At 46.3% G+C, this 113440-nt stretch overlaps 3 protein-coding genes and 1 long non-coding RNA gene across 5 annotated transcripts; all 4 read left to right on the top strand.

Annotated features, from left to right (window-relative positions):
• The first annotated feature begins 3072 nt into the window (after positions 1-3072).
• On the top strand, positions 3073-15087 carry LOC101944972 (cytochrome P450 2H1-like). Its single transcript, XM_005311359.4, has 9 exons — positions 3073-3343; positions 4727-4889; positions 5342-5491; positions 8377-8537; positions 9391-9567; positions 10824-10965; positions 11941-12128; positions 13280-13421; positions 14336-15087. Exons 1-9 carry the CDS (start codon positions 3164-3166, stop codon positions 14515-14517), a joined length of 1485 nt encoding a protein of 494 aa, XP_005311416.1. The 5' UTR covers positions 3073-3163; the 3' UTR covers positions 14518-15087.
• An 11029-nt stretch (positions 15088-26116) lies between these two features.
• Positions 26117-44988, top strand: LOC101944351 (cytochrome P450 2H2-like). Its single transcript, XM_005311357.4, has 9 exons — positions 26117-26503; positions 30469-30631; positions 32185-32334; positions 35421-35581; positions 37708-37884; positions 38261-38402; positions 39073-39260; positions 41905-42046; positions 44280-44988. Exons 1-9 carry the CDS (start codon positions 26324-26326, stop codon positions 44459-44461), a joined length of 1485 nt encoding a protein of 494 aa, XP_005311414.1. The 5' UTR covers positions 26117-26323; the 3' UTR covers positions 44462-44988.
• Positions 44989-48858: 3870 nt separating this feature from the next.
• Positions 48859-62433, top strand: LOC135972878 (uncharacterized). Of its 2 annotated transcripts, XR_010589468.1 has the most exons (3): positions 48873-53838; positions 53962-55000; positions 60292-62433. It is a non-coding gene; the product is annotated as an uncharacterized LOC135972878 (long non-coding RNA). The 2 variants fall into 2 exon arrangements; XR_010589467.1 differs by having other exon boundaries at positions 48859-55000.
• A 2421-nt stretch (positions 62434-64854) lies between these two features.
• Positions 64855-88374, top strand: LOC101943903 (cytochrome P450 2H2-like). Its single transcript, XM_005311355.4, has 9 exons — positions 64855-65148; positions 67795-67957; positions 70966-71115; positions 74582-74742; positions 82424-82600; positions 82956-83097; positions 83599-83786; positions 85924-86065; positions 87657-88374. Exons 1-9 carry the CDS (start codon positions 64969-64971, stop codon positions 87836-87838), a joined length of 1485 nt encoding a protein of 494 aa, XP_005311412.2. The 5' UTR covers positions 64855-64968; the 3' UTR covers positions 87839-88374.
• Positions 88375-113440: the final 25066 nt, after the last annotated feature.

The following is a 113440-nucleotide window of genomic DNA, read 5'->3' as shown; positions in this document are numbered from 1 at the left end:
TAATTGCCGCCCTGGCCCTGCCCCAACTCCGCCCTTTTCCCGCCCCCATTCCAACCCCCTCCCCAAAGTCCCCGCCCCAACTGCGCCCCCTCCCTTCCCCTGTTGGATCCCTTCCTCCAATCCCCACCCCCGTCCCTGCCTCTTCCCCCAGCGCGTGGCGTTCCCCCTCCTCCCCCCTCCCTCCCTGCCCCACGAAACAGCTGGCGGGGGAGAGAAACAGGACGCCGCAGCAAGCTTGCAGAGGAGGCAGAGGTGAGCTGGAGCAGGGGGGCGGGGCGCGGAGGGGAGCTTCTGCCCCTGAAAATTTGCCGCCCTAGGCCTAGCCCTTGTCGGCCTAGGCAATAATACGGCGCTGCATGCACTGCTACAGGCTGGGGACCAACTGGCTAAGCGGCAGTTCTGTAGAAAAGGACCAGGGGATTACAGTGGACAAGAAGCTGGATATGAGTCAACAGTGTGCCCCTGTTGCCAAGAAGGCTAATGGCATATTGGGCCGCATTAATAGGAGCATTGCCAGCAGATCAAGGGAGGCGATTATTCCCCTCTATTTGGCACTGATGAGACCGCATCTGGAGTACTGCGTCCAGTTTTGGGCCCCCCACTACAGAAAGGATGTGAACAAATAGGAGAGAGTCCAGCAGAGGGCAACGAAAATGATTAGGAGGCTGGGGCACATGACTTACGAGGAGATGCTGAGGGAACTGGGCTTGTTTAGTCTGCAGAAAAGAAGAGTGAGGGGGGATTTGATAGAAGCCTTCAACTACCTGAAGGGGGGGGGGGTTCCAAAAAGGATGGAGTTCTGCTGTTCTTAGTGGTGGCAGATGAGAGAACAAGGAGCAATGGTCTCAAGTTGCATTGGGGGAGGTCCAGGTTGGATATTAGGAAAAACGATTTCACTAGGAGGGTGGTGAAGCACTGGACTGTGTTACCTTGGGAGGTGGTGAAATCTCCATCCTTAGAGGTTTTTAAGGCCCGGCTTGACAAAGCTCTTGTTGGGATGATTTAATTGGGGTTGGTCCTGCTTTGAGCAGGGGGTTGGACTAGATGACCTCCTGAGGTCCCTTCCAACCCTGATATTCTATGATTCTATGATAGTGTCATTCAGTTCCCTTCAAACAGAAAAATACCTCAAAAATCTGCACGCTCCTCCCTTGCAAGAGGAGATCCCTATGGAATGATCCAGCCAAATGGAATTTATGTACTGCTCTCAGATCTGATATGGCTGCTCTAAAGATGTTGGTGGGTGCTAGTTGATATGATAGTTCCTTTTCTTTTTTTCTTTCTCTCATTGGGGTTGAAGGCTTAAAGGGCTATTATCAATTTGTTTCCTATTGCCTTAATTCATGGGAAAGGAGCATCAATATAAAATCTGTCATTTGATTAGTGATTATATGTATATAATTTTTTCTTAGATGGTGCTTCTGTATGGACTAATGTATCAAGGTTCTATTCATCATAGGTGATTACTATGCTGTAGTTGTAACATTTGGCTGTGAGGATCTCCAAGTTTCGTCTGATCTGGTTGCACCTCCTCTGGGTGTGAAGTGTGTGTTTTTGGCCTGACTAAACAGATTCTTCTTTTTGATTGCATGGTACTAATGTGTAGTTCTCTCTCCACTATCTTTTCTGTTTTGTTTTCCAATTTATTTAATTCCTTTTTTTGTCCCCCTCCCAGTACATTCTGATTGCTTGGAATTTCCTTCTCACCGTTGTAGAATATGTACTAGGAAGTGACACCCTGTCTCTGGATGATTTAACTTTGCTGCTCAGATACACAAGAACTGTATGCTGCCCTAGAAAACTTGCAATTTTTTATTTTTTCACAAAGCGACTTTATATTTTCTCTGGTATATTTGAACAACATTGGCTCTGATAATTAAATATGTCTCCTAGAATATAAAAGGTTTTAATAACTCTGTTACAAGAAAAAATTCATTCAATGGTAAAAAGGAATACTCGTTAGGTACTTCATGCATGCATGGCTGATTTAACTTCACAAGATATGTGGAGATAGGGTAATCCTACGGCCAGAGGCTATAGTATTTTTTTTCTCTGCAGCTCATTTAAAATATTCAGGATTGGACTATTTCTTTGTGTCACAAGACTTGATCGATTCAGTGACTAATTGTGACATTGATACTATTGTATCTGACCATGCTCCTAAACATATGTCTTTTAGGCCCCCAGGATATGCATCCGCAACTAAAATATGGAGTTGAAATACCTCTCTGCTGTTTGGTACATCATTTGTTAACTCCATCCAGCAGGAGTTAGACCTTTTTCTAAAAACAAATGCTGCCACCGCTTCATCAGCTGCCACACTTTGGGAAACCTTCATCAGAGGCTGCCTCATCTCTTATGCAACCTTTAAAAAGAAATGGAGAGAATATAGAATCGATAGCCTTGCTATGAAATCAACAAACTTCTGTGCCAAAAGGCTGAGTTTGCTTTATTCTGTTTGAAGCAAAACTACTGGGAATCTGTCAAAAAAGCTGGCAAGCTGTTGGCATACAGACTTAAGCAAAAGGCTTTCAGAAATAAGATTGCTGCTGTTCACGATAGTAGCAATAAATTATATTCAACACAGTCAAATATTAATAAACAATTTCTACAGTTTTATCTAAACTATATTTAAGTTTAGATAAAACTTAAGAAGAAATTAGTAAAGAGGCCCTAGATAAATATTTTGGTAGATTGTCTCTGCCACAGATCTCTGACTCTCAGAAGGAACTTTTAGATGCCCCTGCAAGGGGCTCTGTGGGGCTGCTCCTGGCCCACCCCCAGGAAAAAGACCCTGGTGATGGCGGCTCCTGCCCTTCCCTCTGCCAGTTGCAGGCACACTTAGTGCCTGACTCAGGCAGTTTGGAGAGCCTTAGAAGTTTTCACGTGATGATTAATTTTTGTGCTCTGTCACTGAGTACACAAGAGGCAAACACAGATGACCTGCAAACAAAGGTTCAAAGGAGTTCATTCCTAGTTTGTCAATATCCAGTAACCTTTGTTAGCCCTAGATAATCTTGTTGACCCAGAAGAATTGAAAGCTGCAGTTGGCTAATTGCTTGCGCTTGCCATCGTACGTTTGCACCATACAATATATAAAAGGTGGGTTCTGAAATACAAAGTAACCCCCTACCAGAACCCAGAATAATTGCTGCACTCTGCAATGGAACCTCTGGGAGCAACAACTGTTTTCCTGGTGATTTGTGTCTCTTGCCTTCTTTTCTTTTCTGCATGGAGAAAGATGTCTGGAAGCGGGAAGCTGCCGCCTGGCCCTGTTGCTTTTCCCATCATAGGGAACACGCTACAGCTGAATACGAGGAACTTGCCCCAATCTATACATGAGGTAAGGGGGCTTTCTCCTTATCCAGGGCTTTGGCTCAGGTGGGCGTTAAGCAGAGCCTGGGGAAAGAGAACTCTGAAATTTCTGGGGTTTGCACAGTGGCTCAACTCCTCACTTTTAAGGCTGAATATTTTTTCCACAGAAATATTTAATCTTGAATGCTAGATACAACCTGTTCCTGGCAATGTGTTATTTTTTTCATAATGTGTCTTATTCACAGGTAAACCAGAATACGCCCTCTCAGTTGTACTGTAGCCTGTACAGGTTATCCTGCAGTGGGGAGTGTGGTCTGGTGGGTTAAGCAGGGAAAAATGACAGACAGCAGCCTTGGGTTCTGGTCCCAGCTCTACAATTGATTCCACGTATGTGTCTGGGGAAACTGCTGAAGTTCTTTGTGTGTTTCCCACTTGTAAAATTGATCTAATGATACTTGCCTTCTTCACAGGTCAAGGGTAAGGCCTAGACTGTTGCTCTACTCTGTAAAGTTGACATATCCGTCCCAGGTGGAGATCCAGAAAGGACAGTGATAGTAGAAGGGCCCCCCCTCCCCACACACATCCATGATCCAGGGATGAATTGCCTGATGGGAGGACTCAGGTCCAGTGTTCTGATGGATTTACCTTTCCTTGGCAGCTGCTCCAGAGAGAGAGTGAGGCTGACTCTGTATCTTAGTGGTTAGGCCTAGGCTGCTCGCCCAGGATGTGGGAGACCCACATTCCTTTTCCAATGACTATTCACTTATTGATATGCAATGGAATGGATTCAACAGGAAAGTCCTGCTCCAGAATGACCCATAGTGTGGTGGTTTAGGCCTGAGCACTCTCCAAAGAGAGGGGAGACCTGGATTCAGATCCCTTCTTCACATCAGGTACGGGGGGGGGGGGGGGGGGAGGGGGAATTAAACCCGGCTCTCCCACATCCCAGGTGAGTACCATTCCCACTAAACTAAAAGTGATGGAGGGGGGCAACCTCCTCCTCCTCTTCTGGTGCCTGGTATATGGGGTCTAATCTGTTAGGTGTGATTTAAGACCAGATGAGCTAGGGAGGGCAACATTGCATTGGACGATCCAGCCAGGGCTCGGGCATGTGTTAGGCACTGGCCATAAGGACTGAGGTAGCCACGTGCATGCCCAGCAACAGAAGTTATAAGTGCCTCATGGAATTCAGGGGTGGAAACTTAGGCACTGAGGGAGTTTAGGTGCCTAGAGAGTTAGCTGGGGGTTTTCAGGATCTACATTTTGCATTTAGGTGCCTATATCCTTTTTTGGGTGTAATCCTTAGTGGCAGGAGAGCTCGTTCATCAGTTTGTAATTTGATCCACTCTCATTCTTATTCTTAAATGGATTTAGTAAAAACGTATTGGTCCTTTGTGTTAATCTTTTACAGCTCAGTGCGAAGTACGGCCCGGTTTTCACAATATACTTGGGCTCACTGCGGGTTGTGGTGTTGTATGGACAGGAGGCTGTGAAGGAAGCTCTGATTGATCAAGGGGACGAGTTCAGTGGAAGAGGAAAACTGGCACTGGCTGACAAGCTTGCCAAAGGAACAGGTACATTTCTAACAACTTCAGCATGTAGCGCTGATGTTCTATGTATGTGGAGAACACGACAGAGAAGACAGCTGGTGTTTCACTTAGTCCTGTTCTTTGAAGGATACTAACTTTAGCCGCCTATTTATGTCCCAGTGTATTTCTTATCTTTACATGGTACCAGTATATGTACTTTGCTCTAATTACTGTGACAGTTTGCACTGCGTTAGAGAACAAAATACAGCCATTGGGCATGGCAACCAATGGAATTATTTTAAACAGCAATGAGATTAATGTGTGGGATTTTGAGTTACATACACATATCAGTGTAATGTAGTGTCTCCAGTAGAACACACATACAATAATGTTTGTGTTCACATTAAAACTTTCAATGACCGATATTTCCTTAGGTTAGAAATTTAGCAAATTTAATCTGCCCCCCCCCCCTTTCATTCCTGTCCTCCCTTTTCCAGGCATTATATTCAGCAATGGGGAGCGCTGGAAGCAGCTTCGCCGATTTGCCCTCACCACCTTGAGAAACTTTGGGATGGGGAAGAAAAGTGTTGAGGAACGGATCCAGGAGGAAGCCCATTTTCTGGTGGAAAGGCTCAGAAACACACACGGTGGGGATTTGCTGCACGTATGTCAGGAATTGAGGAGTCGGCTAAAGACTCTTGTCTTCCTTTATTTTGTGATACTAACTTTGGTTCAAATACCTTATAGCTCAAGCCATTAGCTGCACGTATAACAGCTTCTGTTAATTTGAAGGAAAAATATGTGAGAAAAGTTCCAGAGATGACCTTTTCTGGCTGTTATTTCCCATGTTTTCTACCCTCTGATCTGTGGCCAATGGGCAAATGGAAAATGTTTGTCCAGAGTAGGCAGAAGCTAACACAGTGAACCATGTTAGAGTGGATTAGTTTATCTTCAGTGTGTTGGGCTAATAAGACACCCAGGCCCACAGGGCCGGCTCTGGCTTTTTTGCCGCCACAGGCAAAAAAGCCTCCACCCCCCCACCCCCCGCACAGCAGGGGAGGGCGCGGGGGGGAGGGCGGCCGGAGCCCTGGGAGGAGGGCGGAGTGCCCGGCCGGGGCTCCGGTCTCCCCGGTGGCCAGAGCGCCGGGGGGAGGGCGGAGTGCCCGGCCGGGGCTCCGGTCTCCCCGGCAGCCAGAGCGCTGCACCGCGCCGCCCCCCTCCAGGTGCCGCCCCAAGCACAAGCTTGGTGGGCTGGTGCCTGGAGCCGGCCCTGCAGGCCCACAGCTTCCTTATTTTGATTTTCTTCTCTGCTAGATGTCTGATACAAGTCTGGCACCTACATTGTATGGGGATGGCCTCCCGAGGAACGTTTGAAATCACGGTGTAAATTTACAGTGCTTTCTAAGTGATGATTATTATTTATTTATTTATTTATGTTCTATTAGTTTCTAGAGGTCCCAGCCAACACTGGGGCTCCTTTGCCTATAGGTTGTGTTAACAAACAGTTTGAGACAGTCCCTGCCCCAAGCAATGTACATATTAAATACACATGAAAAAGAAAAAGTGGAGAAAGGAAGAATTATTTTATCTCTTTTAGAGACGGGGAACTGAGACAGAGAGAGATTAAGTGACTTGCCTGAGGTCAGACCTGGAAGTTTGTGGCAGAGCTGGGAATTGTCTCCAGATTTCCTGAGACCCAGGCCACGGCTTTAACCACAAGACCATCCTGCCTCTTGCAATATACAGTGCAACATTAAGGGCTAAAATGAAGTTGACTGTCCATCTGGGTGAATTGTGTGTATGAGAGGAGAATGCACGGAGAACCTTCCCCACCCATGATACAGACACAAGAGAGAGCCACTTTACTGCTATTGCCACTTGTGTATCCTGAGCCAAGGGAAGCTGCTCCTGTAGATAATGACTCAAAAGGAATCTGCCTGGGTGAGGGACAGAGGTGAAAGTAAGTCGCTGCAGTAGTGGCGGCCGGAGCCCCTGGCCCTTTAAATTGCCCCCAAGTCCCGGGGCTCCCAGCCACGTCTGCAGCTGGTAGCTCTGGTGGTGATTTAAAGGGCCTGGGGCTCCCAGCCGCTGCTACCGCAGCTGGAGCTCTAGGCCCTTTAAATCTTAATTTAAAGGCCCCACCTCTTCCGGTTGAGGCCATGCCTCTTCCGGTTGAGGCCCCCCCCCCCCCAGCGCAGGACTTCAGGTACCGGTTACTTTCACCCCTGGTGAGAGACATGAGCAGGAGTCTGCTGTGAGGCGAGAACACACTGCATGGAGAAAATGCTGCTTCTGGATGTACTCTCTGTGCAATGTGGTCTCAAGTCAGAGGGGTGAAGTCTTGTAGACAATTCCTTTGAACATTGTATAGGTCCCGCTGCATTTTAGGAGTTTGTGATGATGCTACAAGCAATGGCTCAGGTAGAATCATCTGAATGCAGGATCTTGTTCTGAAAGGGATACTGTCTGTCAGGCCTGTGTACAGAGTCTATGGCACACAGGCAGGTGTCACTCAGAGAGGGACTCATGGTCTCTGGTTAGATCAGAGTGTGTCAGGCAGGGAGCAGCAAAGGAGACAGAGTGAAAACTGATTCCCAGGAAAATGGGGATAATTATTTAATATAAATGTACAGAGATAGCATTGGGGAAGCCCTATGTGAAGAATGAGGGAAATATCTGTGTTATTTTTCATGTGCACCTCAGTTTATCTGTGTGATATTATCCTGTACTGAATTAAATAAAAGGAGGCTGAAAGGGGGACACCAAGAGGAAATGAACTAATAGCAAAGATAAGTACGGTCAGAGAGAATGCCAAGGGTAATAATGGAGAAGCAGTTAATTTGAGAACACGCCCAGCGTCGCTTCAGTTATTTGGCAAGTATTCTCTTTTGAGACAGAAACTAGCATCCAACAGAGATACTAAAACCTTAAGGATTTTCACCCAAGAAGGAAGGGGGCTGAGTGAGATGGAGGTAACTGGGCTGAATGGAACTTACCAAAGCTTGCAAGGAAAGATTGTTTAGGTAAAAGGAATGTGTGTAGAAGCCTTTATTGTTTCTAGTTTTTGCTCTGTGTTCTGCATACCTTTGGAAGGATAAATAATGCTTTGTTTTGGAGAAGCTGTTTTTGAGTCACTTTGATCCCCCGCTGGTCACAGGTCCCTGGAGGAAAAGGGCTCACGGGTGCCCAGCACAGAGCAGCCTGTCACGCTACCATAGTTGGGAAGTAGTGAGTCTGCCGCCCAGATATCCAGTCCAAGGGTGGTTGGACTGAGGGGTTCCTCCCATTCAGAGAGGGGCAGGAACTCAGGCCTGTCACCTGAGGGGGGCTCTCGAGAGGGACTGAAAGGGGTCTAAAGGCCAGCTTACTCTGGAACTGTGACACCATAACTCACCCTCCCCAATGAATATTAGGGACTGCACTCTTGGCCTGGGGCCAGGACATCCAGAACTTCCCAATAACATCAAAGGATGTGATGCTGTAGGTGAAAGTACTGAATTCAAAACTGGACCCTGGTTTGGTTTTATTGCAGAGCGACCCTTTGACCCCACCATCCCTCTCACCCATGCTGTGTCCAACATCATCTGCTCCATTGTCTTTGGGGACCGGTTTGACTATGACGATCAGAAGTTTCTGACATTAATTAAACTCACAGAGGATAACAATGAACTCCTTCGTTCTCTCCTGGGACAGGTGTGTTCAGTGTTTTTTCCCACTCTTCTCCTTTATAATGGAGGAAGGGACAAAGATTTCTTTCTTTTACCATTCATTCTCCTTAAACTATTGTTATTTCAGATTCCCTTAATGTTCCTATTCTCCTCATTAGGCTGCAGCTATTACCAATCCCAGCCTCAAACTTGTTTCTGAGGATTATTTAAATTCCCACACAAAACACTTCATTTGCTCAGAATTAAAACGTTAGCAATTAAAACATTAGCATCCAAACCATTGCAATTCATATGCCTTAGTATATTCACAATGGGATACCTGTATGTGGTCACATTCCTCACCCGCAAAGCAAACTCCTTTTCATTTCCATTACACAGCCACTCACACATCCTATTGCTGAAAATCTCACCGAATGCACAACAGTCGAACTCAGTCGAAATCAATGGAGTTACTGCAGCAGAGAATTTGGCCCCTTCACTCCAACCTGAGGAAGACTAAGATATCTTTTACTTGTAAAGTCTATAATGTTTTATTACTGCCTATGAAAATCTGTAGTCCAAGTTAGGTTTGGGAACTTGAGTGTGATTTTTTTCAAGAAAAGCATGTGAATACTGGGGATGGTTTTATGTTTGAAATAATGGAGATTATTGTAGTGAATAGAACTGAGTGTCACTGCAGTTTACGTGAGGAATATGTGTGTATCGAGTAGAATGAATTAGTGAAGCTGGAGAAGTTCTTTAGAATCCATTTGCACAGGAACGTGCCGCAGAAGTATTGTATCGTGCTGCTGTAACTGAGTCAACTGGGCCAATTGAGTCAATTGATTATTTGTTATGTCCAGATAAACAAAGCTGTGATTTTCCTTCCATCATTCTAGCTGTACAATTTTTTCCCAACTCTCATGGATCATATACCTGGGCCTCACCAGGAGTTACTTAAAAATTCAGAGGAGTTGAGAATATTTGTTCTGGAGAGAGTGAAGATGCACAAAGAGTCTCTGGATCTTAGCTGCCCTCGAGACTTCATCGATGCTTTCCTCATCAAAATGGAACAGGTAAGTGAGGGCAGCAGCCCTTCCCCTTTGCTGTGGAGTGGGTTATTATATATACCTATAATGGGTATTTATCACTCTGTACAAGACCGAAAGGCAGACCTGGTTTCTGCTCCTGGAACTTACATTCTAAAAGCCAAGCCCTGTTCACCTCATTTGTGTGAGTAGTGCCGATGATGCCAGTGAGACTACACCAGTGAGTAAGACAAACAGGATTTGTCTCTAAGGGTATCCGCACACTGCAATGAAAGACCCACAGCACAGCCATGGCTGGCCCGGGTCAGCTGACTTGGGCTTGACGGGCTTGGTCTGCATGGTTATAAAATTGCTGTGTAAACATTGGTGCTTGGGCTGCAGCCCAGGTTCTGGGCCTCTTCCCTCTTTCTGGGCCTCAGAGCCTGGGCTCCAGCCTGAGCCTGTATGTCTACACTGCAATATTATAGCCCCTCAACCTGATCCCCACGAGCTGGAGTCAGCTGACCCAGGCCAGACGTGTTTTTTTTTATTGCAGTGTAGATGTCTTAAAAGGACAGAGCACCCAAACCAGGTATCAAAAGCGCTTGGAAACAAGTAGATTGGCTCTGTTTGTAATCTAGCCATTGAAAGAGTTTTTATTAAGTGGGTGGACAGAGGCACTTTTACTGCTCTATGTTAGCATCCAGTGGAATTAGCAGGAGAAAGCAGTTTCAAATGGCTGCCTATGTCCACACCTACAGACCTAACCTATTACCTGCTTCTTTGGAAACCCCTCCTGCTAATCTCATGTAATATTTTGCAACGACAGCCTATTACGAGTTCTATCAGTGCACTCCTCATTCAACAGGTAGCCAGGCATTTGTGTTTTCAGTGGGTTTTCGCTTCCGTTGGAACATAAAAATTGGTTAGGAACATTTGGTTCCATTTCTAATTCAAGGTTATCAAGGCAATTAGTGCTGCCCAGGCAAACAAAATAGGAAAGCAAAGGAATCAACAACAACAAGTTCAATGTTAACAGTTAGAAATATAGATGAAAACTAACTTGGTTACTGTAATGTTCCAGTTCTCTTTACAAAAGACCACAGGCTTCCACAGCAATGGCGTAAAGCACCTTGCAGTGCTACTGCAATCTGCAGGGCTGTGGCCCATTTTTTGTAAGGATTTTTATAAAGATACCAAGTGGGTCACAGAGCAGGTAGAAGATGAGAGGGTTTGGGCCTGTATGAATAGATCCCATACTCTTACAGTCAATGATCAAACAACTATAAGAAGTCTCTCTACAGGAGCAACAGAATGGCCAGTCGGAATTTAACACTGAAAACTTGTTGAGAAGCACACTAGACTTATTCCTTGCTGGAACAGGGACATCAAGCACCACCCTGAGACATGGACTCCTGATTCTTCTGAAATACCCAGATATAGAAGGTACCACAAAGACACACACAACTTTAAGTCTTAGAGAGATGAGGGGATTACATGGCTCAAGGGACCTCTAATGGGTACAGACCCCTGCCCCTTAAGTCACCAGATCAAATCTGTCTTGGGCTGGAAGTGAGCCATGTCACCACTGTGTGCAGGCTGATTTATGTGAGAGGTGTTTGGGGCTGGGTGTTTTAGTTCAGTTTGTGTAGACAGGTGTCTGCATTCGAAAAGCACCATCACAACTGCCATTACTCAGCCTCCTTATGGGCGGTTTCAGCACAGGGCCTTCAGACTGAGTAGGCCATTATGACTGGATTCCTTTCTCACCTCACGGTTCATGTTAAGGCTCACGGGCCAGGGGAAAGTGTATGTGTTTGTGTGGGGGAAGCCTGCGGTGCCATTGGCCAGATGGTGCCTGGTCTGTGGGTAACAGGTACCTTTGGATTCCAGGGCTGTCAGACGGGCACCCTCCACTCAGATAAAGACAAAGCCATTTCATTTTAGGATTTAATCATCTTGTAGGTGTCAGGATTGAGTAAGGGCTTAAATCAAAACTCTGTCAGTGCTAGAGATTTATCAAAACCCAGCTAATATACAGCACTAATTTCCACCTCATCGGCTTCCTCCATGCTCATGTGGATGATTGACTTTGGTGGGGGGAAATTTTAGGCCTCAGTCTCTTGTGTAGCAGTTAGTTATATGCTCTGGCGATAACATCACACTGTTCTCTCTTTTATAACATAACCAGGCATGAGCCATATCACTGCCCTAATAATTACATTATAGGCATTTTGTCCTAGATACCATGTACAGTAGTTTCTGTAACCCAAAACTAACCGTTATATTGTTATAACTTGCTTATATTCCCAACGTGCATCTGCTGAGACGTGTGTATTTCTTACTATGTGACAGAATGGGGGCAAAATTATGGGAATTGTGTTCTTTAGCTTTATTGTTAACCTGTTCATTTGATGACAGAGAAAGTTCATGAAGAGATTGACCGTGTGATTGGCCGAAGCCGAAGCCCCTGCATGGCAGACCGAAGCCAGATGCCCTACACAGATGCTGTGATACACGAGATCCAAAGATTCGTTAACCTTGTCCCAATGGGTGTCCCACATGCAGTGACCAGAGACACTCATTTCAGACAATATGTTATCCCAAAGGTTAGTTCTAAAGGTTTCTCTGAAAAATCCAATTCTTCTACCTTTTCCTTTTTTCAGTTTTGAATTATTCACAATAGAAATGTTTGCCCTGGTTTGAGCATGACAGGTATTTTCACAATTACCAATAATGCTCCAGTTATTATTGGCATGAAGAAGAATAGAACCCAGCCTTCTGCAGGCTCAACTCTCCTTTTAGAAGAAAAGCTTAGAGCTTAGTTCAAGCTTTTATATGTGGAAAAGATATGAAGCAAGTGTGCAATAGTTTCCCTCTTTTTGGGAGCCTCTTTTGGGAGGTCAATTTCTAAGGGTAGGTCTACACTTACCCGGTAGTTCGGCAGCAAGCAAATCGAACTTCTGGGTTCGACTTATCGCGTCTTGTCTGGACGAGATAAGTCGAACCCGGAAGTGCTCGCCGTCGACTGCGGTACTCCAGCTCGGCGAGAGGAGTACGCGGCATCGACGGGGGAGCCTGCCTGCCGCGTCTGGACCGAGGTAAGTTCGAACTAAGGTACTTCGAACTTCAGCTACGTTATTCACGTAGCTGAAGTTGCGTACCTTAGTTCGAATTGGGAGGTTAGTGTAGACCTGCCCTAAGATGATTCCATCTCCAACAATCTTTAGACATGCTGAGGTGTTAATATACACCACAACTCGCAGTGACCACGTCCTAGGTTGCTAACTGAATTTCACTTTGAGTTGTATAGGGCTTTTTAGCATTATCACGCTGTTAGTTTAGTTAGTTAGTTAGTTAGTTATGAGGAAACTATTGGTGTGATGACTAAACTATAAAGATGAGGGAAACTCAACTGCTTCCAAATAGCAGCTAAGAGATGCACCTAACACTTCTGGATCTTAGCCAGACTTTTCCAAACCTCTTTGATGTAGAAACCAGGGTCGTAATCTAATGGGAGCAGCCTTTCTTATGAAATTCCAGGATCTAGTTGTTCCAGGTAGGCTGCAGTTTGGTGGGGTTACCTTTTCTCATGGAATCTGAGTATGTCTAGACCTGGTTGAAGGCATGAATTTCCAGGGAATGCAAGGAAATGAAGGAAAGAAAAATGTGTCCAACTAATCAGCTCAGTGAATTCTGGAGGCTTTTCGGTTTGAACAGTATCCACTTAAACGTTCTTTATCTGTGTTTACTAAATCAGGGCACCACTATATTCCCTGCTCTGCAGTCAGTCCTAGGTGACAGCAGAGAATTTCCAAAGCCAGAGCAATTTAATCCGGGACATTTCTTGGATGAAAATGGTGCCTTTAAGAAGAGTGACTTCTTCATTCCTTTTTCTGCAGGTAAAAAAAACCATGTTTATTTCAGATCCCAGACCATTCTCTCTTTGCTTTGTCTTGAGTATACAAAGAGTTTTCAGACTGTAGTCTGCAGAGCCTTTTCGGGCCATCCCTGAAGCAGAGCCTCTCACAACAGCGAGGCATCTGTCGGTCTCCAGTCTCTTTTTTAACTAATTGAACACGCACTACTGTCCGCTCTGCCTGGCAACTTCACATCTTCCTTTATCTGTCTGTGTCAGCCCACTGTGGATGAATTGTGAGTGAATGTGCATGCAAAAGGAAAATTGAAGGGAGTAATATGCAACAGGGCAGAAGCCGTCTGCATGGTCACCTAGAGAGAGAGATCAGTAGAAGCTGTTTAGCTTCTCAACTTTCAATCAGTGAAGATCCCGACACTCTGTTAATAAACCCTGTATGCTGTTCTCCTCCATTCTGCTACTCGGTATGCCTGCACCTCGCTATCTATTAATTCCGCCTTCCACTCAAGAACCACTGTGTCATTTCCACCTTAAACATATTAACTGGCTCAGGACCTGCATTAACTATGCCTCAAACCCCACATCTGCCCACTCTCTCCACATATTGGTATTTTAAAAGCTACTTATTCTATGGAACTCAGCCTTTAAAATGATCTGAGTCGCTTCTTAAGCCCCCAAATAATATAAAACTTAATCCTGCCTTGAGTGCAGGGGACTGGACCAGATGACCTCTCAAGGTCCCTCCAGTTCTATGATTCTATGAAATGCTTTTATACTTTCTTGAACTCTGAGAGATGGCCATTATCCTCCATGTAGTTACCCTGAATCACTCTGTGCATCTAATTTTAATCTGGAGGTTTACTTCCATTGTAACAATATTTAACATATGTTGCAAAGAAAGATCTCCTGCATCTCCTCAATATTCCTTTTTCATTGCAGGGAAGCGGATTTGCGTGGGAGAGGGTCTGGCTCGGATGGAGATATTTTTGATACTGACAATGATTTTGCAGAATTTTACCTTGAAATCTCCCATTGACCCCAAGGACATTGATATAACTCCACTACCAAGTGTAGTGGTAAGTTCACCAAAACCATTCCAGCTCTGTGTTTTGCCTCGATAAAGACCATGAAAAGTCATCTCAATATCCTACACTAGTAGTGAATTTGATTATCTATGATCCTGGACTCATTAGTACAGTGACAGAAATGAACTCACTGTCTTGAAACAGAAAGTTAAATAATCTGGCTTTTTAAGTAACTGTGATTTAACAAAATTAAGTGCAATGCCAAAAAAAAAAAAAAAAAACAAAAAAAACCTAAGGCATGTACAATAACCCAGCAATATTCTGAGACTGGCTCAGGTATGAATCTGTTCCTGACATAAGCTGGTTATGTTTTCAGTTCATTTGTGGGGCAGACGACAACAATGGAAACTTCTTTTGACAGCCATAAATGCTGCTTTATTTACAAGGGGCTAGTAACAGTTTCCACTCTTGAGGTCTGATCAGCCAATCAGAGTAAATTGTAGTGATCTAATGCTTATGATTGGACAGCTTGCTTTGATGTGGGGAGTTTCTGTGGCATTGGACTGAACTAGAGTCCTCCCTCCCCTGTTCATTCATGTAATTTCAATTTAGCTCAGTGGAATTAAACTTTCACTTAATAAAGATTCTTCTTATTTCTCCAGCTCACCTCCATGCTCCTATATATTTATTTAATTAACTTATTTATTGTAGCTATCTGACACATTGCAGGTCAGGGACCGAGCTGGGTTGATGGTGCCTAGGGCAAGAGAAGTTGTGCAATTGTCTATCTTTAGCCTGTTGATCAGATACCCTATGCTAGGGACCGTTACACCTACAGGCGTCACATATACATCACCCTTAGGAGACAACGTTAGAAGCTCCCAATCTGTGTGCTTCCCTCTCCTCTCCCTTTTTTTCTCCTTCCACCTCTCAGTATCAAACCATGTACTCCGCTGCCTCTGTACCTGGAGGGACTCCCTCCCTGTCTTCATTCACCAAGGGCCTTCTCTGCTCCAACAAATCTCTCCTTGAAAACCAACCCTCCCCTTTGCTTTGCCTCGCCTCATCAATCATCCTCCACCTCCTGGTAGCTGCCAGGTTTGTGTAGCTCCTTGTGTGACATTTCACACTGGTGACATGAAATCCCTCAAATAGTGGGAGCAGTAGTTGGGAGGCAGGCATGGATCCTTCTTTCCTTAAAATCTACGATTATGTCTGTTCCCCTACTTTGTTTGATTTCTGCTGTTGGTGAGACCTTGGAGTCTTCTTACCCTCCAGGGGTGTGCCAGTTCTCAGAAGGAGAGGGGTGCGTTTGTATATAATTAGCAAGTTAAAAGGAAAAAAAAGTGAATGCAACCCAAGCCTTGTAGAATATCCATATTATAACAAGAAAGTGAATTTCACTTTTGTGAAAAATTTCAAGGTTTGGGGAAATTTTCTTATCCTGAATTGGTACAAAAAGCCAAAAGTTTGGCAAAATTCATAGACATTAAATTACGCAATCTTTTGTTTTGGAAACACCAAAATATTCCTGCAATGGAAACATTTTAGTATTTCTGACGTGAAATATGCTCCCCTGGCTCGTGGGCTGCTCAGAAGAAGCTGGGGAGCCAGGGAATTTGGGAGCCTGGTTTCCATGGAGCCATGACCCTCGGAGCCCTGGCGCTGCAGCAATCCTCCAAGTGGACTGACAAAGAGCTGGAAACCCTGGCTGCCAAGCTCCTTGCCAGGTGGGCTTCTGAGGAGCCAGGGATACTGGCAGCCCAGGAGCCCTGGCAGTTTGCCAGTTAGATTGCCAAGGAGCCAGGTGGGTAGGTGAATTGGCAGGGAACTAGGCAGAGATGTCATAATTGACATGTTCCTGTGAAATGTTCCACTGTTGATTAATTGGCATTTTCAATTAATTGGCCACCCCATATGAGCTCTGAGCAGGGATCTATGGACCAGGAGGGGCCTATTAACCTTAGATGCTGCATCTGAAGGGGAACCAGGAAGTGATATGGCCCAATGGCAGGTGAATCTCAGCTGGGAGAGGAGTTGGCCTAGGAGTGTAAAACCAGTGAAAGCACAAATAGGCTGCAGGGAGGAGGGCTGCAGTCACTCCCTAGAGGGAAAGGGAGTTGGCAGGTCCAAGGAGGAAAACCATGGAGGGCAGTAATCCTTGGGTTCTGCCTTGGACTGGGGAGTCTGACAAGAGGCCTAGAGCAGTGAAGTAGCTACAGGACATGGAGGAAACTCTGGTGGTAAACTCAGAAATAGGCAATGGGGTAGGGTTACCATTCGTCCGGATTTACCCGGACATGTCCTCCTTTTCGTGCTAAAAATAGCGTCCGGGGGGAATTTGTAAAGCACTCACAATGTCCGGGATTTCCCCCCTCCCCCGGCAGAGCAGAGCTGGGAGGGCTGCAGGAAAGTCCCGGGCTGGACTCCGGAGCAGCTTCCTCCTCCCCCCCCTCCCCCCTGCATTCTGAGCCGGCCGGCAGCTCCTCCTCCTGCAGCCCGGTCCGGCAGCATTGTGCAGGGCCAGGGACCGGGTTTTGTTGTGCTGGGGAGCGCAGCCACGTGTCCGGCTCACACCCTGTTCTGAGCAGCAGGGTAAGGGGGCCAGGGGGCCAGGGAGGTTCTGGAGGGGGCAGTCAAGAAATGGGGGGGGGCTTTTGGGGGTGAGTGGAAAAAGTTTTGGGCAGTCAGGGTACAGGTAGGGGGTAGGGTCCTGGGGGGCAGTTGGGGGGAGTCTTAGGAGGGGGCAGTTAGGGGACAAGGAACAGGGAGTCTTAGGTAGGGGGTGGGGTTCTGGAGGGCAGTTAGGAGCAGAGGTCCCAGGAGGGGGCAGTCAGGGGACAAGGAGCGGGGGGGTAGGGGGCTGGGAGTTCTGGGGGGGAGCTGTCAGGGGGTAGAAGTGGGGAGAGGGATCACAGCAGTCAGGGGACAGGGAGCAGAGGGGTTTAGATGGGTTGGGAGTTCTGGGGGGGCTGTCAGGGGGTGGGGAGTGGTTGGATGGGGCGTGGGAGTCCCAGGGGTCTGTCTGGGGGTGGGGGTGTGGATAAGGGTTGGGGCAGTCAGGGGACAAGAGGCAAGGAGGCTTAGATAGGGAGTGGAGTCCTGGGGGGCAGTTAGGGGCAGGGGTCCCAGGAGGGGGCAGTCAGGGGACAAGGAACGGGGGGAGGGTTGGGGGTTCTGGGGGGGCGGGAAGTGGGAGGGGCAGGGGCGGGGCTAGGGCGGGGCTCCTCCCGTCCTCTTTTTTGCTTGTTGAAATATGGTAACCCTACAATGGGGTAGGAAGGAGCACAAGGAAACAATAACTGGAGATCAGCCTGATCAGATCTGGCTTGCTAGTCATAGGGTCCGGGGGCTGGAACTTGGTTTAGCAGGCAGGCCTTGGGTTCCCCTACCAGACACTGGCAAAGTGGCACAGGACCTGGAGTTGGAACAGAAGACTGCCTGAGATGGCATAGGGACAGCTTGTCCGGTGGGATTTTGTCACGCTGGAAGAGGAGGACAATATAGAGACCAATTTGGAGGGCCGAGTCATGAAGAGGGAGTACCCTGAGTCAGAGAGATGGAGGGGGATGGGGTCCAAAGCATGAGCAACTGACAGAAGGCAGTGCTAGACAGGGTGAGAGCTAATTGCAGTGCTTAATTTGTAATGAAATAGGTGCCAGGGTTCAAGCAATTTTTTTACTTTCATAACTGACACAGCAAGGCCAAAGGTGCCAGGGCTATGAACTGCCAAGCCTAGACCTGTCAGAGCTCAGCCCTGGCAAGCCCTGGCACAAAGTAAGCACAGGCTAATCCCCACACATAGCCAAAACAAGGCGCACTTCAGTGAGTAGACCACTTTATATATGTCATTATAGGCATAAAATATACTGTTTCCATGTGAATTATTGTGGGTCCTGCACGACCCCCCGTCTCTGTTTAACTGTACCTTGTTGTTGTTAAGTGCTGAAGGCTGGAAGGTTGTTGCCTCGGTAACGCTATTCAGGCTGCTCCACGTCAATGTTACTAGTATTAACAGGTAGTGCAGCATGTTAATTTAGCCAGTCTCAATATTACTCATAAAGAAAGACCTCAGGCACTGTTTGGTGACAAAGGCCCTTGGCCAGGTTTTTGCCCTAAAAGCACTGTCCTAGTGCCCTGGATCCGTGGTTACAGGTTCACAAACACATGAGTGTCCAGAGGCAAGGAGTGGCTCAGTCAGCAGTGGGACTTTCTGCTGTTCCCCCAGGCCACACACAGGGTCAAGGTGAGGTACCCCAACATTTATAGACTGAGGCAAACAACTGGGATACACAACTTATGTACCACCGTACGTATTTCATGACATCAGTTTGTTCCTGATATTTTGGACAAAACATCCCTCTTCATTGTTCTGTCAGACCACCTGATCCTCTACTAGATTGAGGTGTATCTGTACTAGTCTTCTGTGAAGTATTTATGTAAATAACTAGTTTGGTGTAATTGTGGCAAGACCAGGCGTGCTCTGGTTCACAGCCTTTGGGTCAGGCCTTCAGTCTTGCACCAGGCTCAGTGCTCCAGGCTCTCTCTCTCTACTACAAATGTTGTCATTGTCATAGCAATATAAGAGTACGATATCCATTATTTAGAAAAATGCTTTCACTCGTACTCTAATCGTGTTCTTCTGGTTCTGGACCATTCCATTTGCTTTCATGTCTGTCCTGCCGTCTTTGTTCTGCCTCTTTTCTGAACATCCTTGTACTCCTTGGTGTGGCTGATTTCCAGAGGTTTCTTGGGGACCTGTAGTTGCAGTGCCTTTATTCCCATTCCGTCTGTTGTTCCTGAATGATTCACCTTTTCTCATTTCCCCTCCACCACCCCGCCCATGTCAGAGATTCTAGTCTGATCACCTGCATAACAGACAAAAAGACAACTTTCCCCAAAAGAATTCCAAGAGCAGATTGTTTAGAGCATGAGAACTGGACACAATATTCCAGCAGTGGTTACACCAGTGCCAAAATACAGAGGAAACATACACTCTGCTCCTACTTCAGATTCCCCAGGTCAGAGAGTCTTCACTATGGGGTGTTCCTCGTTTCCTTGCAAACAGGGGTGTAACAAAGCAGCCTTTGGTGGGACACTACTGAGAGTATCAATTCAGGACAAATTGCTTAGAGCAGGGCAGTCACAGCGCAAAGCTGGGGGTCCTTTACTTCCAAGGCACACCAAACCATCCAAACAGAGAGGACTTTGTTTTCACCCCACTGGGTAACCAGAAGTCATCAAGCAATTCCCTCAGGGTATGTCTACGCTACGAAATTAGGTCGAATTAATAGAAGCCGGTTTTATAGAAATCGGTTGTATACAGTCGATTTTGTGTGTCCCCACATAAAATGCTCTAAGTGCTCTAGTCGGCGGACCGCGTCCACAGTACCGAGGCTAACGTCGACTTCCGGAGCATTGCACTATGGGTAGCTATCCCACAGTTCCCGCAGTCTCCGCCGCCCATTGGAATTCTGGGTTGAGATCCCAATGCCTGAATGATGCAAAACAGTGTCGCGGGAGGTTCTGGGTACGTGTCGTCAGGCCCCTCCCCCTCCGTCAGAGCAACGGCAGACAATAGATTCGCGCCTTTTTACCTGGGTTACCTGTGCAGACAACATACCATGCCAAGCATGGAGCCCGCTCAGCTCAGCTCACCGTCACCATATGTCCTCTGGGTGCCGGCAGACGTGGGACTGCATTGCTACACCGCAGCAGCAGCTAACTGCCTTTTGGCGGTAGACGGTGCAGCATGACTGGTAGCCTTCATCGGCGATCTGGGTGCTGGCAGCTGTGGGGCTGGCAGCCGTAGGGCTGCATTGCACCAGCCCCTTGCCTTTTGGTGTATTACGACTGGTAACTGTCCTATTACAAGTTGGATCATCGCACATTAGCAGCGTCTTCCCTGAGCAGCAGATCGTGCAATAGGCCTGAAGGCCATCGTCATCATACAGGAAAAATGTGGCTATCAGTCTTAGTACACTAACTGCCAAGCGCCCAGTATTTGCTGCCAAGCAGCCAGAAGATGCCGAGGGCTATCAGTCATGCTGCACCGTCGTCTTAAGATGTAAAAAATAGATTTGTTCTGTATTCATTTGCTTCCCCCTCCCTCTGTCAAATCAACGGCCTGCTAAATCCAGGGTTTTCAGTTTAATCTTTGGGGGGACCATTCTGTGTGACAGTTGTTTGTGTTTCTCCCTGATGCACAGCCACCTTTCTTGATTTTAATTCCCTGTACCTGTACGTCATGTCGTCACTCGGCCCTCCCTCCCTCCCTCCTTCCCCTGGTCCGTCAGATACTAGTTTCGCGCCTTTTTTCAGACCAGGCGCCATAGCTAGCACTGGGATCATGGAGCCCGCTCAGATCACCGCGGCAATTATGAGCACTATGAACACCACGCGCATTGTCCTGGAGTATATGCAGAGCCAGGACATGCCAAGGCGAAACCCGGACCAGCCGAGGAGGCGATTGCAGCGCGGCGAAGAGAGTGATGAGAAAATTGACATGGACATAGACCTCCCACAAGGCACAGGCCCCAGCAATGTGGAAATCATGGTGTTACTGGGGCAGGTTCATGCCGTGGAACGCCGATTCTGGGCACGGGAAACAAGCACAGACTGGTGGGACCGCATCGTGCTGCAGGTGTGGGACGATTCCCAGTGGCTGCGAAACTTTCGCATGCGCAAGGGCACTTTCATGGAATTTTGTGACTTGCTTTCCCCTGCCCTGAAGCACCAGAATACCAGGATGAGAGCAGCCCTCACAGTTGAGAAGCGAGTGGCGATAGCCCTGTGGAAGCTTGCAACGCCAGACAGCTACCGGTCAGTCAGGAATCAATTTGGAGTGGGCAAATCTACTGTGGGGGCTGCTGTGATACAATTCTTGGTTTCAAACTGAAACATTAAGACACTGAGATTCAAGACTTGATGTGACCTGGAAGTCAGTGGAAATATTGCCATTTATTTCAGTGGGATTTGGATCAGGGTCCACGAGAAGTTATTGAAACAGGATGTGAAGGGACCAACTCCTCAGGTCAGAGTGGAGCTTAAAAGAAAACCAGTGGTTTCAAAGTTTTGAAATGCAGAGCTAACATTGAGTCATAGATTTTCAGGCAGAAGAATCTAGATCCTCTATTCTGACGTCCTGGGTATAACCAAAAACCAGATCTTCCAGAAAGGCACCACATCTCAATGTGAAGACCTCAAGAGATGGACAATTCACCACTTGGTAGTCTGTTCAGTGGTTAATCACCCTCAGTATTAAAAACATGCCTCGTTCTAATTTGACTTTATCTGGCTTCAGCTCCCTGTCACTGGGTCTTGTTCTGCCTTTCCCCTCTATAATAAACAGTCTTCTAATAGCCGCTATTTTCTCCCCTTGAAGGTGTTTATTCCATATAATCAAGTCACCTCTCAGTCTTCATTTTGAGGAGCTAAACAGAATGAGCTTTTCAAGGAGCTCGCTGTAAGGAATTTTCTTCAGCTGTTGAATCATTTTTGTGACTCTTTTCTCCAATTTTTCAACATCCTTTTAAAAATGTGGCTACCAGACAAGTACACAGTATCCCAATGCCTTACACAGAGGCAAAATCATACCCCTATTCCTATTCACTGCTCCCCTGTTTATACACTGGAGGACCACACAAGACCTTTATGCCACAGTGTCCCACTGGGAGCTTGTGTTGAGTGGTTTGGCCACTGTGACTCCTAAATCCTTTTAACAATAACTGCTTTCCAGGATACAGTCTCCCACTAATGTTTAATATCACCAAGCAACCTTAACTCTGCCTCCATTTCTCTAAGGCCTGGTCTACACTACGAGTTTAGGTCGACTTTAGCAGCGTTAAATCGAATTAAGCCTGGACACGTTCACACGACGAAGCCCTTTCTTTCAACTTAAAGGGCCCTTTCAACCGGTTTCTTTACTCCACCTCCGACGAGGGGATTAGCGATAAAATCGGCCTTAGCGGGTCGGAATTGGGGTAGTGTGGACGGAATTTGACGTTATTGGCCTCCGGGAGCTATCCCACAGTGCTTCATTGTGACCGCTCTGGACAGCACTCTCAACTCAGATGCACTGACCAGGTAGGCAGGAAAAGACCCGCGAACGTTTGAATTTCATTTCCTGTTTGCCCAGCGTGGAGAGCACAGGTAACCACGCAGAGCTCATCAGCACAGGTAACCGTGATGGAGTCCCAGGATCGCAAAAGAGCTCCAGAATGGACCGAACGGGAGGTACGGGATCTGCTCGCCATATGGGGAGATGAATCAGTGCTAGCTGAACTCCGTAGCAGTAAAAGAAATGGCAAAGTATTAGAAAAGGTCTCCAAGGCCATGAAGGACCGAGGCCATAACAGGGACACACAGCAGTGCCGCGTGAAAATTAAGGAGCTACGGCAAGCCTACCACAAAGCCAGAGAAGCAAATGGAAGGTCCGGGGCAGAGCCGCAAACTTCCCGCTTCTACGCGGAGCTGCATGCCATTCTAGGGTGTGCAGCCACCACTACCCCAACCGTGTGCTATGACTCTGTCAATGGAGAAACACACAGGGAAGAGGGTTCGGGGAACGAGGAAGATGAGGATGGAGATAATGTAGGTAGCTCACAGCTGCAAGGAAGCGGAGAAACCGGTTTCCCCAACAGCCAGGATATGTTTGTCACCCTGGACCTGGAACCAATAACCCCCGAACTCACCCAAGACCCTGAGGGCACACGGGACCTCTGGTGAGTGTACCTTTGTAAATATTACACATGGTTTAAAAGCAAGCGTGTTTAATGATTAATGATTAATTTGCCCTGGCAATCGCGGCCAGTACAGCTACTGGAAAAGTCTGTTAACGTGTATGGGGATGGAGCGGAAATTCTCCAGGGACATCTCCAGAAAGCTCTCCTTGATGTACTCCCAAAGCCTTTGCAAAAGGTTTCTGGGGAGGGCTGCCTTATCCCGTCCGCCATGGTAGGACATTTTACCACGCCAGGCCAGTAGCACGTAGTCTGGAATCATTGCATAACAAAGCATGGCAGCATACGGACCCAGTGTTTGCTGGCATGCAAACAACATCCATTCCTTATCTCTCTTTGTTATCCTCAGGAGAGTGATATCATTCACGGTCACCTGGTTGAAATGGGGTGATTTTATTAAGGGGACATTCAGAGGTGCCCGTTCCTGCTCTTCTGAACAGAAATGTTCCCCGCTGTTAGCCACGCGGTGGGGGGAGGGGTGAAGTGATCATCCCAGAGAATTGTGTGTGTGTGGGAGGGGAGGGGGTTTAGTTGGGTTTGTGCTGCATGTTAACCCGGAAACCGCAGCCCCTCCTTTTACATTGAAAACCCATTTTAAATGGCCAACCCAATTCATCCTTGATATGGGAAATGAGGGCGCTGCTGTTTGAAACCATTCCCACATGTTACCATGGCTGCCTGCAAGCCGAAATCTGTTGCCTGGCACTGCGTGAGTGATCTCTCATACCAACCCGGCAGGCCCTCACTATAAGAGGAAAAATGCGACCTTGTAACGAAAGAGTGTACCCATTGTTCTCTAAAATGTGTCTTTTTTAACCACCTCTCCCTTCTCCTCCACCAGCTGCAAATGTTTCTCCTTCACAGAGGCTAGTGAACATTAGAAAGAGAAAACGGAGGACGCGGGACGATATGTTCACAGAGCTCCAGATGTCCTCCCACGCTGATAGAGCACAGCAGAATGCGTGGAGGCAGTCAATGTCAGACATGAGAAAAGCCCAATATGAACGAGAGGAGAGGTGGCGGGCTGAATGGCGGGATGAAAAGAGCAAGTGGCGGGCTGAAGATGATAGGTGGCGTCAGCTTGCAGACAGAAGGCAAGAGTCAATGCTCCGTCTGCTGGAGCATCAAACTGATATGCTCCAGCGTATGGTTGAGCTGCAGAAAAGTCAGCAGGAGCAGAGACCGCCGCTACAGCCACTGTGTAACCAACAGTCTTGAATCTCAGTGTCTTAATGTTTCAGTTTGAAACCAAGAATTGTACAGGTTCAAAATAAGGGGGAGGGGAAGGTCACAACATTTTTTAAAGGTTAACCCAGGGGTCGACAACCTTTCAGAAGTGGTGTGCCGAGTCTTCATTTATTCACTCTAATTTAAGGTTTTGCGTGCCAGTAATACATTTTAACATTTTTAGAAGGTCTCTTTCTATAAGTCTATAATATATAACTAAACTATTGTTGTATGTAAAGTAAATAAGGTTTTTAAAATATTTAAGAAGCTTCATTTAAAATTAAATTAAAATGCAGAGCCCCCTGGACTGGTGGCCAGGACCCGGGCAGTGTGAGTGCCACTGAAAATCAGCTCACATGCCGCCTTTGGCACGCATGCCATTGGTTGTCTACCCCTGGGTTAACCAGACTTTGTGAAATCTCCAAAAAGGTTCAGGATTCGGTTTGAATTTTTATCAAAAATTCAGCTTGGTGTTTTTCTTAAGTGTCTGCTGCTCATCGATCTATATGCTAAATCCTGGAGAGCACATGAAAAGGAATCATCATTGTATGTGTATAATGTTCCAGCTGGCACCAAGCCAATGAGAAACATTTAACCCAATGGGTGCAGAGAGAATAGGGTGACCAGACGTCCCGATTTTTGCTTCTTTGTCCCGTGTCCCGACCGATGTTTGGTTGGGACACTGGACAAAAAAGAAATGTTGCGCTCCGCCCCCTTCCCCCATTGGCTACCTCCCCAAATCCCCGCCCTGGCCCCGCCTCTTCCCCAACCACGCAGCATTCCTCCTCCCTCCCAGGCTTGCAGCATGGTGGCGCAAGCCTGGGAGGGAGGGGATGGCGGCGGTGCCTGGATCCTGGAGCTGGTGAGTCAGCTCCGGCACCCGGGCACCCGGCAGGCAAAGGGGGGCTGGCAAGGGAGGGAGACGGGGGGGTCAGCTTTGAGCCTTCCGCCATGACAGAGGGCTCCTGCCTGGGCCGCTGCACCCGGGGCCGGGAGCGCAGCCTGGAGGCTGCTCCAGCCCTGCAGCCCGCGGGGTAGTGCGGTGGGTGCGGGCGGGGGCAGCGTGGAGTGGGCAGGGGCCGGTTGGGCGGCGTGGGCCGAATCCCTGCTGCTGCCAGGGAGCCCTGCGCCTCTCCCTCCCGCTCGCGGCTGCGGCTCCTTCCCGGCGGGACGCGCCCCCTGGCCTGCCCCAGCCACATGGGGCACGCGTCCAGCTGCTCATTCCCGGCGGGAGGGAGAGTAGGCTCGGGGGACGCGCGCAGCATGTGGCCGGGGCGGCGGGAGGCGCGTCCCACCGGGAAGGAGCCGCAGCCGCGAGCGGGCGGGAGAGGCGCGGGGCTCCCTGGCAGCAGTGGGGATTTGGCCCCTGCCGCCCACCCAGCTCCTGCCCGCTCCGCGCTGCCCCTGCCCGGATCCACCGCGTGCCGCATATGCCCGTGGCGGGCCGGGGGGGCGGGAGGCTCCGCGGGGAGTGCAGCGCACGGGGCCGGGGCCTGCTAATGCCCCCGGCCCCTTTTTAAATGCCTTTTCTTTTTCTCCGCCCCCCTCTTTTTTTTGCTCCACCCCCCTCTTCCCCCCCACTTCCCGATATTTTGGACTGCTGATCTGGTCACCCTAAGAGAGAGGATGATTTCATGATAGTTTGGGCAGTTTGACAGGGATTCAGTTTATGATTAATTTTCCTGTTCTGGCAGTGAGTACACAAGGGCAAACAGAGATTATATACCAATAAAGGTTCAAAGGAATTCATTCCTAGAGTGACCGCTCCAGTCACCATTGCTAGTTCAGAGCTTATCTTGTTAACTCAGAGGAACTGAGAGCTCCTATTGGCTAATTGCTTGCACCCCCTTTTGCTGTGTAGAATATAAAAACTGAGGAGTCTGAAATACAAAGTAAACCCCTGTTAGAACCCAGAATAATTGCTGCACTCTGCAATGGAACCTCTTGGAGCAACAACTGTTTTCCTGGTTATTTGTATTTCTTGCCTTCTTTTCCTTTCGGCATGGAGAAAGAGGTCTGGAAGCGGGAAGCTGCCTCCTGGCCCTATTGCTTTTCCCATCATAGGGAACACGCTGCAGCTGAATACGAAGAATTTACCCCAACATATAGATGAGGTAAGGCTGTTTTCATGGTACCAGTTTCTGGGTTGTAGGTGGACATTAAGCAGAGTCTGGCTCGAGCCTAGCCTGGTGGCAATTCCACATCAGCTCAAATTTCTGACTTCTTATTTCACAGAACAATCAATCTTGGATGCAAGATGTAAATGGTTGGTGATAATATACTGCTTGTATTAGAGGGGGTCTTATTCACAGCTAATCCAGAGTGCCCCCCTGCAGCTGCACTGCAGTGAGTACAAGTTATCACAGGGTGCGGAAAGTGGTCTAGTAGGTTAGGTAAGGAACTGGCAGTTGGGTGCCTTGGGGATGTTCTTACCTCTGCTACAGACTCCAGGTGTGCTCTTGGCCATGTCACTTAACCCCTCTGTGCCTTAATTTTCCCATCTGTAAAATTGCTCTGATATTTGCCTGCATCACACAATGATGGTAAGGCAGAAACTGCAGCTCAGCTTTGAAGAAATGATGTAGTGCTGCATGTTCTGGCATTTTAGCGAGCTCTGCAAACACAACCTGGGATTGGAGAGACAGGTTTAATTCTTTCCTTCTGGCAAATCATCACAAATAATGAGGATTGTACAGGAAAAATTCTGCCCCCAGTTACAGCTGTTCACTTTCATTCTCTTCTCATCATGCCCTGAGATACAGATGTGTTTGTCCGTTGATTTTTTACAGGTGTAATCAATTGGAAATTGGATAATAATTCTGTTGGTGATATAAAAGGGGAAACAGAATCTCACTTCTGTCTGTCTTTGGCTCTGCAGGGGTGACAGAAGTAAAATGAAGGGAAACTCTCTCTTGCTATTGTCAAATCAGCTGCCATGACTGACAATATGCGTTGTATGTAAGAGAGGAGTATGACTGCTCAGAGCTCTGGTATGAAACTGCAGAAAAACCTGAGAGTCTCTGGATAAAGTTGAGAAGTGTGAGCAACAAGGGAGATGTCGTGGTTGGAGTCTGCTATAGACCACCAGACCAGGGGGATGAGGTGGACGAGGCTTTCTTCTGGCAACTAGCAGAAGTTGCTAGATCGCAGGCCCTGGTTCTCATGGGAGACTTTAATCACCCTGATATCTGCTGGGAGAGCAATACAGCGGTGCACAGACAATCCAGGAAGTTTTTGGAAAGTGTAGGGGACAATTTCCTGGTGCAAGTGCTGGAGGAACCAACTAGGGGCAGAGCTTTTCTTGACCTGCTGCTCACAAACAGGGAAGAATTAGTAGGGGAAGCAAAAGTGGATGGGAACCTGGGAGGCAGTGACCATGAGATGGTCGAGTTCAGGTTCCTGACACAAGGAAGAAAGGAGAGCAGCAGAATATGAACCCTGGACTTCAGAAAAGCAGACTTTGAGTCCCTCAGGGAACAGATGGGCAGGATCCCCTGGGAGAATAACATGAAGGGCAAAGGGGTCCAGGAGAGCTGGCTGTATTTTAAAGAATCCTTATTGAGGTTGCAGGAACAAACCATCGCGATGTGTAGAAAGAATAGTAAATATGGCAGGCGACCAGCTTGGCTAAACAGTGAAATCCTTGCTGATCTTAAACGCAAAAAAGAAGCTTACAAGAAGTGGAAGATTGGACAAATGACCAGGGAGGAGTATAAAAATATTGCTCGGGCATGCAGGAGTGAAATCAGGAAGGCCAAATCAGACTTGGAGTTGCAGCTAGCAAGAGATGTTAAGAGTAACAAGAAGGGTTTCTTCAGGTATGTTAGCAACAAGAAGAAAGTCAAGGAAAGTGTGGGCCCCTTACTGAATGAGGGAGGCAACCTAGTGACCGAGGATGTGGAAAAAGCTAATGTACTCAATGATTTTTTTGCCTCTGTCTTCACAAACAAGGTCAGTTCCCAGACTGCTGCACTGGGCAGCACAATATGGGGAGAAAGTGACCAGCCCTCTGTGGAGAAAGAAGTGGTTCGGGACTATTTAGAAAAACTGGACGTGCACAAGTCCATGGGGCCGGATGCGCTGCATCTGAGGGTGCTAAAGGAGTTGGCGGATGATATTGCAGAGCCATTAGCCATTATTTTTGAAAACTCATGGCGATCGGGTGAGGTCCCAGATGACTGGAAAAAGGCTAATGTAGTGCCCATCTTTAAAAAAGGGAAGAAGGAGGATCCGGGGAACTACAGGCCAGTCAGCCTCACCTCAGTCCCTGGAAAAATCATGGAGCAGGTCCTCAAGGACTCAATTATGAAACACTTAGAGGAGAGGAAAGTGATCAGGAACAGTCAGCATGGATTCACGAAGGGGAAGTCGTGCCTGACTAACCTAATTGCCTTCTATGATGAGATAACTGGCTCTGTGGATGAGGAAAGCAGTGGATGTGTTATTCCTTGACTTTAGCAAAGCTTTTGATATGGTCTCCCACAGTATTCTTGCCGCCAAGTTAAAGAAATATGGGCTGGATGAATGGACTATAAGGTGGATAGAAAGCTGGCTAGATCGTCGGGCTCAACGGGTAGTGATCAATGGCTCCATGTCTAGTTGGCAGCCGGTTTCAAGCGGAGTGCCCCAAGGGTTGGTCCTGGGGCCGGTTTTGTTTAATATCTTTATTAATGATCTGGAGGATGGTGTGGACTGCACTCTCAGCAAGTTTGCAGATGACACTAAACTGGGAGGCGTGGTAGATACACTAGAGGGTAGGGATCGGATACAGAGGGACCTAGACAAATTAGAGGATTGGGCCAAAAAAACCTGATGAGGTTCAACAAGGACAAGTGCAGAGTCCTGCACTTAGGACGGAAGAATTCCATGCACTGCTACAGACTAGGAACCGAATGGCTAGGTAGCAGTTCTGCAGAAAAGGACCTAGGGGTCACAGTGGACGAGAAGCTGGATATGAGTCAGCGGTGTGCTCTTGTTGCCAAGAAAGCTAACGGCATTTTGGGCTGTATAAGTAGGGACATTGCCAGCAGATCGAGGAACGTGATCGTTCTCCTTTATTCGACATTGGTGAGGCCTCATCTGGAATACTGTGTCCAGTTTTGGGCCCCACACTACAAGAAGGTTGTGGAGAAATTGGAAAGAGTCCAGCGGAGGGCAACAAAAATGATTAGGGGTCTGGAGCACATGACTTATGAGTAGAGGCTGAGGGAACTGGGATTGTTTAGTCTCCAGAAGAGAAGAATGAGGGGGGATTTGATAGCAGCCTTCAACTACCTGAAGGGGGGTTCCAAAGAGGATGGAGCTCGGCTGTTCTCAGTGGTGGCAGATGACAGAACAAGGAGCAATGGTCTCAAGTTGCAGTGGGGGAGGTCCAGGTTGGATATTAGGAAACACTATTTCACTAGGAGGGTGGTGAAGCAATGGAATGCGTTACCTAGGGAGGTGGTGGAGTCTCCTTCCTTGGAGGTTTTTAAGGCCCGGCTTGACAAAGCCCTGGCTGGGATGATTTAGTTAGGAATTGGTCCTGCTTTGAGCAGGGGGTTGGACTAGATGACCTCTTGAGGTCCCTTCCAACCCTGATATTCTATGATTCTATGATTCTATGACTGAATAAATGCAGGCAGCATTTCTGTAGAGTTAAAAGTGTCATTTTTACATAGCACTCAAGATCAACATTAAAGGCCCCATATTAATGCAGTTTTCTCTTATAATGAGATAATTGTATAACACAGACATAATTATCTTGGGAGCACTCAGACACACACATCTATAAGGAAAAATGTTTAAAATATGAGGATAACAAAGTGAAGCACTGAAAAGTCAGGAAGTCCCAGATCCTCCAAGATACGTAGACACGTAATAACTCATTGAAATCCATGGAGTTAGGCTCCTAAATACGTTGGAGGATCTGGGCCAAAATGGCCAACTCTGGATGATGATCAGTAGTAAAACTTGCCTAGTATTAGCTCAGTGGCATGAGAGCAATTCATCAGTTTATAATTTGATCTTCTCGAATTCTTATCCTAAATAAATGGATCTAAGTTTAAAATTTATTGGTCTTTGTGCTAAACTTTTACAGCTCAGTGAAAAGTACGGCTCGATTTTCACAATATACTTAGGCTCAGAACGGGTTGTGGTGCTGTATGGATATGAGATTATGAAGGAAGCTCTGATCGGTCTCGGGGAGGAGTTCAGTGGAAGAGGAAGTATGCCATTATTTGAAAAAATGGCCCAGGAACCAGGTACATTTCAAATAACTTCAGCATATAGAACTGATGTTCTCTGTATGGGAAGAACACAATTGAGAAGTGAAAAGGGGAAACAGCTGGAATTTCAATAATGCAGTAGTAAAAATTGGATAAATAGTCTTGGTGCAGGAAAGAGCTCATTTCCCATTGCACCATTGGTTCACTGACCTGAATGAGAGGTAACAGCCAGACCAATCTACTTTACAAGGCACAGAATATAGCCAGGTGAGGAGGGCTGGATTGGCAAAAAGGGTCAGAACAAACCATGAATTCCTATCCTCTTCCTCCCCTGTCCTCACTAACTAGGTAGATTCCATGAGCGGAGAAGGATTTTTTTTTATCCTTTCATAATAAAAAGTGAGGGAGTAATAAATATGGAAATGCCAAGATGTCCTTTTCAGGAAGTCCTTTATCTCCTTTATTCATTAAGTGAAGTATAGTTATATTACTGTCACAGTCACTGTGAAAACAACCTTCAGTGTAGTTACTTGATTACACAGAAAAAAACTATGTGAAAGGAACATTATTAAGGTTGTAAAGTCAAGCACTCAGAAGTTAGGAAATGCTAGAATTAAGATTTCAGAGTGGTAGCTGTGTTAGTCTGTATCAGCAAAAACAACGAGGAGTCCTTGTGGCACCTTAGAGACTAACAAATTTGTTTGGGCTAGAACCCACTTCATCAGATGCATGGAGTGGAAAATACAGGAGCAGGTATAAATACATGAAAGATGTGAGTTGCCTTACCAATTGTGAGGTCAGTCTAACGAGACAATTCAATTGACAGCAGGATACCAAGAGAGGAAAAATAACTTTTGAAGTGGTAATGAGAGTGGCCCATTTCAGATATGTCTATGTAGCTGCACAGACATCTGAGTTAATGAAGTTACTGATAGCAGTAGTAGGTCTTCATCTCACATGTGGACAGGCACAAGGTGCTGTGAGGCCCTGATGCATGTCTCGGGAAGACAGAACCTTTGGAGATTTTAGCTGCTAAACTCTAGAAATGTGATTTTTTTCAAAGGCTTGTAATTTGGGCACATTGTGGGAAACCACTGAAAATGAAGTGGCCTATAATGGCCAACTAACACCTTTGCAGTGGTGGGATAATGGAGGGTTAGTAGTCAGCAGGGTGTCTTATAAATTGTTGCAATGGGCCATAAAAACAGTGTCCCTGTTAAGTGTGAAACTCTTTTGCAGTCCGTCCCACCTTGGTTTTAGCTTGGACTCTATAATTAACTGCTGTAGATCCTGAGGAAGAGCTCGGTGCAGGTCAAAAGCTTGTCCCGTCCACCAACATAAGTTGATCCAATAAAAGATATTACCTCACCTATCCTGTCTATGTCATGTCTGGGGTCCAACATGGCGACAGCAATGCTGAGAACAGTAATTACAATGTAGCTGTAATGTCATCTCCATAGTAGAAAACAGGCACAATATCAGTTAAGTTGAAGTTGAACCTTTGCCTCACCAATGTTTGGGTATTTTTCAAATAGGCACACTGAATCTGGCCCTCCCTCCTTTCATTTCTGTTCTCTTCCCTTTTCCAGGTATTGTTTTCAGTAACGGGGAGCGGTGGAAGAAGCTCCGTCGATTTGCCCTTACTAATCTGAGAAATTTTGGGATGGGGAAGAAAAGCATTGAGGATCGTATTCAGGAGGAAACCCGTTTTCTGGTGGAAAGACTCAGAAACACACATGGTGGGGATTGTTTCATGTCCGTTGGAAACTGAGGAGTCAAAGACTCTTGTCTTTCTATTTTTCATTATATTAATTGTTTGGTATCCAGGAGGAAACCCATTTTCTGGTGGAAAGGCTCAGAAACACACACGGTGGGGATTGTTTCATGTCTGTTGGAAGTTGAGGAGTCAAAGACTCTTGTCTTTCTATTTTTCATGACGTTTAGTTCAAACATCTTATAACTCAAGCCATTAATTGCACGTATAACAACCTGTGTTAATGTAATGGGAAAGGATGTGTGAAATGTTCCAGAGATGACCATTTCTGGCTGTTTCTTTCTCACATTTTCTCCCCTGTGATCTGTGATCAATGAGCAAATGGAGGTTATTTATCTATAGTGTATAGAGACTAACACAATGAGCCATATTAGAGCGGGTTAGTTCCAGTGTGTTGGGTTAACAAGACACCCAGGCCTACAGTTTGCTTCTTCTCATTTTTTTCTCAGCTAGACGTCTGATACACATTTGGCACCTCCCTTCTATAGTGATGGGCTCCGTAGGAATGTTTGAAATCACTGTGTACATTTACAGTGTTTCATAAATGACACTCATTCGCTCTTATAAAAAGAACAGGAGTACTTGTGGCACCTTAGAGACTAACAAATTTATTTGAGCATAAGCTTTCGTGGGCTACAGCCCACTTCTTCGGATGCATAGAGTGGAACATATATTGAGGAGATATATATACACATACAGAGAGCATGAAAAGGTGGGAGTTGTCTTACCAACTTTGAGATGCCAATTAAGTAAGAGAAAAAAACTTTGAAGTGATAATCAAGATAGCTCAGTACAGACAGTATGATAAGAAGTGTGAGAATACTTACAAGGGGAGATAGATTCAATGTTTGTAATGGCTCAGCCACTTCAAAAGTTTTTTTCTCTTACATAATTGGCCTCTCAGAGTTGGTAAGACAAATCCCACCTTTTCATGCTCTCTGTATGTGTATATATATCTCCTCAATATATGTTCCACTCTATGCATCCGAAGAAGTGGGCTGTAGCCCATGAAAGCTTATGCTCAAATAAATGTGTTAGTCTCTAAGGTGCCACAAGTACTCCTGTTCTTTTTGCGGATACAGACTATCACGGCTGCTACTCTGAAACCTGTCATTCTCTCTTATGTTATTCCTCTTCATTCCTTGTGGAAAATAGGGCCTTCCCCGGGGGCTTCCATCTTTGCCACTCTCCTACTGCAGTCTTAGCTTCTTCCATTGTCAATTTGATAACTAACAATTCTGCTTATATTGTACATTTTCATGTTATTCATGGTCTACCTTATTGCCTCCTGCCATGGGGGTTCCAGTCCAACGCCTGTCTTCTTACATTATTCAAGTCTTTTGTCCATGTATGTTCTAGCCATCTGCATTCCAGAATTTCCTGTCCCATCAGTTTTTGTTTCATCTTTCTCCATAGTTCTTCATTTGTGATTTTTTTTCTACCCTTCTGGTATTGAGGACTTGTCTATGGCAGTTGTTTATAAGAACTTGGAGTATAGGTAATATGGTCTCAATACGTCTCCACGTTTCAGCACGATATAGTAAGACTGACTTTACAATGGTGCTAAATATTTGAAGTTTAGTTGGGAAGGTAAGATTTGTATTTCTCCAGATCGGATTTAGAGTTACAAGGACATGTCTGGCTTTTGCTAGTCTGGCTTTAATGTCTTTGTCTGTTCCACCTGTTGTATTTGAGATTCTGCTGAGATATGTGAAATATCAGAGCTCTTCTGTGTCAGTACCAGTGACACTCTTAAATAATTATTTATATTCCAGTAACGTCTAGCGATCCCAGCTGATATTGGGGATCCTTTGCATATGGATTTTTGGAACAAATGGTTTGAGACAATCCCTGCCCCAAGCAGCATACAACTTAAATAGACATGAATGAAAACAGTGGAAGAAATGAATGATTTTTCCTGCTATTTTAGAGGTGGGGAACTGAGACCCATGCCAGTGTCTTAGCCACAAGATCGCCTGCCTCTTATAATATTTAATGCAACATTAAGGGCTAAACTGAAGTTGGCTCTGCCCATCTGGGAGAATTGTGAGTGGGAGAGGAGAATGCACTGAGACCCTTCCCCACCCATGGTACAGACAGAAGAGAGCCGCTTTACTGCTTGTCCTACTGCTTGTGCACTCTGAGCCAAGGGACAGCTATTGCTGTTGGGAATGAGTCAAAGAGAATTGACGGGTGAGAGACATGAGTAGGGGTGTGATGCATGAAGAAAATGCTGCTTCTGGATGTTCTCCATGAGCACTGTGGTCTCAGGTCAGAGGGGTGAACTCTTGCCCATAATTCCCAGGAAGGTTGTGCTGCTCCCTCTGATGCTGCAGGCCCAGGTTAGCTCTCAGTTACCAGCCCCATGTGTTCCTTGTGCTTATGAGGAAGAGAGAACCTGAAACGGAAGCTAAAATGTCACTCGTGAGCCAGTGGGAAATTCAGCCTCTCCAGCTGTGTTAGCTGAGCTGTGGGGCCTGCTTAACGCACTCCGAAGGCAGAAAGCAGACCATCCCCCGTGTTGTTGTGCTGGGAGCCTTTATTCCTTCCTTAGCACGACGACAGTGTATTTACGCTGCACGGCCAGGGTTGGCAGTGCCAAAGGGAGATTGCTGCGCTCTGGGAGTTAGTGATGATGCTACAACAACACACGCAGTGGTTCAGGCAGAGCCCTCTGAGCAGGATCCTGTTGTGAAAAGGTTGGGATCCTTTCTGTGAAATGGGCCCCAAGTCAGACAGGCAGGTGTAAGTCAGACAGGCAAGTGTCACTCAGAGAGGCACTGATGGCCCCTGGTCAGACCACAGTGTGCCAGGCAGAGAGCAGCAGAGCAGACAGAGTTAAACTGAGTGGCAAGTGTTTAATTTAGCATGTGAGAGGTAAAAGGGGGGATTGGGGCAGCCCTAACCCACCCTCCCCAGGGAATATTGCTGTCAGCCCCACCTTGCCCTGGGGTGGGAGATCCACAACGTCCCCGTGCTGCCAGTGACTCTGATGTTGACGGTGAAGACACTGAATTAAAACTGACTCTTTATAGTTTTGTTTTGCTCCAGGGCGGCCCTTTGACCCCACCCTCTTCCTCACCCACGCCGTCTCCAATGTCATCTGCTCCATCGTCTTTGGGGACCGGTTTGACTATGAAGATAAGAAATTTGTGACTTTAATAAATATCATAGATGAAAATGGCAAGCTCCAGCGCTCCCCCTGGACAGCGGTATGTTCAGGGGTTTATTCCATTCTTCTCCTTTATACTGGTGGTGGTGGTGGTGGGGGGGACGGATAGAGATTTTTTTCTTTAATTTTCATTCAACAATTGTTATTTCAGATTCCCATAATGGTCTCCTTCTCCTTGTTAGGCTTCTGCTACTACCAAACTGATCCTCCAGCTTCTTTCTATGAGTTGTTTAAATTCCCTCACAAAATACTTCATTAACTCAGAATTAAGTTTGCTTGAGGACATTCTCTTTAAACACAATTGGTAAAAATCAAGGAAATCACCAATAAAAACACTGATATCAACAGCAACATCAAAACATGCCCTAGCAGTTTTGCAATGTGATAGGTGAATGTGATCACATTCCTCATCTCCAAAGCAAACTTCCTTTCACTTCCAGTTCACAGCCAGCCACCACACATGCACCCCATTCCTGAAAACCTCACCAATTGCACAATGAAGGGTTAAACTCTCTGCTGGCATATCTCAATCAAAATAAATGGAGTTACACCAGGAGAGAGAATTTGACCCTTTAACTGTCACCTCAGGAGTTCTAAAGTGTATTTGCCTTTTAAAGTCTACAATGGTTTATTGCTGCCTAAGAAAATCTGTGATCAGAGCTAAGGTTGGGCACTTGAGTGTTTTTTTTTTTTTTCCAAGAAAAGGATGTATATAGTGGGGATGGTTTTATGTTGGAAGAAATGAAGCGTGTCTTAGCTGATATAACTGAACATCTGTGACTTGGTCCCTGGGGTGCAACCTGGAACTGTGGTACTGCCGAACCTCTGTCCCTCCTACCTGGGCTCCCTCTCACCTGTGATGCCGTGAGAAGCTGCAAACCTCTGGCAGGTGCTGCACTTACACAGCCATCCACAGGCAGGGACACATCCAGCTGAGTTACATGAATGCTTCTCCCAGCCATTCATGAACTAACAATAGCAAGGGTCCAGCCAATTCCCACCAGCTGCCCAGCCTTTCTCCCTGCCCTGGTCAGAAGCTTGACCAATATACGTTTATAACCCAGTTTGCCCCTCCCTCAATGTGCAGAGGACATGCACCAGTTTTTGTTTCTGAGCAGATTTCCCAAGCACTTCAACCAAAACACTCTGTTTTAGGTAAAATATAAAACAGATTTATTAACTACAGAAAGATGGATTTTAAACGATTATAAATGGTAGGCATAAAGGAGAGAGATGGTTACCAAAAATATAAAAATAACCGCACAATCTACGTTCTAGAAACTAAACAGGAGTTGAATCAAGCAGGGTCTCACCCTGATAGATAGTCTAAGCAGGTTACAGATCTTCAATACACAGGCTGGAATTCTCCTCCAGCCCACGGCCACCTCCCCAGTTCAAAGTCTTTGTCCTCCAGATCTGTTTCCAGATGTTGAGTTGTGAGAGGAAAGAGGCCAAAATATGTGGCCACTGTTCCCGCTTTTATATCCTTAGTCCCTGTGCCTAGAAGACACTTGTCTCAGCATGTCATGGAGAGCTTCACGGAGTCCCTTGGTTGAGAATCCCGCTGGAGTGGTCTTGTGCAATAGGGTCACGGGGTCCAGTAGTCCCCATTGTGTGGTGCGTGCGCAACTGTCCTTGAAGTGTAAATCCCTTGATTACAAGTCCCCTGCTTATTAGTGGTCATTGAGTACACTCTGTCCTCAAGTACCCTCCTGTGAGTGGTTTGCTTTCTTTGTACGCCACTAGCAAATTTACAGTATATTTCAGTAACAACCATACAGCAAAATCTCATAACTTGATCCACACTAATGATATACACATTTGGACAGAACAATGTGTTTCAGCAGATCATGACTTTTCATATATCTTGCAGGGTATGCTTTGCATGAAACATATCATAATTATATGAGAGTGGTGAATATGAGGTTCCAGGGTGTTGCTTAGGGGTACAGAGTGCCACAATGTCACTGCAGTGTTTGTGAGGAATTTGTGTATTTTGGGTAGTCTGATTTAGTAGAGTTTGCAACATTCTGTTGAATCCATTTTGATAAGAAGGTGCCCCAGAAGGATTGTATTGTACTGCTGTAGTGAGTCATTTGAGTGAACACTATGATTATCTGTTGTGTCCAGATAAATCCAGCTGTGTTTTTCTTTCATCCTTTACAGCTGTACAATTTTTTCCCGACTCTCATGGATTACTTACCTGGGCCTCACCACAGGCTATTTAAAAATGCTTTGGAGTTCAGAAGATTTGTTCTGGAGAGAGTGAATATGCACAAAGAGTCTCTGGATCGCAACTGTCCTCGAGACTTTATTGATGCTTTCCTCATCAAAATGGAAGAGGTATGTGAGGGAAGTAGCTCGTCCTCTTTCTCTGGAGTGGGTTATTTGTATCATCAGGATTAATTTGTTAAGCAATAACAGAGTACATGGCTTTGGAGAAGACCTGAAGGAGACACATGGTCTCTGCCCAAGGGACATACATTATAATGGTCAAGCTCTGCTCTCTTCCTTCATGTAAAGAAAAAAATCACCTTATTGCACAGAAAAGGCCCAATGCACCGCAGAAAACTCAAGGGCAACTGGCCATTTGTGTGGGATTTTTATAATGATCAGAAGTGGGTCATCTGTTGGGTAGAAGAATATACATCTGAATATTTGAATATATCCTACAGTTTTACTGTCAAGAATCAAAGATCTTCACCAAATCTTTTTGCAGGAGCGAAAGAATGGCCAGTCAGACTTTACTGTGGGAAGTTTGGTACGAAGCACAGTAGAGTTATTTGTCGCTGGAACGGGGACAACCAGCGTCACCATGAAATTTGGACTCCTGATTCTTCTGAAATACCCAGAAATAGAAGGTAACACCATTACAACCGGCATTACTTGTCCCCGTGTTGATAGTCTGAGCAAAGGGTCCAAAGGCTGAATGGGCCAATCTGATTGAATTCCTCTCTCAAATCCAGATCAGTGTTGAGGCTCCCATGCAGGGGGAAGGAATTAATTCCGCGGGAGCCTCTGTTGTCACTGACCGCACTGAGTCACAGATACCTTCACGCTCCAGGCATGTGAAATGGCAAAGTCATTGTGTCTTCAGATTTAGTCAGTTTGTCAGTGTCAGGACTGTGTAAGGTTCTAAATCAAAGCTCTGCCAGTGCTAGAGACTATGCACAGAACAGACAGGTGCAGGGCGAATTCCAACCTGATGGGCTTCCTCCATCTGCACAACGATGATTGACTTTGGTGGGGAAAGGGTTAGGACCAATCTCTTGCTGAGCAGTTGGTTATATGCACTTGTGGTAACATCCCATTATGTCTAGTTTGTATCATAACTGGGCATGAGTAAAATCACTGCGTTGGAATTATATTATTGCATTTTGTCATAGCTGCCATGGTCAGTAGCTTCTGTAACACCAAACTGACCAGTTTTGTTAAAATCCCAATTTGCAGACTGTGTGACAGAATGGTGGGCAAATCTCTGTGAATCCTGTTCTTTATCATTATTGTTAAACCTCATTAATCTGATGACAGAGAAAGTTCACAAAGAGATTGACCGTGTGATTGGCCGAAGCCGAAGCCCCTGCATGACAGATCGAAGCCAGATGCCCTACACAGATGCTGTGATACATGAAATCCAGAGATACATCAATCTTGTCCCATTAGGTTTGCCACATGCCGTGACTAGAGATGTTCATCTCAAACAGTACCTTATTCCCAAGGTCAGTTCTCAATGTTTCTGTGAAGTGTCGAGTTCTTTTACCTTTTTCTATTTTTAATGTTGAGTTATTCACTATAGAAATGCTTCAACTAGATTGCATGTAGTGGCTGTTTCTGCTGATTTATCAGTAATGTACCAGTTATTATTGAATCTTTTCAAGCCTCTGCATGAAGCAGAACAGCAGTTTGCAATCTGCAGGCTGGGCTTTCATTCCAGGACAGGGTTTCAGATCGTAGATGTGGAATAGGGAATAACTTTAGCAATGGTACTCAGCTAAGATTTTGATATCAAACTAGTGTGTGCAAAAATTCTTCTATTTTGAGGCCAAAGGGATTTTGTTTCTGGGGAAATTTCTTGGCACAGTTAGTTCAAAAACAAAACAACATAGCAAATGCGAATGAGCAATGACTGAATAAGTTCAAAAAGTATTGGAGTCCTCCTCACCTTTGCTTAGTTCTGAACTGAATGCAAGTCAATCAGTACAAATACGAAACAAAACAAAAACTACACTTCAAGATTAAGGCATTTTTAACAGTGAGTCAAGCTCATACAGTTAAGTCTTGGTTTTTGTATATTAAATGTTGAAAAATAGACTTGGATTTATATTAAATAGACTAACAGGTTCTAAGGCCAGAAGGATCATTGTGATCGTTTAGTTTGACCTCCTATATAACACGGGCCACGGAACTTGTTCAAGAGCAGATCTTTTAAAAAAACATCCAATCTTGATTTTAAAAAATTGTCAGTGATGGAGAATCCATCACATCACTGGGTAAATTGTTCCGATGGGTAATTACTCTGACTGTTAAAAACTTCCACCTTATTTCTAGTATGAAATTGTCTAGCTTCAGCTTTCAGCCACTGGATGATGTTACACCTCTCTCTGCTAGGCTGAAGAGCCCATTATTAAATATTTGTTCCCCATGTAGATAGCTATAGATTACAATCAAGTCACCCCTTAACCTTCTCTTTGTTAAACTAAATAGATTGAGCTGCTTGAGTGTATCACCATAAGGCATGTTTTCTAATCCTTTAATCATTTGAATTGTGGGCACCAGAACTGGACACAGTATTCCAGCAGTGGTCTCAGCAGTGCCAAATACAGAGGTAAAATAACCTTGCTACTCCTACTTGGGATTCCCCTGTCTCTGCATCCCAGGATAGTGTTAGCTTATTTGGCTACAGCGTTACAGTAGGAGCTCATGTTTAGCTGATTATCCACCACAACCCGCAAATCTTTTGAAGAGTCATTACTCTACTAGGATAGAGGCCACATCCTGTAAGTACGACCTACCCAATTTGTTCCCAGATGTGTACATTTACATTTAGCTGTATTAAAATACATATTGTTTACTTGCGCCCATTTTACCAAGCTAGCTATATTGCTCCAAATCAATGACCCATCCTCTTCATTATGTCCATGCCTCCAATTTTTGTGTCATCTGCAAACTTTATCAATGATAATTTTGTGTTTTCCCTCAAGTCATTGATAAAAATATTAAATAGCATAGGGCCAAGAACCAGTCCCTGCGGGATCCCACTGAAAACAGACCCACTCCCTGACAATTTCCTATTGACAATTAAATGTTGAGCCCTATCAGTTAGCCAGTTTTTAATCCATTTAATTTGTGCCATATTAATTTTGTATTGTTCTGGTTTTTTAATCAAAATGTCATGTGACACCAAGTCATGCCTTACAGAAGCCTAAGTATATTGGGTTGTCACTACTATCCTTATTAACCACCCTTCTAATTTAATCAAAGAAGGATAATAAGTTAGTGTGACAGAATCTATTTTCCATAACCCCATGTTGATTTGCATTAATAACATTATCCTCCTTTAGTTTTTTATTTATCTAGTCCCATAACATCTGTTCCATTATCTTGCCCGGGATCGATGTGAGGCTGATAAGCCAGTGATTACCCAGGTCATCCCATTGACCCTTTTTAAAAATGGGCACAGCAATTAGTTTTCTTCCAGTCTTCTGGAACTTCCCCACTGTTTGAAAACCTATTGAAAATCAACATTAATGGTACAGCAAGTTCCTCGGCCAACTCTTTAAAAACTCTCAAATGCAAGTTATCTGAACCTGCTGATTTCAAAGTGTCTTACTTTAGTAGCTTCTGCTTAATATCCTCCAAAGATACTAGTGGACAGAGATACAAGGCCAAAAGGGACCATTGTGATCATATAGTCTGACCTCCTGTGTAACATAGGCCATAGAACTTCTCCAAAATAATTCCTTTGATGTAGCTTCTCTCTCACTTGTAGGAGTATTTTGCAAGGTCTGATATATTGAATAATAATAAAATTTAGCTCCTGTATCTCAGAGCACTTTACGAAGATGCAATTTACAGATGCAATAACAAGGGGTCTGAGACTGAAAGTGACTTGCTTAAAGTCACTCAGTGTATCCTAGCTCTGCCAGTGAGTAGTACAAAGGGTGAACTGCTGTTCAGTGGGTATAACTGTGCTCATGAAATTTTAATATTTCTGCTTCTGGTTGAAAGTATGATGATCAGAGGATGCAAGGAAATGAAGAAAAACAAAGATGGATCCCACAGTCCAGCTCAATGAATTTTGGGGGCTTCTCTCTTTTGGAAGTATCCACTTTAACTCTTTTTTTTCTGCATTTGCTAATTCAGGGCACCACAATATTCCCTGCACTGAAGTCAGTTCTATATGACAGCAGGGAATTCCCAAACCCAGAGCAATTTAACCCAGGACATTTCTTGGACAAAAATGGTGCCTTTAAGAAGAGTGACTACTTCATGCCTTTTTCTGCAGGTAAAAGAAGTTGTTTTTATTTCAGGTCCCAGACTGTCATCTAGCTTTGCCTTGAACTTTCTAGCGGTTTTCAGACTGTTTAGTGCAGAGTGTTTTCAGGTGGTCCATGAAGCAGCGTCTCTCATGCTAGCAAAGCATCTATCAGTCTTTAAAGAGTGTTATGTCCTGCTCATGGTCTGAAGTGAGTTTTTTTTACTAGATACACAATCCCCTCTCTTCGCTGGAGAGAGATCCTAGAAATGCAGGGCTGGAAGGACCTCGACCGGTTATCAAGTCCAGCCCCCTGTGCTGATGCAGGATCACATAAATCTACACCATCCCTGACAGGTGTTTGTCCAGCCTCTTCTTAAAATCTTCCAACAATGGGGATTTCACAACTTCCCTTGGAAGCCTGTTCCAGAGTTTAACTACCATTAGAGTTAGAACGTTTTTGCTAATATGCAACCTAAATCTCCCTTGCTGCATATTAAGCATATTACTTGTCCTACCTTCAGTGGACAAGGAGAACAATTGATCCCTATCCTCTTTCTAACAGCCCTTCACATATTTGAAGACTGTTATCAGGTCCCCCTTCAATCATCTTTCTTAAAACTACACATGCCCAGTTTTGTTAACCATTTCTCAGCGGTCAGGTTTTCTAAACCTTTGATCATTTTTGTTGCTCTCCTCAGGACACTCGCTAATTTATCCAAATCTTTCCTAAATTGTGGATTGCAGAATGGGACAGGGTACTCCAGCTGAGAGCTCACCACTGCTGAGCAGAGTGGGATAATCACCACCCGTGTCTTATATAGGATATATGACACTCCTGTTAATACACCCCAGAATGTTATTAGCGTTTTTTGCAACTGCATCACATGGTTGAATTTGTGATCCACTATAACCTCCCAGGATACTTTTCAGAATTCTACTGCTTAGCCAGCTATTCTCTATTTTATGGTTGTGCATGATGATTGTGCAAATATAAACATACTTGCCACTCCATTATCCAAGTCATTAATCAAAATATTGACTACTACTGAACACAGGAAAGGCCCTACCGGGACCCCATTTTATACACCTTCCCAGTCTGAAAACAAACCATTGATAGCTACTCTCTGAGTACATTTTTTTCAACCAGTTCTGAACCCACCTTACAGTAATTTATCTAGACCACATTTCCCTAGCTTGCTTATGAGAATGTCATGTGGGTCTGTGCCAAAAGCCAAGATATATCACATCTACTGCTCCCCCTCTGTTTTCTAGGCCAGTAACTCTGTTAAAGAAGGAAATCAGGATGGTTTGGGATGATTTGCTCTCAACAAATCCATGATGGCTATTCCTCATAACCCTATTATCTTCTAGGTACTTACCAATTGATTGTTTAATAATTTGTTCCAGTATCTTTCTAGGCTGATTGGTCGACAATTCTGCAGGTCATCTTTGTTCCCCTTGTTAAAGCTAGGTACTATGTTTTTCCATTTCCAGTCTTCTGGGACCTCACCCATCCTCCATGAGCTCTCGAAGTTAATTGCTAACAGTTCTGAGATTGCTTCACCTAGTTCCTTAAGTTCATTGGGCCCTGCTGACTTGACTACATCTAACTGATCTGAATATTCTTTAATCTGTTCTCCCCCTAATTTGGAGTGTGTTTCTTTCCCCTTGTTGTTAATATTAATTGTGTTGGGTATCTGGTCACTTTTCACCTTTCCAGTGAAGACTGAAGCAGAACGGGCATTAAATACCTCAGCCTTTTTGATGTCATCCAGGGACTACTTAACTTCTCTACTTGACTCCAAGCAACTGAGTCTCTCTGCCACGCTGTTAACAGTGCCTTTCAGCCTTCTTCCTCCATCCTGCTATTCAGGACACCCACACCTCTCTACTTGTTATTTCTCCCCTTCTACTCTGTCACCACAATGTCACTCCCCCAGAAAACTGTTTAGCTTGTTTGGGAAATTGATAATTTATTCCTCAAACCCCACATCTTCCCACCCTTCACCCCCAACTGCCTTTAAAATGGCAATATGAGGAACTCAATTTTTCAAATGATCTGTGAGTCGCTTCTTAAACCCCCGTAAACTTTCTTACTTTCCTGAACTCTGAGAGACAGCCATTATCCTCCATGCACTTGCCCTGAATCACTCTGTGCATCTAACTTTAATCCTCACATTTTGCTTCCATAATAACTGTATTTAAAATGTGCTGCAAGAAAGATCTCCAGGATCAACTCAAAATTCCTTTTTCATTGCAGGGAAGCGGATTTGCGTGGGAGAGGGTCTGGCTCGGATGGAGCTATTTTTGCTATTCACAATGATTTTGCAGAACTTTAACTTGAAGCCTCTTGTTGACCCCAAAGACATTGATATAACTCCAGTAACGACTTTTGTGTCAAATGCACCAAAATCATACCAGTTTTGTGTTCTTCCTCGATAAAGGTTACCTCAGTATCTCCAGACCTGTGCATGAATTTGATTGTTTTTGATTCTGGACTCATTTACTCAGTGCCAGAAATGAACTCATTGTCTTGAAATAGATAAGTTACTAATTTTTTATGTAACTGGCATTTAACAAAATTATGAATAGTATGTAAAATTAACCATACAATTGACTCAAAAAGCCATGTACAATAATCGTGTAGTATTCTCAGACAGGCTCAGGTGTGAAGAGAAGCTGGGTATGTTTTCAGTTCATTTGTGGTGTAGCTGACAACTATGGAAACTTCTTTAGGCAGCTGTAAGGCTTCTTTATTGACAACGAGTTAGTAACAGTGTCCAGCCCTTGTTCTCTGACCAGCCACTGAGAATAAATTGTGATGATGTAATACTTTTGGCTTGATATCCTACTTTGAAAGGCAGAGTTTCTGTGGCTTCAGACTGAACTAGAGTTTTCCCTCCCCTGCTTATTCATGCAATTTAAACTAAGAACAGTGTTAATAAAGTTGCTCCTCATTAATTTTCCAACTCGCCTCAACACTTCTATATATTTACATATTTATGTAGTTTTATGATACATGTTCCAGGGCTGGGACCAAGTTGGGAGGTGCAGATTTCTTCACCAAGTAGTTACTGAACCAACAGGATGAAATGCCATTTTAGATTTGGTATTGGTGAGTAGTGAGGACCTCATAGAAGAACTGGTTATAGGGGACAACCTTGGTTCGAGTGATCATGAGCTAATTCAGTTTAAACTAAATGGGCAGAAAAACAAAAATAGATCTGCAACTAGGGCCCTTGATTTTAGAAGTGCTTACTTAAAAAAATTAGGTAATTAGTTAGGGAAGTGGATTGGACTGAAGAACTCAAGGATCTGAATTTGGAGAAGTCTTGGAGTTACTTTAAGTCAAAGTTGCAGAAACTATCTGAAGCCTGCATCCTAAGCAAGGGGAAAACATTCATAGGGAAGGGCTCCAGACCAAGCTGGATGAGCAAGCATCTCAAACAGGTGATTAAGAGAAAACAGAAAGCCTACAAGAAATGGAAGATAAGATGGATCAGCAAGGAAAGCTACCTCTTGGAGGTCAGAAGGTGTAGGGATAAAGTGATAACTGCCAAAAGCTAGGGAGAGTTGTAGCTTCCAAAGGAAATTAAAATCAATAGTAAAAGATTCTATAGTAATATAAATAATTAAAAAACAAGGAAAGAAGATGCAGAACCATTGAACACTGAGGATGGGGTGGAGACTGAAGATAATCTAGGCATGGCCTAGCACCTACACAAATACTTTGCCTCAGTTATTAATAAGGTGAATGTAGAGTTTAAGTAGTGGTGGGGTAGCTAATGGGAACAAGGATATGGAAGTAGAAATTACCACATCCAAGGTGAACGTCAAACTTAAACAGCTTAATGGGACTAAATTGGGAGGCCCGATAATCTCTATCCAAGAATATTAAAGGAACTGGCACATGAAATTGCAAGCCCAATAGCAAGGATTTTTAATGAAACTGTAAACTTGGGGGTCATACCCTATGACTGGAGAATTGCTAATATAGTACCTATTTTTAAGAAAGGGGGAAGAAAGTGATTCGAGAAACTAGAGGCCTATTACTTTGATCTCAATTGTATGCAAAGTCTTGGAATAAGTTTTGAAAGAGAAAGTAGTTAAGGACTAAATGGTAATTGGGATAAAATACAACATGGTTTTACCAAAGGCAGATGGTGCCATACAAATCTGATGTTCTTCTTTGAGAAGATAAATTATTTTTTTAGACAAAGGAAATACTGTAGATCTAATCTACCTGGATTTCAGTAAGGCATTTGCTACAGTTCCACAAGGGAAAATTTTAGTTAAATTGGAGAAGACGGGGATTAATATGAGACGTGAAGGTGGATAAGGAACTGATTAAAAGAGAGACGACAATGGGTCATACCGAAAGGTGAAATGTCAGGCTGGAGTAGAATGATCAAGGGCTGAGAGGTAACATGTGCCTATATAAGACAAAGCCCCGAATATCAGGGATGTCCCTATAAAATTGGGACATCTGGTCACTCTAGGTTGGAGGGAGGTTACTAATGGAGTTCCTTAGGGATCAGTCTTGGGGCAAATCTTAGTTAAGATTTTTATTAATGACCTTTGCACAAAAAGTGGGAGTGTACTAATAAAATTTGCAGATGACACAAAGTTGAGAGGTATTGCCGGTACAGAGGAGGACTGGAATATCATACAAGAAGATTTGGATGACTTGAAAACTGAAGTAATAGAAACAGGATGAAATTTAATGGTGCAATGTGCTAGGTCATGAATTTAGGGACTAAGCGGGGGATTTATAAATCAGAAGTAACAGAAGAAGAGAAAGACCTGGGTGTATTGGTTGATCACAGGATGACTATGAACCATCAGTGTGGTGTGGCCATGTAGAAAGCAAAAGCAATCCTAGGATGCATCAGGCAAGGTATTTCCAGTAGAGGGAGGGAAGTATTAGTGCAATTATACAAAGCACCGGTGAGATCTCCTCTGGATTACTGTCTGCAGTTTTGGTCTCCCATATTTAAGAAAGATGAATTCAAATTGGAACAGGTGCAGAGAAAGGCTATTAGGACAATCAGAGGAATGGAAAACCTACTTTATGAAAACCTACTTTATGGTCATTATATAATGCCTGCATCTGTAACTTTCACTCCCTGCATCTGAAGAAGTGAGTTTTTTTACCCACGAAAGCTTATGCCCAAATAAATCTGTTAGTCTTTAAGGTGCCACCGGATTCCTTGTTACTTTATGAGAGGCGACTCAAAGAGATTGGCTTGTTTAGCCTAACTAAAAGAAGGCTGAGAGGAGATATGATTGCTCTCTATAAATACATCAGAGGCATAGATACCAGGGAGGGAGAGGATTTACTTAAGTTAAGCACCAGTGTGGACATAGGAACAAATGCATAGAAACTGGCCATCAACAAATTTAGGCTTGAAAGTAGACAAAGATTTCTAACACTGAGGCTAGGTCTACACTACCCGCCTGAATTGGCGGGTAGAAATCGACCTCTCGGGGATCGATTTATTGCGTCCCATCGGGACGCGACAATCGATCCCCGAATCGACGCTCTTACTCCACCAGCAGAGGTGGGAGTAAGCGCCGTCGACAGGAAGCCGCAGAAGTCGATTTTGCCGCCGTCCTCACAGCGGGGTAAGTCGGCTGCGATACGTCGAATTCAGCTACGCTATTCACGTAGCTGAATTTGCGTATCTTAAATCGACTCCCCCCTGTAGTGTAGATGTACCCTCAGAGGAGTGAAGTTCTGGAACAGCCTTCCAAGGGGAGCAGTGGGGGCAAAAAATCTAACTGGCTTCAAGACCGAGCTTGATACATTTATGGAGGGGATGGTACGATGGGACTGCTACAGTGGCATGTAGCTGATTTGTGACTGCTAGCAGCAAATATCTCCAACAGACAGTGACGTGACAGTAGCTGGGGAAGGCTCTGAGTTACTACAGAGAATTCTTTCCCATGTGTCTGGCTGCTGGGTCTTGCCCACATGCTCAGGGTCTAACTGATCGTCATATTTGGATTCGGGAAGAAATTTCCCCCCTGGGTCAAATTGGCAGAGACTATGGGTTTTTTTTTGCTTTCCTCTGCAGCATAGGACATGGGTCACTTGCAGGTTTAAACTGGTATAAATGGAAGATTTGGTCGAATTCAAAGTCTTTAGATCATGATTTGAGGACTTCAGTAACTCAGCCAGTGGTTAGGGGCAGTGGTGAGCTGGAGCCAGTTCACGTGAACTGATTGTTAAATTTAGAAGCCGGTTTAGAACTGGTTGTTAAAGGGGTGGGCAAACTCCGGCCTGTGGGCCACTTCGGGCCCATGGGACTGTCCTGTCCAGACCGCCTGAGCTCCCGGCTAGGGAGGCTCCCCCGGCCCCTCCCCCACCTTCCCCCCTCTCGCAGAGCCTCAGCGTGCCGCACCGCCGGTGCCAGCGCTCTGGACCGCTCCTGGGCAGCTCTGCAGCTCCTGCCACTTTGAGTGGCATGGTAAGGGGGTGGGGCTGCAAGCTCCAGCAGGCCGTGTGGCATCCATACACGCTGCCCTGAGCAGCATGGTAAGGAGGCCGGGCCGGGGCTGGGAGGAGGGGTTGAATAAGGGGCAGGGAGAGGTTGGAGGGGGCAGTCAGGGAACGGGGAACGGGGGGGGGGTTGGGTAGGTGTGAGAGTTCCGGGGGTCTGTCGGGGTGGTGGTGGACGGGGTCGGGAAAGTCAGGGGACAGGGAGCAGGGCGAGTTGGGTAGGGGGTGGGGTCCTGGGGGGCAGTTAGGGTGGGGTGGTCTCAGGAGGGGGTTGTCAGGGGACAAGGAGCAGGGGGGGTTTGGTGGATTGCGGGTTCTGAGGTGGGGCAGTCGGGGGCAGGACGTGGGTGGGGGGGGACAGGTTGTTCACAGCCTTCCCTACCCGGCCCCCGATACAATTTTGCAACCCCGATGTGCAGGGCTGGCTTTAGGAAGTGTGGGGCCCGATTCGAACAGTTTCAACGGAGCCCCGGCAGGGATGACTTAAAAAAAAAAAACGTGAAAAAACACATGGGGCTTGTACTCACGGCACTTTGGCGGCGGGTCCTTCACTCGAAGTGCCGCCGAAGACCCGGAGCGAGTGAAGGACCCACTGCCGAAGTGCCGCCGAAGACCTGGTAGGGAACCAGTTAAGATTTTGGCAGCTCATCGCTGATTAGGGGTCTATTACAGGAGTGGGTGGGGGAGGCTCTGTGGCCTGCAATGTGTAGGAGGTCAGACTAGATGATCACAATGGTCCATTCTGACCTTTGAGTCTTTGAGAAAGCAAGAGAAAATGTCTGATCATGTGTCATCAGCCTGTTAAGTTACGCTGTGCTTAGAGGCCCTTACACCACGGAGCCTGGTATATACATCATCATTAGGAGATAGGTCAGAACATCCCCTCCTATGTGGTTCCTTGTCCTTTGCCCTCCTCCTCTTTTCCTCGCCTCTTCCCATCTCTTGGCATCATGCCAGCCACTCTGCTGCCCCTGTACCTGCTTCTCTGCTCCAGTAAATCCTGCCTTGAAACCCAACCCTCCTCTCTGCTTTGGATCATGAATGATCCCCCACCTCCTCCTAGTTCCCAGGTCAGTGCAGCTCCATGTGTGACACGTCGCACTGGTGAAGCACAGTCCCCCAGACAGTGGGAGCAACAGTTAGGAGGCGGGACTTCAGGGATCCTTCTTCCCTTAAAATCTGAGTCTGCCCATTCCCCTACTCTGGCTAATTCCTGCTGTCAGTGAGAGTCTGGGGTGTTCTTATTTCCTTCGGGGGTTTGCTGGTTCCCAGAAGGAGTGGGCCGTGCACCCGCATATGTGCATGCGTGCACATAAGTTGGAAGTTTAAAAAAGAAAGCAGGGGTCCCGAAGCGTCTTTGACTATTGGCATGTGGCATTGTATTATTGTAATACAATCTTAATTGCTCCTGGTCTTTTATTTTTTCACAATAAGAGACTCTTCTTGGCTGAATGTTATAAACATTCTAATATCTACAACTCTATAATGAAGCTTATTTTACTAGAGAAGAGCTGTAGATCCACTGCTGTAGCATTATTAACTTTGTTTATGATATAGTGGACCCACAGCATTAAATTAACTGTCACTAGAGCTGGCCAGGAAAGTGAATTTCACTTCTTGGAAAAAGTTCTAAGGTTTTGGGAAATATTTTCATCTTGAATTGAGACAAAAAGCCAAAAGCTCAGCAACATTGCTGGAAGTGAAATGACACAATATTTTGTTTTGGAAACACCAGGACATTCCTGCAATAGGCATGTTTGGGTGTTTCCAAAACAAAAGAAGAGTCCGGAAGCCCTGGCTGTGCACAGCCTGCCAGAATTATTGCTGATGAGCTCACAGCCCTGACGCCCAACTTCCTGCCAGGTGGGCTGCTGAGGAGCCAGCGATACTGGGGGCCCAGGCTACAGAGGAATCTGGGAGCCCAGGAAGCCCCGATCCCCAGCAGATAACCAGGCAGATACATTGAAATCAATACATTCCTGTGAAGGCTGCTGTGGGTGGCGGTGTGGACACAGAAGCCGCCCAGCAATCAGCAGACCTGGGTTACAGACCCAGGGATCCTCGCACTTGAATTCCAGGAAGCCTGTTTCCTGGCAGCTCACCAGGCAGATATGTGGAAATCAACATGTTCCTGTGAAATGCTTCACTTTCCATGAATTGGCATTTTCTGCTGCGTCCCACCTCCTGCAGGACCTCAGAACAAGGGTGTGTATTCTGGGTGTGTAATGCAACCCTTCATCCTTTGTTCCCTGCCTGTCCTTCCTGGACAAGCCACACCCCGCTACACCAATGTTCCTGTCTGAGATTTATCCCACCAAGTCTCAGTGATGCCAGTTAAATCATTACTTAGTTTTTGTACTAACACTTCCAGTTCTTCCTTTCATTCCCAGTTCTCCGGGCATTTGTGTGTAGACACCAAAGATATTGAGCGGACTTCCCCACTATTTCCCCTCTTGTTGTTCCTATCACCCTATTGTAACCCCCCACACCCCAGCATCTAGTCCTCTGTTCAGGTTACCTTTTTAATACCTACCTGTGGGTTTTGTCACCTGCCCCTTTGAACCCAGTATAAAGCCCTCCTCACTAGAGATTAGTGAGTCGGTGTCTAAAGATGCCCTTCCCCTTCTTGGTCAACAGGAACCTGTTTTTTCCCAGCAGATCTTCTTCCCAGCCAGCATCCCATTGGTGAGGAAGCCAAAGCCCTCCTGTCAACACCATCTGCTCAGCCATGCATTCATCTCCAGGATGCGTGTCCCTGTCTCAGGAGAAGCTGAAGAGACAGGGAATTTGGGAGCCTGGTTTCCATGGAGCCATGACCCTAGGAGCCCTGGCCCTGCAGCAATCCTCCAAGTGGACTAACAAGGAGCTGGAAACCCTGGCTGCCAAGCTCCTTGCCAGGTGGGCTTCTGAGGAGCCAGGGATACTGGGAGCCCAGGAGCCCTGGCAGCTTGCCAGTCAGGTTGCTGAGGAGCCAGGTGGGCGGGCGAGCTGGCAGGGAACTAGCAGAGATGCCACAATTGACATGTTCCTGTGAAATGTTTCACTGTTGGTTAATTGGCATTTTCTGATAGAATAATGTTCTGTTAGAAAATTTCCAACCAGCTTTAACTGTGGCGTCATGGGGTGGCCACCCCACACAAATTCTGAGCAGGGCTCTATGGACCAGGAGAGGCCTATTAGCGTTAGATGTTGCACCTGGAGGGGAACCAGGAAGTGATAGGGCTTAATTCCAGATGAAGCCCAGCTGGGAAAGGAGCTGGGCTAGGAGTATAAAGTCAGAAAGGGAGAGCACAAAGAGGCTACAGGAAGTAGGGTTGCCAGATGTCCAGTTTTTGAAAGGACTGCGCGGTCGAAAAGGGACCGTGGTGGCTCTGGTAAGCACTGCTGACTGGATTTTTAACAGCAGGGCTAAGGCAGGTTAGTCCCTACCTGTCCTGGCATCGCATTGTGCCCCAGAAGTGGCCAGCAGATCTGGATCCTACGTGCGGGGGCCACAGGGCTCCACAGCCAATGAGAGCTGGGGTGGCGATGCCTGCGGGCAAGAGCAGTGCGTGGAGCCTCTTGGCCCCCCGCGTAGGAGCCAGGCCTGCTGGCTGCTTCCACAGTGCAGCGCAAAGCCTGGACAGGCAGGGAGCCGCCTGAAGTAAGCCCCCTGAATTATTCACTGTTTCTCAGCCCTCCACCCCCATGTCATAGATTCATAGATTCCAAGGCCAGAAGGGACCATTGTGATTCTCGTCTGACTTCCTGCATAACACAGGCCAGAGAACTTTCCCCAAAATAATTCCTAGAGCAGAGCTTCTAGAAAAACATCCAATTTAGATTTAAAAATTGCTAGTGATGGAGAATCCATCATGACACTTGGTAAGTTGTTCCACTTGTTAATTACTCTTACCAATTAAATATGTACACCTTATTTCTAGTCTGAGTTTGCGTAGCTTCAATTTCCAGCCATTGGATTGTGTTACACCTTTCCCTGCTAGACTGAAGAGCCCGTTATTAAATATTTGTTTCCCAGGTAGGTACTTACAGACTGGGATCAAGTCACCCCTTACCCTTCTCTTTGTTAAGCTAAATTGATGAGCTCCTTGAGACTATTAGTATAAGGCATGTTTTCCAATCCTTTAATCATTCTTGTGAATCTTCTCTGAACTCCCTCCAATTTATTAACATCCTTCTTGAATTGTGGGCAACAGAACTAGATATGGTATTGCAGCAGCGGTTGGACCAGTGCCAGATACAGAGCTAAACTACAGTTTCTACTCCTACTCAAGATTCCCCAGGTCAGAGAATGTCAGGGTTGGAAGGGACCTCAGGAGGTCATCTAGTCCAACCCCCTGCTCAAAGCAGGACCAATCCCCAGACAGATTTTTGCCCCAGATTCCCTAAATGGCCAGTGGGGAGTTCCCTGTCTCCTGGCCAACTGATGGCAGAGTTTTAATTAAATTTCTTTTAGTGACTTCATTGACTTAGATTTTTCTCCTCAAAACTGCTAAATTAAAAAAGCAAAAACTAAATCCCATCTATTTTGGCTTTCTGAAGCATGTCTGTAGGGCAGAATACCTGGAGTAATGCATCCAGTTTTGGTCCCCCCACTACAGAAGGGATGTGGACAGATTGGAGAGAGTCCAGCAGAGGGCAACAAAAATGATTAGGGGGCTGGGGCACATGACTTACGAGGAGAGGCTGAGGGAACTGGGGTTATTTAGTCTGCAGAAGAGAAGAGTGAGGGGGGATTTGATAGCAGCCTTCAACTATCTGAAGGGGGTTCCAAAGAGGATGGAGCTCGGCTGTTCTCAATGGTGGCAGATGACAGAACAAGAAGCAATGGTCTCAAGTTGCAGTGGGGGAGGTCTAGCTTGGATATTAGGAAACATTATTTCACTAGGAGGGTGGTGAAGCACTGGAATGGGTTACCTAGGGAGATGGTGGAATTTCCATCCTTAGAGGTTTTTAAGGCCCGGCTTGACAGAGCCCTTGGCTGGGATGATTTAGTTGGTGTTGGTCCTGCTTTGAGCAGTGGGTTGGACTAGATGACCTTCTGAGGTCTCTTCCAATCCTAATATTCTATGATTATATGACAGCACCTCTGCTCCACACTTCCCTCAGAAATGGCAGGCTCGGGCAGCAGGCCACAGAAACTCAGCTTCCAGCTAGCTTGTGGGCAAGGTCCACACCGAGACAGTGGAGGAGGCTGGAGCAGAGCCAGTTTCTGGTCAGTAGCTGGGCAAGGTCCACGCTGAGACTGTTGGGCAGGCCACATGGATGCTCCTTTCACTGAGACCAGGCCCAAATCTCTGGCGTGGAATTAGTAGAGGTAAGTCTTTCAAAAGAGTTGTGAAGTACTTTCTGGGTAAGCCAGGGAGCAGAGAGGATGTGCGTGGGGGGTTGGGAGATGCTTACTTCTCATGCTCTTCTTCTTATTTTCATTCAATTACAGGAAAACACACCTCTTCCAAGCTTGATTAGATTCAGAGTTGGTTGCTGTCACCCATTCATTGGCTCAGTACCCTCCCGGGTTTTCTTTAGGAGTCTCTTCATCTTATGACATACATAGTTTGTTAAGGCATATGTGCATTAGAGTTGCAATTCTTTCTCTAAAAATATATTTCTTTGTCATTTTGGCAGGAGCTTCTCAGAATCTCTTTAAGTTTAGAGTTTTAACTCTTCTTTTTATTCAGCCCATTTTCTGTGCTATTCCATCAATTTTATTAGAATTCTATCAGAAATCAGTGTCTGTTTTCAAAAAGTCCATCCTGTTCTTTACAGTTAAAGTTTATAGTACACAAAACACTCTGCGATGGGGTGTCAGCCCCACACTGGCCGAAGAGAGGTTAAAAAGGGCCTAGGGCAGCTGTGCTGAGAGTGGCCAATCAGAGAACAGCAGCCAATCAGGGCCAGCAGGCCAATATAAAAGAAGGCTGCAGAAAAGAGCAGTTCGGTCACTGCAGGGAGCCCAAGGTGTGAGAACTGAGTTCCTGCTGGGCTGAAGCAATTGCAGCACCAGGGACAGCTCGGTGGCCAGTATGGATCCCAGGGGTAAGGGAGAACTCCTGGCTGGCTGCCAAGGCTGAGCAGACAGGCCCTGAGGTGAGGGTGAAGCTGGTACTGAGGCCCTGGGGAAGCGGCCCAGGGATTTGTGGCAGCAGAGGACCTAAGTAGAGGGCTGCCGGAGGAGGCTGCCATTTGTAGGGTCCCTGGTCTGGGTCCTGGAGTAGTGGGTGGACCCTGGCTCCTCACATTAGCCACTGGGGAAGCGGTTGAGAATTCAAGAGTGCTGGACTATGAAGCCATAGCCCCAGAAGACGGGGAGACAGATAGTGACACGGCCGGAGAGCCGAGCCATGAAGAGAATGCTGTAGTTCCTGAGGTGGCAAGAGGGGCTGCAAGCAGAGGCAGTGACGGTGCGCGGACTACTGATGAGGACGTTGGCCTCAGAGTTAATCCCCAAAGAGACCAGAAGGAGGCGCCAGAGCACAGTGAGTGATGCACTCCGTGACACAGTCCTTTAAATTTCAATAATTATTAGAAAGTCTTTATCTTAAATAGTTATTTGAGAAGTTGTAGATTCTTTATACATTTTTTTTGGAGGGAGGATCCTTCTTTAATGGTTGAGAATGCTCAAGCAATCCCTTTACCCAATTCAGAAAGTTGAGTAAAGGGATTGCTTGAGCACTCCCAGCAATTAATAATTAATTCACTACAACATGAGTAATTTTGTATTGTCTCTGTTTACCCCTGTTTACCCGTTTTCCAGATCATTTATGAATATGTTGAACAGAAATGGTCCAAGGACAGATTCTTGGTGGACCTGCTATTTACCTCTCTCCATTGTGAAAACTGACCAATTCTTCCTTCCCTTTTGTTTCCTTCTTTAAAGCTAGTTGCTAATCCAAGAGAAGACCTTCCCGCTTATCCTAGGACTGGTTACTTTGCTTAAGAACCTTTGGTGAGGGACCTTGTCAAAGGTTTTCTGATCACCCTTGTCCACAAGTTTGTAAACCCCCTGAGAGAATTCTAATAGATTGGTGAGGCATTGATTTCCCTTTACAAAAGCCATATTGACTCTTCCTCAGTATTTTGTGTTCATCTAGCTGCCTGATAATTCAATGCCAGGTTGAAACTATGGTTGAAACTATAGTAAAAAAAACTGAAGTTAGGCTTACTGGCCTGTAATTGCCAGGATTGCCTCTAGAGCCTTTTTAAAAAAATCAGTGTGACATTAGCTGTCCCCCAGTCATCTGGTACAGAGGCTGATTTAAGTGATAGGTTATAAACCATAATTAGCAGTTCTGCAATTTCATATTTGAGCTCCTTCAAAACTCATGGGTGAATACCACCTGTGGTGGGTGACTTATTACTGTGTAATCTATCAATTTGTTCCAAAACCAACTCTAATGACACCTCAATCTGGGACAGTTCCTCAAAATTGTCACCTAAAAGGAATGGCTCAGGTGCGGAAATCTGCCTCACATCCTCTGCAATGAAGACCAATGCAAAGAATTCCTTTAGCTTCTCCACAACGGCCTTGTCTTCCTTGAGTGCTTCTTTAGCATCTTGCGCATCCAGGAGGGACGTAATCTGTGCTGTAGCTGAGGTGTCCCTGCAGTTCCCAGCACAGCAGTGTCAGTGACCTAGAGATACAGGGTCTGTTCCTGTTGTTATGTCTTCAAAGGGAGAATCAGCACTGATGACGTGTGAGGTGCTCATTTTACTGCAGCAGCTCTTCATAGGAGTGACATGGCCTGCAGAGATTGATGCGACCTCAAGAAGGAAATGCCCATCCCTGCAAACCAGAGCAGCTCAGGGAGAGTCAGCTTGTAGCCCCCATTCTTTGTGAGCCTGGTGTGAACAGGCAGCTTTCCACCTGCAGAAATTAATGATGGTGTTTTGGGCTGTATTCATTAATAAGAGGTTTGGTTACTATGGCTACAGCAATTGCTTTGTTTTAGGATTTTGCACTGCCACGTATCGCTGTAATGTCAGAGCACCTTCTATGTGAAACAAATTGGTTTTGGAGTAGCAGCCGTGTTAGTCTGTATCCGCAAAAAGAAGAACAGGAGTACTTGTGGCACCTTAGAGACTAACAAATTTATTAGAGCATAAGCTTTCGTGGACAACAGCCCACTTCTTCGGATGCATGCATCCGAAGAAGTGGGCTGTTGTCCACGAAAGCTTATGCTCTAATAAATTTGTTAGTCTCTAAGGTGCCACAAATTGGTTTTGGAGGCCATAAAGCCAATTTAATTTTGGGTTGTGTGGACAAGACCTTTTGAATTAGCAAAGAGGGAATTCTAGAAGGCTCTGTGAGACCACAATTAGATCACTGCCCACCAGCAGAGGCATTTCGGTGCCAGAAAGATATCACTAAACCAACAGCAATTCAGAGGGGAGAAGACTAAACAGAGAGGGGCTGGAGGAATTGATACAGGAGGAGAGATTAAAATCACTAGATAGTTGTAACTCAGCTAACTGGGCTGTGAAAGCCATGGCAGATAACTGAAGGGTTTAACCAGCAAGAGCGGAGAGCAGCTTCTGAGAGCTCAGGGTGTAACTAGGAGCCATGAGAAGAGATACAGCGCAGTAAAACATAGACATTTTGGCTGAATCTCACACAACAATTCTAAAAAGCGAGTTCTACAGACTGCAGAATTGTCTCCCAAGGGAAGGGATGGCACATCGGGACATTAAAAGCTGCACCGAGAAGCCAGAGGTGAAAGTAAGCCGATACCCAGCAGCGGCTGGAGCCCTGGGCCCTTTAAATTGCTGCCAGAGCCCTGCTGCCGGACCCCTGGGGAAGCGGCGGTGGTGCTCGGGTGGCGATTTCAAGGGCCTGGGGCTGTGGCAGCCGCTACCGCCCCGGCCCTTAAAATGGCTGCCCGAGACCTGCTGCCGCCTCCCCAGAGTTCCGTCAGCAGGGCTCTGGGGACGATTTAAAGGGTCTGGAGCTCTGGTAGCTGCTACCGCCCTGGGCCCTTTAAATCATCCCCGGAGCCTGCCGGAGCCCTGGGGTAGTGGCGGCGGGGCTCCGGTGGCAGTTTAAAGGGCCAGGGGCTCCCTCTGCCGCTACCCTCCGGGGCCCTTTAAATTGCCACCCGAGCCCCGCTGCTGGAGCCCTGGGGTAGTGGCGGCGGGGCTCTGGTGGTGATTTAGAGGGCTCTGGTGGTGATTTAGCGGTGCCCCGGGCTCTTTAAAGCTCCGCCAGAGGCCAGGGCCCTGGGGTGGCGGCGGCAGCTGGGAGCCCCCTCCGATGATGATTTAAAGTGCCTGGGGCTCCGCTGCGGTAGCGGCAGCTGGGAGCCCTGGGCCCTTTAAATCACCCCCGGGGCTCCCAGCTGCCTCTGCAGCTGGTAGCTCTGGGGGTGATTTAAAGGGCCCAGGGCTCCCAGCTGCTGCTACCACAACCCCAGCCTCGGGCCCTTTAAATCCTGATTTAAAGGGCCTGGGGATTTAAAGGCCATGCCTCTTCTGGTAGAGACCACACCTCTTCTGGTTGAGGCCCCTCCCCCCCAAGGACTCCGGAGTACCGGTAAGTCCTTTAAGTTACTTTCATCCCTGGAGAAGGCCCTTGTCAGCACTGCCATCTGGTTTATAGCAAGGCCACTTCAGGCTGACAGCCTCCATTGATCTAAGCTGCAGGTGAATAGTCAGGGAGGGAGGAAGGTCTCTTGGGTAACCAGGGCTCAGACCAGCTAGGCCTTTAGAGGCCAAAACCGGCCCCTTGAATTCCATCTGGAAACTCTCGTGCAGACAGCTGCTGTGCGGTAGAGTAATTCCTCTAGGAAGCGTACAGGTGGCACACTCCCTTTGCCCTCTAGCTGCAGTCTCTGCTTTCCTGTGACACGTCTCCTGCTGGGCCAGAAACAGAGCAGCCATGGGCAGGGCAGGCTGCAGCTACTCAGAACAGTGGGAAGTTTCGCTATCTTATTTCTGTACCTAGTTCTGTTCATAACAAAGGGTTTATCCTGATGCCACTGTGACGATGCTGCCCGTGGGAGCCAGCTGAGGTCACTCAATCAGAGTGAACTGCAAACAGAACGGGGCAGACAAACCCCAAAAGCTGGTGGATAGTCCAATACTTAGATTTACCAAGCTAGCACAAAACAGCTTCTCTATTACCATACAGGTTACTCAGAAGTGCAAATAACACAGTTCCCTTAAAGTACCCAGCCTCAGGCCTCCATCCAGACACACATGTCAGATATGATGATGATTACTGAAAATCGTATCTCATCTTATAAAAGAAAAGGTTCTCCTGATCCCAAAGGACCAAGCCCCAGACCCAGGTCAAATGATAACTTAGATCTTACCCAAAATACACGCTATAGCCAATTCTTATTAACTTAACTAAAATTTATTTAAAAAAGAAAAGAGAGAGAGAGTGTGTTGGTTAAAAGATCAATACACATACAGACTTGAATCCAATTCTTGAGGTTTAGATACATAGCAGAGATGAGTTTGTAGTTGCCAAAAGTCCTTTTAGAAATAGTCCATAGGTTATAGTCCAATGTCCATATTCAGGGTGACTCCAGTCAGTGACCGGGTATTTCAATTCTTGTGGCTTAAGGTTTCCCCCGCTTGAAAGCCAAAGCAGATCTGAGATAAAACAGGATGGTGTCCCAGGGTTTTTATACGTTTTCCAGCAGCCTCTTGGCCTTAGAGAATAAGCTTAATTTTCTGTCTCCCAAACATCCTGACAATTAGCATAGTGTAATTTATCCAGTCAACAGTTCATATACAGTTTATCACAACCTTCAAAGAGACATATAGACAATAATACTATTTCACCCAAGTGCCATCATAAATGTTAATATTCCTTTTTTGATCTTTGAATCAAAGCTATAGCAATAGACAAGATTTGTTTGCTTACATCACAAGACCTGAGCAAACATCTACCCTTCTATCTCTAACAATGCAGGCTTACATTTCAAAGCTCTGTTCATTTACATATCTTCCTAACAAGTCTTTAAAGTTGGCCATGGGTCAGGTCAGTCTGTGAGTTAATTAACTCTTTCTGGCCTTGTGTCACCTTTCAATGTGATATTATATTACACTAATAACATCACAACCAGTCAGTAAAATACTACAACTAGTCTGATCCTGGAGCGCTGGTGCAATATGCTCTCAGCATCAAGATTCTCCCATTTATCAGGCTAGTGCATTTGACGCCAGCTTCAGACTCTGGGTGGTTTCAAGGTGTAGCCCAGTACGCTACAGGGTCACAAATTTTGTTCCTTCTTTGGCTGAGTGTACGACACTCACCAAGGGCTCCTGGAATTCCTCTGGTCCCCCACCATCACCACCTCCCAGCTCCCCATGTGCCTTTCTTCCATCCCCCTCTATTTCAAGGACTCCCTGAAACCCCCCACCCTTTCCCTCTTGCAAGAGGCTCTCTGTATCTCCCATTGCCCCTTCCCCCCCACCATGGTTTTTCAATCGCTCCCCAAGCCACAGGTTTTGGGTGCCCCCTCATTCTCCCCCTTCCCCTATTTTCCCCATGGCACTTTCCCCCACCATCCAGGGTCCCCTATTCCTTCCTCCGCCAGAGGTTCTGTGTACCCCCCATGTTACCCTTCTCAACCATGGCTGGGGCTCTCTGTGCCCCCTTCCCCCATTTCCCCAGACCATTGTCTGCCTTTCTGTCTCCCATGCCAGGGTCTCTGTGTGCACCCCAACTGCCCTCTTCCATCCAGGCCTTCCCATTCCCCTTCCCTCCACCATTCTTACTTTTTTCCCCTTTCTCCTTCTTTGTTCCTTTCTTTTCTTTCAGAGTGTCAGCATCTGAAATCTGCGTTGGAAGGATCAGCAGAGCTGAGCTGAGGGGTGTTATGCTGGAAGATGCGAATAGCTCCCCTCCACTGGTACTTTGCCCTGTGGAGCACTACAGATGTGGCTGAAGCTGTTGTCTTTGCCAATCAGATGTCCAGGGGCTTTGTGTGTCCCCAGTGTAGCCTTTTCCTTTTTTCCAGTTTTCACCCAAATCAGTAGACTTCTGCTCATTGAAGCCTGGAACCATTCCCTGAAATGTTGGAATCTATTGGCTGCAGCGTTCAAGAGCTGTCAGACAGACAGATACAGAAATGCCATTGAGATGAGTGTCAGCCCTTGCTTTGTTCAGCACATTACATTAGTCTGGTCTTGAGATAACAGGCGTGGGTTAGTGTAACAAGGTCCCTGCATGTTAACCAGGCACACTCACCTCACCAAGTGCAGGTGAAAGGACGTGTACCTAACTGCTCTGCTACCTGAGCATCGATTAATAGCCCTGAGGCTACCCATAAACTGCACGCTGGAATCACTTCACCCGCTTCGGATCTCAGACGCAGTGGTGAGGGGCAGGTGCCGCCATGATGGATAGTCTAAACACCCAGCCAGGACAGAAGGGGTAAATTTCACCCATTACATATTACCTTGGAATTGAAGGGGCCCTTCTTGGTGGAGACCACAAAAAGATGGTGATAGTGGAAACATGGTTCCCCCACTCCGAGGAGTGAATGCCCCACTGGGGCTTCTGGTCCAGCCTGCTGGTGGACTCTGCCTTCCTTGGCTATAGTTTGCCCTGTGGCAGTGCTAGGCTGGATTCTCTCCATGCTGGGCTGCTGCTCCTCAGCTGCAGGGAGTGCTGGGGGGCTGCTGAGAGCAAGCCCTTCTCTCAGTCCTCACACCTATGGCTCTGGTTGGCCAGTGGCACTGGTGGGGGGCAGTGTGGGTGCTGGCTCGGTGAGGGGCTGAAAGGGCAGAGGGGATGCATAGCAGCCAAGCCTCCCAGCTGTAAAATATGGATAAGAACTCCCCCTTTCTCCCACACTTCACCTGTTTAGACTGTGAGCTCTTTGAGACAGGGGCTGCCTCCCACTTCATGTGTATGTACAGCCCCTAGCACGACTGTGCCCTATCTTACTTGGGGCCTCCATAGGCTACTGTAGTACAAATGATTAGAAGAATAAGGGCTCATACTGTTCTGAAAATGCTATTTGGATGTGAATATATTTTCAATATCTCAGGTTATGTCATGCTGTAGACATCAGCAAGATCTTTTAAATAACCCTCATTGACAGTCTCCTAGGGTACCTCTATACTAAAAGTGTTACAGTGGCACAGTTACGGCTCTGCAGCTTGCACTATAGAGCTGTGGTGGAGATGTTTCCTACATCAACAGAAGTACTAGAGTGGGGAAAATGTCCTTTGCTGGAGGAATGGAGGTTTAGCCCTATAGGGGCAGAATTAAGGTTCTTTGGGTGATGTTAGACCATAGCTACAGAGTGGGAGACTGTACCTTGGAAAGCAGTTAGCATGAAAAGGATGGACAAACCACTCTACACAAACTCCCAATGTGACCCGGTGGTATAAAGGTCTTGTGTGGTCCTCCAGTACACAAACAGGGGAGCAGTGAATAGGAGCAGGGGTATGATTTTGCTGCTGTGTAAGGCATTGGTGAGACTGGCACTGGAATACTGTGTCCAGGTCTGGTGGCCACATTTTTAAAAGGATGTTGGAAAAATTGGAGACGGCTCAAAAATGATTCAATGGCTGAAGAAAATGCCTCACAGCGAGAGCCTTAAACAGCTCACTCTGTTTTGCTTTTCAAAATGAAGCCTGATAGGTGACTTGATTACAAGGAATAAGCACAGTAGAACCCTGTGTAGGGTGACCAGATGTCCCGATTTTATAGGGACAGTCCCAATTTTGGGGTCTTTTTCTTATATAGACTTCTATTACCCCCCCAGTCCCTGTCCCGATTTTTCACACTTGCTGTCTGGTCACCCTAACCCTCTGTGATGTTGCACTCCATATGTTTTATGGAAATATGCTTATGAGTGTGAATATAATGTAACTGGAATATGCTTTATGCAAAAGGTCTCTTGTAAAGTATCATAATAAAGGTTATAACCTACTGAATATATTCCTCCTATTTGTATGTATGTATCATTCTTGTATCTGAAGCTAGAAATATGAAGTATAACTCTGAGGTCCTATTGTAATTATGCAAAGCGTGGGCCATTATGGTGGTTTAGAATCTTGATGGCTCCCATTGACTAGGACAATTGGTTGTAAATGGCTCTGTTTACTTACAAACCTTCCTGCCTACGTGTGGGCTAGCCCAGGAAGAATGGAGGCTGGGGTTTCACAGGACATGTAATCATGTCACCTGAAACTGGAATGCATCTTAAATCTGCTACTTTTCCATTTAGAAGGAGGAATTGGGCCCCAGAGAGACAAAAGATTCTCGCCTTGTGCCAAAGCTATAAAAGGGGGTGGAACAGAACAAAGGGGATGGCCAGTCATGAGAAAACCCCTTGTTTCCACCTAAGATGTCTGCTAACAAGGACTGTAATGGGGTAAGGATTGGGCCCAGACTAGGAAGGAGTCTAGTCTGTGAAAGAAGCTTATTGGAACATCTCTGAGGGTGAGATTTTACCTCTAAACAGTTTCTTAATGTATTAATAATAAATAATATAATATAAGGAGATATACCTATCTCATAGAACCTTGAAAGGTCATTGAGTCCAGCCCCCTGCCTTCACTAGCAGGGCCAAGTACTGATTTTTGCTCCAGATCCCTAAATGGTCCCCTCAAGGATTGAACTCACAACCCTGGGTTTAGCAGGCCAATGCTCAAACCACTGAACTATACCTCCCCCCTTAGGCTTAGACTTGCGTGTTTTTGTGTTATTTTCCTTGGTGACTTACTTTGTTCTATCTGTTATTACTTGAAACCACTTAAATCCTACTTTTTATACTTAAAAAAATCACTTTTGTTTATTAATTAACCCAGAGTAAGTGATTAATACCTGGGGGAGAAAACAGCTGTGCATATCTCTCTATCAGTGTTATAGATGGCGGACAATTTATGAGTTTACCCTATATAAGCTTTATACAGAGTTAAATAGATTTATTTGGGATTTGGATCCCATTGGGAACTGGGCGTCTGGGTGTTGGAGATAGGTGACCTGCTGAGCAGTTTTTGGTTAAAGTCTGCAGCTTTGGGGGCATGGACCAGACTTGGGTCTGTGTTGCAGGAGGCTAGCATGTCTGGCTCAACAAGGCAGGGTTCTGGAGTCCCAAGCTGGCAGGGAAAACAGGCTCAGAGATAATTCCAGCACGTCAGGTAACAGTCCCAAGGGGGTCTCTGTGACCGAAGCCGTCACACCCTGTTTATCCGACCCTCCATTATCTGGCTCTCCATATTAACTGAACAGCCAGCACACGCAGGTCCAGAAGCGGGCGATCTATCCTGTAGCCATTCGATGGAACTGCAGCCTCACACTGTCCCATTCTCCGGATTATCCGAATTTTTGATTAATTGATCTGACCCCGATCCCTATTAGATCAGATAAATGGGGTTCTGCTGTACCTTGAAGGGGAGAAAATAGTGGCTATAAAAAGTTCTTTAAATGTAGAGGGAAAAGGGAGAGCAAGAACCAGTGACTGGGATCTGAACCCAGAAGAACTGAAATGAGAATGAGGCACGCATTCTTAACAGTGAGGGTGATTAACCACTGGAACAGACTATCAAGTGGTGTATTGAGGTCTTCACATCGAGATTTGGTGCCTTTCTGGAAGACCTTGTAGCCAAGCACAAGTTATTGGGCTCAATACATGGCTAACTAGGTGAATGGCCTGGACATCAGACTAAAGGATCTAGACTCTTCTGCCTTAAAATCTATGACTTGATGTTAGCTCTGCATTTCCAAACTTTGAAATCACTGGTTTTCTTTTAAGCTGCACTGTCCCTTCACATCTTGTTTTAATAGTTTCTCATGGACCCTGATCGAAATCCCACTGAAATAAATGGGAATAGTTCCACTGACTTCCAGGTCACGTCAAGTCTTGCTTCTCAGAGTCTTAATGTTTCAGTTTGAAACGAAGACTTGTACAGGTTCAATATAAGGGGGAGGGGGGGGGTCACAACATTTTTTAAAGTTTAACAAGACTTTGTGAAATCTCCAAAAAGATTCAGGATTCAGTTTAAATATTTATCAAACATTCAGCTTGGTGTTTTTCTTAAGTGTCTGCTGCTCACCGATCCATATGCTAAATCCTGGATAGCAACATGAAAAGGAAACATTATATGTGTAAAATGATCTAGCCAGCATCAAGTCTATGAGAAACATTTAACAATATGAATGCAGAGAGAGGATGATTTCATGATAGTTTGGGCAGTTTTACAGAGATTCAGTTAAGGATTAATTGTCATGCTCTGTCAGTGAGTACATAATGGCAAATGGAGATGAGATATTAATAAAGGTTCAAAGGAGTTCATTCCTAGTTTGACAACTCCAATCACCTTTGTTAGTCCAGAGCTTATCTCATTAACTCAGGGGAACTCAGAGCTCCTATTGGCTAATTGCTTGCACCCCCTTTTGCTGTGTAGAATATAAAAACTGAGGAGTCTGAAATACAAAGTAAACCCCTGTTAGAACCCAGAATAATTGCTGCACTCTGCAATGGAACCTCTTGGAGCAACAACTGTTTTCCTGGTTATTTGTATTTCTTGCCTTCTTTTCCTTTCGGTATGGAGAAAGATGTCTGGAAGCGGGAAGCTGCCTCCTGGCCCTATTGCTTTTCCCATCATAGGGAACATGCTGCAGCTGAATACGAAGAATTTACCCCAACATATAGATGAGGTAAGGGTGTTTTCATGGTACCAGTTTCTGGGTTGTAGGTGGACATTAAGCAGAGCCTGGCAGCAATTCCATGTCACTCATCTCAAATTTCTGACTTCTTATTTCACAAAACAATCAATCTTGGAGGCTAGATGTAAACTGTTCCGGATAATGTACTGCTCATATTAGAGGGGATCTTATTCACAGCTAATCCAGAATCCCCCCCCCGCAGCTGCACTGCAATGGGTACAAGTGATCACAGGGTGGGGACAGTGGGTTATGTAAGGAAATGGTAGTGGTGAGCCTTGGGGTCTGTACCTACCTCTGCTACAGACTCCAGGTGTGCTCTTGGCCATGTCACTTAACTCCTTTGTTCCTTAATTTTTCCATCTGTAAAATTGCTCTAATGATGTTTGCCTGCATCACACAATGATGGTAAGGCAGAAACTGCAGCTCAGATTTGAAGAAATGATGTTGTAGTGCTGCATGTTCTGGCATTTTAGCGAGCTCTGCAAACACAACCTGGGATTGGAGAGACAGGTTTGATTCTTTCCTTCTGGCAAATCATCACAAATAATGAGGGTTGTACAGGACAAATGTTGCCCCCAATCACAGCTGTTCATCTTCATTCTCTTCTCATCATGCCCTGAGATACAGATGTGTTTGTCTGTTGATTTGCACAGGTGTAATCAATTGGAATATGGACAGTAATTCCTCTGGTGATGTAAAAGGGGAAACAGAATCTCACTTTTCTCTGTCTTTGGTTCTGCAGGCCAACAGGAGTAAAATGAAGGGAAAAATCTCTCTTGTCATTATAAAATCAACTGACATGACTGAATAAATGCAGGCAGCATTTCTGTGGAGTTAAAAGTGTCATTTTTACAGGGTGCTCAAGATCACAATTGAAAGGCCCCATATTAATGCAGTCTATTCTTATAATGACATAATTGTATAATACAGACAGAATTATCCTGGGAACACTCAGAGACACACATCTATAGGGAAATGAGCAGGTCCTCAAGGTATGGAGCAGGTCCTCAAGCCATGGAGCAGGTCCTCAAGGAATCAATTATGAAACATTTAGAGGAGAGGAAAGTGATCAGGAACAGTCAGCATGGATTCACAAAGGGGAAGTCGTACCTGACTAACCTAATTGCCTTCTATGATGAGATAACTGGCTCTGTGGATGAGGGGAAAGCAGTGGATGTGTTATTCCTTGACTTTAGCAAAGCTTTTGATACGGTCTCCCACAGTATTCTTGCCGCCAAGTTAAAGAAGTATGTGCTGGATGAATGGACTGTAAGGTGGATAGAAAGCTGGCTAGATCGTCGGGCTCAACGGGTAGTGATCAATGGCTCCATGTCTAGTTGGCAGCCGGTTTCAAGCGGAGTGCCCCAAGGGTCGGTCCTGGGGCCGGTTTTGTTTAATATCTTTATTAATGATCTGGAGGATGGTGTGGACTGCACTCTCAGCAAGTTTGCAGATGACACTAAAGTAGGAGGCGTGGTAGATACACTAGAGGGTAGGGATCGGATACAGAGGGACCTAGACAAATTAGAAGATTGGGCTGAAAAAAACCTGATGAGGTTCAACAAGGACAAGTGCAGAGTCCTGCACTTAGGACGGAAGAATCCCATGCACTGCTACAGACTAGGGACCGAATGGCTAGGTAGCAGTTCTGCAGAAAAGGACCTAGGGGTCACAGTGGACGAGAAGCTGGATATGAGTCAATAGTGTGCTCTTGTTGCCAAGAAGGCTAACGGCATTTTGGGCTGTATAAGTAGGGGCATTGCCAGCAGATCGAGGGACGTGATCGTTCCCCTTTATTCGACATTGGTGAGGCCTCATCTGGAATACTGTGTCCAGTTTTGGGCCCCACACTACAAGAAGGATGTGGAAAAATTGGAAAGAGTCCAGCGGAGGGCAACAAAAATGATTAGGGGTCTGGAGCACATGACTTATGAGGAGAGGCTGAGGGAACTGGGATTGTTTAGTCTCCAGAAGAGAAGAATGAGGGGGGATTTGATAGCAGCCTTCAACTACCTGAAGGGGGGTTCCAAAGAGGATGGAGCTCGGCTGTTCTCAGTGGTGGCAGACGACAGAACAAGGAGCAATGGTCTCAAGTTGCAGTGGGGGAGGTCCAGGTTGGATATCAGGAAAAACTATTTCACTAGGAGGGTGGTGAAACACTGGAATGCGTTACCTAGGGAGGTGGTGGAGTCTCCTTCCTTGGAGGTTTTTAAGGCCCGGCTTGACAAAGCCCTGGCTGGGATGATTTAGCTGGGAATTGGTCCTGCTTTGAGCAGGGGGTTGGACTAGATGACCTCTTGAGGTCCCTTCCAACTCTGATATTCTATGATTCTATATGTTTAAAATGTTATAAGATAACAAAGGGAAGCCCGAAGAGTCAGGAAGTCCCAGATCCTCCAAGATATGTAGGTGCCTAACTCTCATAGAAATCAATGGAGTTAGGCTCCTAAATACTTTGGAGGATCTGGGCTGAAATGACCAAGTCTGCATGGTGATCAGTAGTAAAACTTGCCTAGTATTAGCTCAGTGGCATGAGAGCACTTTCATCAGTTTGTAATTTGATCTGCTCACATTCTTATTCGTCATTAAGTGGATCTAAGTTAAAACTTACTGGTCTTTTGTGTTAAACTTTTACAGCTCAGTGCAACGTACGGCCCAATTTTCACAATATACTTAGGTTCAGAACGGATTGTGGTGCTGTATGGATATGAGATTGTGAAGGAAGCTCTGATCGGTCTCGGGGACGAGTTCAGTGGAAGAGGAAGTATGCCGATATTTGAAAAATCTTCCAAGGGAAGAGGTACCTTTCAAGTAACTTCAGCATATAGAGGAGAACACAATTGCAAAGACAAAAGGGAAACAGCTGGAGTTTCATTCATACAGTAATAAAAATTGGATAAATAGTCTTGGTTTCAGGAAAGAGCCCCTTCCCTATTGTGCCACTGTTGCCCAGAATTTGACAGTCATGTGTGTACCCCAGAACTTGACAGTCCAGCAGTCAGCCATTTTGTATGTTCAGCCACTGCCAGTTGAAAACCAAATATCGCATAGCTAGGAAAAATCTCAGGCCTTTGTGAGACAAGGTCAGACAGCTGCATACTTGCAGTTTGTTAATCAGAATGGGAGGATGGGATAGAAAGTTATGGGGGAAAGTGAGTGAATAGCAACCTTGGTTTTTAGGCGCTCCTGAAATATTGTTGTTATGGCTAGAAATAGCAGAAATGTTTTGAGCTAACGTGTACCTTGTTGAAATTAGGAGAATTGAGGGCCCAGTAGAAGTTATTATGCTGACCCACCCTAGGAGTCACTATAGCTTATGTTCTTTGTTATAGTTAGCAGTTTCAGGGAGCTTTTCTTTGGGAAAGGAGCAGACATCTAAACTCCCTATCAGCTGGACAGAATGAGGGCCCCTGGAAGTCCGGCTGGTGATTATTCAAAACCATCTCAGATTGTGGGTAACTATATCTGGGATGTTCCAAACCTATTGCTTAGGTCTGTGTGTGCTTAATAGCTCATAAATCGGAGATTTAGATGAGAGCATGCTTATATCAATCATTTATCCGATTTATCTCATTGATTCATTCTTGATGCTGCCTGGAGTGAAACAGTTAAGTTACCACATTTTTGGGTTCTGAAAACCCTGGGTAACACCACTGGTTCACTGACATGAATGGTTCCATGGGGCGGCACCAGCGCAGCAAGCGTGTGCCTGGGGCGGTAAGCTGCGAGGGGCGGCCTACCGGTTGCTGTGAAGGCGGCAGTCAGGCAGCCTTTGGCGGCGTGCCTGCGGGAGGTCCACTGGTCCCGCGGTTTCGGTGGCAATTTGGCGGCGGGTGTGCCGAAGCTGCAGGACCGGCAGATCACCTGCAGAAATGCCACTGAATCAGCATGACCACAGACCGTCCACAGGCATGCTGCCAAAGGCCACTTGACTGCCGTGCTTGGGGCAGCAAAAAACACAGAGCTGCCCCTGATGGTTCCGAGCATGTCACTACGGGTTTATGGCAGTTATAACTGCCAGGCCAATCTACCTACAAGGCCCAGAATACAGCCAGGAAAGCAGGGCTGGAGAGGCAAAGAGGATCACACCAAACAATGAATTCCTATCGTCTTCCTCCCCTGTCCTCACTGACTAGGTATATCCCATGAGCGGAGAAGGATTTTTTAAATCTTTTCATAATAAAAAGTGAGGGATGGAGTAATAAATATGGAAACACCAAGAAGTCCTTTTCAGGAAGTCTTTTATCTTATTTCTGCATTAAGTGAAGTGTAGTTACATTAGAATCAAAGTGACTGTGTAAACAACCTTCAGTGTAGTTACCTGATTACACAGAAAAAAAACTACTTGAAAGGAACTTTATTGAGGTTGTAAAGTCAAGCACTCAGAAGCTAGGAAATGCTAGAATTAAGATTCCCTATGCAACTGCATAGAGATCTGAGTTAATGGAGTAACTGATAGCAGCAGTAGCTTGTCATCTCATATGTGGACAGGCACCAGGATCTGTGAGGCAATGGTGCATGCCTAGTGAAGACAGAACCTTTGGAGATTTTAGCTGCTAAATTCTAAGTCTCCTCTATTGAGCATGTGTGAAATGTGATTTTTTTCAAAGGCTTGTGTAGCGGGGTGGTCACCCTCTCCTGCCCTGAAGGCCTTAAAACAGCCCTGGGAAAGGGCTGTGGCAGGGCAAAGCAGCAAGCCTCGGCTGATTGGGTGAAACAGCCACAGCTGGGGCCATGCCCCAATCAGGCCACAGCTGGCCCTATAAAAGGATTGTAAGCCAGGAGCTCAGGCAGTCCCTCTCTAGTGGTGGAGAGGGGAGGACCTGGCTGCCTGGGAACTGAAATGTGCTAGAGTAGAGTAGAGTAGAGCTGGGGAATAGGGCAAGGGAGCTGGGGAGCTCCCACCTGGAAAACCCCCAGGCTGCAGGCCTTGTCTAAGGCCAAATAGGTACTGGGGTTGTAGGGGTGCAGCCCGGGGGTAGGTGGAGGCAGCAGGTTCAAACCCCCCTGATGAGTGGTATAGACTGCAGTCTGCCCCAGTGAGCAGGGGCTAGATGGTGACTGGCACTGGGCACTGAGGCAAGGTGGGGATAGAGGGTGGGAATTCCCCTGGGAAGGAAGCCCAGAAAGTGGGGGTACTGCCAGGAGACAGCACCCAAGCTAAAGGGGCACCAGGGTCCGGGAGGGACATGGGGGCCAGCGACAAGTGGGATATTGGCCTGCAGAGGGCGCTCCAAAGGCTGGACAAGCTAATTCCCTGGAGGCGCCGCAGTGGTGACTTTTTTGCTTCGCTACAGCTTCTAACTTGGGCACACTGTGGGAAACCACTGAAAATGAAGTGGCCTATAATGGTCAATTAACACCTCTGCAGGAGTAGGTAAGTAGTCACCAGTCTGTCTTACAAATATTGTAATGGGCCATAAAAACAGTGTCTTTTTAAGTGTGAAACTCTTTTGCAGTCTGTCCCACCTTGTTTTTAGCTTGGATGCGCTAATTAACTGCTGCAGACCTGAGGAAGAGCTCGGTGAAGCTCAAAAGCTTGTCCCTTCCACCAACATAAGTTGATCCAATAAAAGATATTACCTCACCTACCTTGCCTCTGCCATATCCAGAGTCCAACTTGGCGACAGCAATGCTGCAAACAATAATTGCAATGTAGTGGTATTATCATCTCCCTAGTAGAAAACAGGCACAATATCAGTGATGTTGAAGCCGAACCTTTGACTCACCAATATTTGGGTATTTGTCAAATAGGCAAACTGAGTCTGGCTCTTCCTCCTTTCATTCCTGTTCTCGTCCTGTTTTCAGGTATTGTTTTCAGCAACGGGGAGCGGTGGAAGCAGCTCCGCCGATTTGCCCTCACTAATCTGAGAAATTTTGGGATGGGGAAGAAAAGCATTGAGGAACGTATCCAGGAGGAAACCCGTTTTCTGCTAGAAAGGCTCAGAAACACACACGGTGGGGATTGTTTCATGTCCGTTGGAAACTGAGGAGTCAAAGACTCTTGTCTTTCTGTTTTTCATTATATTAATTGTTTGGTTCGAACATCTTATTACTCAAGCCATTAACTGCACTTATAACAACCTGTGTTAATATAATGGGAAAAGAGGTGTGAAAAGTTCCAGAGATGACCATTTCTGTCTTTCTTTCTCACATTTTCTCCCCTCTGATCTGTGATCAATGAGCAAATGGAAAACGTTTGTCTAGAGTGTGTAGATGCAAACACTGAGCCATATTAGAGTGGGTTAGTTTCAGTGTGCTGGGTTAAAGAGACACCTATGTCTACAGTTTGCTGCTTCTCATTTTTTTCCCCCTCTGCTAGATGTCTGATACATGTTTGGCACCTACATTCTATAGTGATGGGCTCCATAGGAATGTTTGAAATCACGGTGTAAATGTACAGTGCTTCATAAATGACACTCATTCTCTCTTATCTTATTCCTCTTCATTCGTTGTGGAACATAGGGCCTTCCATCTTTGCCAGTCTCCTACTGCAGTCTTAGATACTTCCAATGTCAATTTGATAACTAACAATTCTGCTTCTGTTGTGCATTTTCATGTTACTCATGGTCTACCTTATTGCCTCTTGCCATGGGGGTTCCAGTCCAATGCCTGTCTTATTATATTATTCAAGTCTTTTGTCCATGTATGTTCTAGCCATCTGCATTTTCGTTCTAGAATTTCCTGTCCCATCAGTTTTTGTTTAATCTTCCTCCAGAGTTCTTCTTTTTTTTTTTCTTTTCTTTTCTATCTGTCTGATACTGAGGATTTGTCTAAGGCAACTGTTAATAAGAACTTGTAGTATAGATATAAGGTCTCTCAATACGTCTCCAAGTTTCAGCAGGATATAGTGAGACTGACTTTACAATTGTGCTAAATATTTGAAGTTTCTAATTGGAAGGGTAAGATTTCTATTTCTCCACATCGGCTTTAGAGTTACAAGGGCATGTTAGGCTTTTGCTATTCTGGCTTTAATGTCTTTGTCCGTTCCACCTGTTGTATTTGAGATTCTGCTGAGATGTGTGAAATATCAGAGCTCTTCTGTGTCAATACCAGTGATACTTCTAAGTTATTATTTATATTCCATAAGAACATAAGAACGGCCATACTGGGTCAGACTAAAGGTCCATCTAACCCAGTATCCTGTCTTCCGACAGTGGCCAATGTCAGCTGCCCCAGAGGGAATGAACGAAACAGGTAATCAACAAGTGATCCCATGCCCTGTCGCCCATTCCCAGCTTCTGGCAAACAGACGCTAGGGACTCCATCCCTGCCCATCCTGGCTAATAGCTATTGATAAATATATTCTCCATGAATTTATCTAGTTCTTTTTTTTTAACCCTGTTATAGTCTTGGCCTTCACAACATCCTCCGGCAAGGAGTTCCACAGGTGACCTTGTCAAAGGCTTTCTGAAAATCTAAATACACTATATCCACTGGATCCCCCTTGTCCACATGCTTGTTGACTCCCTCAAAGAATTCTAGTAGATTAGTGAGGTATGCTTTCCCTTTACAAAAACCATGTTGACTATTCCCCAACAAATTGTGTTCATCTATATGTCGGACAATTTTGTTCTTTACAATAGTTTCAACCAGTTTGCCCGGTACTGAAGTCAGGCTTACCGGCCTGTAATTGCCGGGGTCTCCTCTGGTGCCCTTTTTAAAAATTGGTATCACATTAGCTATCTTCTAGTCATTTGGTACTGAAGCTGATTTAAATGATAGGTTACAGATGACAGTTAATAGTCCTGCAATTTCACATTTGAGTTCCTTCAGAATTCTTGGGTAAATACCATCTGCTCCTGGTAACTTATTCCTGTTTAGTTTATCAATGTGTTCCAAAACCTCCTCTAATGATACCTCAATCTGGGACAGTTCATCAGAATTGTCACCTAAAAAGAAGGGCTCAGGTTTGCAGATCTCCCTCACATCCTCAACACTGAAGACCAATGCAAAGAATTAATTTAGTTTCTCTGCAATGGCCTTATCGTCCTTTAGTGCTCCCTTATCTCAATCATCCAGTGGCCCCACTGGTTTTTTAGCAGGGTTCCTGCTTCTGATGTACTTACATTTTTTTTCTATTACTTTTTGAATCTTTGGCTAGCTGTTCTTCAAATTCTTTTTTGGCCTTCCTAATTACATTTTTACACTTCAGTAATGTCTAGCGGTCCCAGCTGATATAGGGGCTCCTTTGCGTATGGACTGTTGGAACAAATGGTTTGAGACAGTCCCTGCCTCAAGCAGTGTACATCATAAATAGACATGAATGAAAACAGTGGAACAAGTGAATGATTTTTCCTGCTATTTTAGAGATGGGGAACTGAGATCCAGGCCAGTGCCTTAGCCACAAGATCACCCTGCCTCTTGACACATTAAGGGCCAAATTGAAGTTGGCTCTGCCCATCTGGGAGAATTGTGAGTGGGAGAGGAGACTGCCCTGAGACCCTTCCCCACCCATGGTACAGACAGAAGAGAGCCGCTTTACTGCTGGTCCTGCTGCTTGTGTACTCTTAGCCAAGGGGCAGCTATTGCTGTTGGGAATGAGTCAAAGAGAATCGACGGGTGAGAGACATGAGCAGGGGTCTGGTCATGAAGAAAATGCTGCTTCTGGATGTTCCCCATGAGCACTGTGGTCTCAGGTCAGAGGGGTGAACTCTTGCCAATAATTTTGAAGAATGTTGTGCTGGTCTCTCTGACGCTGCAGCCCCAGGTTAGCTCTCAGTGATCAGCCCCATGTGTTCCTTGTGCTTATGAGGAACGAAGAACCTGAAACGGAAGCTAAGATGTCACTCGTGAGCCAGTGGGAAATTCAGCCTCTCCAGTTGCATTAGCTGAGCTGTGGGGCCTGCTTAGTGCACTCTGAAGGCAGAAAGCAGACCCATCCCCCCTGCTGTTGTGCTGGGAGCCTTTATTCCTTCCCTAGCACAACAACTGTGTATTTATGCTGCACGGCCGGGGCTGTCAGTGCCAAGGGGAGATTGCTGCGCTCTGGGAGTTAATGATGATGCTACAACACCACATGCAGTGGCTCAGGCAAAGACCTCTGAGCAGGATCCTGTTGTGAAAGGGTTGGGATCCTTTCTGTGAAATGGGCCCCAAGTCAGACAGGCAGATGTCACTCAGAGAGGCACTGATGGCCCCTGGTCAGACCACAGTGTGCCAGGCAGAGAGCAGCAGAGAAGACAGAGTGAAAACTGATTGCCAAGAAGAAAAGTGGCAACTGTTTAATTTAGCGTATGAGAGGTAAGAGTGGGGGTTGGGGCAGCCCTAACTCACTCTCCCCAGAGAATATGGCTGTCAGCCCCACCTTGAGTCTTGCCCTGTGGTTGGAGATCCACCACGTCCCCGTGCTGCCCATGACTCTGATGCTGAGGGTGAAGACACTGAATTAAAACTGATTCTTTTTAGTTTTGTTTTGCTCCAGGGCGGCCCTTTGACCCCATCCTCTTCCTCAACCATTCTGTCTCCAATGTCATCTGCTCCATCGTCTTTGGGGACCGGTTTGACTATGAAGATAAGAAGTTTGTGACTTTAATAAATCTCCTAGATGAAGATAGCAAGCTCCAGCGCTCCCCCTGGACAGCGGTATGTTTGGAGGTTTATTCCATTCTTCTCCTTTGTACTGGGGGAGGGGACAGAGATTTTTCTTTAACTATTAATTTTCCTTAAACAACATAAGAACATAAGAATGGCCCTACTGGGTCAGATCAAAGGTCCGTCTAGTCCAGTATCCTGTCTTCCAACAGTGGCCAGTGCCAGGTGACCCAGAGGGAATGAACAGAACAGGTATTCACCAAGTGATCCATCCCCTGTCGCCCATTCCCAGCTACTGGCAAACATCCTTGCCCATCTTGGCTAATAGCCAAGAATTCTCCATGAAGTTATCTTTTTTTTTTTTAACCCTGTCTTGGCCTTCACAACGTTCTCTGGCAAGGAGTTCCACAAGTTGACTATGCGTTGTGTGAAGAAATACTTTTATTTGTTTTAAATCTGCTGCCTATTAATTTTATTTGGTGACCCCCACTTCTTGTGTTATAAGAAGTGGTAAACAACACTTCCTTATCTATTTTCTCTAGACCAGTCATGATTTTATAGAGCTCAATCATATCTCCCCTTAGCCATCTCTTTCCAAGCTGAAAAGTCCCAGTCTTAATCTCTCCTCATACGGAAGTCGTTCTATACCCCTAATCATTTTTGTGGCCCCTTTTCTGAACCTTTTGCAATTCCAATATATCTTTTTTTGAGATGGGGAGACCACATTTGCACATAGTATTCAAGATGTAGGCATACCATGGATTTATATAGAGGCAACATGGTATTTTCTGTCCTATTATCTATCCCTTTCTTAATTATTCCCAGCATTCTGTTCGCTTTTTTGACTGCTGCTGCACATTGACTGGATGTTTTCAGAGAACTATCCACAATGACTCCAAGATCTCTTTCTTTAGTGGTAACAGCTAATTTAGACCCCTTCATTTTATATGTATAGTTGGGATTATGCTTTCCAATGTGCATTACTTTGCATTTATCAACATTAAATTTCATCTGCCATTTTGTTGCCTAGACACCCAGTTTTGAGAGATCCTTTTGTAACAAGTGTTTCAGATTCCATAATCTCCTTCTCCTCGTTAGACTACTGCTAAACTGATCCTCAAACTTGTTTCTAAATATAGTTTAAATTCCCACACAACACATCATTAGCTCAGAATTAAGTTTGCTTAAGGATATCCACTATCAACATTATTGGTAAAAATCAAGAAAGTTGCCAGCTAAAATATTAACATCCACACCAAGCACATGTCACATGCCTTATCACATAAGCAACATGATAGTGAATGTGAAGATATTTCTTACTTCCAAAGCAAACTTCCTTTCACTGCCAGCTCACACCCAGCCACCACACCCTTTCCTGAAAACTTCACGAAATGTGCAACGAAAGGCCTAACTCTCTGCTGACATAATTCAGTCAAAAGAAATGGAGTTACACTACAAGAGAGAATTTGACCCTTTAACTGCCACCTCAAGAAGTCTGAGGTAGTTTCCTTTTAAAGTCTATAATGGCTTATTGCGGCCTAAGGAAATCTGTGGTCAGAGCTAAGGTTGGGCACTTGAGGGTTTTTTTTCCAAGAAAAGTATATGTGTTATGTTGGAAAAAATGGAGCGTGTCTTAGCTAATATAACTGAATGTCACTGCAGTTTTTGAGAGGAATTTATATATTGTGACAAAGTTCCTCCTCTATCTTGGTGGATCCTGCGCTTATTGGCGGATTTTCTTGCCTCAGAGATTCACCATGTGAGTTGGGGAACAGCCCAGAGACCTTTCCCTCTGGGAGAACCCACAGTCCAGGTCAATTGGGAGGTTTGGGGGGGAACCCAGGCCTGCCCTCTACTCCGGGTTCCAGCCCAGGGCCCTGTGGACTGCAGCTGTCTATAGTGCCTCCTGTAACAGCTGCATGACAGCTACAACTCCCTGGGCTACTTCCCCATGGCCTCCTCCAAACACCTTCCTTATTCTCACCACAGGACCTACCTCCTGGTGTCTGATAACGCTTGTGCTCCTCAGTCTTCCAGCAGCACACCCTTTCACTCTCAGCTCCTTGTGCCTCTTGCTCCCAGCTCCTCACACTCCCACCACAAACTGAAGTGAGCTCCTTTTTAAAACCCAGGTGCCCTGATTAGCCTGCCTTAATTGATTCTAGAAGCTTCTTCTTAATTGGCTCCAGGTGTCCTAATTAGCCAGCCTGCCTTAACTGGTTCTAGCAGGTTCCTGATTACTCTAGTGCAGCCCCTGCTCTGGTCACTCAGGGAACAGAACTACTCATCCAGTGACCAGTATATTTGCCCTCTACCAGACTCCTGTACCCCACTGGTCTGGGTCTGTCACATATCCCTCCCCCTGCTCAACGCCAAGGGGTTGGGCAGCTTGGGACGCCAGACAGTGCACACATGACAAGCCATTGGCGTTGCCATGACAGCTCCCTGCTCTGTGTTGCACACGGAACTGGAAAGGTTGGAGGGATAAGAACCATCTGGTCACCCTTGTGTTCTTCTTGTTCCGCTGCATCCATTGAATAGGGGCATGGTTGGTCATGAGGACAAATCTGCGCCCGAGCAGGTAGTAGCGCAATGTTTCCATGGCCCATTTTACAGCGAGGCATTCTCTCTCCACCACTGCATATTTTTGTTCCCTTGGAAGGAGTTTCCGACTGAGGTATAGAATTGGGTGTTCCTCCTCCCCGACCATCTGTGATAGAACGGCCCCCAACTCTACTTCTGATGCATCCGTCTGCAGGATAAATTCCTTGGTGAAATCAGGGGCTATCAGTACGGGGTTATTGCAGAGGGCAGTCCATAGGTCTGTGAATGCTTCCTCTGCTGCATCAGTCCATCTCACCAGATCAGGTCCATGGGCTTTCACTAGGTCTGTCAGGGGGCTTGCCCTTGTGGCAAAGTGGGGGATAAATCGTCGGTAATACCCCACCACACCTAGGAACGCCCGGACTTGTTTCTTGCGACTTGGTCGGGGCCAATTTTGGATGGTCTCTAACTTGTTCACTTGGGGTTTTACCAGACCTTTTCCCACAATGTAGCCAAGATATTTGGCCTCTGTAAACCCTACAGCGCACTTGGCAGGGTTTGCTGTAAGGCCAGCTCACCTGAAGGTATCGAGGACAGCCTCCATCTTCTCCAAGTGGGTTTCCCAGTCTGGGGTATGAATGACCACATCGTCCAAGTAGGCAGCAGCATAACTGTTATGCGGGCATAATAGCTTGTCCATGAGGCGTTGGAAGGTAGCTAGGGCCCCATGTAGTCCAAAAATGAGGACAGTATATTGAAAAAGACCCTCTGGTGTAGAGAACGCAGTCTTTTCCTTTGCGTCTTCTGCAAGGGGAATCTGCCAGTACCCCTTTGTCAAGTCTAGGGTAGTCAAGTACCGGGCATTACCCAGACGGTCCACTAGCTCATCTATGCGGGGTATGGGGTACGCGTCGAACTGGGATACTCCATTTAGTCACTGGAAGTCGTTGCAAAATCTTGTGGTGCCATCAGGTTTGGGCACCAGCACGATTGGGATGGACCACTGACTGTGGGATTCTTCGATGATCCCCAACTCCAGCCTTTTTTTTACTTCTGCTTTTATTTCCTCCCTTTTTGCTGCTGGCACCTGATAGGGCCTCATTGTTACTCTGGCCCCAGGGTTCGTGACGATGTGGTGATGTCTCAGTTGTTCGACCCGGTTTTGTCGAACACATCTTGGTTCTGGAAGATCATCTCAGACACCTCATTCTTCTGGTCTGGTGTTAAATCAGGAGACACTCTCACCTGTTTGGAAGGCTTATTTTCCTGGGCTAGGTCTTTTTGGACCGTTGTGCATGCCTCTTGTGCATGCCAGGGTTTCAGAAGGTTAACGTGATAAATCTGTTCTTGTTTTCTGCGTCCTGGCTGCCGCACCTTGTAGGTTACTTCCCCCATGGGTTCAACCACCTCATAGGACCCCTGCCATTGGGCCAGAAGCTTGCTTTCTGCCGTGGGTACCAACACCATAACCCGATCCCCTGGTTGGAACTGTTGCACTTTTGCCTGGCGATTGTAATGGGTTCGCTGGGCCTCCTGTGCCTTCTCCAAATGTTCCTGTACAATAGGGGTAACCCAGGCTGTCAGGTCTCGCATCTGCATTACATGCTCTATTATATTTCTCCCCTCATAGGGTTCCTCTTCCCAAATCTCTTTGGCAATATCTAGTATGCCACGGGGGTGATGCCCGTATAATAACTCGAAGGGGGAAAACTCAGTTGAGGCCTGTGGTACCTCCCGGATAGCGAACATAAGATAGGGTAGTAGGGTGTCCCAATCCTTCCCATCCCGACTTACCACCTTCCTTATCATAGCCTTGAGGGTTCAGTTAAACCTTTCTACCAACCCATCAGTCTGTGGATGGTAGACCGAAGTTCTCAGGGTATGTATATGGAGCAGCGTACAGAGGTCCTTCATTAGCTTCGACATAAATGGGGTTCCTTGGTTGGTTAATATCTCCTTCGGTAGCCCCATTCAGGCAAAGATCCACACCAGCTCTTCGGCTATAGTTTTAGAGGCCGTGTTCCGCAGGGGGACAGCTTCTGGGTAGCGAGTAGCATAGTCCAAAACAACAAGTATATATTGGTGGCCCCGAGCCATCCTCTCCAGGGGTCCCACTAGGTCCATGGCTATTTGCTCAAAGGGGACCTCTATGATGGGAAGGGGTACTAAAGGTGCTCTCAAGTGGGGACGGGGACTGTGCAGCTGACACTCCGGGCAGGAGGCACAGTACCTCCGCACTTCTTCATGTACTCCGGGCCAGAAGAACCATCGTAGGACTCGTGCCAGGGTCTTCTCTACCCTCAAATGCCCCCCAAAAAGATGACTATGAGCAAGACTTAATACAGCATTCTGGTGTTTTTGAGGTACTAGGATCTGCTGTACCTTCTGCCCCTGTACTGGTGCAACCCAGTATAAGAGATCCTTCTTCATTATGAAGTAGGGTCCTGGTCCCTGGGTTTTTCCTTCCACGGGGACCCCATCTATTTCAGTCACCTCCTTCCTAATGTTGTCATACCTTGGGTCTTCTGCCTGGTCCCGTCCAAAATTTCCTCTCCCGGGGCTAATCTGCCCAGGATCTAGGAGCCCAGTCTCTGTTGCCTCTACTGGTTCAGAAGCATTAGGGTGGGGGTCAGACTCAGGTGCTTCTCCCTCCTGCGTGGCTTCCTTTTCAGCTGCGCGGGTCCGCCTACCTACAAGAGCGACCCTCTGGCTTTGGGTCAGTATTTGGGTTCCCAAGGCCTTAGCTGCCCTTCTTTCCCTTTTTGTCTTTCTACCCTGTCTAGGAGTGGAGAACAAATCTGGGGATATTTCAGAGAAGATTGGGGGTTGGCAGTCTGCTGTGGATGCCTCATCAATTTTAGGGTCCCCATCTTTCTCCAATCCCCCTACTGGGAGTAAGTTTCCGAACCCTGGGAAGTCCCTCCCTATGAGCACCGGGTATGGGAGTTTAGGAACTACACCTGCTGCTACCTCAGTAGTGTTCCCTTGGATCTTGATTTTTACTGGGATGGTGGGGTAGTAACTAACTGTCCCATGGACACATGTTATCCCTGTACGTTTAGCCTGCAGCAGCTGACTATGCTTCATGAGCTTCCCTGAGATAAGCGTGATAGCACTCCCCGAATCAACCAGTGCCGTGGTCCCTACCCCATTTAGTTTCACTGGTCTGGTATACATATTTGGGGTTAGTGAGACCCCCACAAGGTGGATTAGGGAGCATGGATCTGCCCAATTCCCCAGGTTACACTGCATAGGCTCCTCAGCATTGGGACACTGTAGCTATGTGTCCCCACTCCCCGCAGGCATAACATCTGTATGGAGTCCTAGGCGTTCCCCGGTCTCTTGGTTTGGGCAGTCTAACATCACGATCCTGTTCTCCCTCAGTGCTCCGACTCTTTGTGGCCTCTAATGGGCCTTCAGCCTCTCTCTTTTTCCACCTGGGCCCTCCTGGTAGCCCAGTCACCCGAACTTTAGGGCTTGGTGCTGCTAGTTTAATCCAGGGTGCCTCTTCCTTAACTGGTCGGGTCAGCTCCCTCACCGTCCTTCGCCTCTCTACCAGGGCAACAACCTCCTCATAGGTGGAGGGTTCGTTTGGGCTTACCCAGGCACGAAGGTCTGGTGGTAGTCCCTTCATGTATCAGTCGATGACCAGAACCGCTAGTATCTCTTCCGGACTCAGGGACTCTGTTTGCAACCACTTTCGTGCAAGATGGATGCGGTCATACAATTGAGACTGCGGGGTTTTGTCTTCCTGGTACCTCCAACCGTGATACTACTGGGCCCACACTGCTGTCGTTACCCCAGATCTGGCCAGGATCTCTGCTTTCAGCTGGGGGTAGTCTGCTGCAGCCTCTTCAGGCAGATCATGGTAGGCCTTCTGGGCCTCCCCACACAGGAATGGGGCAAGGATGCCAGACCACTGATCTCGAGACCAGGCCTCCCGTAGGGCTGTCCTCTCAAAGACCAGAAGGTATGCTTCTACATCATCCTCCCGTGTCATTTTCTGCAGCCAATGGCTGGCCCATATGAGCCACATCCCATCATGGCCGCGATTCAGCTCTGTAAGGGACTTTAACTGGTTTACCAGTTCCCGCAACATAGCTCGGTCTTGAGCAACCTGGTCCATCAGCAGGCGATTAGTCTCTTGCTGCAGCCGCACTGCCTCCTGTTGGGCGGCTGCCTGGACACGGGTAGCCTCCTGCTGGGCCGCCATAGCTTGTATCAGTGCCCGCACTACGTCATCCATTGTGGTGGGGGGGGAAAAAAAAACCCTCTCCCTTTTTGTTTTGTTTTTTGTTTAAATCACCCTCCTTCTTCTGCCGCGCTGTGCACCCCGAGATCCCACTTCTGACACCAGTGTGACAAAGTTCCTCCTCTATCTTGGTGGGTCCTGTGCTTATTGGCAGATTTTCTTGCCTCAGAGATTGACCATGTGGGTTGGGGAACAGCCCAGAGACCTTCCCCTCTGGGAGAACCCACAGTCCAGGTCAATTGGGAGGTTTGGGGGGAACCCGGGCCCGCCCTCTACTCTGAGTTCCAGCCCTGTGGACTGCAGCTGTCTATAGTGCCTCCTGTAACAGCTGCATGACAGCTACAACTCCCTGGGCTACTTCCCCATGGCCTCCTCCAAACACCTTCCTTATTCTCACCACAGGACCTTCCTCCTGGTGTCTGATTACGCTTGTGCTCCTCAGTTCTCCAGCAGCACACCCTCTCACTCTCAGCTCCTTGCACCTTTTGCTCCCAGCTCCTCACACTCCCACCACAAAGTGAAGCGAGCTCCTTTTTAAAACCCAGGTGCCCTGCTTAGCCTGCCTTAATTGATTCTAGAAGCTTCTTCTTAATTGGCTCCAGGTATCCTAATTAGCCTGCCTTAACTAGTTCTAGCAGGTTCCTGATTACTCTAGTGCAGCCCGTGCTCTGGTCATTCAGGGAACAGACTACTACTCATCCAGTGACCAGTATATTTGCCCTCTACCAGACTCCTGTACCCCACTGGTTTGGGTCTGTCACAATATGTTGAGTAGTCTAATTTAGTAGAGCTTGCAATGTTCTGTTGAATCCATTTTGATAGGAAGGTGCCAAAGAAATATTGTATTGTTCTGCTGTAGTGAGACATTTGAGTGAACACTATGGTTATCTATTGTGTCCAGATAATCCAACTGTGTTTTTCTTTCAACCTTTAAAGCTGTACAATTTTTTCCCGACTCTCATGGATTACATACCTGGGCCTCACCAGGGGATATTTAAAAATTCTCTGGAGTTCAGAAAATTTGTTCTGGAGAGAGTGAAGATGCACAAAGAGTCTCTGGATGCCAATTGTCCTCGAGACTTCATCGATGCTTTCCTCATCAAAATGGAAGAGGTATGTGAGGGAAGCAGCCCCCCTTTCCTGTAGAATGGGTTATATACATCATCGGGATTAATTTCTTAAATAATAACATAGGACATGGCCCAAAAAGAAGAAATGTTCTCTGCCCAAGGAAAGTGCGTTATAATGGTCAAACTGTGCTCTCCTACTTCATGTAAAGAAAAAAATCACCTTATTGCACAGAAAAGGCCCAATGCACCGCAGTAATACAGCTGTAATGTCAGGTGCTATGGGCCATTTGAGTGGGATTTTTATAATGATGACAGGTAGGTCACTCTTTTGGCCTATAAGAATATATCCTATAGTTTTAAAGTCAAGAATCAAAGATCTTCACCAAATCTTTTTTCAGGAGCAAAAGCATGTCCAGTCAGAATTTAATGTGGAAAGTATGGTAAATAGCACGATAGAATTATTTGTTGCGGGAACAGGAACAACCAGCACCACCCTGAGATATGGACTCCTTATTCTTCTGAAGTATCCAGAAATAGAAGGTAACAGTCTCCCACACAACAAACAAACACACAGACACACACAAAATGTTCGGTTCTGGGGGGACATGAGGAATACATGGACCAGTAAATGGATACAGAGCATCTCCCCTTCAGTCACCAGAATTCATCTGGCCTGGCCTGGCAGTGACCTATGTTATTGTAACACGGTGGTGGTTCATTAGTTTATGTGAAGTGAGTTGAAGATGTGTTGAGGGGGTTTCCTACTCCAGTTCCCTGCAGGCAGGCGTTCTCATCCAAAAAGCACCATTACAACGGGCATTACTTGTCCCCGTATTGACTGTCTGAGCAAAGGGTCCAAAGGCTAAATAGGCCGTTGCGATTGAATTCCTCTCTCAATCCAGATCAATGACGTTTTTGTAACACCAAATTGATCAGGTTTGTTATAATCCCAAATTGCACACAGTGTGACACAATTGTGGGCAAATTTATGGGAATCCTCTTCTTTACCATTATAATTAAGCCTCATTAATCTGATGACAGAGAAAGTTCACGAAGAGATTGACCGTGTGATTGGCCAAAGTCGAAGCCCCTGCATGGCGGATCGAAGCCAGATGCCTTACACAGATGCTGTGGTCCATGAAATCCAGAGATTCATCACTCTTGTCCCATTAGGTGTCCCACGTGCTGTGACTCGAGATGTTAATCTCAAACAATATGTTATTCCCAAGGTCAGTTCTCAATGTGTCTGTGAAGGGTCGAGTTCTTTTACCTTTTTCTCTTTTTAATTTTGAATTATTCACAAGAGAAATGCTTCAACTAGATTTTGTGAGCTGGGTTTTGTTGTTGTTACTGATTTACCAATAATATACCAATTATTATTGAATCCCCCCCCCAAGCCTCTGCATGAAGCAGAACAGCAGTTTGCAATGTGCAGGCTGGACTTTCCTTCCAGAAATGGTTTCAGATCCTTGCTGTGGCATTTCAATATGGAATTGAAAATGCATTTAGCAATGGTACTCAGCTAAGGTTTTGACATCAAACTAGTATGCAGAAACATTCTCTTTTTTTGAGGCTGAAGGGATTTTGTTTCTGGGGAAATTTCTTGGCGCAGTTAGTTCACAAACAGAACAACATATCAAATGGAAATGAACAATGAAAGTATTGGAGCCCTCCCAACCTTTGCTTATTTCTGGAACTGAATGCAAGCCAATCAGTACAAATATGAAACAAAACAAAAACTACACTTCAAGGTTAAGGTATTTTTAATAGTGAGCCAAGCTTACACAGTTAATTCTTGGTTTTTGTTTACTAAATAATGAAAAATAGACTTAGTTTTATATTAAATAGACTAATAGATTCTAAGGAGCATTGTGATTGTTTAGTTTGACATCCTATATATCACGGGCCATGGAACTTGTCCAAGAGCAGATCTTCCAGAAAAACATTCAATCTTGATTTTAAGAAATTGTCAGTGATGGAGAATCCACCACGTCCCTTGATAAATTGTTCCGATGGGTAATTACTCTGACTGTTAAAAACTTCCACCTTATTTCTAGTCTGAAATTGTCTAGCTTCAGCTTCCAGCGACTAGATCATATTACACCTCTCTCTGATAGATTGAGGAGCCCATTATTAAATATTTGTTCACCATGCACATATAGATACTTACGGACTGTTATCAAGTCAGCCCTTGACCCTCTCTTTATTAAACTAAATAGATTAAGCTCCTTGAGCATATCCCCTTAAGACATGTTTTTCTAATCCTTTAATCATTTGAGTTGTGGGCACCAGAACTGGAAATAGTATTCCGGCAGCGGTCTCACCAGTGCCATATGCAAAAATAAAATAACCTCGCTACTCCTACTCAAGATTCCCCTGTTTCTGCATCCAGGCACAGTTGCCAACTTTAATGCAGTAAATAAGCACCCGGCTTTCACAATGAGCCCAAAATCAAGCTAATCTCATTTCAAAACAAGTCCAAAACAAGCCAATCCCTAAGAACCCCAACACTCTATGTGACTAGATCTCCCCCCCCCTCCCCCGGCGTGCAGTCTGGGACTGTGGTGGGCCCGCTGAGCACCCCGACTCTCTCCCCTACTTGCCCCCCCCTTGCCCTTGTTTGCTGGAGCCGATCAAAAAAAAAATCAACAAACTATAACAAGCTACTAGCCAACAAGCAACTCGCAAGCCAATTAAGCCAAAAACAAACCCAATTTCTGCTGTTTTTTTCACAGGTTTGGCATGTCTGGCCAGGATAGCATTAGCTTATTTGGCCACAGCGTTACACTAGGAGCTCATGTTCAGCTAATTATTCACCACAACCCCCAAATCTTTTGAAGAGTCATTTCTCTACTAGGATAGCGGCCCCATCCTGTAAGTCTGGCCTACCTTCTTTGTTCCCAGATGTGTACGTTTACATTTAGCTGTATTAAAATGCATACTGTTTGCTGGCGCCCATTTTTACCAAGCAGTATCTGAATCAGTGACCTGTCCTCTTCAGTATTTGCCACTTCCCCAAGATTTGTGTCATCTGCAAACTTTATCAGGATGATTTTGTTTTTTCTTCCACATCCTTGTTAAATGTTAAATAGCACAGGGCCAAGAACCAGTTCCTGCAAGAACCCATTGAAAACAGACCCGCTCAATGACAATTTCCTATTTTCAATTAAATTTTGAGACCTTTCAGTTAGTCAGTTTTTAATCCATTTTATATGTGCCATATTAACTTTATATTGTTCAGGGTATGCAAGGAAATGAAGAAAAACAAAGATGGGTCCCACAGTCCAACTCAAGTGAATTTTGGAGGCTTCTCTCTTCTGGATAGTATCCACTTTAATTCTTTTTTTTCTGCATTTGCTAATTCAGGGCACCACGATATTCCCTGTACTGAAGTCAGTTCTATCTGACAGCAGGGAATTCCCAAACCCAGATCAATTTAACCCGGGACATTTCTTGGACGAAAATGGTGCCTTTAAGAAGAGTGACTACTTCATGCCTTTTTCTGCAGGTAAAAGAAATTGTTTTTATTTCAGATCCCAGACTGTCTTCTGGCTTTGCCTTGAAATTCCTAGTGGCTCTCAGACTGTTTAGTGCATAGTGTTTTCAGGTGGACCACGAAGCAGAGTCTCTCACGCTAGCAAAGCATCTATCAGTCTTTAAAGAATGTCACTTCCTGCTCGTTGTCTGAAGTGAATTTTTTGACTAACTACACACTCCCTTCTCTTCACTCTGCCTGGCAATGTCGTGTCTTGCTTTGCATGGTATCTGTCCCGTATAAATTAATCCATGATATAATGGGCAGACAACACTAAAACTGAAAGGAGTACCAAATGTAAAGTAAGACAAAGCCCACTGCATAGTCATCTGGAGAGAGATCATAGAAATGCAAAGTTGGAAGGGACCTTGAAAGTTCATCGAGTCCAGCCCCTTGCACTGATGCAGGCCCACCTAAATCTACACCATCCTTGAGAGGTGTTTGTCCAGACTGTTCTTAAAACCCTCCATTGATGGGGATTCTACAACCTCCCTTGGAAGCCTGTTCCACAGTTTGACTATCCATATCATTAAAAAAGGTTTCCTAGTACCTAACCTAAATCTCCCTGGCTTCAGATTAAGTCCATTACTTCTTCTCCTACCTTCAGTGGACAAGGAGAACAATTGATTCCTGTCCTCTTTATAACAGCCCTTCATATATTTGAAGACTATTATCAGCTCCCCCCCTCAATCTTCTTTCTCAAGACTAAACATGCCCAGTTTTGTTAATGTTTTCTCAGCAGTCAGGTTTTCTAAACCTTTGATCATTTTTGTTGCTGTCCTCAGAACTCTTTCCAATTCATCCACATCTTTTCTAAAGCATGGTGCCTAGAATGGGACAGGGTACTCCAGCTGAGACCTCAACAGCGCTGAGCAAAGTGGGATAATTACCTCCGTGTCTTATATATGACACTACTATAAATACACCCCAGAATGCTGTTGGCCTTTTTTTTTTTTTTTTTTTTTTTTTTTTTTTTTTTTTTTTTTGCAACTGCATCCCATTGTTGACTTATATTCAATTTGTGATCCACTATAACCCTTCCGCCCCCCTGGATCCTTTTCAGCAGTACTACTGCTTAGTCAGCTATTCCCCATTCTATAGTTGTGAATTATAATTGTCCATATATTATAAGCATATTCTCCAGTCCATTATCCAAGTCATTAATGAAAATATTGACTACTTCTGGACATGGGAAGGACCCTTGTTGGACTCCACTAGATACACCCTTTCAGTTCAAAAGTAAACTATTGATAGCTACTCTATGAGCAAGTTTTTTCAAACAGTTGTGCACCCAGCTTATAGTAATTTCATCTAAACCACATTTCCTTTTAAAATGGCAGTATAAGGAACTCAAACCTTCAAATGATCTGTGAGTAGCTTCTTACACCCTTGTATACTTTCATACCTTCCTGAACTCTGGGAGACAGCCATTATGCTCCATGCACTTACCCTCAATTATTCTGTGAATCTAACTTTAATCCTGAGATTTTTGCTTCATAAGTATTTAAAATATGCTGCAAAGAAAGATCTCCAGCATCAACTCAAAATTCCTTTTTCATTGCAGGGAAGCGGATTTGCGTGGGAGAGGGTCTGGCTCGGATGGAGCTATTTTTGGTACTGACAATGATTTTGCAGAACTTTACCTTGAAATCTGTCGTTGACCCCAAAGACATTGATCTAACTCCAGAGTCGAGTTTTGTGTCAAATGCACCAAAATCATTCCAGCTCTGTGTTTTGCCTCGATAAAGAAATGAAAAGTCACCTCAATACTTTAGACCTGTGCATTAGTTTGATTGTTTTTGGACTCATTAACACAGTGACAGAAATGAACTCATTGTCTTCAAAGAGAAACATAAAAAACTAGTAGTTGATCTAACTTCAATTTAACAAAATTATGTGTAGTATCAAAAATTAACCACACAATTGACTCAAAAGCCATGTAGAATAACTGTGTACTGTTCTCAGACAGGCTCAGCTATGAACAGAAGCTGGGTATCTTTTCAGTTCATTTGTGGTGTAACTGACAATTATAGAAACTTCTTTAGGCAGATGTAAGGCTTCTTGATTGACAAGGTGTTAGTAACTGTGTCCAGCCCTTGAGTTCTGACCAGCCAATGAGAATAAATTGGGATGATGTAATGCTTTTGGCTCAATATCCTACTTTGATAGTCAGAGTTTCTGTGGCGTTGGACTGAACTAGAGTTCTCACTCCCCTGCTCATTCATGCAATTTAAAATAAATGTACTGTTAATAAAGTTGCTCTTCATTAATTTTCCAACTCACCTCAACACTTCTATATATTTACATATTTATGTAGTTTTGTGATACATATTCCAAGCCAGGAGGTGCAGATTTCTTCACCAAATAGTCATTGAGTCAACAAGGCATGATGCCATTTTAGATTTGTTATTGGGCGGGAGGTGGTAGTGAGGACCTCATGGAACAACTGTTTGTAGGGGACAACCTTGGTTCAAGTGATCATGAGTTAATTCAGTTTAAACTAAATGGGCAGAAAAACAAAAATAAATCTTTGCAACTAAGGCCCTTGATTTCAAAAGAGCTATATTTAAAAGCGTAAGAGAATTAGTTAGGGAGGTGGATTGTACTGAAGAACTCAAGGATTTGAATGAGAAGGCTTGGAATTAGTTTCTGCAACTTTGACTTAAAGTATCTGAAGCCTGTACCCCAAGCAAGGGGGAAAAAAATCGCAGGGAAGGGCTCTAGACAAAGCTGGATGAGCAAGCATCTCAAACCAGTGATTCAGAGAAAGCAGAAAGCTTGCAAGGAATTGAAGATAGGATGGATCAGCAAGGAAAGCTACCTCTTGGAGGTCAGAAAGTGTAGGGATAAAGTGAGAACTGCCAAAAGCTAAGTGGTGTTGTAGCTTGCAAAGAAAATTAAAACCAATAGTAAAAAAAATTTTTTTTAGCCATATAAATAATTAGAAAACAAGGAAAGAAGAAGTGGGACCGCTAAGCACTGAGGATCGGGTGGCAAATGAAGATAATCTAGGCATAGTCCTGTACCTATACAATTATTTTGTCTCCGTTTTTAATAAGGGTAATGAAAAGTTTAGGGGTAGCGGCAGGGTAGCTAATGGGAATGAGGATATGGAACTAGAAATTACCACAACCGAGGTGGAAGTCAAACTCAAACAGCTTAATGGGACTAAATCAGGGGCCCCAGATAATTTCCATCCAAGAATATTAAAGGCACTGGCACATGAAATTGCAAGCCCAATAGCAAGGTTTTTTAATGACACTGTAAACTCAGGGGTCATATCCTAGGACTGGAGAATTGCTAATATAGTACCTATTTTTCAGAAACTTGAAGAAAAGTGATTTGGGAAACTACAGGCCAGTTACTTTGATCTCAATTGTACACAAAGTCTTCAAACAAATTTTGAAAGAGAAAGTTGTCAAGGACATAGAGGTAAATTGTAACTGGGATAAAATACAACATGGTTTTACCAAAGGTAGATGGTGCCATGCAAACCTGATCTCTTTCTGTGAGAAGATAATTGATTTTTTAGACAAAGGAAATGCTGTAGATCTAATCCACCTGGATTTCAGTAAGGTATCTGCTACAGTTCCACATGGGAAATTTTTAGTTAAATTGGAGAAAATGGAGATTAATATGAGATGTGAAGGTGGATAAGGACCTGGTGAAAAGGGAGACTACAAAGAGGTCATACTGAAAGGTGAAATGTCAGGCTGTAGTAGGACAACAAGATAGCAAATGTGAAAATTCGGGATGGGGGTAGTGAGTAACAGGTGCCTATGTAAAACAAATCCCTGAATATCAGGACTGTCCCTATAAAATCAGCACATCTGGTCACCCTAGAATGGAGGGAGGATACTAGTGGAGTTCCTCAGGGATTGGTCTTGGGGCAAATTTTAGTTAACATTTTATTAATGACCATTGCACAAAAGGTGGGAGTGTGCTAATAAAATTTGCAGATGACACGAAGTTGGGAGGTATTGCCAATACAGAGGAGGAACAGAATATCATACAAGAAGATCTTGACCACTTTCAGAACTGGAGTAATAGAAATGGGATGAAATTGAATAGTGCAAGGTCATGCATTTAGGAACTAAGAACAAGAATTTTTGTTATAAACTAGGGACATGTCAGTTGGAAGTGACGGAGGAGGAGAAAGACCTGGCTGTATTGGTTGATCACAGGATGACTTTGAACTGTCAGTATGATGTGGCCATGCAAAAAGCAAAAGCAATCCTAGGATGCATCAGGCAAGTGTTGGAGAATAACAGAGTTCTCACTTTTTGTTTGGGTACAGCAAGTCAGACGCTTTATTTTCTCTCTATCAATTGCATAGAGGGAGAGAGCTAAGCAGGTCTCTCAACAGGTAAACAATTACAGCAAGCATTTATACCTTTTGTTACAGACAATAATGAGCAACAGCTGCATTTTGTTTATACATAGGTCATTCTGATATCTTGTTTTGCTCACTAATGTAGACTCTTAGTCTACATTCCATATTATCTACACATTATCTATTCAAGGTCGCAACAACTTCTCACACAGTTCTTTCCCACTTGCCTCACACATTCCCCGCTTCTACAAATCTCGCGTTATTAGGGTTACAGTTAGCCTAACTCTTGCTAACGAACTGTCCTGTATTGCATCCCCTTCCTGTCAGTTCTTTCTCTGCTTCCACAACCCCCCCTTTTGTACTACTAATACAACAAACATTTTCAAATCTCTATTTGCATTAAGTCTTGGAATTCAGATTCTACATCAGATGCTTCAACCTTAGGGGTTTTGATTGGATGTAATGACAATGCATGATGAGCATGGACATGAAAGGTATTACTATTATTATGTTCTTTATAACAACAATAACATACTCCTAACAACAACACAAGCAATAACATTCCCATAGCGATAATATGATGGGGTTTTTGTACAGTCTTAGTCATAAAACACAATACATCATACTTAGTACATAAGGTGGACACTCGATAAGCTGTATGAAAGGCTTACTTTTCAACTTGATATATATATATTAAAGCATGTGAATTTGCCCTTGTATTTCAGAGATTTTCTGAACCTCTGGTAACAGTGAAAGCAAATTTTGAAATCGATCAGGTACTAAACTAGTCCAATTAAAGGGTATCTGGAACCTAAGGACTACTTGCAAAATTTTATTTGCAGGCCAGTAAATAATATGATTGCCTGCAGTGGTAATGAGATTAAAATGTATGTCTTGCAATGTGGTGGCTTTAACATACACACAGCTATCATTAGCTTGAAAAAGTAAGTGTCCGGTCAGGGTAGTTCCTTGTCCCCTACCCTCCCAGCAAACGTAGTCATGAAGAGTAACAACTGCTCCTGGCTTCAGTTTACGGATACACTGAAGCTGTGGGGGTTCTAACGTCCATTGACTCCCTAAGCCCATCCAAATGTCAGATGTAATCCCAGGAGCACTGACTAAAAATCGATTGGGCATACCAGGAGGTCTAATTTCCCAGCTGTCTCGGTGAATTACCCACATGCATCCTCCCCATGGATCCGGCAGGATTCGGTATGTGGGAGCCCACACCCCCCCCAACCGGTCCATATGCTTGGAAGGAGCACTGAGAACGTCTGCACTTCCACCCAGAAAGTCTCCAAGTATGTCTCCATGGCCACAGATCAGATGGTACTCCTGATGTGTCTGTAAGGGCCAAGCCTGATGCTCTAGATCATTCCGAATGGCCATTAGCTGGTCATTCAGGAAATCCTGAATTTCTGAACATGCTAGATCCCACTGCAATGCCTTCCCAGCCTCAGTGATATTCAATACCATCTCTGTCAGCAACTTCTGGGTCATAGAACTAAGGGCAGAAATAACATGTAACTCACCAACTCCAGCCTGTACCTGGGTTAGTTGTGCTCCAGAAACAAGGCCAATGGCCTTCTCTAGTTGCTCCAATTTCTCATCATGTTCTTGGTTTTTTAAAATATTCCAAACTGCTGCTGCACTATTGGCCCCATCCCACAGGGATCCGGTCAAGTCTCTCTTCCTAGAAGAAATAACCCAAGCCCTCTGTTGTGCTAATCTAATGGCAGCCCCCTGTGAGCAATTTGGGTATGTAGAGGTAATCTGGAAACTGGATAAGGGCAATGAAAATTTAACAATCCCTAGTGTAGTGTTAATCACAGTCCATTGATATCCTTATACATCTCTCTTTGGTGTAGTACTATACCACATCTGTTGGTTGAACACCTTTAGTACTTCCGGGAGGCATTGATATTAATGGCATAAGAAGGGGTGTATTGCAATAAGGTACAGGTCACATTATTAGTCACTGGAATAATTTCTATGCACGTAAAATTTCCAGTGGCAAAACAAACTCTGGGTATTCGTTTAATTGTTCACTATGTAACCCTTCTGCCCATCTAAGTTGGCAGCAACAAGGGCCGGGTTCTGTATCTAGGGGTTCCGTTTCAATAACGCAATGCAAAACCGGCTCGAGCCCCCACCCAGTAACCTGGGACAATTACATACCACCCCCTGGGCGCCTCTAAGAGGCAATACTTCCCCTCTCGCAAGCACAGAGTCTGAGTGTAACAGAAAATGTTTAATAACATGAGGTAAACAACATCAGCGTTAAATTGGAAAAACACCACAAACAGGCTTCATGAGCAAAAAACTCACCCCAGCAAATTGGGCTGTGTCCTTTCCCTTGGGTTCTTGAAACCAGCAACCCAAGGATCACCAAAGTCCCCAAAGTCCAACAACCCCCCAAAGTCTCTGTCCCTGGTCAGTGCCGCCCCAGAGTTCAAGCAGGGGGGGGGGCACACAGGGTGTTAAGGGGCACCTTACGTGATCCAAGGCCGACTGGCTGCCTCTCCGTGGGGTTCCGCCGCAGCCTTTTCCACGAGCCGCTCCACTCCACCAGCTGTCCCATGAGCCGCTCCCGCTGTCCACAAGCTGCTCTGGCAGCTGCTCCGCTCTGCTCACCGACCTGTGAGCCACTCAGCTCTGCTCCACGTCAGCCGTTCCTTGGGCCGCTCCCACAAGGCTCCGCTCTGCTCTGCTCGCTGCTTCTCCAGCCGCTCCACCCTGCTCACCGACCTGTGAGTCACTCAGCTCCGCTCCGCTCAAACCGTCCCCATAAGGCTCCACTCTGCTAGCTGCTTCGCCAGCCGCTTAGCAATATAGCTTCAGGCTCCCCCACTAGTTAACACAGCCTCAGTGATCTCAGCTCTTTTGTGATTTCAGCTCATAGTAGGGGAGCCCCAGTGCTAGTGCACCATTGGCCCAAAGTGAATTCAGCTCAGCAGTCTGTAATTAGACTTCTAATGGAATCAAAGTTAGCTCTGACATTCAACAGTGGAGAGAGGAGGTAGTGCAATTGGTGTTTCAACCCCTCGGGGAGGGGGCCATACCATCAGGTACAAATACCTGTCCCCATCCTCTCTCTATTCACTGGGTTTTGTAACCCATGCCCCTTGTCAAGCAAGTGCTACTTAGGTAATGGTGATGGACTCACTCAGTCCTTCTGTCATACAACCAGTTCACTGCCCTTGATTCACAGAATCAGGGTAACAAAACTTTATTCTTCCTGCCCCAATAACAAAGAAACTGGGGATCCCACACCAGCCAAAGTAACCACTTTGAGTTGCTGTTGTTTCATGCCAGGCGAGTGGGTGTGCCTGTGCAAACAAGATCAGCCCCTGGAGTTCTTTTCCACACTCGCCATAATTCACCACCAGATGTCAGGGTAGAGCTCATCCTGACCCTGCTTACATCCTCCCCCCAGCCAAAAATTTGTCGTCCCGACAAATCACACTCCCTATTATAACAACTCACAGGTCCCCTCCAAAGGGCCTTAGATAGCCCACTTTAGCTTCCACAAGCCTGTGTGCTAAACATATTGGTTCCTCACTAGTCACCCCAGGTGCATCATAAGTCAACCGTTTTACTGGCCTTATTACCCTGTCTCGTCTATTGAGAATCTCTGTTGTCGTGGTAGAGGGGACAGCCTCTTGAATGACAGATGGGGAGGTTTCCTTTGAGGGCCCCTCGGCTACTGGCATAGGCCCCTGCAGTTCTAGTTCTAACAATGGAGGGTCCAAGGTGCCCAGGACATCCTCCACCTGTATGTCTTCACTGTCCAATAACCTGTGTGTGTCATCACATGGGGGTCCCACCAGTGGCCCAGGGGTGTCAGGAATGGGCCTAAATACTTCTGCCATGGGGTTTAGGGCGGAAGAAGAGGAGCTCTCTTTTGATGCTGATCGAGACTGAAGTCTCCATCCCAGGATACACCATGGCTGTGTCTTCCTCCTCAGACTCACTCTCGCATGTGCTGTATAGGGGTAGGTTAGCTGCAGGGGGCTGGCTGTCCACGTTGGAGGGCAGCTTTGGTCCAGCACCTTCGTTCCGCCCGGTTGCCCTGTTGTGGCCCATCTCATACGGGGTGTCTACCAGTTCTCCCACAGGGAGCAAAAGGTTTCTATGCACTGTCTTTATCTGCCCTGGACCCTCTTCAGGTTTAATCTTGTAGACCGGCAGGTCTCCTAGCTTTTCCATCACCAAATAAGGTATTGCCTTCCACCTGTCAGCTATCTTGTGTTTGCCAGCAATACCCAAATTTCGCAGCAGGACTCTGTCCCCCGGCTGGAGCTCTTGTAAACGTACCCTAGCATCATATCGCTGTTTGTTGCGGTCTGCGTTCTTCCGAGCAGCAGATGTAGCTAAGTGATAAGCATCCCGCAGCTTTTCTCTTAGTCGGGATACATATTGCTGATGAGTTTCATAGCTATCTCCATCCTCTGATACACCAAAGCACAGGTCTATGGGTAATCTTGGTTCTCGTCCAAACATTAAGAAATATGGGGTGACTCCTGTAGCATCATTCCTTGTGGCATTGTAGGCGTGCACCAGAAATGCGACATGTTGGCTCCAGGTTGCCTTCTGCTCTGGCCGCAAAGTCCCCAACATATCTAATAGGGTTCGGTTGAACCTCTCTGGCTGAGGATCACCTTGTGGGTGATAAGGCGTTGTCCTAGACTTTTTAATTCCCGCTATCCTCAGCACCTCCTTCAGAAGATGACTCTCAAAGTCCCGCCCCTGATCCGAGTGTATCCGGGCTGGAAATCCATAAACTGAGAAATATTTCTCCCACAGTACTCGAGCAACAGTGGTGGCCCTCTGATCACGTGTGGGATATGCCTGCGCATATCGCGTATAATGGTCAGTCACTACTAGAATGTTCCCAATATTCCTCTTGTCTACTTCTAAAGACAAGAAATCAATGCATACCAGCTCCAGAGGTTTGTTGCTGGTGATGTTCTTCAGATATGCAGCCCTCGTGGGCAGAGTTTTCCTTTGAACACATCGAGCGCAGGTCTCACATTTCCTGCGAACATCTTCAGCCATCCGAGGCCAATAGAACCTACTACGAATAAGTTCCAGGGTCCTCTCCATCCCTAAATGTCCAAAGTCATCATGCAGGGCCCTCATGGCCAGGGCTCTGTACTCTTTTGGCAGCACTAGCTGTGCTCGTTGCTTTTGTAAAGGGTCTGTGGTCACTCGGTGTAGCACTCCCTGAATCAGTTTTAGTTTGGTCCATTCTCTCAATAGTAGTTTACCCTCCGGGTTAGGTGGGACAACCACAGCTGGGCTTCGCCCTTCCCTTTTTGCAAGTAGTGTATCCCGAATGTCAATATCTTGCAGCTGTGCTTCCTGCCAGTCAGCCGCATTGAGCATGGGCAAAGGAGATTGGTCCAACGCAATATAGTTCACTGAAGCAGAAGGCACGCATTCAGGGGGCAGGCCCAAAGCTTCTGCAGCACATCCATGAAGACTCTCCTGGGACTCTGGTTCCCGGCGACTCACACTGCAAATAGCCCTCACTCCATCTGTGGGTATCACAGCAACTCCTGGTGCCTGTGGACGCCTGGACAATGCATCTGCATCTACATTGCTTCTCCCTGATCGGTATTGAATGCTGAAGTCATAGCTAGCCAAAGCGGCCACCCATCTTTGCCCTGTAGCATCCAGCTTAGCACTTGTTAACACATAGGTCAGTGGGTTGTTGTCTGTCCACACCTGGAACTGAGCACCATACAAGTAGTCTCGAAATTTCTCAGTGATGGCCCATTTCAAGGCCAAGAATTCCAGCTTGTGGGTGGGATAGCGAGTTTCACTATCAGACAGTCCTCGGCTGGCAAAGGCTACAGGTTTACGTCTTCCTTCCACTTCCTGGTACAGTACTGCTCCCAGACCCTCCAAACTGGCATCAGTATGCAGGATAAATGGCTTGCTTGGGTCAGCAAAGACTAGGACCGGAGCATGAGTTAGGCATGTAATGATTTCTCGAAAAGCCCTTTCACATCTCTCATCCCACCGTGGCCCAAATGGTTCGAAGGGGCCATAGTGTCTCTGCACAGGAGGCTTTGGGGACCTCCCCTTATTCTTGGTCTTAGATTTGTTCCTGCTGGACTGGTATCCTCTGGTAAGATCATTCAGAGGTTTTACAATCGTAGCATAGTTCTTCACAAATCTGCGGTAGTAGCCACTAAACCCAAGAAAGGTCTTGAGTTCTCTGTAGTTACTTGGACATGGCCATGTAGTGAGGGCTTCTATTTTATCAGGATCAGTACTCACACCCTCTTGGGACACGATGTGACCCACATACTTCACTGAGGTCCTGCAGAACTGGCATTTGTCAATTGAAAGCTTCAAACCATAATCCTCTAACCTATCAAGCACTTTAAGAAGTCTTTCTTCATGCTCCTCCAAGGTTCTTCCAAACACAATCAGGTCATCCAAATAAACTAGCACTTGCAGTAAATTCATGTCTCCTACAACTTTCTCCATAAGACGTTGAAATGTGGCAGGTGCTCCAGAAATCCCTTGGGGCATGCGTTCAAACTGATAAAACCCTAATGGGCAGATGAAGGCTGTCTTCTCCTTATCTTCTTCACCCAGAGGGATCTGGTAGTATCCACTCCGAAGATCCAACACAGAGAACCACTGGCTTCCCAGCAAACAGTCTAAGGCATCTTGGACGCGGGGCATTGTGTACTGGTCAACCACAGTACGGCGGTTTAGGGTGCGGTAGTCAATACACATCCGGATTTTCCCATTCTTTTTACGGACCACCACAATGGGTGAGGCGTATGGACTGCGGGACTCTGTAATGATGCCATTCGCAGCCAGCTCCTGAAGATGTTGTCGCACATCTTCCATCTCGGAGAGGGCAATCCTCCTAGATCTCTCCCTGAAAGGTCGAGAGTCATGTAGTCTGATGTTGTGCTCTACTCCTTTTGCACATCCCACATCCCACTCATGCAATGAGAACACCTTGGATCTTTCACAAAGTTTCCTCCTCAGGCGAACTTTCCACTCCTCGGACAACGGTGAATCTCCAAAGTCAAACTTTGCAGGGTCTATTGTCGGAACTTGAGTCTCACACTGGGGTTTTACAATTGATTCAGGCTCGAAGAGATCTGCTATCTTTTGTCCTTGCTTCACAACAACATCTCGACTTGTTTCATTAGCAATCAGTATAGTCACCTTTTCTTGGGCTTCAGCAGGTAGGGTTATGACTCCACTGGGGACCAGCACTCCTTCCGGGAGCTCTCCTTCAGCTGGCTGCTCTACCATTGCTAATGCCCCTTTACTGCCTTTCAGCCGAGTACTCATGACAAGCACTTCTTGCTCCGTCCTTGCAGGCACTACTAAGGGGGTTGTGCCCATGTACTTCAGTGCCCCAATCGGTACCTCAGATGTCTCCTTTTTAGCACCCTCAATCTTCCTATAGGCTTCAGCACAAAGCGTATGGATCATCAGGGTATTCAGGTACTGGTCCCCAGCCCGTCGTCTGCAGTAATCCGCGAGCACCTTGAAGAGACTGGAGTTGGTCCCTATCAGCACAGACACATCAGAGGTCCCTTTAGGGTCAGGGCATATTAATGCAGCTGTGTCCACCTCTTCTCTTACCCCAGCAACCTCCTCTGGGAATTCCAGGTGCACTATGACATACCCTTGGTAGGGGTATTCATCCATGCTGAGGCCACACAGACCAACGCCAGTCAGTGGCTGTATAGGCAGGTGCCTAAGCATTTGTTGGTAGAATGACTGAAATATAATAGTCACTTGAGATCCAGTGTCAAGCACGGCTTTACACTCCTCCCCTTCAATCTTCACCATGACCTCTGCTCGAGGCCCTATCAGTCCTGCGGGGATCCCAGCTGGACGGTCTTTTCTGGGGGAATCTTCAAATCCTGCAGGCCTGGGTGGTACCTGTCCCCGGACTCTCTGGCAGCTACCGGATCTCTCCCAACTGATCCTCAGCTTTCCATACACTAAGGAGGGGTTTTCTTCATTATGGCACTTGGCAGCACTGTGTCCATCCTGACCACATCGGTAGCAGAAGAATTGTCCTTTCCCCCTTCGCCCAGATGGGATGGTGGCTCTAAATGCTGACTTCTCCATCGCCAGGGTCAGAGGCTCCTTATTCCCGGAAGTCTTAGCTCGGTCAATGGTGCTTTGCAGTTCAGCTATCCGTTCTGTCAGGACCTGCACTTGTTGGGCAAGTTCCTCTGTGGTGCTCACCATCAGTACACTGGCCGTTTGCAGTGGTGTTGTGCCGGCTGGCTCCAATGTTTGGGCTTCCCAAAACTCACTGGCAGCCTGCCTTTCTTCCTCTTCTCTGATCTCCTTTATCAGCTGGGAATAACTTGGGGGATGTTCCCGTCGTTCTCTTAGCCGGAGATGGAGTAGAATCGGGTTCTGATACTGAGCTCCTCTTACAATTTGAGCCAGTCTGGTCCGATCCATCTGTTCAGCAGTCACTGCACCCCTCATGACAGCTCTCTGAAGCAGTCTCTCCAGCCTCTGTATATAGGCTGAAATCTTCTCACCAATTTGCTGTCGGGAATTAAGGAACTTACAGTAACTGTCTTCAGGGCCCTCTACACTCCCAAAGGTATGATCAAGGGCCTCCAGGCAGTCCTTCACACTGACCCCAGGGTCAACGAGCTTCAGGGTGCGAATCACATCTAATGCTGGGCCACTAAGGCTCTCTATTAGACATCTTCGCTTTTCTGTATCAGGTACGGCCCACTCCTGCAGCATTTCAGTGGTATGCTCCAACCAGGGTTCGAACTCCTCTGCCCCAGCAAATAACCTTAACTCACGACAAGAGTTTGACCTAGCATGGGACAACACAACCTTTTCCAATATTTGCCCCAGTGCTTTTGCCCAATCATTAGCTGAGGCTGCGGCCCCTGAGCTAGAGGCTGCAGGGCCGGGGCCCAACAAACCTGACATATTAGCCATTATACAAACAGTAATTTCCTCAAAATATAAACACAATTGTTTCCCAGTGCAGTGGGACACTCAACAGGTGCTTGCGAGGGGTACTGACCCAGGGCATCCCGGACGAGCCCCCAAAAATGTAACCCTTCTGCCCATCTAAGTTGGCAGCAACAAGGGCCGGGTTCTGTATCTAGGGGTTCCGTTTCAATAACGCAATGCAAAACCGGCTCGAGCCCCCACCCAGTAACCTGGGACAATTACATACCACCCCCTGGGCGCCTCTAAGAGGCAATACTTCCCCTCTCGCAAGCACAGAGTCTGAGTGTAACAGAAAATGTTTAATAACATGAGGTAAACAACATCAGCGTTAAATTGGAAAAACACCACAAACAGGCTTCATGAGCAAAAAACTCACCCCAGCAAATTGGGCTGTGTCCTTTCCCTTGGGTTCTTGAAACCAGCAACCCAAGGATCACCAAAGTCCCCAAAGTCCAACAACCCCCCAAAGTCTCTGTCCCTGGTCAGTGCCGCCCCAGAGTTCAAGCGGGGGGGGGCACACAGGGTGTTAAGGGGCACCTTACGTGATCCAAGGCCGACTGGCTGCCTCTCCGTGGGGTTCCGCCGCAGCCTTTTCCACGAGCCGCTCCACTCCACCAGCTGTCCCATGAGCCGCTCCCGCTGTCCACAAGCTGCTCTGGCAGCTGCTCCGCTCTGCTCACCGACCTGTGAGCCACTCAGCTCTGCTCCACGTCAGCCGTTCCTTGGGCCGCTCCCACAAGGCTCCGCTCTGCTCGCTGCTTCTCCAGCCGCTCCACCCTGCTCACCGACCTGTGAGTCACTCAGCTCCGCTCCGCTCAAACCGTCCCCATAAGGCTCCACTCTGCTAGCTGCTTCGCCAGCCACTTAGCAATATAGCTTCAGGCTCCCCCACTAGTTAACACAGCCTCAGTGATCTCAGCTCTTTTGTGATTTCAGCTCATAGTAGGGGAGCCCCAGTGCTAGTGCACCATTGGCCCAAAGTGAATTCAGCTCAGCAGTCTGTAATTAGACTTCTAATGGAATCAAAGTTAGCTCTGACATTCAACAGTGGAGAGAGGAGGTAGTGCAATTGGTGTTTCAACCCCTCGGGGAGGGGGGAACCATACCATCAGGTACAAATACCTGTCCCCATCCTCTCTCTATTCACTGGGTTTTGTAACCCATGCCCCTTGTCAAGCAAGTGCTACTTAGGTAATGGTGATGGACTCACTCAGTCCTTCTGTCATACAACCGGTTCACTGCCCTTGATTCACAGAATCAGGGTAACAAAACTTTATTCTTCCTGCCCCAATAACAAAGAAACTGGGGATCCCACACCAGCCAAAGTAACCACTTTGAGTTGCTGTTGTTTCATGCCAGGCGAGTGGGTGTGCCTATGCAAACAAGATCAGCCCCTGGAGTTCTTTTCCACACTCGCCATAATTCACCACCAGATGTCAGGGTAGAGCTCATCCTGACCCTGCTTACAACTAATTGGGTGACCAAATAACAATAAGGGCCGCTCTCATTTAACACACTGCAAATTTCAGGAACATTCGCTATAGAACGCATCAATTGCAATTACAGATTCTTGGGGTTCACTGGTAGTGATATCATATACTTTTATCTCCACTGATCCATTCAATTGTTCGCTTATATGGGATATCCTGAACCTTAAAAATATTTCTTTAAACAATATTTAAATAAATCACTAAAGTGTGAAGGCCTTAGTCATTGGTTTTATCAAATATATGACATTGTCTGTATTTGGATGTGTTACAGGGGTAATAGTGTAATGGAGGAGATGGCAGGGGCAATGGCAACAAGGTGCCTTTGGTACTTATAATTTAAAATCCAGTTAGGGAGGGGAATACATGCTGAAGGACTTATCCAAAACACAGGGCGCAGCCTGTAGAATAAACCCCAAAATCCAATCAATACCACGTTCCCAAGCATGGGTCCCACAAGTTTCTTCCTGCCAGTGTATAATTCTTTGTTTCTTCCCCAGGGTCAGTTCTTAATGTCTCTTGTAGTCAGGAATCCCTGGACTTTGTGGTTTCAATGAAGCAAGTGTTCCTTCTTCTCTTTTCCTGAAACAGTGTGGTTTAGCATCATACAGGGGAGAGGTTACTAGCACATCACCCTGTAATGGTTTTGCTTCTTCTAGAAAAATCCAAAGGCACAGTAGGTCTGTCAGTGAACAAGGGAGAGGTTACTAGCACTTCACCTTGTCTTTTTTTTTTTCTTTTTCCTGCTGTCCAGAAGGCACAGAAGTGCTAGAAGGAGAAATAGGCTTATCATCAGTCAGAGAGTTCTCCCGAGGTGGAGGGGTCTTTTTACAGTGAGAAGCATGGGTCCAGGTGTGGTAAGTGAAGGCCCTGATAAAGGCCAAGTATGAGGCCTGAGGCCTGAACCAAACTAAAGTAATGGTCAAGACTTTGCTAATATAAAGCAAAGTTAAGCTGTGAGCCAGAGGCAGGCCCTGCTCACAGAAGCTGGCAAGGAAAGGGCTGATGCTGCGAAAAGATACATACCTAAAAAGTACTGAACACTAGATATCAGAACACTCCAATACTGGAACATTCCACAGATAACATGGAACAGGACGACCCATCCCAATGACAGGGGCAAAAGGGTAAAATGATGGATAGAGTTGTTTTGATCGAACCAACATGTACAAGGTGAGAGGCGGCACCTTACTACGTAGAGGGGTTGCACCTCAATACGTCAGGAGTGATGTGTAACTTGTTTGTACCTGTGTATAAGAATGTATCCCTGGGGTGGTGTCTTTGTCCGGCCGAGGGGGCAGTGGAAAGTCCCGCCACTGAGCTGAGTCCATTGCCGAGCGGCACTTTCTAGCAGTATGCCCGGTAGACTAAGTAATCTACGGGGAACTGAAATTGTGTCAGGGTCACAATAAACCTGGCCGAGGTGCCTTTGTACCTTACTAGACTCTGTGGTTATTGGGGGTTCTCGTCGGGTTTGCTGTGTCAGCTATCTGCGCAGAGCTGGGGCAGCACACAGAGGGAACACATGCACGCAGCCGAGTGATATCAACAGGAGAAAGCAGAAGCACCACACCAGTAGCATCTGACAACAGGTAGTCTTTGGCTCTTCACAGCCATGTTGGTGGTTAACAGGACTTGGAAAGGGCCTTTCCAGTGTGGAGCCAAAGCAGTCTTTCGTTGATGGACTTTACATAGGCCTGGTCCCCACTTCGGACTAAGGTACGCAAATTCAGCTACGTTATTAACGTAGCTGAATTCGAAGTACCTTAGTCCGAACTTACCGCGGGTCCAGACGCGGCACGGAGGCTCCCCCGTCGATGCCGCGTACTCCTCTCGCCGAGCTGGAGTACCGGCGTCGACGGCGAGCACTTCCGGGATCGATCCGGGATCGATTTATCGCGTCTTAACCAGACGCGATAAATTGATTCCAGAACATCGATTGCCTGCCGCTGGACCCTCCGGTAAGTGAAGACGTACCCATAGACTCAGTCTCCTTGTTTCAATGAATGGCAGGGCTGCTAGGGTCTTTGGGTAGCACTTCTTTTATCTGTGAGAAAAGAAACCTAACACATTTCATTAATGCCTGGCCATGTTTTGCAGATCTCATAGTTTCTTGGGCACATTCAGGCCCCCCCTTTTCTTGGCTGTCGGCCAAGTCTTAGCTCTGGGCAGTGTCCTTGGATTGGGCCAATGTCTTATCTTTGGACTGAGCTTGCTAGCTATTTTCCCAGTTAACTCCTTCTGTTCTTTTTCCTTTTTCCCTTCTTGGCTTCTTTTAACCTACAAAGGAAACTTCCACTTTTCACTCATACACCTTTTCCCAACAATGAACACATACACACTGCCATTATACAGTACATTAGTCTTATTATTCAATGTATGCCATATACACCCTTCCAGTAAATAACTTCTATACAGAGCTTTGGAGCAACAAACCAGGACAAGCACACCCACTTTTGAGGAGTCCACTCGGTACAACCTCTGGTGTCCAATAGCTTTCCTCTCTCCCTAGTCCTCTGGCTAGAAATCTGAGGTAGCCAGAAGGATCCCATGAGCAATATGGGGAGTGGGTTAACCTTCCATGTCCTTGCTTCCAAAGACTGTTGGTATGCAAATTTTAACAATTTTTCCATTAAAAAAACTGGCCAATGAAGTTTCTTTTTCTTACTTAAGCAAATGTATTAGACTTTAGTATATCACATTTTCCTGATTTATCCAAACACTTTGTATTCCAGGTTGAATAAAACAAGTATCTGCTTTTTGATTTAACCCTTCTATTTAATTTTGAACTAGACTGTCTTATGAAAATATTAAACACAACAATTCTGGCCACAAGTCAAACACCACAAGACAGGACATTGAACACAAAAATAATTCCTATTGTACCAGTAAATGCATGGTACATTGAATGCTGTTCAGCTGGCATCCGTTTTCTCTGATGATCTGAAAGACAAAAGAACAGAGGTCTACCCCTTCTGGGTAGTCAGTCATTGCTTAAAATATTTCCTTTATATACACATACTCTTGTTGATTTTAGACAAAACAGAGGAATTATCCCATATTTCGTTGTATTTGTTTCATAGGCAGCCCAGGTTTCAGTGGCTTCTACCTTATTAGTTAGAAAATTGCATTAATACAGATGCTTTCTGGCTTGCTTCCAGATCCAAAGCTATCCACAGCTTAAAGATTCTTACTTTAAAAGGGACAAAATTAACTTTCCCAGACTTTTGATTGCCTTTTACTTCTAACTCCTGCTTTCAAACACAGTGATCTGAAAAAGACAACACAACCTATATTGGTAGGTTTGCATTTCTTTTATCTCTGCTACAATATACACTGCACATGTTCTGGGGAAAATGCATGTCCTATCCACAATTCAATTTCCACAACACTAGCCATATCAATTTCTACACAAGGTGTAACTGTTTCTTTTGTGCTTACAAAATCTCCATGCACCCCTAGTAAAGTGACAGCTCGACCACACAGAGCCAGGGGCACTGTCCTTCTCTCTCTTTACCAGCTCTTTTATCTGCTATTTTGTTACCCAAAACCAAATTCAAATCTTTTATTCTCCTGGCTTTGACTACCCTGCTGCAGCCACAACCTTTGGTCTTTAGTTAAAACATTTTAAATCTTGTAAAGCATTAAGTCACCTTAAGGATTAAATCCTAAATACCATATTAAACAACACTAGTTTCCTGTGTCTGGCAAAAGTATTCTCGGTTTTTGCAACTTTAAACAATACCAATTCATCTCAAACTTATAAAACACAGATCCCACAAAAGCCAATAATTTATATGTCCCGGTGCCTGGTTTTCCAGTACCAGGTGCAAGGGAGTTAAGTAAGTCGGAATGTCAAAAGATCTGGATTCGGGCCAATCAGTGCCCAGGGCTGGCCAATCCTGGGTGCAAAGCTGCAACAAGCGTCTCTTCGACATTCTTTTCTGAACGCCAGGTAAAGGCCATTTACTTAACATATAATTCAAAGGGCTATCTTTAGAGGGTTTTACCAGAGACCCACCCATCTGCCTGCTGACACTCTTAACAGAGAATTACACAGAGAACAGAGGGAATTATGGCCTAATAGGATCCTATTACAGGAATTTCTACTAATACTGACCGCTACAGGGGACGGGACAGAAGGATCCCAATTCGACCTCAGAGCTTCATTGCACGCAATGGCTTCCACTCTGAGGAATTACGAATGAGAGGCTCAGTTCCGTCCACACACCTAACGCCCAAATGTATAAGACAGAAATTCATTAACCGGAGTCGCCAGTAACTGTGACCGAAATATCAGGTCCACCTAGCTGAGAGCCAGTAACAGCCAGACCGGGATAAGGAAGAGTTGCTTTATTCTGCAGAAGAAAGGAGAGCCTTGCACCTTGGTACAAAGACTCTGTCTTACACACATTTTACCATTCCAATTATTATCCTGGGGATTTGAAATCCCCATGCTTATAATTACTTACTCCTTTCCTTCCACTATGCCCTCAAAGTTTCCAACCTGTTTTCCAATCTCTCTATCTGTTGCCTGCCAGCTTGGGCCCAATCCTGCTTTTCTCGCTGAACCGTCCCTTCCATGGGCACCGGCTTTTTCACTGCCAATTTAGCTAGGAGAATGGGCTTCTCAACTAGCCCCCACCCTCCCTGGTCTCTTCCCTTAAACATTCTTACTCACAAGGCTACCCGAGTCCTCCCTCGTGAGGCTTGCCACTTGAGCAAAATGCATGGCCCATTGGCGTTTAACTATTCAATTTTCTCTTGTGGCAAACACACTGCTGTTGCCGCATATGCAAATACAAATGGTTAAATTCTGACAAGTCCCTGAAGGACCGGTACTTGCTTAGCCAGTGCTTCCTTTTCTGCCTGGAAGTCCTGTCTCAAGGCTTGCAACTTGCCCTGGGCGTAGGTTTGAGTTGCTGTCTGTTTCATGATCTATGCTCTTAATTGCTCAATTCTAGTTATAAAGTACACAACTCTTCCCTTTTCTCCAACTTCTCTATTGCCTGCTACGACTGGGGTAGATCCACCTGATACCCTTCCCGGTCAACCGGGTGGAGAGAAGAATGCTAAATCCCTCTCCGGTTCTCAAACTTACTGCGGCTGAGAGTAGGCACACTTTCATACTCACACGTACGTCAGACTGGCCACGTCTGTGTATAACGTTCAGAGAAGGTGCTGTGCAATCTCCAACTTGCTTCTTCTCTTGGGAGGGCAGTTCTTTTACACCCTGAGGTCTTCTGGGGCGTCTTTTCAGTGATTCCAGTCCAGGCCGGCTGCCTGTGGCTTCTTCAGCGTCCCCAAACCACGCCGGCTCCAGGGTCGCAAAGGCAGACTGTTGGATCTCACTGGACAGTTAAGCTTTGCAAATGTAATCTCAGCACTGTAACTTGTATTGCCTTTGGTTTGACTATGTCTATATTTTTTCACAGCCAGCTGGGGCCAAAAGCAGTTTTTCTTTGCACTTAGCCTGGTCCGCATTGATTCTTGACCTTGAATGCAGATTAACTTTCTCTTTATCTCTGGACCAAGCTGAATTTCAAATTAACCCGTTCCTTTCCTCAATAGACAAATTGCTCCAATTGTGTGTCAGAGGCTTTTTGGTGATTAAAAGCTCCTCTGAGATGTATGATCTTATCTAGATTGAAGGTACCTTCTAGTGGGCGTTGTTTAGATGAATTTTCACGCGTGTAATGATTCCAATTCTCTAAATACCTGCAGGTTTTAGGACCATAATGTACATACATGAAATAAGCTGGGGTACCCTTAGGGGATGAGAGGGAATCCTTAGGCTGTCCCCCACCCATTTTCCAATCACACACACAGGGAGGATGCCCTGTCCGCTCTAGCAGCACATAAACTAAGGATCTCTCCCTACAGGTACTCACACAGGAGAGGCTAACGAGGATGGCCACAACCCTCCTACACCTCCCTTCAGCAAAGAACGTCGGCTAGTCTCTGAGAGATGGCGCCGCTTACTCTGTTGCATCCAGTGAGATGATCAGACTGTCAGTGGCTCACACGGAGAGGAAAAGGGCAGGGAAGATGGGTTCACACACTCCTAGACCGAGGTAGTCTCCTCGCCGGACGATGCCAGGCCGAGTTAGCCCACCGTGGGTCGGATCTCCTAAAAGATTGTCTAGTTACCGGGCTTGTGTTAGAGTAGTTCTGGTCACGAGCCAAAAGACTTCGCAGAGTACTCTGGGCGTCTTCCGGTAACACTCAATTGACACTGGTGTACACACACACACACACACACACACACACACACACACACACACACCCCCCAAGGCCTTATTCCAGGTACTATTCCCAAGTACCTCGATGCATCACTCGAGGCGGTAACAACCCCTCCTGAGGCGGTAACAACCCCTCAACACCGGTGCATACCTATGCACCTCGCATATGCATAAAGGGGGCAGCAAACAATTCCCCTACGCCGCTCAGCATCTGACCTTGCTGCACAGTCAATAAGTTCAGATGGCATGAGCCCAACAGGGACAGACGGCCTCCCGGATGAGCCCCCAAATTGTCGGAGAATAACAGAGTTCTCACTTTTTGTTTGGGTACAGCAAGGAGGGATGGCTCAGTGGTTTGAGCATTGGCCTGCTAAACCCAGGGTTGTGAGTTCAATCCTTGAGGGGGCCACTTGGGGATCTGGGGCAAAATCAGTACTTGGTCCTGCTAGTGAAGGCAGGGGGCTGGACTCCATGACCTTTCAAGGTCCCTTCCAGTTCTAGGAGATGGGCATCTCCATTAATAAGATAAAAAATAAGAAGTCAGATGCTCTATTTTCTCTCTATCAATTGCATAGAGGGAGAGAGCTAAGCAGGTCTCTCAACAGGTAAACAATTACAGCAAGCATTTATACCTTTTGTTACAGACAATAATGAGCAACAGCTGCATTTTGTTTATACATAGGTCATTCTGATATCTTGTTTTGCTCACTAATGTAGTCTACATTCCATATTATCTACACATTATCTATACAAGGTCGCAACAACTTCTCACACAGTTCTTTCCCACTTGCCTCACACATTCCCCGCTTCTACAAATCTCGCGTTATTAGGGTTACAGTTAGCCTAACTCTTGCTAACAAACTGTCATGTATTGCATCCCCTTCCTGTCAGTTCTTTCTCTGCTTCCACACAAGGTATTTCCAGTAGAGGGAGGGAAGTGTTAGTACCATTATACAAAGCACGGGTGAGACCTCGTCTGGAATACTGTGTGCAATTCTGATCTCCCACGTTTAAGAAAGATGAATTCAAACTGGAACAGGCGTAGAGAAGGGCTACTGGGAGAATCAGAGGAATGGAAAACCTAGTTTATGACAGAAGACTCAAAGAGATTAGCTTGTTTAGCCTAACTAAAAGAAGGCTGAGGGGAGATAGGATTGCTCTCTATAAATACATCAGAGGCATAGATACCAGGGAGGGAGAGGATTTACTTAAGTTAAGCACCAGTGTGGACACAGGAACAAATGCATAAAAACTGGCCATCAACAAATTTAGGCTTGAAAGTAGACAAAGATTTCTAAGGCCTTGGCTACACTGGCGCTGTACAGCACTGCAACTTGCTGCACTCAGGTGTGTGAAAACGCCCCCCCCCCCCCGAGCGCAGCGAGTACAGCGCTGTAAAGCGCGAGTGTAATCAGAGCCTGCAGCGCTGCATGCTCGCTCGCAGCACTTCAAGCTATTCCCCTCGGAGAGGTGGAGTACTTACAGTGCTGAGAGAGAGCTCTCGCAGCGCTGGCGGCGCGACTACACTTGCGCTTCACAGCGCTGCCACAGCAGCGCTGGGAAGTCCTGAGTGTAGTCAAGGCCTAACACTCAGAGGAGTGAAGTTCTGGAACAGCCTTCCAAGGGGAGCAGTGGGGGCAAAAAATCTAACTGGCTTCAAGACCGAGCCTGATACATTTATGGAGGGGACGGTACAATGGGACTCCTACAATGGCATGTAGCCGATTTGTGACTGCTAGCAGCAAATATCTCCAACAGCCAGTGACGTGACAGTAGCTGGGGAGGGCTCTGAGTTACTACAGAGAATTCTTTCCCATGTGTCGGCTGCTGGGTCTTGCCCACATGCTCAGGGTCTAACTGATTGCCATATTTGGATTCAGGAAGAAATTCGCAGGAGGGATGTACTCTGTGCTGCATCTGAGGTGTCCTTGCAGTTCCCAGCACAACATTGTCATCCTGTGTTCAAAGGGAGAATCAGGACTGATGAAGCCACAGGTGCCCATTTTACTGCAGCAGTCTTTATAGGGGTGATTTAGCCTCTGGAGGTTGGTGTGACCTCCAGAAGGAAATGCCCATCCCTGAAAACCAGAGCACCTCACGGAGAGTCAGGTTGTAGACCCCATTCTTTGTGAGCCTGGCATGATCAGGCAGCTTTCCACCTGCAGAAATTAACAATGGTGTTTTGGGCTCTACTCATCAATAATAGGTTTGGTTACTATGGCTACGGCAATCTCTTGGTTTTAGCATTTTGCAGAGCCACATATCGCTGTAATGTCAGAGCACCGTCTATGTGAAACAAATTGGTTGTGGAGGCCATAAAGCCAATGTAGTTAAGGGCTGTGTGCACAGAGACCTTATGAATTAGCAAAGAGGGAATTCTAGAAGGCAGGGCTGCCCAGAGGATTCAGGGGGCCTGGGGCAAAGCAATTTCAGGGGTCCCTTCCATAAAAAAAGTTGCAATACTATAGTAACATGTATTTGGAAATGTAAAAAATAACCAGTGAAATACACTCAAAAATTAATTTTTAATAATTTGAAAATACACGAAATACATTATTTAAAAACATTAAATGCTTTAATGGTATGTATATATTTGTAATTACATAATGGGCTGTTTCTGGGTGATGGTTGGTGCCAATGGGCTGTCGCTGCCTGGGGGTGGTGCTGCTGTTGCCCAGGGCTGGGTGGGGAGCTGGGCTCTGGGTCGGGGGATGCCCGGCTCACAGGGGCTGGGCTCAGAGCTGGGGGAATGGGGTCGGGGGGTGCCCGGCTCAGAGGGGCTGGGCTTGGAGCTGGGGGTCAGGGCTGTGGGGGGAGTGGGGTCCCAGGGGTGTCCGGCTCAGAGAGGCTTACCATGCTGCTTAGTCCCGCCTCCCGCCTGTCCCGGAGCCTCAGCGCGCCGCGTCCAGGAGCGGCCCTGGACAGCGCTGCAGCGGCGTGGCTCCACGGGACCTGAGCTCCTGCCGCTCAGCCCGGAGCTCGGAGCCCCGTCCCCTTACCACGCGGCTCTGAGCGGGAGGAGCTCAGGCCATGCCACTGCAGTGCTGTCCAGGGCCACTCCTGGATGCGGTGCGCTGAGGTGCCGGGTAATGGGGGAGGAGGAAGGTGGAGGCGGGGGGGGGGGAACCTCCGACATTCTCGTGGGGGCCCCTGTGGGGCCTGGGGCAAATTGCCCTATTTGCCCCTCCCTCTGGGCGGCCCTGCTAGAAGGCTCTGTGAGACCACAATTAGATCACTGCCCACGAGCAGAGGCATTTCGGTGCCAGAAAGATATCACCAAACCAACAGCAATTCGGAGGGGAGAAAACTAAACAGAGAGGGGCTGGAGGAATTGATACAGGAGGAGAGATTAAAATCACTAGATAGTTGTAACTCAGCTAACTGGGCTGTGAAAGCCATGGCAGATAACTGAAGGGTTTAACTAGCAAGGAGGGAGAGCAGCTTCTGAGAGCTCAGGGTGTTACTAGGAACTATGAGAAGAGATACAGCGCAGTAAAACATAGACATTTTGGCTGAATCTCACACAACAATTCTAAAAAGCGAGTTCTACAGACTGCGGAATTGTCTCCCAAGGGAAGGGATGGAAACCCCTTCATTTGGGACAGTAAAAGCTGCACCGAGAAGGCCCTTGTCAGCACTGCCAGTCCCGGTTACACCATGTGCACTTCAGGCTGAACGCCTCCATTGATCTAAGCTGCAGGTGAATGGTCAGGGAGGGAGGAAGTCCTTTAAGTTACTTTCATCCCTGGAGAAGGCCCTTGTCAGCACTGCCATCTGGTTTATAGCAAGGCCACTTCAGGCTGACAGCCTCCATTGATCTAAGCTGCAGGTGAATAGTCAGGGAGGGAGGAAGGTCTCTTGGGTAAGCAGGGCTCAGACCAGCTAGGCCTTTAAAAGCCAAAACAAGCCCCTTCAATTCCACCTGGAAGCTCTCGTGCAGACAGCTGCTGTGCGGTAGAGTAATTCCTCTAGGAAGCATACAGGTGGCACACTCCCTTTGCCCTGTAGCTGCAGTCTCTGCTTTCCTGTGACACGTCTCCTGCTGGGCCAGAAACAGAGCAGCCACAGGCAGGGCAGGCTGCAGCTACTCAGAACAGTGGGAAGTTTTGCTACCTTATTTCTGTACCTAGTTCTGTTCATAACAAAGGGTTTATCCTGATACCAGTCAGTAAAATACTACAGCTAGTCTGGTCCTGGGGAGCTGGTGCAATATGCTCTCAGCATCAAGATTCTCCCATTTATCAGGCTAATGCATTTGACAGCAGCTTCAGACGCTGGGTGACTTCAAGGTGTAGCCCCATGTAGCGGGGTGGTCACCCCGCTCTGGCCCTGAAGGGGTTAAAAGCAGCCCTTCAGAGGGCTGTGGTGGGGAAAAGCTAGGCTGATTCGGGGAAGCAGCCACAGCTGGGGCTACACCGCAATTAGGCCACAGCTGGCCCTATAAGAAGGCTGAGGTCCAGAGGCTGGAGGAGTCTCTCTCTAGTTTCTGAGAGAGAAGGGCCTGGCTGCCTGGAAGCTGAGACCGGTACCTGAAGTGGAGCGGTGCTGGGGAGCTCCAGTCTAGTAATACCCAAGGCTGCAGGCCTAGTTAGAAGCCTCTGAAAGGGTACTGGGGCTACAGAGGGGCAGCACAGAGATAGGCAGAGGCAGCTGATCCAACCCCCCTTGCCGATGATGAGTGGTTGATAGACTGCAGTCTGCCCCAGTGAGCACGGGCTAGATGGTGACTAGCAGTAGCCACTGAGGCAAGGTGGGGATAGAGGATTGGGGTTCCCCTGGGTGGGCAGACCCAGATTGTGGGTACTGCTGGGGCAGAACCCTGACGTAGAGGGGTACCGGGGTCTGGGAAGGACCCGGGGGCCAGTGGTAGGTGAGACACCAGCCTGCAGAGGGCACTCTGGGCTGGAAGAACTAATTCCCAGGGCGAATAGCAGGAGGCGTTGTGCCAGTTGAGTTGTTGCCCTGCCACACCCCAGTATGCTACAGGGTCTCACGTATTTTTCCTTCTATAGGCTGAGTGTACGGCACTCACCAAGGGCTCCTTGAATTCCTCTGGTCCTGCACCATCACCAGCTCCCCATGTGCCTTTCTTCTATCCCCCTGTATTTCAGGGACTCCCTGAAAGCCCCCCTCCCATGCAAGAGTCTCTTTGTATCCCCCATTACCCCTCCCCCCACCATGGTTTTTCAATCACTCCCAAGCCAGGGGTTTGGGGTGCCCCTCATTCTCCTCCCTCCCCTATTTTCTCCATAGCACTTTCCCCCACCATCCAGGGTCCCCTATTTCTTCCTCTGCCAGAGGTTCTGTGTACCCCCCATTTTACCCTTCCCAATCATGGCTGGGGCTCTCTGTGCCCCCCTCCACTCCACCTTGCCCATTTCCCCAGACCATTATCTGTCTTTCTGCCTCCTATGCCAGGATCTCTGTGTGCACCCCAACTACCTCTTCCATCCATTCCCCTTCCCTCCACCATTCTTACTTTTTTTTCTCCTTCTTTTTTCCTTTCTTCTCTTTCAGAGTGTCAGCATCTGAAATCTGCATTGGAAGGCTCAGCAGAGCTGAGCTGAGGGGTGTTATGCTGGAAGATGCGAATAGCTCCCCTCCACTGGTACTTTGCCCTGTGGAGAACTACAGATGTGGCTGAAGCTGTTGTCTTTGCCAATCAGATGTCCAGGGGCTTTGTGTGTCCCCAGTGTAGCCCTTTCCTTTTTTCCAGTTTTCACCCAAATCAGTAGACTTCTGCTCACTGAAGCCTGGAACCATTCCCTGAAATATTGGAATCTATTGGCTGCAGAGTTCAAGAGCTATCAGACAGACAGAAATGCCATTGAGAGGAGTGTCAGCCCTTGCTTTGCTTGGCACATTACATTAGTCTAGTCTTGAGGTATCAGGTGTGGGTCAGTGTACCAGGCACACTTATCTCACCAAGTGCAGGTGAAAGGATGTGTACCTAACTGCTCTGCTACCTGAGCATCAAGCAACAGCCCTGGGGCTACCCATAAACTGCACGCTGGAATCACTTCACCCGCTTCGGATCTCAGACGTAATGGTGAGGGGCAGGTACTGCCATGATGGATAGGCTAAATACCCATCTGGGACAGAAAAGGGATCAATTTTGCCCATTAGAGATTACTTAGAGGCCAAAAGGATGGTGATGGTGGAAACGTGCTCCTCTCCCCCCAGGTAGGGCGACCAGACACCCTGATATTATCGGGACCATCCCGATATTAGGGGCTTTGTCTTATATAGGACTCTATTACCTCTCACCCCCATCCTGATTTTTCACACTTGCTCTCTCGTC

Source organism: Chrysemys picta, chromosome 7 (assembly GCF_011386835.1).
Source record: "Chrysemys picta bellii isolate R12L10 chromosome 7, ASM1138683v2, whole genome shotgun sequence".
Classification (NCBI taxonomy): domain Eukaryota; kingdom Metazoa; phylum Chordata; order Testudines; family Emydidae; genus Chrysemys; species Chrysemys picta.
Note: the sequence above shows the minus strand (reverse complement) of the source record. Positions and strands in the feature narration are given on the sequence as shown.

Coding starts and splice junctions, on each gene's coding strand:
- LOC101944972 (XM_005311359.4), top strand. CDS start 3,164: ATGGAACCTCTGGGAGCAACAACTGTTTTCCTGGTGATTTGTGTCTCT. Junction 9,568..10,823: donor TCCTCATCAAAATGGAACAG/GTAAGTGAGGGC, acceptor GTCTCTCTACAG/GAGCAACAGAATGGCCAGTC. Junction 13,422..14,335: donor CTTCATTCCTTTTTCTGCAG/GTAAAAAAAACC, acceptor TTTTCATTGCAG/GGAAGCGGATTTGCGTGGGA.
- LOC101944351 (XM_005311357.4), top strand. CDS start 26,324: ATGGAACCTCTTGGAGCAACAACTGTTTTCCTGGTTATTTGTATTTCT. Junction 30,632..32,184: donor AAAAATGGCCCAGGAACCAG/GTACATTTCAAA, acceptor TCCCTTTTCCAG/GTATTGTTTTCAGTAACGGG. Junction 38,403..39,072: donor GAAATACCCAGAAATAGAAG/GTAACACCATTA, acceptor ATCTGATGACAG/AGAAAGTTCACAAAGAGATT.
- LOC101943903 (XM_005311355.4), top strand. CDS start 64,969: ATGGAACCTCTTGGAGCAACAACTGTTTTCCTGGTTATTTGTATTTCT. Junction 67,958..70,965: donor AAAATCTTCCAAGGGAAGAG/GTACCTTTCAAG, acceptor TCCTGTTTTCAG/GTATTGTTTTCAGCAACGGG. Junction 83,787..85,923: donor AACAATATGTTATTCCCAAG/GTCAGTTCTCAA, acceptor TTGCTAATTCAG/GGCACCACGATATTCCCTGT.